Here is a 105,841-nt window from a genome sequence, read left to right on the forward strand (position 1 = left end):
TTCAACAGAGTGACAACAGCATATTGGCGTAAATATATACATTGCAATTATTCTCGAATGAGTGACCGTTCATGTGTAAAGGATTAGCATTTCAATGAATATAATTATAGACTGTGTGTAGTGAATCCATTTGGTCTTTCCTGCCCTCAGTCCCCACCCCTTTCCATTGTCTACCAAGCCGTCATATCGGCTTAGCCCACTAGGTGCATTTCCATCATTGTTAGAAATCAATATCTACTGTTTGTTTGTTATGTAATTCTGTGTGATTAGTTAGTAAATAAATGATTAAGACAATTTGTATATCGCTGATTCATGATTTTAACTAGGGTTCATGCAGATATCCAAGGGTTTGTGACGTTCAGTAATGAGAACTGATGAGGCAATTAATAATCATCAATGGAAGACTAATTGATAAGATATTAAAATATCTGAACAGTTATAGTCGGGAAATTATAACTCTAAACATTTCCCATGGTGCCCCAACTCCCTAGTTAATTAATGTTTAATCACGTAATAATTAAACCTATAGAATTGATAATATACAGTCTTCACATTTAATGATAGTCCAGATACGACATGCCCTTTTAGTGTAAGAACTGTTTTGGTGGGATGGAGTTTTGGCCAGCTTGGTGACATCCCCAGGCAGAAAATGTGTTAGTTCGAAACCTCTCAGCCAATGAATGCTAGTTTTCAGTTTTCCCTCACCACTCTAACCACTCCAAAACATTACTAGCAAAATTCTTGCTCGAGAAACAGTTTTTTGGTAAGAAGTATTTTTTTTTTGCAATTTGACAATTCTAATTGAAAACTATAACAGTAAGGTACTTAATTGTTCCCAAGAAATTATTTGATATTGAGATAAAAACTGATGCATTGGACCTTGATAACGGATTACATTACATTACCAGCTAAAATGTTGTAATCAGATTACAGAGAAACTACTTTGGAGAAACTAGATGATTATTTCTAAGATTACTTTTAAACTCAGACAGGAGGTTTGCACAAAAAATTATTTGACACTTTTGTTTTCTCAATGAAATTCAAATCCGCATTGAAAAAAGGTGTCACGGATGAACAGGAGTGGAAGGTAGGAATCAGGTGCAGAGAGCAGAGGGTTCAAGAAGAAATGGCAATTTATTCCGGCACAAATGGTCATGCCCAAACACAGGGTGGAAAACACTCACCAACCCAAAACACAGGGTAACACGGTCCGGAGCACAAAAACACCTCCAACTCAAAGGCCGGTAGGCCGGTGACGACACCGCCGAGCACCGCCCGAACAGGCAGGGGAGCCAACTTCGGCGGGAGTCGTGACAAAAGGAGTTTTATGGATGGCGTGAAAAGAGTAAGAAGAGGCTTTTGTAGACTACAGTCCAAGCTAAATTATCTACCAATGGTGTGACTACTGTCGGCATCCAAAGATGATCTAACTTGAATAAACCCCTGGAAGAATGGACGACAGCAGTGTTGTAGCCTACAAGCGATAAGGATATCACTTCCCAGTGGGCATACGACGTGATAAAGACGTACTTTACTGGTTGAAATCTGGTCGGAATGTCTTATAACCAGATCACAATCCGATTAAGACGAAAAATACGTCTTGTTTTGGTTGATATTCGTTTTTTGGTTGAAATCTGATTAGTGCTGAGTGATTAACCAACATTATTGGGGGGTTTCGGTTATTATCCAACTAATTGGCCGGTGTCAGTTCAATTACTTCAATTCCATATAGTTTTTAAAAATCTAAATGCTACCAATTAATAGACACCAATCTATAAACATGAGCACAGTGTTTATGTGCCATGCACCCAATGCATATAAGACATTAGAACCTTTACAATTATTAAACATGGAGCAATGTTCTTTTTCAGCAGGGTTTGCATGATTCATCTTAGCACACTTGGCAAACAGCTAGCAGAGTGCACCAAACTGGGTTAGGGTCTCCTGGCATACTGTACCCAGTCAACACGCTTGAATGCAGGCATGTTCCATTTGAGACTAGGGGGACTCGGCATGGACTCAGACTCGGGGGGGCTTCATGTGGGCCAAGTTCTTTCCGAATCATATTACTCTAGACTCTGGCTAATGGTACACGGCCTGAGTCACTTCAGCTTGTCCGGCCCGATACATTTTTCAGGAGTAAGGCCATTTGAGGTTTTTATTCAGCAGGTGATTAAATATATATTTTTAAACAAATATATACTTCACCTCCATGTCATCAAATTTGCTAGGTCATTGGAAGCAAAAATGTGTGACAGTCTCCGCTGTCCTATAGCTATCAGAGATGGTCCCTAATTTAGAGAACCTATGGCCTTGTGTTTTCATACACATAGTTGCTACCGGTATAAAGATAAACATGCACAATAAAACAGGAAACCCTTACAAAAATTCACTGCTGTTAAAAATGCAGTAAAACTGAAGTGCAATGAAATAATGGTTGTTTAATTCATGATATCTGGTAGCTTGCTGTGTGTGCTGGCTTCTATTTGGTAATATTTTGTCTGTGTTAGCTAATTACACTGTTTATTGTGCTGCACATTTTGTTCTGTTCCACTGAATGCTGTTTTGATGGTATATTATGACTGACTAACTAAATATGTTTTCAGAATTTAAGATAACACATAAGCATATGCATTTTATTTCAATAACCTACTACAATCCACCAGGATTTACAAAACCCTATTTTCAATCGCATTTATTTCCATCAATATCAAATTAGTCCAAAACTAGTGCACTTGAATGGCAGCATTCACGTGAAAATTAAAGTGCAAACCACTGCTTTTAATCAGGGCAAGGCGACTGGAAATATGACCGAATACAAACAGTGTAGCTATTCCCTCCGCAAGGCAATCAAACAAGCTAAGCGTCAGTATAGAGACAAAGTTGAATCTCAATTCAACGGCTCAGACACAAGAGGTATGTGGCAGGGTCTACAGTCAATCACGGATTACAAAATGAAAACCAGCCCCGTCACGGACCAGGATGTCTTGCTCCCAGGCAGACTAAATAACTTTTTTGCCCGCTTTGAGGACAATACAGTGCCACTGACACGGCCTGCAACCAAAACATGCGGCCTCTCCTTCACTGCAGCCGAGGTGATTAAAACTTTTAAACGTGTTAACCCTCGCAAGCCTGCAGGCCCAGACGGCATCCCAAGCCGCGCCCTCAGAGCATGCGCAGACCAGCTGGCTGGTGTGTTTACGGACATATTCAATCAATCCCTATCCCAGTCTGCTGTTCCCACATGCTTCAAGAGGGCCACCATTGTTCCTGTTCCCAAGAAAGCTAAGGTAACTGAGCTAAATGACTACCGCCCCGTAGCACTCACTTCCGTCATCATGAAGTGCTTTGAGAGACTAGTCAAGGACCATATCCCCTCCACCCTACCTGACACCCTAGACCCACTCCAATTTGCTTACCGCCCAAATAGGTCCACAGACAATGCAATCTCAACCACACTGCACACTGCCCTAACCCATTTGGACAAGAGGAATACTTTATGTGAGAATGCTGTTCATCGACTACAGCTCGGCATTTAACACCATAGTACCCTCCAAGCTCGTCATCAAGCTCGAGACCCTGGGTCTCGACCCCGCCCTGTGCAACTGGGTACTGGTGGTGAGGGTAGGCAACAACATCTCCACCCCGCTGATCCTCAACACTGGGGCCCCACAAGGGTGCGTTCTGAGCCCTCTCCAGTACTCCCTGTTCACCCACGACTGTGTGGCCATGCACGCCTCCAACTCAATCATCAAGTGGTAGGCTTGATTACCAACAACGACGAGACGGCCTACAGGGAGGAGGTGAGGGCCCTCTGAGTGTGGTGTCAGGAAAATAACCTCACACTCAACGTCAACAAAACTAAGGAGATGATTGGGGTAGCAAGTTAAGTTCCTCGGCATACACATCAGACAAACTGAATTGGTCCACCCACACAGACAGCATCGTGAAGAAGGCGCAGCAGTGCCTCTTCAACCTCAGGAGGCTGAAGAAATTCAGCTTGTCACCAAAAGCACTCAAACTTCTACAGATGCACAATCGAGAGCATCCTGGCGGGCTGTATCACTGCCTGGTACGGCAACTGCTCCGCCCACAACCGTAAGGCTCTCCAGAGGGTAGTGAGGTCTGCACAACGCATCACCGGGGGCAAACTACCTGCCCTCCAGGACACCTACACCACCCGATGTCACAGGAAGGCCATAAAGATCATCAAGGACAACAACCACCCGAGCCACTGCCTGTTCACCCCGCTATCATCCAGAAGGCGAGGTCAGTACAGGTGCATCAAAGCTGGGACCGAGAGACTGAAAAACAGCTTCTATCTCAAGGCCATCAGACTGTTAAACAGCCACCACTAACATTGAGTGGCTGCTGCCAACACACTGACTCAACTCCAGCCACTTTAATAATGGGAATTGACGGGAAATGTAAAATATATCACTAGCCACTTTAAACAATGCTGCCTAATAATGTTTACATACCCTACTTTATTCATCTCATATGTATACGTATATATTTTGTACTCTATATCATCTACTGCATCTTTATGTAATACATGTATCACTAGCCACTTTAAACTATGCCACTTTGTTTACATACTCATCTCATATGTATATACTGTACTCGATACCATCTACTGCATCTTGCCTATGCCGCTCTGTACCATCACTCATTCATATATCTTTATGTACATATTCTTTTTCCCCTTACACTTGTGTGTATAAGACAGTAGTTTTGGAATTGTTAGTTAGATTACTTGTTGGTTATTACTGCATTGGTCGGAACTAGAAGCACAAGCATTTCGCTACACTCGCATTAACATCTGCTAACCATGTGTATGTGTGACAAATAAAATTTGATTTGATTTGAATTTGGGTAATCAAAAAATTACATTACGATTTTGGACAGGTTACTAGTAAATGTAACGGATTACATTTAGAAAGTAAGCTACCCAACCCTGTCAAGAGTAATATCTAATAGCAAGTAAACACAGCTCAACTCTGCTATACAACCACGTCACTCAGAGAAAATAAACATCACTGCAGCAGATATTGAACTCTGAACTTAACCTATTACAGTTCAATGTCCAAGCTATTAGTTATTTTCTCTCTCTATAATTACAGTATACGTATGGCGAATTCTCACAACTCTTTGTACACATCTCCAATCTGCTAACACTTGTAACACAGCCAGTCTTTACATTCAAAACCTTTCATTGTGCATTCATTTTGTTTGTAGACATCTTTCGCCATACAACCATTGATCCAAAATGTAAGTCCACTGTGAAATATAATGAGAATATCGGTTTAATCACCAAAAAGACAACAGAATAATATCTTCTCAATTGAGTTACCTTAACAACTAGTTAATCCAATAGGAAAAAAAGTGAGGATACATGTTTCAAAACTGCCCTTTGAATGTAGTATTCCACAGTGCTGTAAATTACAGTACATTACACTGTTTTCACATTAGGCAATACACTTGCACTACCCATTCAAATTGACTGAACATCACATTTCCATCATTTCTAGCCCATGTTTTATGAAAAGTGTTGAAGACATTGAAGACATCTTTCACAATGTAAATCAAATGAAAGAAACATGTTTAGCAGGCATTAGTTTGCATCAATCCTGTCTTGAGCATTTGACCATAGGTTCTTATCGGAATCTCAGTAAATATCCTCATTGTTCATGCACCTGGGAAAAAAACTTTTGGTATGGTGAGTCCAAGCCTGACATACTGTAGGTCTGGATTGAAATCATTGCATGCCTCATCCATGGCCTGAAGGAGGGTGGTATGCTCATGGGGATGACAATCATACATCTTCCACCTGTATTGTAATTGTGTATGTATTGTATTGCACTTGTGTATTATAGTGGTCCCTGTACGTGGCTCAGTTCATAAGAGCATGCCACTAGCAACACCAGTGCTGTGGGTTCATTTTACACTCAGGTCACACACCAAAATGTGTGGACTGTTCTCATTGGATGAAAGTGTCTGCTAAGTAAATTGCATATATTAAGGTATTACCGTATTTGCCAATGCAATTTTAGTAAAGCAGTGTAAACCCCCCACCCCCTTCCCATGTACTGTATAGGGGATGCATATCCTTCTTGTTAAGGACTTTTTCATATTGGTATTGTAATGTATTGATATTGTATTACTGCACTGTAGTAGCTAGAAACAGAAGCATTTCACTGCACCTGCTGAAACATCTGCTAGTCTATGTGACCAATAAACTTTGATTTGGTTGGATTTGTTACTGTATATTTCTGATCTTGTCAATATCAGATTTCTTTTTTAAACTTACTGTGAGTCAAAATTGAAAAGGCATTCGTACATCTGAGCTATCTTTTTTGCAGGTGCATGGTAACAGTTGAATAAAATAAGAAACCAGCACAATGCTCTTTAATAATCTTTACGTATCGGCCTCAAGGCCTTGAATCGAACCCACAACACCTTGAGGCCGATACGCAAAGCGTATTAAAGAGCAGTGGTACTATCAAGAGCAGTGTGCAGGGTTCTTCTATTTTCTCTAACTTGCTGTCAGTAAAATCATAATCGTTTTTGTCATAGTAGTACATTTGAGTAAATATTATACTTTCAAAGACATACATGTTCATTATGTAGTTCTCAGAATCTGTACTAGACAAACCGGTGTACATGTCAAATCTATTGGTTTACCAAACGTTTAAGCGATCATCAATTAAGAACAGTCAGATTAAGTAATGATACAATGTATTTTAACACAACAGAAGAGAATCATATCAAAAGAAATGTGAGCATTTCATTGTGAAAAGCAATTCCTTTCTGTGAACATCTATTGCAATGTGAAACATGTATTTCTAGATGAAACACTGATTAAGTTGGGTGGAAAAGTGACTGATTGTGTGTGTTGTATTTAGTCAATTGAAAATGTGCTTTGAGTTTTGAAACAGCTGCCTTTTTTATTATCCGTTTTGAGCTTTGTACTAACAGTTATGAAAATGTAATGTCACGTCTACTCCCGCTCCCCCTCTCTGGCGCTCGACTTTGCCAGTATACTTATCATTACGCACACCTGCCACCATCGTTACGCGCACCTGCGCCAAAGACACCTAGACTCCATCGCTCCTATGATTACCTCCCCTATATTTGTCACTCCCTTTGGTTCTTTCCCCAGGCAGTAATAGTTATGTTTTTCATGTCCAGACTCTACTCTTGTTTTGGATTGTTCCATGTTTATTGTATTATTAAACTCACCCCCTGCACTTGCTTCTCGACTCCCAGCGTTTGCGTTATAGAATACTGCCTCAACAAATGGAAGCAACAGAGATTTTCTGGTGACGTCGGGTCTAAATGCCACAGCTGAAACCACCAATCATGCCTCAGCTGGCACGACAGTAGAGGGAGAGCAACGTTTGCTAAATACTTTCACCTCTGAGGCTCCTGCAGTATAGGCTACTACCATTTCTTCTGATCTGACTGCAAAACCTTCCCCTGGAGAGCAGAGGGAAGGTTTTGATAATGTCACAGATATAAGCTGTGTGAGAGGGTGTCTGTGTGTGTCTCTGTGTGTGTGTGTGCACGTCTCTGTGTGTGTGTGTCTCTGCCTCTGTGTGTGTGTGTCTCTGTGTGTGTGTTTGCGCGTCTCTGTGTGGGTGTGTGTGCGCACCTCTGTGTTTGTGAACTCCTCTGTGTTTGTGAACTCCTCTGTGTTTGTGTGTGTGCGTGCGCCTCGGTGTGTGTGCGTGCGCCTCTGTGTGTGTGCGTGCGCCTCTGTGTGTGTGCGTGCGCCTCGGTGTGTGTGTGCGTGCGCCTCGGTGTGTGTGTGCGTGCGCCTCGGTGTGTGTGCGTGCGCCTCGGTGTGTGTGCGAGCGCGTCCAGTGTGTGTTGAATCAAGTTTGGAGTCCGCAGGAATGTAATAGGTGGAATCTAATATAACACAATTCCCTGGCAAGCCCTAGGCTCACCCCTCACCCTGTCAAGGCTCACAACTCAAACACAGAGCAAAGTCAGGTGGATTCTTTGTGATGATGGATCATCCTTCTGGAAATAGGGGAGGTTGGAAAATGGGATTTACTTTCTTTGAAAATATATTGTTGTGTAAGAGTTTCTCTTTATGCAATCAGCAACTAGGCTGATGCCAAACTAGACACAGAACAAAGAGTATGGAACTAAGTTTCCAAAAGTTGGTAAATATCCTGAGGCATATCTTCCTGTTCAATATTATTTTATCTATTTATCAACAAGTGTGATGCTGTATTTCTCTCCTTACAAACCACTGAGTACTTCCTTAGATATATATATATAGTGCCTTCAGAAAGTATTCATACCCCTTGACTTATTCCACATTCTGTTGTGTTACAGCCTGAATTCAAAATTGATTATACTGATTTTTCTGACCAATCTACCCCATAATAACAATGTGAAAACATGTTTTTAGAAATGTTTGCAATATCTCATTTACATAGGTATTCATACCCCCGAGTCAAAACATGTTAGAATCACCTTTGGAGTTGTTCTGGGTACGTTTCTAAAAGAGCTTTGCAGAATAGGATTGTAAAATATTTGCACACTATTCATTTAAAAATTCTTCAAGCTCTGTCAAGTTGGTTGTTGATCATTGCGAGAGAGTTCAAATCTTGCCATAGAGTTTCAAGTGCATTTAAGTCCAAATTGTAAGAGGCCACCAGGAACATGCAATGTCATCTTGGAAAGCAACGTAAGAGTATATTTGGCCTTGTGTTTTAGGTCATTGTCCTGCTGAAAGGTGAATTTGTCTCCCAGTGTCTGGGATTTTGCCAGTGCTTAGCTTTATTCCTTTCATTTTTATCCACAAAAAAAATCCCTAGTCCTTGCCGATGACAAGCATACCCATAATATGATGCAGCCCCCATCATGCTTGAAAATATGAAGAGTGGTTCTCAGTGATGTATTGTGTTTGCCTCCAACATAACGAGTTTTTAGCAGTTTTACTTTAGTGCCTTATTGCAAACAGGATGCATGTTATGGAATATTTTTATTCTGTACAGGCTTCCTTCTTTTTACTCTGTCATTTAGGTTATTATTATGGAGTAACTACAACGTTGTTGATCCATCCTTAGTTGTGTCCAATCATAGCCATTACACTCGGTAACTGTTTTAAAGTCACCATTGGCCTCATGGTTGAAAGCCCTGAGTGGTTTACTTCCTCTCCGGCAACTGAGTTTGGAAGGATGCCTGCATCTTTGTAGTGAATGGGTGTATTGGTATGCCATCCACAGTGCAATTAATAACTTCACCATGCTCACAGGGGTATTCATTATCTATATCTTTTTAACCCATCTACCAATAGGTGCCCTTATTTGTGAGGCATTGGAAACCACCTTACAGATAATTGCATGTGTGGGGTACAAAGATGAAGTAGTCATTCAAAAATCATGTTAAACGCTAGTATTGCACACAGAGTGAGTCCATGCAACTTATGTGACTTGTTAAGCACATTTTTACTCCTGAACTTTTAGGCTTGACATAAAAGTGGTTGAATACTTATTGACTCAAGACATTTCAGCTTTTCATTTTTAATTCATTTGAAAAATTTCTAAAAACATAATTCCACTTTAACATTATAGGGTATTACGTGCAGCTCACTGACACACAATCCCAAGTTAATACATTTAAAATTCAGGCTGTAACACCACAAAATGTGGAACAAGTCAAGGGGTGTGAAAACTTTCTGAAGGCACTGTACATAAACTAATCAAACAAAGAAACGTCCCTTTTTCAGACCCTGTCTTTTCAAAGATAATTAGTCAAAATCCATATAACTTCACAGATCTTCATTATAAAGGGTTTAAACACTGTTTCCCAAGGCTTGTTCAATGAACCATAAACAATTAATTAACATGCACCTGTGGAACGGTCATTAAGACACTAACAGCTTACAGACGGTAGGCAATTAAGGTCACAGTTATGAAAACGTAGGATACTAAAGAGGCCTTTCTACTGACTCTGAGAAACACCAAAAGAAAGATGCCCACTTTTGCCTACTTACGTGCGTGAATGTGCCTTATGCATGCTGCAAGGAGGCATGAGGACTGCAGATGTGGCCAGGGCAATAAATTGCAATGTCTGTACTGTTAGACACCTAAGACAGCGCTACAGGGAGACATGACGGACAATTGATCGTCCTCGCAGTGGCAGACCACGTAACAACACCTGCACAGGATCAGTACATCCAAACATCACACCTGTGGGACAGGTACAGGATGTCAAAAACAACTGACCGAGTTACACCAGGAACGCACAATCCCTCCATCAGTGCTCAGACTGTCTGCAATAGGTTGAAAGAGTCTGGACTGAGGGCTTGTAGGCCTGTTGTAAGGCAGGTGCTCACCAGACATCACCGGCAACAACATCGCCTATAGTCACAAACCCACCGTCGCTGTACCAGACAGGACTGACAAAAAGTGCTCTTCACTGACGAGTCGCGGTTTTGTCTCACCAGGGGTGATGGTCGGATTCGTGTTTATCGTCAAAGGAATGAGCGTTACACCGAGGCCTGTACTCTGGAGCGGGATCGATTTGGAGGTGGAGGGTCCGGCATGGTCTGGGGCAGTGTGTCACAGCATCATCAGACTGAGCTTGTTGTCATTGCAGGCAATCTCAACGCTGTGTGTTACAGGGAAGACATCCTCCTCCCTCATGTGGTACCCTTCCTGCAGGCTCATCCTGACATGACCCTCCAGCATGACAATGCTACCAGCCATACTGCTCGTTCTGTGCATGATTTCCTGCAAGAAAGGAATGTCAGTGTTCTGCCATGGCCAGCGAAGAGCCCGGATCTCAAGCCCATTGAGCACGTCTGGGACCTGTTGGATTGGAGGGTGAGGGCTAGGGCCATTCCCCCCAGAAATATCCAGGAACTTGCAGGTGTCTTGGTGGAAGAGTGGGGTAACATCTTACAGTAAGAACTGGCAAATCTGGTGCAGTCCATGAGGAGGAGATGCACTGCAGTACTTAATGCAGCTGGTGGCCACACAAGATACCGACTGTTACTTTTGATTTTGACCCCCCCCCCCTTTGTTCAGGGACACATTATTACATTTCTGTTAGTCAAATGTCTGTGGAACTTGTTCAGTTTATGTCTGTTGTTGAATCTTGTTATGATCATACAAATATTTAAACATGTTAAGTTTGCTGAAAATAAACTCAGTTGGCAGTGAGATGACGTTTCTTTTTTTGCTGAGTCTATACTGTCTATGGCCTATGGTACATATTTGAAGTTTGCCCACCCCTCAAAATAGGGAGGGCACAAGCATCTGCTGCAGAAGTTAGTAACGTTGAACAAGAATTTCTCTGAAATGTATGTCTGGAAAATATCTCCACTACTCCCCCCTCCACAGTGCAGAGGGATAGATAACATGAAAAACAGTGGAACGGGTCACTTCGACATTTCAGGACCAGAGGAACCATCTATCTCTGGAGGAGCTGCACAACAGTCATATAGAAAACAATTACTCAGGCATTACCAATATATCAGTGTAGAGTTTCCTCATTTCCTCACACCTTTTTGTCAGCAGGGGAGAGATCTGTGTTGTACTTCTCAATCGTCATCTGGTGTAAGGGGGGGGGGGGTTTGAAGAGTGAAGAGGGGTTACTGCTAAGCTTATTCGTTATTTGATGTGTCTAATATCAGAACACCTGTGGTTGCTTGCGTTAAAAAACGATCACTGCTAACAGACAGCAGACACCATCAGAGAAACATAATGCAATGTGAAGCAACACTTACAATATGCCTGACAAATGGAAATTCCCGTCACCGCCACACTATGATGCGCTCATCTAGGGACAAGCACGGTATAAGATAAGTGTAAAGGTTCAATGCATCTGCTGGTCGTTTATTAAATGTGTCAAGGTTTTACTTGTACATTTGTCTGAATCTTGTATCTTTCTGTCTGAATAATAACTGAAGAGAGAGAATAGGCTTATCAGAATAACGAGAAGATTATCACGTTTCCTATTCTGTTCAATAATAGACTCACCATCCACTTCAGCAGTTAGGCCTTTAATGGAAGCTGACCAGAAACACAGACAAGAACACCAAAAACGTTTGAACTAAACTGATCCAATTGAAATCTACAGTACAGATTTTCAGGGCATTGAGCAAAATCTTGATGACTTACCTCCAGGGACAGTTTCGAATTCCGCCAACTCTTGGGGAAAAGTGGCCAAGCCGGCTTCGTGCAACATGATCTGCTCCACAAGGGCATGCAGCAAGGTGAACTTCCTGTCTGTCCCATGGAGCTGGGAGAGCTGTGAGGTTGAAGAGGAACATTGGAAGGTGAGGTGATGCTCTCTCCATTATAAAAAAAAAAAAAGTTTGATGAATCAAATATGAAAAAACATACTGTGCCATTTCAGTCTACACAGAGACCTTCAGAGAATGTGAGAGGAGGGCATGCAGGTACAACTGCAGCAGTCCTGCCTGAGCCACACAACTACTGTTCCTATAAGGCCTTGAGATGCACAGCAGAAGAATTTACAAATTCATGTATGCTGCATTCACGAAAGAAAGTGCCTTTCCCCAAGGCCAACCAAACAATAGTCGGTCAAGGTGCAGCTTCTGTTATCCTAACCACACAAAAATGAATCTCTCTCTACGCTTCTATTGAGGCACTGTGTTACTGGAGCCATGTATCAACAATCCAACATTAAGCCTTACAATTCTGTGTGTTTCTGTTGGGGAAGAATGTGGGTACTATGCTCACAAGGTCAACACCGATTGTTGTGATATTGGTTAATACATTTGCTACTCATATAATGGCTGTGTTTCCTATCAATCTGAGTTCAAAACAAATTCAAACCAAAAAACTGTTTCATAACAAAGACATCACAAAAGCTTCCATGTTACATGCAGAATCCTTATCACCTTTAGTCGAGCCGTAATACGTTGTTTCCTTAGACTGGGGTGAGCTTTTTCTGTGAATGAAATACTTGGACAAAACCTATAAAACGCATCCATTTTAAACCTGTTAATATAAAATGTTAATGATATTTTTTCCAAATGCAAGCCTTGCTGCACAACAGTGGCTTGTGCCTTCTGTCGTAATTGAAATGAAAGGGGGACCCCTCTCTCAAATCATGTGATGGGATTTATTCCATAGTCTTTTCTAGGTTGCGTTGTTTTACCAATTTCAGGTCCAGGGCATTCCCCTGAGGGCCAGGCTAGAAGAGATGCATGGAGCAGCAACTGAAGATAAGAACAACAACCACTAATCCAACACAACCTCTATGGCTTTTTCTCATCTTACAGTTACTATATCAACATTCCGACCCAGCCATTGATTTCACAGAGAACCCTAGGAATGTGTTTGTGTGAATTTAGCCTGCTCTGTGGGAGTATGGGTGTAAGAGACTGCAGTCTCGTTAGATGGAGAGGAAGCATTTTACATCTGTGGCAAAGTGCCCTTATATCATCCCATCAAGGGACCAGTGCAGCACAGCAGCAGTTCCGGAGGAAATCTATAGAAACTGCCGATATCCTCTAAGACCCTATGCTAATAGCTCAGGGAGATCTTAAATCATCCTGTACAAATTGACAAAACTTGGAAATCCACATGTCTAATAAACAATGAGTCTAATCCCGAAACAAAGACTTTCAAAATTGAGAGTTGACGGAAAAGGTCCGGCAAGATTAAAGTTGCTGTTGTTACTGCCACTGTGGGGCACCTAGCGGTCGACTTGACCAATGTCTACCGGCCCAGTGTCTGAGCCATGGTGAGATGTTCCATTTGATTTGTGAAGCCAGGCGGTGATACAATCACCTTCGTATCAGACACACTAGGAGGAATGACCCTAGCTGAGTTGGACTCAGATGACCAGGCAGAGGATGGACGGAAGAAATTTGAATAAAATTGTATTCGTCACATGCTTCGTAAACAGGTGTGGAATAACAGTGAAATGCTTACTTTTCTATTATTACTGAAATAATAGAAAAGTAAAACACAATAACAACTTGGCTATATACACAGGGTCCCGGTGCTGAGTCGATATGCAGGGGTACAAGGTAATTGAGGTTGAAATATTTACATATAACTAGGAATAAATTGACAGAGAGTAAACAGGAGAAATTGAAGGGAGAGGGAGGAGTTAGATCCCTCTGTGTATATCCACGAGAAGTCTTATTAGCCTAGTGCTAGACACTCCACCACAGGTCAGGCGACAACGGAGGAGAGGAGAACCTACTTTAGTTAAAGAGGAGAGGCGGAATCCCTTGGCCTTTCCCTTCCCTGCGTTCTCGTTGAGGCAATTGCCGATGGACAGCAGGTACTGCAGCACGGAGATGAACGACCTGGAGCCGTATAACTGCGTGCACATCCTGATCTTCTGGTTAATCAGCAGAAAGACAAACAACGGTTCAGGACAGGTCATTTCACTCTAATCTAACTGCATAGTCACTCTCTAGTTTTGTCCTGAATCAGGGGCTTATGAGAATTGAGTAAACCCAGGTGGAATCCTTTTGATTTTCAAGTCCATTTGCAGTCAGAGTAGATAGCAGTAGCTCACATTTATTTTGGGTTATAAAGGCTTGTATGTTCAAATCAAGTAACATGTTATTGGTCACATACACATATTTAGCAGATGTTATTGCGGGTGTTGTGTTCCTAGCGCCAACAGTGCAGTAATATCTAACAATACAAACCAATCTAAAAGTGAAATAATGGAATTAAGAAATCCCTTGAATGAGTAGGTGTGTCCAAACTTTTGACTGGTACTGTGCTGGTACACACACACACACACACACACAGAGACACACACACACACACACACACACACACACTTTTGGTCATGTAGTGTATTTGATGGGATGTATAGACATTACGGACAGTATATGGATAGAATATGTAGAATAGTACACAGTATGTACAGCAATAGTTGAATAGGATGGCCTTGACTACAGTATATACTGTACATATGAAAAGGGTAAAATAGTATGTAAACATTATTAAAATGACCAGTGTTCCATGTCTATATACATAGGGCTGCAGCCTCTAAGGTGCAGGGTTGAGTAACTGGGTGGTAGCCGGCTAGTGACAGCGACTAAGTTCAGAGCAGGGTACTGGGTGGAGGCTGTTTTTCAGTCTCTCGGTCCCAGCTTTAATTCACCTGTACTGACCTCACCTTCTGGATGATAGCGGGGTGACCAGGCCTTGGCTCAGATGGAGGTTCTTGATTATCTTCTTGGCCTTCCTGTGACACCGGGTGCTGTAGATCTCATGGAGGGCAGGTAGTGTGCCCCCGGTGATGCGCTGGGCAGACCACACCACCCTCTGGAGAGCCCTGCGGTAGCGGACAGTGCAGTTGCTGTACCAGGTGGTGATACAACCCGACAGGATGCTCTCAATGTTGCATCTGTAAAGGTTTGTGAGGGTCTTAGTGGCCCCAGCCAAATGTCTTCATCCTCCTGAGGTTGAAGAGGTCTTGCGCCTTCTTCACCACACTATCTGTGTAGTGGACAATTTCAGATTGTCAGTGATGTGTACACAGAGGAACTTGAAGCTTTTCACCTTCTCCACTGTGGCCCGTCGATATGGATGGGGGTGTGCTCCGTCTGCTGTCTCCTGAAATCCACAATCAGCTCCTTAGATTTGTTGACGTTGAAGGAGAAGTTATTTTCCTGGGACCACTCTGCCAGGGACCACATCTACTCCCTGTAGGCTGCCTCGTCATTGTTGGTAATCAAGCCTACCACTCATGTTAGTAAACCACTCGTGTCGGTAAACTTGATGATTGAGTTGGAGGCGTGCATGGCCACATAGTCGTGGGTGAACAAGGAGCACAGGAAGGGTCTTAACACGCACCCTTGTGGGGCCCCTGTGTTGAGGATCAGCGTAGAGGAGGTGTTGTTGCTTACCTTCACCACCTGGGGGAGGCCCGTCAGGAAGTACAGGACCCAGTTGCACAGGTTGGGGTTCAGACCCAGGGCCCTGAGCTTAATGATGGTGTTGAAGGCTGCGCTGTTGTCAATGATCAGCATTCTTACATAGGCATTACTCTTGTCCAGATGGGATAGGGCAGTGTGCAGTGCGATGGCGAATGCATCATCCGCGGATCAATTGGTGCGGTATGCATATTGCAGTGGGTCTAGGGTGTCGGGTGAGGTAAGGTGATCCTTAACTAGCCTCTCAAAGCACTTCATGGTGACAGAAGTGAGTGCTACTCGGTGATAGTCATTTAGTTCAGTTACCTTCGCTTTCTTGGGTACAGGAACAATGTTGTGGTAAACAAGTAGATTTACTTGTTTTACATTGCGAAAGTAATTATAATTTCATCATATTATGTTTTTCGAATGACATGATTTGTTATCATTCATACTACATTAGGTTTTGACCATCCTGTATGCGATTGTATCTTATATCCACAATCATTCTAAGAAACAGGGTGCTCACTGCACAATATCCATAGAATGACAGCTATATAGAAAAATAGAATAAATATTACATTATGTTTGCAATCTCTCTCAACAAGATAGAATTCCCCTGTCTGCTCGTGAGTTAAGGACGGAAGTGAGGTGGGGAGGTTGTGGGGAAACAGAGAAGCCCTCTGGAAAAACTACCCCACTTAGCAAAGGTGGGTGTCTGATACAACACCCAACCATATGCTCAAGTTTACAGAGTAACTTCCCATAGCACACCAGTGGGACCTCCTCAAGCCTTCTCAGAGCAGCAAACACATATCGGAGTATGCAAATCAGGTCTTCAAGGGGGCAACCTTGTACTGCACTCCTAGCAACATGATTTGCAAGGATCACAAGTAAATCAAGGCTTCCTTAGCACAAGGTCCCTGTTGCCTTAGGCGTTTGTTGTTATAGCCACATTTTATTTCCTCCTCTAATCAATCTTAATCCACAAAAGCAGCTGCTTAGGCATTAACAATTTATACGTATAAGGAAGCGCCTACAATGCCGGATGAAATTCATAATTCGGTGTTGAGCAGACACAAAGCTCACCTTGAGTGTGAAAGCGTTCCCCTTCCCTCCCTGGGCTGAGAGTTCTCTATTTTCCATCCAAGTGCCCTGCCAGTCAGATGGCAGCCAAATCCTCAATGTTATAGGCTTAAAAAGTCTGTCATGTCACAGAATCCCAAGGACTTAAACTGTCCAGAGAAGAAGAACCCAGGCCTCTCCTTGTTTGTGGTCACATTGTGTTCAGCTCCGAGATGCTTCATCTGAGGGATTACCTGCCTCCCACCTTTCAAGACATGAACATCTGGGCACCAAACTCATATGCACCCTACAACAATAAGCCCATTTCCCTCCAATAGTTTTCAATTATAATATGAGTAAGAGAAAGCATGAAGAGAAGAGGAGAGAGACAAATCCAATAATGAAATTTAAGTTGAACTGTGTAAAGAGTAGCCGGACAGACAATGACAAAACTACTGGGCTCATGAGAGCCTATACATTGTCCTATTTGTTCAGAGGTACAGAACAGACCTACAGTAGAGGTTAAGCATACAATGTGACAACTAACAAAGATTCCACCAACAAACAAAACAGGGCACAAGCAGGTGTTGGTGTCTCACAGTATTATATGGAACCTTCATGCAGTATACAGTAAACACAGTATGCCGTACAGACACCATTTTATAAGTGTTAACCATGTGCAACTAACACTGTGCTAAGGCCTATGAATTGTAACTTCAGAAACATCATTTATTACAGTATTTGTGAATGGTAGAGGGGTGAAACAAGTTTTCAAACACTATTTGGAGACGTCATTAAAGTTTTGAAATGTCTTGAGATATTTAATTTATTAGGGTGTGAGGTGGAGCATTTACTTGTTTAATTAAGCCGATAGAAAACACTTTGCTTTTCACAAATGTAGAGAGGCATGTAAAAGTGTCTCTCAGGACATTCTTTCAGTGGAATTTAACCATCCAGCAACAAATGAATGGAACAAAAAAAGACTTAAACTAAAGAGGTACTTTGAAATGGGGGAAAGCCTTTGTGTATGTCTTACATCCTTTTCATGTATTACGATGACAATTTGCATAGAGAATTGATTTATATTCTTATTTTATACTTTTTTTAGTATATATATTTTTTTTTTGTATATATTGCACCGTTAACCTATTCAGGCTGCATTGCTGAAATAAAATGTCATACAAAGCAACTTCTTGATGAAACACAATTCAGTTAAGTTAAGGCATGATCATTTCAGAGGAAATTATCAACAAAGAAAATAATTGCAGTTGAAAGTTGTGCCAGTGATGGGAGAGTAATGATGTGTGGGGGGAAAGGTCAACTTTCAGGAAATCTTTGAAAGACCAACATGATATATATACCATGTAATACATTGTACTGATAATATCTTGTACACCCGTCCAATCATTTTTACAGTGCCTTCAAAAAGTATTCACACCCCTTGACTTTTTATAATGTTGTCATGTTACAAAGAGGAATTAAAATTGAATTAATAGTCCTTTCTGTGAACGATCCACACACAATACCTTGTAATGTCAAAGTAGAAGAAAAATTCTAGGATTTCATGAATATATCTTGATTAGATACTGTAACTATTAATGAAAATTTAAATACAGAAATATTTAATGTACATAAGTATTCATACCTCTGAGTCACTCAGCCACTCAGGAACATTCAATACCGTCTTGGTAAGCAACTCCACATGCTTGAAAATATGAAGAGTAGTACTCAGTGATGTGTTGTGTTGTGTTGGATTTGCCTGGTCTTTGTGGTTGAATCTGTGTTTGAAATTCACTTATCAACTGAGGGACCTTACAGATCATTTTATGTGTGGTACAGAGATAGGGGAGTCAAAGAAATAGTGTTAAACACGAGTATTGCACACAGAGTGAGTCCATACAATTATTATGTGACTGACATTTTTACTCATGTACTTACTTAGGCTTTCCTTAACAAAGGGGTTGAATACTTATTGACTAAAGACATTTCAGCTTTTCATTTTTTATAAATTTGTCAAAAACAAAATTCCACTTTGTCATTATGGGGTATCAGTGAAACTAAATTGAAATGTAATACATTTTAAATTCAGGCTGAACACAACAAAATGTGGAAAAAGTCTAGGGGTGCGAATACTTTCTGAAAGCACTGCCGGTATTTTGCTTCTACTCCAAGTCTAGTCTACCTCTATTCACTAATGAATGAACTACCTATCTATCTGCAGCAAATGGTCACAGTGAGTTATTCATCCCAGGGTTCTCCTCAAAGAATGTAAGAGAGGCGCTGTGCCACTTTATTTGTTATCCAATACAGCCATGTTTTGCTCTAGATTGCAGGAAATGGCAGTTACAAGGGTACAAAAACCCAACGTTCAAAGGGCCTCCCCCCAGGCCGTACACGGCAGCATCGCCTTGTTAAAAAATCTTAGAGAGAACCTTGTGTCCTACACATTGCTTCAGTAGCATGCTAGTGTTGATATGCTAAAGTTGATTTGCGACAGAGCCAAAGTGAACTCACTGGCTGCAGATCCTCCATGCTTACGGGAAGCTCTCTCAGAGTCATCAGCAGATCCAGTCTGGTGCTCAGGTAAGGAATATTACACATCTGTAATGGGGGAAACAGTTATACAGTATGAGTAAATTACAGACACATAATGTACACACACATACCACAGACACGCACAAAACACACAGAAACGCACACGAACAAGCTCGCACACACACACACACACACAATATCCCACATCCTATTTACATACTCTCCTCAAGTCTTCTTTGACATGGAGAGCAGCTTTATCTAAGAGCTAAGATCCCCTGGGCTGCTAGTGGGAATGCTGTGGGATGTCTCGTCTTCAGTCTGATTCAGCAGAGAAGCTGAATGCTTGACACTTTGAAATGATTGGCTGATCTGCCTCGTCGACCTTTGGTTTAGTTGCTAACCTCTAATAAATCATCTGGGTTGTCACGCCGACCGTCTAGCTCATACTCAAGTGCGTCAGGCTTCAGAAGCCAAAGGGCCTTGGTCTGATGGGGGATGTGTGAAATATGCTAGGGTTGGGGTTACTTCTTTGTGTCTGTGATCGTTCATCTACTGTTTTAGGGCAGACTAAATGTAGCTATATATCAGGAATTATATTTTTCAAGGCTCGATGTCTAAAAGGCTGTCTGGCTGTCTAAAATCTGATCTATACTTCCAAAATGTTTACAAAAGAGTTTAACTGTGTATTTTCAAAGATTAACTATTAGCATTTGGGTTATCCTACGGATGGCAATGGGACTCACCACTATCCATCATTCCCATAGAGCCTAGGGTATCCACATAATGTAATTCTAAGCTGTTTCACCGTTGGAGGTGTTACTGTCACAATGCCTCCTAACATATCCCTATGCGTGGTGTCAGACCTCCAGAAGGACATGGCTGGCTGATCCTGCTCCCTGGAGCACCTGTCATCTCTTCTGCCCATCATCAACCGCATGGGATACTTTCACACTGTATCTAAAAGGTGAGAACCATCATATAGTATGTTGTGAGAGGAGGATAAAGGTTACTGAGGACACAGCAGCAATCCATCAGGACAAGAAGAGTCAGAGGAAAGTGCATATTGTTACCATGCAAATTGTAGATGCTGAAATGACATAACATCAACGTCCTGGAAAAACCTTCAACTTTCCCGGGAAATGTTAAATATGGTTTATTTTGTAGATCCATCACATCCCCTCATAAACATTCACAGGGTGTTTTGAATGATTTTAATTGGTCCTCGACTCATGAAGCATGCACAGCACATGAATGGTAAGAGCTTCTTTCAATTTATGTTAACAAAATCTAAATTAGCCAACATTAAGGTTTTTTCCAGGATCCCGGTGATAAGTAGGTATATTAAAGCACGAGTCACGGAAAGCATGGCATGCGAAGGCACTTACCTCCATCATGTACTGGTCAACAACATGCAGATCTGACACAGACCCCTTATAGGATTTATACATTTCCACATCGTCTGACATAGGTAGATCTCTATAAATGGACCTTTCACTGTGGGAGTTCTTTGTTAACACATAAATCCCTTTCATGTCATAAGAGGTCCCACTTGTGTCATAAGTCAATAAGCAATGTCAGGGTTGACTAGGTCTGCTTTGCTTCAGTCCGGAACAGTAGCTGATATCTATAGTGTGGCATTTCCTTCCTCTTCAACATCAACTAATAATTTAGGCAAAATATAATGCCTCAGTCAGTATAGCGGTGATACATAGTCAGAAAGGCAGTGAGGTTTTGGCAATTGAATAAAATGTGTCACTTTTTTTTTTACTTACAATACACAAATTAAGTGAAATACAACAAACACTTTTTCACAAGACACTGCTTCATACAAAATAAGCCAGGGTGTCATTTAAGATCATGCTATGCGATGCCCCCTCTCTCTGGCTTTGTCTGAGAGCCATATGCTAAGCTGATTTCCAGTGACCTGGAGAAAGGGGAGTGTTTAAAAGCCAAGTAGCTCAGATGGCCTCTGTCAGCTCCTATAAAGCAGCAGGACCGTTGATGCCAGGCCACAGCCATCCATTCATTCACTTGCACCGAGTATGAACCCAGATCCAAGCCTGGGAATCTTCCAAAATGGACTCTCTACTCCTCGCTTTTGTCATTTGAGTGCGTTTCCACTCCAAACCAAAGATGTACTTTTTCATGAGCCTAGGGTTGTGTCGTTGAAGTAGATCTATACAACTATAACCGCAGATCATTAATACTGCAGGCCCTGTTGGGAGTGGTTTCTGTCAGAGATTGTATTCCTGAGGCCCACGCGATGCCACATTAAAATTGATATTACGTTTTCATAGAATAAATATAATCCTCTATGTGGTACATTAGATCAGCAGCTCACAAAAGAAAGCACTGAGTGAGTAAACTGGTGGGACGTAAGACCGAGACCCACGACACAAGCATTTTCCCCAGCAGTATAACAGCTGAGAGAAACTCAATAGTGCCCATCTCCTTAAATACCTCGCCAATGAAAATTTCATTCGTAGTCTGCTCTGGTAAAAGGTTCTGGCACTGACTTCACTTGCCATGTCTCACTAGGGTTCATTTGCTGTATGTACATGTATGTTCCCTTTATGTACCCTGCACTTCTGTTTTTTATTAACCTTTAATAACTAGGCAAGTCAGTTAAGAACAAATTCTTATTTTCAATGACGGCCTAGGAACAGTGGGTTAACTGCCAGTTCAGGGGCAGAACGACAGATTTGTACCTTGTCAGCTCGGGGATTTGAACTTACAACCTTTCGGTTACTAGTCCAACACTCTAACCACTAGGCTACCCTGCCGCCCCAGGGTTACACAACCTAATGTTTTACCAACTACACCCCTTACTGGGCTTGTGCATGTAGGCTACCATGCAACATGTTTTACTACTGCCCTGCATTGGACTTGATAAATCCCTGCATCAAGTCTGAATCATCCCCCCCCCCCCTCCCCTCCGTGGGGGAATCCAAATTCGGTTGTATCCAAATTCGAGATGAATCTGCAACATGGATGTGTTTTTCTGACGTAATCCCTTACCTCCTCGGGGAAGTGATCTGTTCATCAGAGAAGCCTCCCTCAACCTCATTAACCAAGAACAGTTTGTCTTTCAGTTCTCCTGCCTGCACAGGGAAACTTTTGAGGAAGATATCTGGGCGAGCAATAAAAATAAACAAAATCAACAATGACAAATTAAAGCTTTTCTCTTGACACTCAGAAATTTATGGATTTTCTGACTTTTACCTGAAACTTGGAATTAAATAACTACAACAAAAAAAAAGAAGATAAAAAGGTGCTTGAATTAATTATCAGCTCTCAAGTGCCTTTGGGTTGTGCACTCATTTGCATTCTATCAAATCTGAACTAATGAACATTTTTGTTTTACCTGGGAGGAAAACAATTCATTAGTAGTACACGAACATGCTAAAAACAGCATATGGGATGGAATTGTTGTGACATGCTGCAGTCAGGGATGGATTCGTGCACTGATTGAGTGACACCCAGTTCAAGGTGAGGGTTTGAGAAGTAATGTGGCAGCACGCTTCAATGCTATTCTCCTCATCTTAATTTGATAGGTCGACCGTCAGCGGAGGAATTAAAAAGCACCAATCTGACAGGGTTGTGCGGGGGTCCTCACGGCACTCCGCTTCTTTACGTGAGGATAATTCTGCTCCAAAGCAAAAAGGTCTCAACTGGAAGGATAAATATGTATTTCATACTGTACATCACAAGGCCGTTCTAAATAACAAACATATTCCATTACCTTCCTTTCTTCCCACCTAAATATGTCACCTTGGCTGAAACGTTGAATATGAAAATGGAACATGTTGAGTAAATGTTGAAAAGTACAAGTACAGTGGTTAGTCAGTCACAACCCTTGATGTACCCGATTTGTTTTGGCTGTAAATGTGACAGGACTGACATGTCACGTCTTGTAACATCAAGACTGAAGTTATTTTCCATTCAAACGTCAGTGTCTGTGTCACAATTAAACATGACAAAATGTGTCACATCCAGTAATGACAAAGGATAATCGACTGTTACATTATTTTATTTTTTTTAAAGGTACAGCACTTACAGCTCATGGACTTATATGAATCCTTCACAAAATAACACATGATTCCTCCCCAGAGGGTTTTGGGTCTAGGCTTTTACATCACATTTGAAACGACAAAATACAGTGTTGAAGAGAAAGATGGGAGGGAAGCTAAGGTACACAATAGTAGGTCTTTGTAGACAGAAGGTGCTCTTTGGTAAAAGGGGTAAATTTGTCATAAAAAAATAAATAAAAGGAGGACCAAGGCACTCTTCATATAATTAATTAAAATGTCTTTATTTGTTTGGTATGTTCAATGGAAGAAAGATTCTCTGGCGCGTTTCGGCCTTGACGAAGGCCACGCATCCGAAACGCGTCAAGAGTTTTAAAATCGTTATTCCATTGAACATGCCAAACAAATAAAGACATTTGAATTATATGAATAGAGCATTCAACTGTATTTTATGATTACTACACTTATAGCATTGTGTTTAAGAGTGGTGATGTTCTATAAAAGATTACGCTTTAAAGTCATGACCTGATGTTGCTAAACTAAGCAAAAAAAAGAAAAGGTCCTCTCACTGTCAACTGCGTTTATTTTCAGCAAACTCAACATGTGTAAATAATTGTATGAACATAAGATTCAACAGACAAACTGAACAAGTTCCACAGGTCACTATCTGGTGTGGCCACCAGCTGCATTAAGTACTGCAGTGCATCTCCTCCTCATGGACTGCACCAGATTTGCCAGTTCTTGCTGTGAGATGTTACTCCACTCGTCCACCAAGGCACCTGCAAGTTCCCGGACATTTCTGGGGGGGAATGGCCCTAGCCCTCACCTTCCGATCCAACAGGTCCCAGATGTACTCAATGGGATTGAGATCCGGGCTCTTCGCTGGCCATGGCAGAACACTGACATTCCTGTCTTGCAGGAAATCACACACAGAACGAGCAGTTTGGCTTGTGGCATTGTCATGCTGGAGGGTCATGTTAGGATGAGCCGGCAGGAAGGGTACCACATGAGGGAGGAGGATGTCGTCCCTGTAACGCACAGCGTTGAGATTTCCTGCAATGAAAACAAGCTCAGTCCGATGATGCTGTGAGACACCGCCCCCAACCATGGGTTTGTGCCCATAGGAGATGTTGTTGCCGGTGATGTCTGGTGAGCACTTGCCTTACAACAGGCCTACAAGCCCTCAGTCCAGCCTCTCTCAGCCTACTGCGGACAGTCTGAGCACTGATGGAGGGATTGTGCGTTCCTGGTGTAACTCGGTCAGTTGTTGTTGCCATCCTGTACCTGTCCCACAGGTGTGATGTTTGGATATACCGATCCTGTGCAGGTGTTGTTACACGTGGTCTGCCACTACGAGGATAATCAGCTGTCCGTCCTGTCTCCCTGTCTTAAGTGTCTAACAGTATGGACATTGCAATTTATTGCCCTGGCCACATCTGCAGTCCTCATGCGTCCTTGCAGCATGCCTAAGGCACGTTCATGCAGATGAGCAGGGACCCTGGGCATCTTTCTTTTGGTGTTTTTCAGAGTCAAACGGCCTCTTTTGTGTCCTAAGTTTTCATAACTGTGACCTTAATTGCCTACTGTCTGTATGCTGTTAGTGTCTTAACGACCGTTCCACAGGTGCATGTTCATTAAAGCATGGGATACAGTGTTTAAACCCTTTACAATGAAAATCTGTGAAGTTATTTGGATTTTTACTAATTATCTTTGAAAGACAGGGTCCTGAAAAAGGGACGTTTCTTTTTTTGCTGAGTTTATGTTCCTGCCTAGCCTTATGCCTCGATCACACCTACAGCGTCATTGTGTTTTGGTACACCAGACATGCATTTGCCTCCCAGCACTGCATTGCAGAGGCAGGTGCAGTGCTTTCTGTGTGGTGTATACGTTGGATTTATCGAACGTATGCATCAAATTGTATGTGTAGACGGCTTGACAGAAATGGTAGCGTACATATCCAAGTGATGCTGATTACCATTATGCGCAATGAGGATGTAGGTGTGATTGAGGCTTTAGCCTTAGCAGAAAGTTTTAGAAACAGAGAATTTAGCTTTGTTTATTGGCTCTTCGCCAAACAGGGTTTTTTAATCCTGACAAATTAGGATATGGAAATGTAAAGTGTGTCCCACTGGGGGCGACGTGAGCCACAGGTGTTTTGTGAATTACAAATCCAGTCATTCCTCGTTGTGCGTCCCGAATGGCATCCTAATCACTTCATAGTGCACTACTTTTAGCCAGGGCCCATAGGGCTGTAGGGAACAGGGTACAATTTGGGACACATCCTCAGTCATCAATTAGACAAACTAGATTAATGCTCTCAACACAACCTTGATTAGACGCACTTACATAAGAGTATACTAGGGAGCTCTCGTGTCGAATCAATCACCGTATTAATTAAGCACATATTTTAAAGTACAAGAAGGGCAAGCTCTGTGATGGCACTACACAATCTCATTTTTCTTCTTAAAACTGAGAGATGTGTTTGAATATGAGACTTTGGTGATGTTGCTCTCTCTGTGTAAAACATCTAATGGAATAATCCTATGAGGATAGCTAGTCTCTTTTGCTTGTTTTCGAGAACTGATCTTCGCAGCCTTATAAACTATAAAACAGATAAAAGGATCTAGCATACCCAACTGGCTAAAGCTAAATCCAAAAACATCATCTGCTTGCTACTTAAGGAAGCTAACTAGCTGTATAAAATGTGCTTCACTCAAAGTTGCTTTGATAGGGACATATTTTTCTAATAAATTTAGTCCAACACAGTGTGTTTCATCTGTAATAGCTGGAAACAGAGCGGGTCATGCCCTGAGCAGTGGTTATTGGCTATTTACACAACGGGTGGGTCTAATCCTAGATGCTGATTGGTTAAAATCGCATTCCAGCCAGTGTCTATTCCACAAGTTACCACTGGCTAAAGCTATGATGTTGAAATGCCTATTTACTCAGTTCCATCTCACTGCGCAATCCACTGTCTCATCAGCCCAGCCAGACAATTTATAACCTCGATCTCTACTGTAAAAAGCATCTAGACATTTCTTTTAGACTAAAAATTGGTTTTCAATAGCAGAGACTTGTATAAAACTTGCGGTCAGTCTCTCTGACATTTGCAACATTGTTTCAATATTTATATTCTCCAGCTGTCCCATAGTAATTAACGTGTAGTGGTCTGGAGTCGGAACGAGACAGACATGTAGTCAGCTATTCTCAGCCAGTCGAAATCATGAATCAGCATAATTTTTATGGACATACAGTGGGGAGAACAAGTATTTGATACACTGCCGATTTTGCAGGTTTTCCCACTTACAAAACATGTAGAGGTCTGTAATTTTTATCATAGGTACACTTCAACTGTGAGAGACGGAATCTAAAACAAAAATCCTGAAAATCACATTGCATGATTTAAGTAATTCATTTGCATTTTATTGCACGACATAAGTATTTGATCACCTACCAACCAGTAAGAATTCCAGCTCTCACAGACCTGTTAGTTGTTCTTTAAGAAGCCCTCCTGTTCTCCACTCATTACCTGTATTATCTGCACCTGTTTGAACTCGTTACCTGTATTAAAGACACCTGTCCACACACTCAATCAAAACAGACTCCAACCTCTCCACAATGGCCAAGACCAGAGAGCTGTGTAAGGTCATTAGGGTCAAATTGTAGACCGGCACAAGGCTGGGATGGGCTAGAGAACAATAGGCAAGCAGCTTGGTGAGAAGGCAACAACTGTTGGCCCAATTATTAGAAAATGGAAGAAGTTCAAGATGACGGTCAATCACCCTCGGTCTGGGGCTCCATGCAAGATCTCACCTCGTGGGGCATCAATGATCATGAGGAAGGTGAGGGATCAGCCCAGAACTACACGGCAGGACCTGGTCAATGACCTGAAGAGAGCTGGGACCACAGCCTCAAAGAAAACCATTAGTAACACACTACGCCGTCATGGATTAAAATCCTGCAGAGCACGCAAGGTCACCCTGCTCAAGCCAGCGCATGTCCAGGCCCGTCTGAAGTTTGCCAATGACAATCTGGATGATCCAGAGGAGGAATGGGATAAGGTCATGTGGTCTGATGAGACAGAAATATAGTTTTTTGGTCTAAACTCCACTCTCTGTGTTTGGAGGAAGAAGGAGGAGTACAACGCCAAGAACACCATCCCAACCGTGAAGCATGGAGGTGGAAACATCATTCTTTGGGGATGCTTTTCTGAAAAGGGGACAGGACGACTGCACCGTATTGAGGGGAGGATGGATGGGGCCATGTATCGCGAGATCTTGGCCAACAACCTCCTTCCCTCATTGAGAGCATTGAAGATGGGTCATGGCTGGGTCTACCAGCATGACAACGGCCCGAAACACACAACCAGGGCAACTAAGGAGTAGCTCCGTAAGAAGCATCTCAAGGTCCTGGAGTGGCCTAGCCAGTCTCCAGACCTGAACCCAATAGATAATCTTTGGAGGGAGCTGAAAGTCCATATTGCCCAGCGACAGCCCTGAAACCTGAAGGATCTGGAGAAGGTCTCTATGGAGGAGTGGGCCAAAATCCCTGCTGCAGTGTGTGCAAACCTGGTCAAGAACTGCAGGAAACGTATGATCTCTGTAATTGCAAACAAAGGTTTCTGTACCAAATATTAAGTTCTGCTTTTCTGATGTATCAAATACTTATGTCATGCAATAAAATGCTAATGAATTACTTAAAAATCATACAATGTGATTTTTAAGTAGTGTACCTATGATACAAATTACAGACCTCTACATGCTTTGTAAGTAGGAAAACCTGCAAAATCGGCAGTGTATCAAATACTTGTTCTCCCCACTGTATACAAAGAAATGTCAACAGAAAATAGGTAAAACAAAATGAAATGCAGCTAGTTATCAGACTTTCCAGCTTCAATTTGAAGTGATTGTGTTAGCTGTGTTGTTGGCTAGCTACTCTGTACAACAGTGTCTTGACTAGAGCTCATATTTTATATTCCAGGTGAAATCGTGCATCATTAGCTCATTCTTATGAATGTATCCAAATAAATGCCACTAGAAAACAGCTTAAACAAATGCAAATGCAGTTACTTTGCTGTTATTCTGGCTTCACTGTTTGACGTAACTGTAAATTAGCAGTAGTTGCAATATTTACCTGGCGCTAACGCTGCAGATAGCACTACTGGGGGATCTGAAAAGTTATAGTCAATCGATCAGTAACATAATACTTTTAACAAACAAAATGTATTTCCAATTTACAATCTGTAGAAACAAAGGGAATAGAAGGGTTCAGAACCTTTGTGAAACATCACAGCACTGTTGAAAAATATATGGCAAATTGAAATCCAATACGGATGGTGTTAAGAGATAGATGGGAGGGGTTGAAGGGAGCTGAAGGTTGGTACTAATAACAACAAGAGAACTCATGTAAAACATACTGTGATGGTAAAACGTATATAGGTTAAGATTTCTTTTTGAAAGAGCACAGTTTGAAAGATATGGCAAATAGCAGGGCAGGGCAGAAATTTCCCGAACTGACTTGTTGGAGAGGTGGCATCCTATGACAGAGCCACATCGAAAGTCACTGAGCTCTTCAGTAAGGCCATTCAAGTTATGTGCTTGATTTTATACACCTGTCAGCAATAGGTGTGTCTGAAGAATCCGAATCCACTATTTTGAACATACTTTTGTATATAGGATGCCACTGAAAATATTTGGCATGGGTCCTCAGATCCTCAAAACGTTCTACAGCTGCACCATCGAGAGCATTGGTTGCGTCACTGCCTGGTATGGCAACTGCTTGGCCTCCTACCGCAAGGCACTACAGAGGGTAGTGCGAACGGCCCAGTACATCACTGGGGCCAAGCTTCCTGCCATCCAGGACCTCTGTACCAGGCGATGACAGAGGAAGGCCCTAAAAATAGTCAAGGACTCCAGCCACCCTAGTCATAGACTGTTCTCTCTGCTATAGCACGGCAAGCGGTACCGGAGCGTCAAGTCTAAGTCCAAATGTCTTCTTAAGAGCTTCTACCCCAAGCCATTAGACTCCTGAACAGCTAACCAAATGGCTACCCAGACTATTTGCATTGACCCCCCCCCCCTTTACACCGCTGCTACTCTCTGCTGTTATCATCTATGCATAGTCACTTTAATAACTCTACCTACATGTACATACTACCTCAACTAATTGACTCTGTATTGGTACACCCCTATATATAGTCTAGCTATTGTTATTTTACTGCTGCTCTTTAATTACTTGTTACTTTTATCCATATTTTTTTCAAACTGCATTGTTGGTTAGGGGCTCGTAAGTGAGGTCTACACCTGTTGTATTTAGCACATGTGACTAATACAATTATATTTGATATGCACGGTGCTTTGTCATTATGGAGAAGAGTTATGATTGCAAATACAGTACATTACTGTTTTACCGTAAGAACCATGAATTTTTGTTTTAAATTATTGATTGTAACTTACAAGGCACTAATAGAAGATGTACTGAACGTATCTAGAGACACTATTAGCTACAGCTCCTTGGATAAACAGAGCAAATCCTGTCATGCATACTGTCCCTATGCAACAAGAAAATAATAGACAACAGCTAGTCAGCAAAGATCCTACTGATAAACATGCAGAGCTCATCTAAAACAATCATAATCTGTGTGTGTGTGTGTTCCTCAACCCCCTTATTCCTCTTGAGCGCAGAGAACCGCATCGCCTGGAGTTGCCCGCAGGCGTTATAGTTACCAAGCACAGGGCCCTGTCAGAGCACAACTTTCTAGGGCACAGAGGAGAGAAGCACACTTGGAGTTTATCCTATCCTGTCTATTCCTATGACAGACACTCTTAGCAACTGTCGCACGGGGGCTCCATATTTCATGGCCATGCGTACTCTAATTGTGTTGCCAGCCTGCACACTTGTAGTGATGTAGTTTAAAAAAAACTTTATGCTGCACCACTTGTGGATCACGTCACGCTTTCTGTGTCACTTTGAAGCCCTGCGAGAAGAGAACTCTGAAATCTTTCTACCTCGATCTCACACACACACACACACACACACACTTTCTCCATTGGTCTCAGGTCGCCAAGTCATAGATGCCCTGCTGAACAGTCAAAGCCATTAAATTAAGAAGAAAAAAAGATTTTAGCTTTACTGAAGCTCTGATAGACTGAGACTGCCCCCTGTATTTTTTGTATATATTTTTTTGCCACCTTATTTAACCAGGTAGGCTAGTTGAGAACAAGTTCTCATTTGCAACTGCGACCTGGCCAAGATAAAGCATAGCAGTGTGAACAGACAACACAGAGTTACACATGGAGTAAACAATTAAGAAGTCAATAACACAGTAGGAAAAAAAAAAGAGTCTATATACATTGTGTGCAAAAGGCATGAGGAGGTAGGCGAATAATTACAATTTTGCAGATTAACACTGGAGTGATAAATGATCAGATGGTCATGTACAGGTAGAGATATTGGTGTGCAAAAAAGCAGAAAAGTAAATAAATATAAACAGTATGGGGATGAGGTAGGTAAAATTGGGTGGGCTATTTACCGATAGACTATGTACAGCTGCAGCGATCGGTTAGCTGCTCAGATAGCAGATGTTTGAAGTTGGTGAGGGAGATAAAAGTCTCCAACGATTTTTGCAATTCGTTCCAGTCACAGGCAGCAGAGAACTGGAACGAAAGGCGGCCAAATGTGGTGTTGGCTTTAGGGATGATCAGTGAGATACACCTGCTGGAGTGCGTGCTACGGATGGGTGTTGCCATCGTGACCAGTGAACTGAGATAAGGCAGAGCTTTACCTAGCATGGACTTGTAGATGACCTGGAGCCAGTGGGTCTGGCGACGAATATGTAGCGAGGGCCAGCCGACTAGAGCATACAGGTCGCAGTGGTGGGTGGTATAAGGTGCTTTAGTAACAAAACGGATGGCACTGTGATAAACTGCATCCAGTTTGCTGAGTAGAGTGTTGGAAGCTATTTTGTAGATGACATCGCCGAAGTCGAGGATCGGTAGGATAGTCAGTTTTACTAGGGTAAGTTTGGCGGCGTGAGTGAAGGAGGCTTGCGGAATAGAAAGCCGACTCTAGATTTGATTTTATATTGGAGATGTTTGATATGAGTCTGGATGTTTGATATGAGTCTGTTTGATATGAGTCTAGTCGGGCGTGCGGGTGCAGGCAGCGAACGGTTGAAAAGCATGCATTTGGTTTTACTAGCGTTTAAGAGCAGTTGGAGGCCACGGAAGGAGTGCTGTATGGCATTGAAGCTTGTTTGGAGGTTAGATAGCACAGTGTCCAAGGACGGGCCGGAAGTATACAGAATGGTGTCGTCTGCGTAGAGGTGGATCAGGGAATCGCCCGCAGCAAGAGCAACATCATTGATATATACAGAGAAAAGAGTCGGCCCGAGAATTGAACCCTGTGGCACCCCCATAGAGACTGCCAGAGGACCGGACAGCATGCCCTCCGATTTGACACACTGAACTCTGTCTGCAAAGTAGTTGGTGAACCAGGCAAGGCAGTCATCAGAAACACAGAGGCTACCGATAAGAATATGGTGAAAGCCTTGGCAAGGTCGATGAAGACGGCTGCACAGCACTGTCTTTTATCGATGGCGGTTATGATATCGTTTAGTACCTTGAGCGTGGCTGAGGTGCACCCGTGACCGGCTCGGATACCAGATTGCACAGCGGAGAAGGTACGGTGGGATTCGAGATGGTCAGTGACCTGTTTGTTGACTTGGCTTTCGAAGACCTTAGATAGGCAGGGCAGGATGGATATAGGTCTGTAACAGTTTGGGTCCAGGGTGTCTCCCCCTATGAAGAGAGGGATGACTGCGGCAGCTTTCCAATCTTTGGGGATCTCAGACGATATGAAAGAGAGGTTGAACAGGCTGGTAAATAGGGGTTGCGACAATGGCGGCGGATAGTTTCAGAAATAGAGGGTCCAGATTGTCAAGCCCAGCTGATTTGTACGGGTCCAGGTTTTGCAGCTCTTTCATAACACTGTAGACACACACTGAAGGAAAACCCATCTCTGTATCTACACTGTAGCTAGCAACATTAGCCTATAAGGAGGGTTCAAATCAAATTAAATCAAATTTTATTTGTCACATACACATGGTTAGCAGATGTTAATGCGAGTGCAGCGAAATGCTTGTGCTTCTAGTTCCGACAATGCAGTAATAACCAACAAGTAATCTAGCTAACAATTCCAAAACTACTACCTTATAGACACAAGTGTAAGGGGATAAAGAATATGTACATAAAGATATATGAATGAGTGATGGTACAGAGCGGCATAGGCAAGATACAGTAGATGGTGTTGAGTGCAGTATATACAGTGCCTTGTGAAAGTATTCGGCCCCCTTGAACTTTGCGACCTTTTGCCACATTTCAGGCTTCAAAGATAAAGATATAAAACTGTATTTTTTTGTGAAGAATCAACAACAAGTGGGACACAATCATGAAGTGGAACGACATTTATTGGATATTTCAAACTTTTTTAACAAATCAAAAACTGAAAAATTGGGCGTGCAAAATTATTCAGCCCCTTTACTTTCAGTGCAGCAAACTCTCTCCAGAAGTTCAGTGAGGATCTCTGAATGATCCAATGTTGACCTAAATGACTAATGAGGATAAATACAATCCACCTGTGTGTAATCAAGTTTCCATATAAATGCACCTGCACTGTGATAGTCTCAGAGGTCCGTTAAAAGCGCAGAGAGCATCATGAAGAACAAGGAACACACCAGGCAGGTCCGAGATACTGTTGTGAAGAAGTTTAAAGCCGGATTTGGATACAAAAAGATTTCCCAAGCTTTAAACATCCCAAGGAGCACTGTGCAAGCGATAATATTGAAATGGAAGGAGTATCAGACCACTTGCAAATCTACCAAGACCTGGCCGTCCCTCTAAACTTTCAGCTCATACAAGGAGAAGACTGATCAGAGATGCAGCCAAGAGGCCCATGATCACTCTGGATGAACTGCAGAGATCTACAGCTGAGGTGGGAGAGTCTGTCCATAGGACAACAATCAGTCGTATATTGCACAAATCTGGCCTTTATGGAAGAGTGGCAAGAAGAAAGCCATTTCTTAAAGATATCCATAAAAAGTGTAGTTTAAAGTTTGCCACAAGCCACCTGGGAGACACACCAAACATGTGGAAGAAGGTGCTCTGGTCAGATGAAACCAAAATTGAACTTTTTGGCAACAATGCAAAACGTTATGTTTGGCGTAAAAGCAACACAGCTCATCACTCTGAACACACCCCATCCCCACTGTCAAACATGGTGGTGGCAGCATCATGGTTTGGGCCTGATTTTCTTCAGCAGGGACAGGGAAGATGGTTAAAATTGATGGGAAGATGGATGGAGCCAAATACAGGACCATTCTGGAAGAAAACCTGATGGAGTCTGCAAAAGACCTGAGACTGGGACGGAGATTTGTCTTCCAACAAGACAATGATCCAAAACATAAAGCAAAATCTACAATGGAATGGTTCAGAAATAAACATATCCAGGTGTTAGAATGGCCAAGTCAAAGTCCAGACCTGAATCCAATCGAGAATCTGTGGAAAGAACTGAAAACTGCTGTTCACAAATGCTCTCCATCCAACCTCACTGAGCTCGAGCTGTTTTGCAAGGAGGAATGGGAAAAAAATTCAGTCTCTCGATGTGCAAAACTGATAGAGACATACCCCAAGCGACTTACAGCTGTAATCGCAGCAAAAGGTGGCGCTACAAAGTATTAACTTAAGGGGGCTGAATAATTTTGCACGCCCAATTGTTCAGTTTTTGATTTGTTAAATAAGTTTGAAATATCCAATAAATGTCGTTCCACTTCATGATTGTGTCCCACTTGTTGTTGATTCTTCACAAAAAAAATACAGTTTTATATCTTTATGTTTGAAGCCTGAAATGTGGCAAAAGGTCGCAAAGTTCAAGGGGACCGAATACTTTCGCAAGGCACTGTACATATGAGATGAGTATGTAAACAAAGTGGCATAGTTAAAGTGGCTAGTGATACATGTATTACATAAAGATGCAGTATATACATATACATATGAGATTAATAATGTAGGGTATGTAAACATTATATTAGGTAGCATTGTTTAAACTGGCTAGTGATATATTTTACATCCTTTCCCATCAATTCTCATTATTAAAGTGGCTGGAGTTGAGTCAGTGTGTTGGCAGCAGCCACTCAATGTTAGTGGTGGCTGTTTAACTGATGGCCTTGAGATAGAAGCTGTTTTTCAGTCTCTCGGTCCCAGCTTTGATGCACCTGTACTGACCTCGCCTTCTGGATGATAGCGGGGTGAACAGGCAGTGGCTCGGGTGGTTGTTGTCCTTGATGATCTTTATGGCCTTCCTGTGACATCGGGTGGTGTAGGTGTCCTGGAGGGCAGGTAGTTTGCCCCCGGTGATGCGTTGTGCAGACCTCACTACCCTCTGGAGAGCCTTACGGTTGTGGGCGGAGCAGGGTTAATAGTGATGAAGGGCACATAGCATTAACCCATTCAGGTATTCCCCCAGAATAAATGAATATTTTAGAGAAAGCTGAAAGATTAAATAAATGACTGTCATTATGCATATTGCGCATCTGGGTCGAAGCCTATTTCTATTCCGATACTTACCTAATAAGGCTTTGCTGTTGTTTATATCTTGCGTCTTGTTATGTAGCTACTGTACGAAATGTTTAGCAGCTTTTCACAAGCAAATACATGTGATATAGAGATCGGATGGAGTGAGTCATTACAGCCAATGTAAAGCTCATTGACTTTCCTGTTAAGTACTACCATCTGGTGGTTTCAAAAGGTGTTACTTCTTCTAAAACTCACAGCAGTTTCAAAGAAATCTGTTGATGGGTCTGATATATAACTTGTGTGCAACCCCAGAATAATTTCAATTGAAGAGCATATAGTTGGTCCATCACCTCACCTCAAGTAATTGAGGAGCTACTTACTAAAGTTGTGTGCCACCTTCGTGTTGAGCATGATGTGAAAGTTATTGCTGTGCTCGGTGATCCCACCGAATGTTCCCAAATCTTGAACTGCAAATTGCTCGTACAAGCGTGACGTGTCCATTTCAATCTTCCCAGCATTTCCCCGTGTCCAGAATGATTTCTCCATCTGCTGAGAGAGACCAATCATAATCGGCACTGAGACAAGCTGTATTCTCTATGAAATGCAATGCTCTGGGAAAGCACAAGACACTGACAGACACTGCAGCGAATAATTTCCTATAGTGTTTAAGGAAATTATGAAGTGGAAAATAGGTACGTCCTTATTTATCATTGCAAACTATCTGATGAGCATGACAAGAACTTCTGAACGAATCAGACTCTAGTGTAGTGTAATATGAGGTAATACACCATATTATAAACTGGGTGGTTGGAGCCCTGAATGCTGATTGGCTGACAGCAGTGGTATATCAGACTGTATACCACTGGTATGACAAAACATGTATTTTTACTGCTCTAATTACGTTGATAACCAGTTTATAATAGCATTAAGGCACCTTGGGGGTTTGTGGTATATGGCCAATATACCACGGCTAAGGGCTGCGTCCTGCCTAAGAACAGCCCTTAGCAGTAGTATATTGACCATATACCACACCACTCGTGAATTATTGCTTAAATATAACATAATGCAATAGCATATAACATTGTCAATTTGCATGACTATATTACATGCTTACAAATGTAGTGTAATAAATAGGGATAAACAAACACATCCGTAGTAGTACCTTATCTGAACCAACTTCCTCCCAATGAAAAGCCCTGGTTCGCTCTGTTAAGGGTTTTGTACTGGGTTCATTTAAGGTCAATGGAGGAGGCATAGGGATGAAGGAGGGTGCTGGGATCACAAGGGTGGTGGGAACAGAGACAAGGGCAGGACCAGGGACAGGCACATGACCAGGGACAACTACAGAACCAGGGACAGGGACATTCACGGATGACTTTACAGGGCTGCGAGATTTCGGGACAGGTTTTGCTGGAGAGGTCGTATGAATTCTTGGCACCTTCCCTCCCCCTGATAGCTGATCTGCTGCACCCAACACCGGATCTGATACGCTGAAGCCTTCTCTGCCTGTGGATTTGCTCTCCTCTATAATGTATTTGATATTATCATAGATTCTTAGATCTATAACCCTAGGATCCTCATAGATGTGCTCAGACTGAGACTTTCATTTCCAGTCCAGGCAGAGCTTATCTATGGCCTGGACCCAGGCATCCCTCTCTCTCTGGATGGCTTCTGTGCTCTTAGAATGGTCTCTCACAGGTACCCGGAAACCTGCAATACATCAGTATGACTTGTCTTAACTTCCTCTTTTGGCTGTGTGAGCAAACAATGACTATCACTGGGCAAACATTTCCCATCTAGATGTATGACATTGTATGTTGTCAAATAGGAGTGTTTTACAGAGGGTATACAAGGCATGCAGTCATAAGAAAAGTCAGACAGCAGCAGCAATGCTCAACTCTTCAGAAAGAATCCTTTGTCAGAATAGAGTTTGTTACAAAGTTACATCGCCGCTGATTTTCATTTATATATGCTTCTCTAAGCTGTTGTCCCCGTCTGAGAAATGAATGACAAATGGCAAGGACTGCTCCCCATCTACCGCCCGTCGACTGATGGGGAGCAGGTTCAGCTGGCCCGGGTGAAGGCGAGCCTCGTACCTAAGAACACAAGTGTAAATAACATCATGATGTAGATAGTAAATGATTCATAGTCAATGTAGGACTCTTCCAAACTTTGCAAAAGCATTGTGCAGTTGTCATAGAACAGTACTAGTAGTAGCAGTAGTAGCAGCAGTAGCAGTAGTGGTGTAGTAGCCATACAAGTAATAGTAGAGTAGTACAGATCACACACATACTTCACCCATTTAAACGATGCCAAGGCTCCTCTTTGCAGGAACAACAGGCCCTCAGTGAGGGTCATTGGTGCTGGAGGCCGTTCACACTTCTCTTCACTGCCCTCTACTGGATGGATGTAGACGTTTCTATAGACGATCTTGTTTACAAGCTGCATCATCTACACAACATGTGTCAATCAAAAATCGTGAGTCTTAATTGAAAATAACAATTCCTTCAAACGTCTTCAGTCTTTATGTCAAGAAGCTGAGTGGCACCCTATTAATAACTGATCGAGGGAAGTAGCACCAGAGACACAATGGTGGACACACAAGGGTGCGTTCTGAGCCCTCTCCTGTACTCCCTGTTCACCCACGACTGCGTGGCCACGCACGCCTCCAACTCAATCATCAAGTTTGCGGACGACACAACAGTGGTAGGCTTGATTACCAACAACGACGAGACGGCCTACAGGGAGGAGGTGAGGGCCCTCGGAGTGTGGTGTCAGGAAAATAACCTCACACTCAACGTCAACAAAACTAAGGAGATGATTGTGGACTTCAGGAAACAGCAGAGGGAACACCCCCCCATCCACATCGATGGAACAGTAGTGGAGAGGGTAGCAAGTTTTAAGTTCCTCGGCATACACATCACAGACAAACTGAATTGGTCCACTCACACAGACAGCATCGTGAGGAAGGCGCAGCAGCGCCTCTTCAACCTCAGGAGGCTGAAGAAATTCGGCTTGTCACCAAAAGCACTCACAAACTTCTACAGATGCACAATCGAGAGCATCCTGGCGGGCTGTATCACCGCCTGGTATGGCAACTGCACCGCCCTCAACCGTAAGGCTCTCCAGAGGGTAGTGAGGTCTGCACAACGCATCACCGGGGGCAAACTACCTGCCCTCCAGGACACCTACACCACCCGATGCTACAGGAAGGCCATAAAGATCATCAAGGACAACAACCACCCGAGCCACTGCCTGTTCACCCCGCTGTCATCCAGAAGGCGAGGTCAGTACAGGTGCATCAAAGCTGGGACCGAGAGACTGAAAAACAGCTTCTATCTCAAGGCCATCAGACTGTTAAACAGCCACCACTAACATTGAGTGGCTGCTGCCAACACACTGTCAATGCCACTGACTCTACTCCAGCCACTTTAATCATGGGAATTGATGGGAAATGATGTAAATATATCACTAGCCACTTTAAACAATGCTACCTTATATAATGTTACTTACCCTACATTATTCATCTCATATGCATACGTAGATACTGTACTCTATATCATCGACTGCATCCTTATGTAATACATGTATCACTAGCCACTTTAACTATGCCACTTGGTTTACATACTCATCTCATATGTATATACTGTACTCGATATCATCTACTGTATCTTGCCTATGCTGCTCTGTACCATCACTCATTCATATATCCTTATGTACATATTCTTTATCCCCTTACACTGTGTATAAGACAGTCGTTTTTTTGGGAATTGTTAGTTAGATTACTTGTTCGTTATTACTTCATTGTCGGAACTAGAAGCACAAGCATTTCGCTACACTCGCATTAACATCTGCTAACCATGTGACAAATAAATTTGATTTGATTTGATTTGATTTGAACTCTTTCACATCTGCTATGGCTCTACACAAACCAAGCTGCTGTCCACCTCCATAACAGGTTAGAGTTTAGGGGCAGGGACGACTCTCTTACCTTGTGTTTGTCCTCCAGTGAGGTGGCCTCCAGCTCATAGTCATGTCTTCCTCTGAAAGAGACGGAGAGCTTGGCCCCAACTCTGTCATCGCAGCTCTTAACACATTGAAGGGCAGCTGTCGCTTTACGGTGCCTTTCTCTATGCTGCACACCATTTTGGTGTTGAAGTCAATCTAAACATACAGTATAGAGATTCACATCACTCTGAGATTTTCACAGCTTTTACTCAGATGCATGACAGGGTATCTTTACCAGCACACTACAGGCTTTCATCGTGTGGGAGCTGTTATCACAACTCAAGATTGACTGTTTCTAGACGTTGTAACACCAGTTATTATAACACTTAACTCAATGTCACAAGATGCCCTATATCTGACTCACCTGAAGAATGCGCTTCTGCCATCTGTAGCGGTTGTGCTTGTAAACACTGAAGTTGTACTGGGAAGCTAGCTGTTCCTGCAATGGAGACCAATAAACCAATGGCAATGATGCAGGAACAGATCAGAAGAGCAGCGTACCCTCGAAGTTGATAGTGAATGACAGAATAACATGGGCGACATGTACCGTGTCGTGTGTCGATGAAGTTCATTATGTGTGTGCAAAGACCGTCCAAGGTTAAACCCAGGCTTTGTTGTTGCCATGGTTTCCTGTGCTGATTTCGAGGCCCGGTAGTGTAATACTTTTACCTCTAACCTGGTCCCAGATCTCTTTGTGCTGTCATGCCAACTCCTAGCGTAGGGTTTTGACCAGAGGCGGCGCTTCGCTCCAATGCTTTCCTTCGCTTTAAATTTGCATAGAGCAGAGCTCAACTTTTTCTCCCGCTCCGCTAGCAGGATTCTCGCCGCACACCTTCCCACATTCCCCTGCACATTTCTCTGTGTGCCCTCATTGAAAATGAATGGGGGCAGAATTTCTCCTGCTGAATTCATTGTTGGTGAAAGCTCACTTTAAGGCCAATGACTAACATGACCATACGAGTTGGCAAGACGACACAAACACATCTGGGACCAGGTTGTGGAGGTATTATACTACAGGTCCTTGGCAAGATAGCACAAACAGATCTGGGACCAGGTTGTGGAGGTATTATACTACAGGTCCTGGGTAAGATAGCACAAACAGATCTGGGACCAGGTTGTGGAGGTATTATACTACAGGTCCTTGGGCAAGATAGCACAAACAGATCTGGGACCAGGTTGTGGAGGTATTATACTACAGGTCCTTGGGCAAGATAGCACAAACAGATCTGGGACCAGGTTGTGGAGGTATTATACTACAGGTCCTTGGGCAAGATAGCACAAACAGATCTGGTACCAGCCTACAATATCTCCGTGGCCAGGTTTTGCTTTAGCTGTGTCACGCCTTGGTCATAGTATTTTGTGTTTTCGTTATATATTTGGTCAGGCCAGGGTGTGACATGGGTTTATTTTGTTGTGTTTCGTATTGGGTTTTTTGTAGGCATTGGGATTGCGGCTGAGTAGTGGTGTAGCATAGGTTTGGTGCCTGAGGCGGTTCTCAATCAGAGTGAGGTGATTCTCGTTGTCTCTGATTAGGAACCATATTTTAGGTAGCCGGGGTTTCACTGTGTATTTCGTGGGTGATTGTTCCTGTCTTTGTGTTTGCACCAGATAGGGCTGTTTCGGTTTTTACATTACGTTTATTGTTTTTTTTTGTAAAGTTCGTGTTTCGTTATTTAATAAACATGGATTGCAATAGCCACGCTGCATTTTGGTCCGATCCTTGCTACACCTCCTCGTCCGAGGAGGAGATAAAAGAAAGCCGTTACATGCATGGAATGCTTTCTCCTCCTCTCTAATCCTGGCCTGGTTGTAAAATGTGTAAAAAAAATAAATCATTGTTTTAATAGTAATTTCACAGGCTTTTTCACCTCACATGTTAATTCTTTATTAACCCCGTTTCTTTTTCACTGTCTCTATTTCAACTGTTATAATTTGTGCAATTAAATAAACCTAAATAGAACCTATAGAGCAACTTGAAGTGATATCCACCTCGGATCTCTCTCCATCTCTGTCACTTTCTCTTGTCTTTTACTCTTAGGTTATTGTTAGCTCCTCTCCTTTGTCTATTCTCTTCTGTTATGGCCTGTTCTGTTCTTCTGGTGTCTCTCTTCATCGTATCCAATTATTATGTTGCTGTCTCTGTCTTGTCTGGTGTGTCTCTCTCCATCATATCCTACTCTTCCGTTGGATGGCTATAACTACTTAAGAGGACACCGAGGTCCGGACCTCCGTAATTTTCTCTAATTAGATTTTTTTTACACAATAAATTCAATAAAATATGGGTCAACATCTAGATATTGCTCCCAGCGTTTATCAAAGATCAGAACACTTATATTATTAGGGTTCTATTCGATCTGTAAAGCTGAAGCGTTAAGAGATTTCACAATATAAATGTAAAGATAATTTCCGATTGAGCCGACATGTGCAGCGTTTACCGTGAATGCAACCTCGGCTAAAGAGGGATCATTGCCTTAAATTTCAATCGCGCTGTAGAGCGGAGCTCTTGATCTGACTGAGTTTTAATGGCGCATGCCTCTTTGTGAACGAGTGGAATCATCAACAGGGGTTTGTTTGATATGTTCGCCTGCATCCCACGGATTTGCCTCCCAGGTTTGCCTTTTTAGCAGCACATTCACCCGTCTCTTAAACAGGTAACTCCGCCCACTCGCTGCACAGGCGAAGGGCCTGAGACATGAAACGAACAAGAGGGACAACATGGACAAAAGTAACAGTTTGTTTTTTTCCTAATTACTCAGAGATCGATAGAGCTAGAGACACCACATTTTATGACAAACAACGTATATATGTCATCTACCATTAGCAACTGTAATTTTATTTCTAGCGTAAATTAATTTAAATTAAATAGATGAGAACAGAATTACCTTAATGTTACTTCTGTACCTGCAGCAGGGCAGGAGTAACACAGCCTTGGGATGAAAGTAACAGCTGGCAAGAAGTGCACAATATCTGTTTTATCTCCATGTTTCTGGTTTATAATGCTGGTTACTTTCAACAAATGTACTATCAGCCATGTGTGTGTCAATTTGAATAATTAATACTATAGGTAAAACATTTTGGAAAATGAACCAAGTGTCAACATCTTAATGTTGCGCAAGCACAATATTTTGCCTTACAATATTAATCGGACTAAAATGGATCACATTATAGCTATATTAACCATCATTTTCTCATCTCACTTTAATTGGAATGTAGTAGATGTTTTTCACCATTTGTAATTACTATTAATACTTAGACCTACCAATCATACCCGCTCCTTGTGTCTTAATATTATAAACGTCTTTATTCTCTTCACAAACGGCAAAACTCATTATGCTTGTCACATTTCCATGGGTTGACATGAGCTAATTAAACCCCAGAATCATAAAAATATCATATTTATAACCACTAACCTGTCGATAAAAGCTCATGAGAGAAGCTGATCCATCAAGTCAATTGATTAAGGCATATTTCTAATGTCATATACTCTGAGTATACAAAACATTGACAGTGTGTAGATGAAGGGGAGGAGATAGGTTAAAGAAGGATTTTTAAGCCTTGAGACATGGATTGTGTATGTGTGCCATTCAGAGGTTGAATGGGCAAGACAAAAGATTTAAGTGCCTTTGAAACTGATATGGTAGTAGGTGCCAGCAGGGCAAAAAGAATGAAGGAAATATTTACTGTATATATAATATATATGTAGTATATAATATACACTGGGGCCTACAGTGGATTCGGAAAGTATCGGGACCCCTTCCCTTTTTCCTCATAGTCACGTTACAGCCTTATTCTAAAACTGATTAAATTAACACATTTCCTCAATCTACACACAATACCCAATAATGACAAAGCAAAACAGTTTAGAATTTTTTGCAAATGTATAAAAAACCAAATACCATTCTGACCCTTTGCTATGACACTCGAAATTGAGCTCAGGTGCATCCTGTTTCCATTGATCGTCCTTGAGATGTTTCTACAACTTGATTGGAGTCCACCTGTGGTAAATTCAATTGATTGGACATGATTTGGAAAGGCAAACATATAAGGTCCCACAGTTGACAGTGCATGACAGAGCAAAAACCAAGCCATGAGGTCGAAGGAATTGTCCGTAGAGCTCTGAGACAGGATTGTGTCGAGGCACAGATCTGGGGAAGGGTACCAAAAAATGTCTTCAGCATTGAAGGTCCCCAAGAACACAGCGACCTCCATCAATCTTAAATGGAAGAGGTTTGGAATCACGAGAACTCTTCCTAGGGCTGGTTGCCCGGCCAAACTGAGCAATCAGGGGAGAAGGGCCTTGGTCAGGGAGGTGACCAAGAACCCAATGTTTACACTGACATAGCAGAGTTCCTCTGTGGAGATGGCAGAACCTGCCAGAAGGACAACCATCTCTGCAGCACTCCACGAATCAGGCCTTTATGGTAGAGTGGCCAGATGGAAGCCACTCCTCAGTAAAAGGCACATGGCAGCCCGCTTGGAGTTTGCCAAAAGGCACCTAAAGGACTTGCAGATGAAACCAAGATTAAACTCTTTGGCATGAATGACAAGCTTCACGTCTGGAGGAAACCAGGCCCTGCTCATCACCAATACCATCCCTATGGTGAAGCATGAAAAGTTCTACAACTGCACCATCGAGAGCACTGGTTGCATCACTGCCTGGTTAGCCTCCGACTGCAAGGCACTACAGATGGTAGTGCGTACGACCCGTACATCACTGGGGCCAAGCTTCCTGCCATCCAGGACCTCTATACCAGGCGGTGTCAGAGGAAGGCCCTAAACATTTTCAAAGACTCCAGCCATCCTAGTCATACACTGATCTCTCTGCTACCGCACGGCAAGCGGTATCGGAGCACCAAGTCTAGGTCCAAAAGGCTTCTTAACAGCTTCTACCCCAATGGCATAAGACTCCTGAACTGCTAATAAAATTCCCCACCCCACCCCCTCTTTTACACTACTGCTACTCTGTTATTATCTATGTATAGTCACTTTAATATCTCTAGATACATGTATATATTACCTCAATTACCTCAACTAACCATTGACTCGGTACGGGTGCCCCCTGTATATAGCCTCGCTACTGTTATTTTACTGCTGCTCTTTAATGATTTGTTACTTTTATTTTGTATTTTCTACTTATTTATTTATTTCTGAACACTTATTTTTCTTAACTCCATTATTGGTTAAGCTTGTAAGTAAGCATTTCAATGTAAGGTCTGCACCTGTTGTATTGGGTGCATGTGACAAATACAATTTGATTCAGTGGCAGGGACTGGGAGACTAGTCAGGATCGAGGGGAAAGATGAACAGAGCAAAGTACAAAGAGATCCTTGATGAAAACCTGCTCAAGGGCGCTCAGGACCTCAGACTGGGGAGAAGGTTCACCTTCCAACAGGACAATGGCCCTAAGCACACAGCCAAGACAACACAGGAGTGGCTTTGGGACAAGTCTCTGAATGTCCTTGACTGGCCCTGCCAGAGCCCAGACTTGAACCCGATCTAACATCCTTGGAAAGACTTAAATAGCTGTGCAACGACGCTCCCCTTCCAACCTGACAGAGTTTGAGTGGATCTGCAGAGAAGAATGGTAGAAACTCCCCAATACAAGTGTGCCAAGCTTGTAGCGTCATACCCAAGAAGAGTCAAGGCTGTAATCAATGCCCAAGGTGCTTCAAAAAAGTACTGAGCAAAGGGTCTGCATACTTATGTAAATGTTATATTTAAGTTTTTTTATTTGAGACATTTTTGTTTTTGCTTTGTCGTTATGGTGTATTGTGTGGGGGCAATAAACAATTGAATCCATTTTAGAATAAGGCTGTAATGTAACAAATGTGGAAAAAGTGAAGGGGTCTGAATACCTTCCGAATGCACTCTATGTGAACTACAGAAGACACTGGCCTGTGCTTAAACATTTTGTTTTGTATTTTATTCCAGGTCATTTGTTTACATTGTGTGACTTTGTCCCACCCGTCTCTCCTGTAATTTCTCCCAGGCTTACACACAAGACTAGCTAGCATGATACTTGAAACCTATGCTGTCATTTAGTCACTAGATGGGTTAAGAAAATGACATATGTTTGGAACCTTAAAACAACAACCATAACAAAAAAACTCTACAACCGATAATAAGTTCTGGGTCCATTTTTTATTTACTTTCACATATCCCAGCTCGGAATCGGCTCACTAGAGAAATAGGCAAAACTAGAGACGCTGTTGATGGTGTTTTTGCGAGATGCCAGACAAAATGCCATTTTAAAACCACCCCCCACTCCTGCCGTGTCTACAGACATCCCCCAACAAACAAAAAACGACTCTGAGAATCAGTGCACAACTGGTAGTCGCTTATAGATATGTCAGTCAGTCAGTCAGTCAGACTTCTATTGCAGTAACGTTGAAAGGCTCTGGCTAGTATTACTTAGCTTCTTACTTCATCCTTCTAGCTGGCTAACATTTAACAGAGCCTAACTCAGCAGGAGCTAGAAATAGGCTACTAAATTCTCATAATAACTTTGCTTTACAGAGAGAAGGCTACTGAGACAGACAGTGATGTGGCACTCAGTGGTGAGTCTGAGGTGGGCTGCAATGCATGCAGGAGGAAGCAGAAGATACAGGGAGAGATAGAGGAAGCAAGCAGAGAGAGAGGTTAGTACAGTACACCTGGGGGGGGGGGGATAGCCTATCGCTGGGGCTAGTTAGGGACCGTCAATAAATAATAAATTTACAGATGGTCCCTAACTAGCCCCATAAGGATATACATCAACCCAAATTTACCACAGGCATTACAATCGGGTCGCGTGCAGCTTCACTCCGAATTGATGATTACTTGTGTGCTGCCAGCTGTGGGAATGATTGAAACCTTCATTTTGGTTGTGATGCAGTCACAACCACAAGTCTCAACAAAACTCAGTTTTGGACAAGACTGACTTTATGACCAAAATTATCCTATTTAAACTTTGTAGTCAATTTTGACAGAAGAATACATATTTCTGACTCATATCGATGCGTACACATAACAGAACATCATAACAACTCAAAACATGACAGATAAGAAGCTACATAGCCCCTAGGCTATAAAAATATAAAGAGACATGAGCCCCCCAAAAAATACATAATGGAAAAATGATAATACTTCTGTGATTCATTTCCTTTCATCAGTTCTACCAGCTAATGTGAGATTATTAGATTACATAACAAAACTGGAAATCTTTTCTCTAATCTTTCTGGCTGCCCTCACCCTAAGTTCATGTTCAAGTTTGTTTACTTGTCATATGCACATGATATATATGGAGTACACTTACTTACAGGTTAACCTCTCGACAACATAACAATAGAAAAAGTAAGTAGCTTCGTGAATAAAAAGAGTAATACAAATGAAATAATTGCACCAATTTAATAATGGGCCATTTTTTACAAATAGTTACATAGCCTATATGGAAATAGCAGACATGAGTCAAGCATGTTTACCTGTAGAATGGAATAGGTTATGAGACCTCAATGATTATATATATATATATATATATCCTATCAAGCTCTATCAGGTTGGATGAGGAGGGTCACTGCACAGTTATTTTCAAGTCTCTCCAGAGACGTTAGATTGGGTTCAAGTCCGGGCTCTGGCTGGGCCAGTCAAGGACATTCAGAGACTTGTTCCGAAGCCACTCCTACGTTGTCTTGTGCTTTGTCCCGTTAAACTTTCCCTCGATCATGACTAGTCTCCCAGTCCCTGCCGCTGAAAACATCCTCACAGCATGATGCTCCCACCACCATGCTTCACCGTAGGGATGGTCTCAGGTTTCCTCCAGACAGGATGCTTGGCATTCAGGCCAAAGAGTTCAATCTTGGTTTCATCAGACCAGAGAATCTTGTTTCTCATGGTCTGAGAGTCCTTTAGTTGCCTTTTGGCAAACTCCAAGGGGACTGTCATGTGCCTTTTACTGAGGGGTGGCTTCCATCTGGCCACTCTACAATAAAGGCCTGATTGGTGGAGTGCTGCAGAGATGGTTATCCTTCTGGCAGGTTCTCTGGAGCTCTGTCAGAGTGACCATCGCCTCCCTGACCAAGGCCGTTCTCCCCCGATTGATCAGTTTGGCCGGGTGACCAGCTCTAGCAAGAATTGGTTTCAAACTTCTTCTGTTTAAGAATGGAGGCCACAGTGTTCTTGGGGACCTTCAATGCTGAATACATTTTTTTGGTATCCTTCCCCAGATCTGTGCCTCGACACAATCCTATTTCAGAGCTCTACAGACAATTCCTTTGACCTCATGGCTTGGTTTTTGCTCTGGCATGCAATGTCAACTGTGGGACCTTATATAGACAGTTGTGTGCCTGTCCAAATCATTGAATTTAATCAATCATTGAGTCCAATCAATTTGAATTTAATTTACCACAGGTGGACTCCAATCAAGTTGTAGAAACATCAAGGATGATCAATGGAAACAGGATACACCTGAGCTCAATTTAGAGTATCTTAGCAAAGAATCTAAATACTTATGTAAATAAGTTATTTCTGTTTATTTTAATACGTTTTCAAACATTTCGAAAAAACTGTTTTTGCTTTGTGATTATGGCGTATTGTCTGTAGATACATCTTGTATTTTTTTTAACCTTTATTAACTAGGAAAGTCACTAGGAAACAACAAATTATTATTTACAACGAGAGCCTACACCGGCCAAACCCGGACGACACTGGACCAATTGTGCACAGCCCTATGGGACTCCCAATCACGGCCGGGTTGTGATACAGCCTGGAGTCGAACAAGGGTGTCTGTAGTGACACATCAAGCACTGAGATGCAGTGTTGCGAAGGCCTGATTGATGAGCATTTTTTATTTATTTAATCCATTTTAGAATAAGGCTGTAACGTAATAAAATGTGGAAAAGTGGAAGGGGTCTGAATACTTTCCAAATGCACTGCACATATTGGTTCATATCAAGTTGTAGTAAAGTGAAGCTTCAGACTACAGTGGGGCACTGTGTCACTGTCAGAAGATATGTGCTTCAGTCATAAAACATTTCTAATCTCGTCGGTCTCAGCTAGCTAGTCAGCCAGTACCTAGCTAAGTGGCTAGCCAACCAAGCTAGCTACAGAAACTAAACATTTCAAATACACTCGCTAGAAATAAACACTTTAACTAATGTAATGACCTATATCAACAGCCTTAAATATACTGTTAAATAACTCTTACTGACACCCAATAGCTTAAGGGTGCTGAGTGCTAACGCTAACTTATTAGCATTAGCCAACCGTTATGCTGAGGGAGACACGCTAGTTAGCTACCACCAACCCTGCACAAACTTGTGGCTAACTTTCTGGCTGTTCCACCCTCTCCATCTCATTCACTGCTGTGTGCTCATGCTCAACCTGCTCAGAATATCCATATTTGCTCTGTGCAGACTCTAAATGAGTGACAGGTGTGTTGCTGAATGATGACATTGACATCTAACCGGTGCTGGGGGTAGGGGTGGGGTCAAGGGACATGAGTGGTCCACTGCATTGTGAAATCCAGACTAATCACAGAAATTACCGCATCACTCCTGGAGCTTCTTGCAGTGCCTACTACTGGGTTTGTACTAGGTAACACAGCCACAAAGTCAAAATTGGCCAAATAAAATATATTTTTGGTCTTAATTCAAGGTTAGTATTTGACACCAGAAACCCAGGCCCAATGATGCCACTGTAAACAATGCTGCATGGGATTTATCTTAAAGCCGGGAGCCACTTGGTGGATTTTACAGCTCTAACACAGTTCTCCGACACAGCCAAACTGCTATGCGGATGTTGGCTGAAGCGGATCTGATTGAATCGAGCCCTTGATATATGTAGATGATCTTAGTTCCTCTTTAGTGAGAGAATAGCAGGGCTGCATTTCTGGAATTGAGGAAGTAGAATCCCCAGACGATAACACCCACACAAGTTCATCACAGCTTGTTTCAGTATTAGTATTGTACTGTAGGACTATGCTATTACAGTCACACAGATTCCTATTGAATGACACCTATTTCTACAAAACATGACAGCAACACTACAGTCAACATGCCATCAAGAGTTCAAGAAAGAGCATAGAATAAACCAGAGAATTTGCATTTTCATTGAAATAACAGCATTCATCATAATGTAATTGCTTGGAATGAGGATGAGTTTGATTGGTACACATGCTGAAATAATAGAATCTTACCTGTGGCACGTCCATTGAACCTTTTTTGTCTATTTTATTGGATTTTTCATTATGGCAACATAATCTATGGAGTTATAAAACTAAATCTCAGCTAAAATTCACAGTCTAGAATGCATGTGTTTTTTTTGTCATGTACAGTAACACTTCCTTTAAAAGCCATCTAAGGGGTAAGGGGAAGAAACAGGATTTACCTGGCTCTATGCACCGCCCACTTGTCAGATTTCACTTCTCTCTGGTCTATTGTCTACAACGCTCAACAAACGTGGCATGTCAGATCTTGCGTCGGTTCACATTGTGACCCGCGCTTTTGCAATTCGTTTTTGCCCGGTAGTCATTCTTTCATTTTGTGGTTTTGTCCAAAAGAATAGGCTTAAAAAGGAGATACATATATAAAACCATAACATCTTGTGATTTAAAAAATATATATATTTTATTTGATATAACTAAATATAAAAACCTTCATGGGATCAAATTCCTAGAGTCAGTCCATACCCAGACTTATTATATTCTAACTTGCCTTAAATCACCAGACATTGGAAATGATATAGTTTATGAGAAAGCACATTAAAAAAAATGCATTTATGTGTTTGCATGGATGTCCTCTGATACCATTGATCAGCCTACCTGTAAAAGTAGAAACGTGTAGTGAGGTGCGTACTGGCGGCAGAGAAGTCCGGTGCAGGAGAGCGAGAACTGACTAACAACGGTGTTGTTTAATCAACATAAAACCACCTTTAACAGAACAATACAATAAATGGGTCAAACAAACGCGGTCATACCAGCATACCGTGCACAAGCACTACAATAAACAATTACAGACAAGGACATGGGGGAGAATAGAGGGTTAAATACACAACATGTAATTGATGGAACTGGAACCAGGTGTGATGGAAGACAAGACAAAACCAATGGAAAATGAAAAGTGGATCAGCGATGGGTCGAAGGTCGGGGACTTCGACCGCCGAACGCCGCCCTGACAAGGAGAGGGACCAACTTCAGCGGAAGTCGTGACAGGACGCATGTTCAGGATTCAGTCTTGAATAAATTACACAATATAAATGAGACAATATTTATGTTGCACACCTTTCAGCTTTCTCATTAAATGCTTTACATTCTTGTATATGAATTTCTACAATTTATAGTTAGTTTAGGGTTTTTAAGTCATAGAAATGTAGAACTATTGGAATTTTTACATATTTTCCGATGTACATTTGCCAATATACATTTGCCAATGGTCCCTAACTAGACTCATAGGGAAATCCAATGTCAACCCAAATTTACCACAGGCATTACGATCTGGTCTTGTGAAGCTGCACTCCGAATTGATTATTAACTGTGTGCTGCCAGCTGTGGGCATGTGGACAGGATTGAAACAAACCCAACCTAATTATTTATCATGCCTCATCTGAGCAGGATCAGATGGTGACAGGGGTCTCAACCAGGGAAGACCAGCCTGTGACAGCGCTGAGGTGAACTTTTGCAGATACAACACTTTATTCTCTCTGTGCAGCAAACATTGGACAAGTCAGAAGTTTCAAAGATTGAAACTATTTTAAGGCAGTCTAACAAACCCTAGTTTATTTTCAAACCGTATCAATGTTTGACAGGGGCTTCTCCCGATCACACCAAAAGTGTAAAACAAAAATGTGAGAAAGACCTGGGAGACTATTGATGATGATGAATGGTTACGTTTATCATGTTCATATAATCGCAGACATAAATTACTGCAGTTTAAGATCATCCAAAGAAAGTACAGTGCCTTCGGAAAGTATTCAGACCCCTTGACTTTTTCCACATTTTGTTACGTTACAGCTTTATTCTAAAACTGGTTAAATAAATCAAAAATCCTCAGCAGGAATTTACCCCATAATGGTAAAGAGTTTTGCAAATGTATTAAAAAGAAAAACTGAAATACCTTATTTACATACACTACCAGTCAAAAATTTTAGAACATCTACTCATTCAAGAGTTTTTCTTTATTTTTACTATTTTCTACATTGTAGAATAAAAGGGAAGACATCAAAACTATGAAATAACACATATGGAAACATGTAGTAACCAAAAAAAGTGTTTAACAAATAAAAATATATTTTGTATTTGAGATTCTTCAAATAGCCACCCTTGGCCTTGATGACAGTTACCCCACTCTTCCACCAAGGCACCTGCAAGTTCCCGGACATTTCTGTCGGGAATGGCCTTAGCTCTCACCCTCAGATCCAACAGGTCCCAGACGTGCTCAATGGGATTGAGATCCGGGCTCTTCGCTGGCCATGGCAGAACACTGACATTCCTGTCTTGCAGGAAATCACGCACAGAACGAGCAGTATGGCTGGTGGCATTGTCCTGCTGGAGGGTCATGGGAGGGAGGTTACCCCAGGAAATCTTAAGTCTTATTATATACAGCCAGGAAGAACTATTGGATATAAGAGCAACGTCAACTTACCAACATTACGACCAGGAATACAACTTTCCCAAAGCGGATCCTCTGTTTGGACCACCACCCGGGACAATGGATCGGATCCTAGTAGGCGACCCAAAACAACGACGCCGCAGAAGGGGCAGACGGAGTGGTCTTCTGGTCAGGCTCCGTAGACGAGCACATCGCTCACCGCTCCGAGTATACTACTCGCCAATGTCGAATCTCTTGAAACCATGATAGACGAAATTGGAGCAAGGGTTACCTTCCAGAGAGACATCAGAGATTGTAACATTCTCTGTTTCACGGAAACATGACTCACGCAGGATACATTATCAGAGTCGGTACAGCCAACCGGTTTCTTCATGCATCGCGCCAACAGAAACAAACATCTTTCTGGTAAGAAGGGTGGGGGTGTATGATTAACGAGTCGTGGTGTGATCATAACAACATACAGGAACTCAAGTCCTTTTGTTCACCTGACCTAGAATTCCTTACAATCAAATGCCGACCGCATTATCTACCAAGAGAATTCTCTTCGATTATAATCACAGCCGCGTATATCCCCCCAAAGCAGACACCTCGACGGCCCTGAAAGAACTTCATTGGAATCTATGTAAACTGGAAACCACATATCCTGAGGATGCTTTTATTGTAGTTGGGGATTTTAACAAGGCTAATCTGAAAACAAGGCTCCCTAAATTTTATCAGCATGTCGAATGCATGACCCGGGCTGGCAAAATTCTGGATCATTGCTACTCTAACTTCCGCAATGCATACAAAGCCCTCACTCGCCCTCCTTTCAGCAAATCTGACCACGACTCCATTTTGTTACTCCCAGCCTATAGACAGAAACTAAAAAAGGAAACGGCCATGCTCAGGTCTGTTCAACGCTTGTCTGACCAATCTGATTCCACGCTTCAAGATTGCTTCGATCACGTGGACTGGGATATGTTCCAGATAGCCTCAGACAACAACATTGAGGTATACACTGATTCGGTGAGCGAGTTTATTAGCAAGTGCATCGGTGATGTTGTATCCACGGTGAGTATTAAAACCTTCTCCAACCAGAAACCGTGGATTGATGGCAGCATTCGTGCAAAACTGAAAGCTTGAACCACTGCTTTTAATCAGGGCAAGGTGACCAGAAACATGACCGAATACGAACAGTGTAGCTATTCCCTCCGCAAGGCAATCAAACAAGCTAAGCGTCAGTATAGAGACAAAGTAGAATGGCAATTCAATGGCTCAGACACAAGAGCTATGTGGCAGGGTCTACAGTCAATCACGGATTACAAAAAGAAAACCAGCCCCGTCACGGACCAGGATGTCTTGCTCCCAGGCAGACTAAATCACTTTTTTGCCCGCTTTGAGGACAATACAGTGCCACTGACACGGCCTGCGACCAAAACATGCGGACTCTCCTTCACTGCAGCCGAATACCTTATATGAGCAGGAATACCAGCAGGAATACCTTATGTGAGAATGCTGGTCATCGACTACAGCTCAGCATTTAACACCATAGTACCCTCCAAACTCGTCATCAAGCTCGAGACCCTGGGTCTCGACCCCGCCCTGTGCAACTGGGTACTGGACTTCCTGACGGGCCACCCTCAGGTGGTGAGGGTAGGTAACAACATCTCCACCCCGCTGATCCTCAACACTGGGGCCCCACAAGGGTACTTTCTGAGCCCTCTCCTGTACTCCCTATTCACCCACGACTGCGTGGCCACACACGCCTCCAACTCAATCATCAAGTTTGCGGACGACACTACAGTGGTAGGCTTGATTACCAACAACGACGAGACGGCCTACAGGGAGGAGGTGAGGGCCCTCGGAGTGTGGTGTCAGGAAAATAACCTCACACTCAACGTCAACAAAACTAAGGAGATGATTGTGGACTTCAGGAAACAGCAGAGGGAACACCCCCCTATCCACATCGATGGGACAGTAGTGGAGAGGGTAGTAAGTTTTAAGTTCCTCTGCGTACACATCACAGACAAACTGAATTGGTCCACCCACACAGACAGCATCGTGAAGAAGGCGCAGCAGCGCCTCTTCAACCTCAGGAGGCTGAAGAAATTTGGCTTGTCACCAAAAGCACTCACAAACTTCTACAGATGCACAATCGAGAGCATCCTGTCGGGCTGTATCACCGCCTGGTACGGCAACTGCTCCGCCCACAACCATAAGGCTCTCCAGAGGGTAGTGAGGTCTGCACAACGCATCACCAGGGGCAAACTACCTGCCCTCCAGGAAACCTACACCACCCGATGTCACAGGAAGGCCATAAAGATCATCAAGGACAACAACCACCCGAGCCACTGCCTGTTCACCCCGCTATCATCCAGAAGGCGAGGGCAGTACAGGTGCATCAAAGCTGGGACCGAGAGACTGAAAAACAGCTTCTATCTCAAGGCCATCAGACTGTTAAACAGCCACCACTAACATTGAGTGGCTGCTGCCAACACACTGACTCAACTCCAGCCACTTTAATAATGGGAATTGATGGGAATTGATGTAAAAATATATCACTAGCCACTTTAAACAATGCTACTTAATATATGTGTGTATAAGGTAGTAGTTTTGGAATTGTTAGTTAGATTACTCGTTGGTTATTACTGCATTGTTGGAACTAGAAGCACATGCATTTCGCTACACTCGCATTAACATCTGCTAACCATGTGTATGTGACAAATACATTTGATTTGATTTTGATTTGATTTTGACAAGAGGAATACCTATGTAAGAATACTGTTCATCGATTCCAACTCAGCATTTAACACCATAGTACCCTCCAAACTTGTCATTAAGTTTGAGACCCTGGTTCAATACCCTGCCCTGTGCAACTGGGTCCTGGACTTTCTGACGGGCCACCCCCGGGTGGTGAGGGTAGGAAACAACATCTCCACCCCGCTGATTCTCAACACTGGGGCGCCAGACACGAGACGTATGTGGTAGGGTCTACAGTCAATCACGGATTACAAAAAGAATACCAGCCCAGTCGCGGGCTGTCCTGTACTTCCTGTTCACCCATGATAAACGCGAATCCGACCATCACCCCTGGTGAGACAGAAGCGCGACTCATCAGTGAAGATCACTTTTTGCCAGTCCTGTCTGGTCCAGCGACGGTGGGTTTGTGCCCGTAGGCAACGTTGTTTCCGGTGATGTCTGCTGAGGACCTTTCTCGCAAGTGTGATGTTTGTATGTACCGATCCTGTGCAGGTGTTGTTACACGTGGTCTGCCACCGCGAGGATGATCACCTGTCCTTCCTGTCTCCCTGTAGCACTGTCTTAGGCGTCTCACAGTACGGACATTACAATTTATTGTGCTGGCCACATCTGCAGTTCTCATGCCTCCTTGCAGCATGCCTAAGACACGTTCACGCAGATGAGCAGGGACCCTGGAAATCTTTCTTTTGGTGTTTTTCAGAGTCTGTAGAAAGGCCTCTTTAGTGTCCTACGTTTTCATAACTGTGACCTTAATTGCCTACCATCTGTAAGCTGTTAGTGTCTTAACGACCGTTCCACAGGTGCATGTTAATTAATTGTTTATGGTTCAATGGGAAACAGTGTTTAAACCCTTTACAATGAAGATCTGTGAAGTTATTTGGATTTTTACAAATTATCTTTGAAAGACAGGGTACTGAAAATGGGACGTTTCTTTTTTTGCTGAGTATACGTGTGTGACCAATTTGATTTGAGCCATCATTTTGTTTTAATTTCCAACTTATTTACATTTGTTTTTACTTACACTTGTATGTTGACTTCTCCATATTAATGTTGGTTTTAGGTTTTGGATGACTTTTCTTAGCGGATGTACAATCATCGCGAATTGAATTAAGGGGCGTTTCAGCCCGGAGAGAACATAATTATACACTCGCAAACTGATCAAAAACGAGGGCTGAGGGGCTTACGTTGCCTACGCCCCTTGATTGGCTAATCATTTCGACCGACGACAAAGATGGCCGCGGGGATTCCCCCAAAGGTATTTAAGGCGAAAGTAAGTGGGGGTGTGTCTTTTTTAAAATATATGTTTGAAACGCAGCCGGAGGCATCTTGCAGTGCCTGCTACTGCCTAGCGCAGTATATTGTATAGTTTGTTTTTGTCATAAGAATGTGTCAGTTAAAAATGTTGGGTAAATAATGTATAGCGCAAGTGATGTGTGTTTATGGAAACTCATATCAGACTGAAATGTAAACAACGACAACAAAAAACTCCACGACATTTCAACGTGGACATTTATGTATTATTTGGTTGACGTTGATCAATGAGATTTCAACCTTTATTCACCCACTCAACAAGACAGCCAAAAGTTTGTTGAATTCCCAATGTGTTTTCACTATGCTTTCAACCATCTAGCACAACCAACTATCAATGGAAATATGTCAGATGTATGGTTTAGTTGTCATTTAAATATGTTATCACTGCACTTTCAACCACTTAAAAGCAAAACAAAGTTAAAATGTGAATACAATGTCAGATATTTTGTATTTATACAACAATGAATGTGTTATCACTGTGCGTAACAAAATGACGTGGATTGCATTCGAGATTACATTAAAAGCACATAGTGCAAGTGAACAATTATGTTCGCGATTCTATGCAGATCATAGGAATTGTGATATGAGTTTCCAAAACCGCAGACCTGCAAACTTTGCATGCCAACTTGAACATGCACACTTTCTATGGTTGCATAAGTAGACATTTATAGATACAGTAACCTCAAAATGTGACATTGGATATTTTACTCAAAAGGTTGAATAAATACTATTATGTTAGTTTGTAAGAGCCTTAAGTTAAGGCTATTTACTGTATTGGGGGTGTATGATTAACGAGTCGTGGTGTGATCATAACAACATACAGGAACTCAAGTCCTTTTGTTCACCTGACCTAGAATTCCTTACAATCAAATGCCGACCGCATTATCTACCAAGAGAATTCTCTTCGATTATAATCACAGCCACGTATATCCCCCCAAAGCAGACAAAAAAGTAATATTGTGTTTGGTCGACAACATAACCAAATATCAACATTTAAAGGATATCTAATGCTTGGATAAATTCATCTGAGCCACTGGCTTAATCCTATTCTTTAAGTTTGGTTTAGTTGGAGACGTGAATTCAACATAACTTGTCAATAAAATAACACATTTTAATAGGCTATTTACTGTTTTACAAAAGTGATTTTGAATTGTGTTTGGTTGTCAACATTAACAAATATTTGAAGGAGATGTATATTTTGTGCTACTAACTTCTGGCTTTAATTCCCGTTTGTCTACAAATTAATAATTGATATGTTGGATTCATGTCTCCATCACAACCAAAAATCAAGTTGAAGAATAGGACTAAATCAAATCTAATCAAACTTTAAATGTACTTTCAATGAAGTTTGATTTGATATAGTTCTATTCTTGAACTATTTTTGATTGAGATGGAGACGTGAATCAAACATATTTATTAATAACTTGACGATTACATTTTGAAATCAACCAAGGCTTGAAACCCTAGGCCTCTATGCATTGTCTGTTTTTAGTTGAACTGTGGGTTGAATTGAAACCCAGCAGCTGTTGATGACTTTGCAAATACTATATAGGCCTAAACAGTATCATAGATGATATATGACTTATAAGTTATGATTACATTTAATTAGCTCTTTTATATCTGCCCTTTTGACAGACTTTGAGACCATCAATGAAGCTATCTAGTTATTAAGAGATCTCTCAATAATCTTTCTCAGGATAGCACATTGGTAGCAGTCACTGACAAATATCTAAGCTAATTAGGGCTGGGCATGATAACATTTTGGGATGGGAGACCAAATTAATGCCTATAGATAAATAAACTCTCCAGTAGGAGGTGCTGCCCACCCTATTGTTTTTTTTTCTTCCTGATAGTGGATAAAACATTGAAGATGTGACGTTGTTTCAAAGGTACAAATTCAACATATTTTATACAAGGTTTGATTATGTTGAAAATTGATTACCATGATGGCATAATCCTGTGGTTGAAATTTCAACCTCAAAACAACATTTGATGACTTTTTTTAATAAGATCCCATGTATTTTCCACATACTGTAGATTCCACGTCACAATACCTTGCACATTATGCTGAAACCATGTTTATTCAACCAGTTTGTCTCCAGTGGGTATTATTGAAAGTGTATATTTAAAAAAAAAAAAGTGTATATCAGAATGTACCAAGATTTACAATTATATTTGAGTCATTTAGCAGATGTTCTTATTTAGAGCTACTTACAGTCAGTGCTTTCATCTTAAAATAGCTAGCTGGAGGGTGGGGGTAGGTGGGGGGGGGGGACTCACGGGTGCCCGCATCCCGCTGCTGACACCAGTGTAGAAAATGTGGGAGGCAAATAAAGTGGGAAATGACACTCCCAAACTATTGGTCTCAAGGCAAGCACAAACCACACTCCCAAATAGGCTTACGTTATTTCCATCGAGCCTCCCCTCCTCAACCTAAACTTGATGTACAGCAATGATAAATAGCCTAATCAAAGATCACATTTTTCACAAAAATATTGGTAGGCCTAACGTTACATGACTTGAGTACGTTAAACCTCGGGCATTTTACAGGAAACGGTCACGTGTGTTTGTATTTTAAGGAATCCCCCATGTTTCAAGTCACTTATATATTCTCCGAGTCCAGCCCACCGCTCAGCTCGTTGTCAAGAGACTACCCGTTGGTCTACAGTACAGTTGCTTGACTACCCAGACTCATTGCTCTGGACAAACGCTACACCTTACCCACGTTTATGTAGCGAAAGACTGAGCAGCGGAAGAATTTAGCGTGAAGGCTTGAACAGTATTTGCGGAGTGGGATTGCATAGGAGCGGATGAGAGGAGTTGCAAAAATACCTGGTTGTTTTATTACGACAAGGATCAAAATGATCGTTCTGCTTTTATGTATTCTGTCGGTGAGTAGCTTAGGTTACTTTTTATTATTGTGTGCTACAATGGCATACGTCTTTTGCATTCAGGGAACCATATACAATACATAATAAGCTACAAATAGCCTATATTGATGTTGTGTTGGGTTTCTTTTGAATTAATTTTACAATTGAAGCGTTTTTAAACAAGTTTGCCAAATGCGTCAAAGCTCATTCAACACTTTCACTTTCGATTTCGTTTTGAAGGAACTGCCTCTACAAAAAAAATGTCAGTTAAAGCTACAATTTTGCAATATTTTGTTATTTTACTATCTCTACTGTGAAGCATTAACGCAACTTACTTATGAAATGTGGTTTTATAGGCAATAGTGGACAATCCTCAAAAGGACTTAGGTTTTTGAGATACCACAACCTGATTTTTTCACATCTCTAATGCCTCCCATTTGTGAAATGGATTTGACAGCAAAAGTGCTTAAATTGATAGATATTATGACAAAATAAATGTATATATGATGGCGCACGCACGCAGCCGGTTTGCGTTCCGTGTCAAATATGAAGCGAGGGCCAGCCAACGAGATCATACAGGTCGCAGTGATGGGTAGTATATGGGGCTTTGGTGACAAAATGAATGGCACTGTGATAGACTGCATCCAATTTGCTGAGTAGAGTGTTGGAGGCTATTTTGTAAATGACATCGCCCAAGTCAAGGATCTGTAGGATAGTCAGTTTTACGAGGGTTTGTTTGGCAGCATGAGTGAAGGCTGCTTTGTTGCGAAATAGGAAGCCGATTCTAGATTTAATTTTGGATTGGTGATGCTTAATATGAGTCTGGAAGGAGAGTTTACTGTCTAACCAGACACCTAGGTAGTTGTCCACATATTCTAAGTCAGAACCGTCCAGAGTAGTGATGCTGGATGGGCGGGCAGGTGTGGGCAGCGATTGGTTGAAGAGCATGCATTTACTTTTACTTGCATTTACATTGGCATTGAAGCTCGCCTGGAGGTTAGTTAACACCGTGTCCAAAGAAGGACCAGATGTATACAGAATGGTGTCGTCTGTGTAGAGGTGGATCAGAGAAGAGAGTCGGCCCGAGAATTGAACCCTGTGGCACCCCCATAGACTGCCAGAGGTCCGGATAACGGGTCCTCCGATTTGACACACTGAACTCTGTCTGAGAAGTAGTTGGTGAACCAGGCGAGGCAGTCATTTGAGAAACAAAGGCTGTTGAGTCTGCTGATAAGAATGTGGTGATTGACATAGTCAAAAGCCTTGGCCAGGTCGATGAATACAGCTGCACAGTATTTTCTCTTATCGATGGCGGTTATTATATCGTTTAGGACCTTGAGCATGGCTGAGGTGCACCCATGACCAGCTCGGAAACCAGATTGCATAGCGGAGAAGGTACGGTGGGATTCGAAATGGTCGGTGATCTGTTTGTTAATTGGCTTTTGAAGTCCTTAGAAAGGCCAGGTAGGATAGATATAGGTCTGTAGCAGTCTGGGTCTAGAGTGTCTCCCCCTTTGAAGAGCGAGATGACCGCGGCAGCTTTCCAATCTTTCCAATAAACCGACACAGCCCTTTCACAGACTCTCCTTCACAACCAGACAACCAACCATTACACTACAGCAGTATCCTCAGCATCAATCAGACTGAGAACTATAGTCAATGGGTCTTGTTGGCATGCAAGCTGCATCTGCTGAGTGCCTGCACCCAACTGTCGTAGAAATGGAAGCTGCTGTACTACAGGTTGCTTTCCTGTAACTTGGTTATGCTACTATGTGCTTGTGTTGTGAAAAACATGAACACAGATTGAAGAACTAGTTGTATTCAGCTATTCAAACACAACAGAGGCGGGGCAGTGCCACTCATAGTTTGAGTTATATCAAAAGCAGTAGCGGTGGGTGGGTAAAATCACAGGGGAAGCCAAGTCAGGGGGAAAAAATTCCATTTATTACAACCTATGTGTTGTGATAATTGCATTGTTTGCTCTATAACCTGTTTGTTCATATGACTTCACAATGTGATAGACAGTGGTTTCGGAAAGTATTCAGACCCCTTGACTTTTTCCACATTTTGCTACATTACAGCCTTATTTTAAATTGGATGAGACATTTTTGTAAATCAATTTTTTATTTTTTATTAAACTGAAATAATACATGTACATAATATTCAGACCCTTTACTCAGTACTATGTTGAAGCACCTTTGGCAGCGATTACAGCCTCAAGTCTTCTTTGGTATGACGCTACAAGCTTGGCACACCAGTATTTGGGGAGTTTCTCTCATTCCTCTCTGCAGATTCTGTCAGGTTGGATGGGAAGCATCGCTGATTTGGCTAGGCCACTCCAGGACATTCAGAGACTTGTCCTGAACCCACTCCTGCATTGTTTTGCCTGTGTTCTTAGGGTCAATGTCCTGTTGGAAGGTGAATCTTTGCCCCAGTCTGAGGTCCTTAGCGCTCTGGAGCAGGTTTTCATCAAGGATCTCTCTGTACTTCGCTCCGTTCATCTTTCCCTCCATCCTGACTAGTCTCCCAGTCTCTACCACTGAAAAACATCCCCACAGCATGTTGTTGCCACCACCATGCTTCACTGTAGGGATGATGCCAGATTTCCTCCAGATTTGACGCTTGGCATTCAGGCTAAATTCAACCTTGGTTTCATCAGAGCAGAGAATCTTGTTTCTCATGGGTCCTTTAGATGCCTTTTGACAAACTCCAAGCGGGCTGTCGTGTGCCTTTTTACTGAGGAGTGGCTTCCGTCTGGCCACTAACATAAAGAATAAGACTGTAATGTAACAAAATGTGGAAAAAGTCAAGGGGTCCGAATACTTTCCCGAATGCAATGTGTCTGAAGTCTAGCACCACAGACTCCACTGATCAGCCAAAACAAGCTCAATAACTGAATGCATGCACACACACTCCTATTGAATATGCATGAATGTGTATTGTGAGCAGGCCTATGCCACCTTAATCTACCCAGTTTTTTAAAAGATTTACCATTCAAATAAAAGTATTACCATTATGATGTTATGAGTGAGATTGGTTAAAAACAAAGTCAAATGTATTGTTTGATTTAAACGAAAGTATGTATTAATGCATACCCGGCTGTCCCTGGGATATTTTTTTCTTAAAAAGGATTTAATGATATTGAACATCTGACTAAAATATCGTCCATTGGCCTGCCTAAAAAATCCTGTTCGATTGTTCTCTAATTTACAGGGGATTTGAGCTCCATCTAATGGCAGTCATATTTGATTTTGGACGCCATATTGGATTTGCGGCAAAATCCAGGATGGCCCCAAAGATAATCTGTGGTGGCCCCCTGACTATTGCAAGAGTAACTATATGTGTTTTTGTCAGGCAGGACCATACAGCACTGAATGAGAGCAAATTTTACTCGGAAAGTTGTCTATTAATCAGTTCCCAAAAATGACATTCATCATAATATTTATATTATATTCATAGGTCAATCAATCAATCAATCAAATGTATTTATAAAGCCCTTCTTACACCAGCTGATGTCACAAAGTGCTGTACAGAAACCCAGCCTAAAACCCCAAACAGCAAGCAATGTAGGTGTAGAAGCACAGTGGCTAGGAAAAACTCCCTAGAAAGGCAAGAACCTAGGTAGAAACCTAGAGAGGAACCAGGCTATGAGGGGTGGCCAGTCTTTTTCTGGCTGTGCCGGGTGGAGAATATAACAGAACATGGCCAACAGAACATGGCCATGTTCAAATGTTCATAGATGACCAGCAGGGTCAAATAATAAATAATAATCACAGTGGTTGTAGAAGGTGCAACAGGTCAGCACCTCAAGAGTAAATGTCAGTTGGCTTTTCATAGCCAATCATTGAAGAGATGAGTCTTCAATAAAGACTTAAAGGTTGAGACCGAGTCTGCGTCTCTCACATGGATAGGCAGACATTCCATAAAAATGGAGCTCTATTGGAGAAAGCCCTGTCTCCGGCTGTTTGCTTAAAAATTCTAGGGACAGTAAGGAGGCCTGCGTCTTGTGACCGTAGCGTACGTGTAGGTATGTATGGCAGGACCAAATCGGGAAAAATCGGGAGGAGCAAGCCCATGTAATGCTTTGAAGGTTAGCAGTAAAACCTTGAAATCAGCCCTTGCCTTAACAGGAAGCCAGTGTAGAGAGGCTAGCACTGGAATAGTATGATAGTGCTAAACACGGCTGCTAGAATCTTGACTAACTGAAGTTTATTTACTGCTTTATCCAGGTAGCCGGAAAAAAGCATGGATGAATTTCTTTTCATCATTTTTTGGACAAAGTTTCAGATTTTTGCAATGTTACGAAGATGGAAAAAAGTTGTCCTTGAAACAGTCTTGATATGTTCGTCAAAAGAGCGATCAGGGTCCAGAGTTACGCAGAGGACCTTCACAGTTTTATTTGAGACGACTGTACAACCATCAAGATTAATTCTCAGATTCAACAGAAGATATTTTTGTTTCTTGAGACCTAGAACAAGCATCTCTGTTTTGTCTGAGTTTAAAAGTACAACATTTGCCGCCATCCACTTCCTTATTTCTGAAACAGGCTTCTAGGGAGGGCAATTTTTGGACTTCACCATGTTTCATCTAAATGTACAGCTGTGCCATCTGCATAGCAGTGAAAGTTAACATTATGTTTCCAAATGACATCACCAGGAGGTAAAATATACAGTGAAAACAATAGTGGTCCTAAAACGGAGCCTTGAGGAACACCGAAATTTACAGTTGATTTGTCAGAGGACAAACCATCCACAGAGACAAACTGATATCTTTCCGACAGATAAGATCTAAACCAGGCCAGAACTTGTCTGTGTAGACAGATTTGGGTTTCCAATCTCTCCAAAAGAATGTGATGATCGGTGGTATTAAAAGCAGCACTAAGGTCTAGAAGCACGAGGACAGATGCAGAGCCTCGGTCTGACGCCATTAAAATGTAATTTACCACCTTCACAAGTGCAGTCTCAGTGCTATAATGGGATCTAAAACCAGACTGAAGCATTTCATATACATTGTTTGTCTTCAGGAAGGCAGTGAGTTGCTGCCCAACAGCTTTTTCTAAAATGTTTGAAAGGAATGGGAGATTTGATATAGGCCGACAGTTTAAAAATATATATTTTCTGGGTCAAGGTTTGGCTTTTTCAAGAGAGACTTTATTACTGCCATTTTTTGTGAGTTTGGTACACATCCGGCGGATAGAGAGACGTTTATTATGTTAAACATTGGAGGGCCAAGCACAGGAAGCAGCTCTTTCAGTAGTTTAGTTGGAATAGGGTCCAGTATGCAGCTTGAAGGTTGAGGCCATGATTATTTTCATCAATGTGTCAAGAGATCTAGTAGTAAACAATTTGAGAGTCTCCCTTGATCCTCAGAACAACTTTGCTTTGGAGGAATACGCAGATTTAAAGAGGAGTCCGTAATTTGCTTTCGTGAGCTTTTCCACAAAGAAGTTAATGAATTTATCACTGCTGAAGTGAAAGCCATCCTCTCTTGTGGAATGCTGCTTTTTAGTTGATATTTCCACCTATTGTATCTCTGTGTTTACAGGTCTATATTTCCAAGATGCATTAAGAGGTGTGTGTGTGTTTGTGTGTGTCCACATTTGAGCAATTTCAGAGCTTACAATGTTGGGTTACATGTAACCCCTTCCCCACCCCCCTCCAGCCAGGCATTATTCTGCACATTTTGACTTTAGGGTGTGTCACAATATCTATCAATTTAAACACTTTTGCAGTAAAATATTTTTTCACAACCAGTCCATTTCATAAATGGGAGACATTTAGAGATATGAAAAATATGATTGTGTTTTGTTCTACCCCGGGTAGGGGTATCTCAGCCACAAGCCTATTAGACTAGAGCGTGAATTTAGGTACTTTCCGCCCCTGTTGTAGTGGTTGATCTTGTGACAGTTGAGGTGAGAGAATAGATCATTGTAGGGACCATTTTTTTTCTACCTTTTTGTTTACAGGTTTTGACCGTGGTTTACTCATGTGATCCAGAAACACAGTACATGAAGAATGGGGTGTGTTGCAGTATGTGTGGGCCAGGTAAGGAAGAGAACATTCATTATTTGACATATCTGTACTCTTATCAGCCTTTTGAGTGAAACTGAGTCAATATACCCTTGTTAGGATCTACACTCAATATTCATAATCCGCAAAACTATATTATCTTAACAGGCACCAAGATGTTATCCAGCCATAGCGGTTGTTTAGATCCACATTGTATGCCATGCCAAGAGGGTGAATACCAGCATGCATTCACAGACAAGAACCTCTGTAAACTGCAACCATACTGTGACCCAAGTAAGACTTTTGAATCTCTTTATGTGTTTGAAGACAAAGTATGTGTCTGAAATCAGATGTGTCATGCCCATAGGGGGCACAGGGGCAAGATTTGTACTGTAATGTTTTGTTTCTCTGTAATGCTACTATCCACTTAGCAATTTGATGAAGTTGCCTTTAGCTAGCCCAGATAGGTTCCCAATCCCGCAAACTCATAACTAGCTACCAAGAAGACATTTCAGACTATCATTCAAGTTAGAATAGCTTAGCTATATCAGCTGGCATGTCTGCTGGCAAGGTTGGTAGACTTTAGAAAAGCAAGCATGTACTGAATAAGACTCACAGACCTTTAAATATGTTTACCCAGAGCTGCAGAGAAGCATATTTCATGTATTATAAAAATAACCTCCAGTCAGGAAGATACAGACAGCTGAAGAGGTATGCTTAGATATGCAGAAAAAGAGAAAAATGTATTTCATAGAATTAATGATTATGGTTCTAGATTGCAGGGAAAAAAGCTGTTTCAGGTGTTTGAAAAATGCCCCCCCCCCCCCCCCCCCCCCCTCCGGACCACCCCCCTGCCATCCTCGCATACTTTCTGCCCCATCAGATTATTGGGGTGCATGACACCCCTGTCCGAAATGACACCCTTTTCCCTATGATTGCATTACTGCAGGCCCTGGTCAAAATAGTGCACTAAGGAATAGCATGCCATTTCAGATTCACGTAGGGCCTACTGTTTATCTGGCTTATCTGTTTGTAATAACACAACACTTGTATCTCCTTCCTGCCACAGATAAAAACTTTGAGCACAGTACCAATAGGAACACGACAAGCCTCAGCCCATGCAAATGTAAGCCTGGATACCACTGTTCCAGTGAAGAGTGCCTGACATGTGTTCCACATACTAAATGCAGACCTGGAGAAGAGGTCAAATCCAAAGGTAGAAAACACTCACTTTCCTCATGCTATCAGCAACGATTGAGTTCTACGCTAGTGTGCCCTACTATGTGTTCAAACATGGCTTTTAAGTTTCTGTTTCTATTCTGTTGTATTCTATTAAACTGCAAGAGTTAGGCTAAACTGTGTTATTTTTGAGAATGTGGTCACTCGAACCGTATACTGTATATTTTCTCAGGTAACCCCATACATGACACGGTGTGTAAGGCCTGTCCTTTAAACATGTTCTCCAGTGACAGCTCTGCCGAGAGCAAGTGCAAGCTGTGGACAGTGTGAGTAGTTCGATCCTTGTACCATTAAAACACATGTGATGTGTATGTTATCGAACTGTAAATGAAACCGCAGCCATCATACACATAATAATGTTGGTTTGTTTGATCCCAAATTATGCTTTCAGTTGTACGTCTGAATTCAAAACTGAAGCCGAAGGGACAGCCACCTCAGACACGGTCTGTGGTAAGTACTATACAGGGTCTACTAATTGAATGCAACACACATTTACACATATCACAACGTTTCCATTCTACCATACTGAATTGGGGAACTATAAAATATATTCCTTTATTGTCAGTTGACCAGCACTTTCTCACAGTAACTCATTCACTTGAATTGGGCTACATAGTAGGAGTGGCCTGTTTATCCTGGTTTCAAAATCAGACAGCTTAAACCGAAAGTTGTGGTGGGGCTGTGTGGGAGTGTAGCCTGTAGTAGGGCGGCCAACAGTAGCCTGTAGTAGGGTGTCTAATACTAGCCTGTAGTAGGGTGTCTAATACTAGCCTGTAGTAGGGCGGCCAACAGTAGCCTGTAGTAGGGAGTCTAATACTAGCCTGTAGTAGGGCGGCCAACAGTAGCCTGTAGTAGGGCAAGTAACAGTAGCCTGTAGTAGGGCGGCCAACAGTAGCCTGTAGTAGGGCGGCCAACAGTAGCCTGTAGTAGGGCACGTAACAGTAGCCTGTAGTAGGGACGCTAACAGTAGCCTGTGTAGTACCTCTGTCGACACTAGTCTAAGGGACACATAGGCCGTAGGCTATGGTTGGTTGGTTGGTTTGTTAACAATAGTTGGTTGAATTGTTTGTAATGTTGTTTTGATTTACTTTACAGTGCCAGTACCCAATTCCTATGGAACAAAAATCACAATTGTAATGGCCTTTCTAGCTGCAGTGGTTTTGGGTGTTGTCCTGTACAAATTCAGAGGTATTTAACACTAATTGTATTATGTTATTTGAGTCATATCTTTACGTTGGAATCTTTGAGTAATCATATTTTTATTTTGTTCTAGGTCAACTCGGAGAGGCCTGCAAGAAAGCAAATGTACGTTCTCTATATACCTTTAGTACCAGCCGTGACAGTAATGCTGCTATTCTGTTATATTTAGCTGCTAACTCACAGATGCATTGTGTCATTCACCGTAGGAATCCTGTATGGACTTGAATCTTAAGAGGGGAACTAAGAGGGCTACAGCAGATGGAAGAGCAGAAGAGGGAAACGCAGGACCTGAAGAGGGGAGGGAACAACTTCAACCTATAATCCCATTTGGAGAGCCACCATCAACACCATACCCATCATTGTCAGGTCCTCAAATACCAGAGGAGGTTGAAGCTAAAGACATGTCTGAAAATGGACAATTGGTGGTGCAGGAGGAGGGTAAATCTGACCATGTTTCTGTTTCTGATAAAAATGTATTTTATGAATAGCTATAGATCACATGACCACCTGGCTTCACCTATTGCTTAACATGATAAACAACAGCCAGGTTGTGCATTAATTAATACAGTAGCGGTGTGTGGGTAAAATCACTGGGGAAGCCAAGCCAGTAAAAAAGGTCATACTACAACCTATGTTGTGATAATTGCATTGTTTGCTCTATACCCATTAGTTCATACACCACCGTGATATACAATAAGACAGTGACAACAAGAAGACAACAGTCACACAGTGGTGGAATAAATTCAACTACACATACGTTTTTGTTTCATCACAAGACCGAAGAGCAACATCTGACCCGTTGAAGTCCACAAAGCATATTGCATGTAACAAACAGTTGTATTACCTACAGCATGGTCAATAAAGTTTTATGTTTTCAACAGATACTAAAGAGCTACTGAATTAGAACCACAGAATTACCTCAAGTCACTACAAAGACAACACGAACACTGTCCCCGCTATTCCAGCACCATTTCAACTTAAAACATTTAAACATCATCAATCAAGGCTGTATATGCTTAGTTTAATACACTGAAAACAAACTTAAAAATACCAAAAAAACATTTTAGTCCAATCAATGTTGCTAAATATAATTCTGGCTGTGTGCGTGTGTGTGTGCGCAAGTGGGAAAAAAAGAAAGTTCACTCACCCTAATTGTAGATTAGTTGAACGCCAATGCCATCCTCCTCTCTTTCATGTTGGCAAAACGTTCTATGGCTTTGTCATATAGTATGCTTTTAGTTTTTTATTTTCATAGGCTACCTAGATAAAATGCTTGCTATCCTAACTTCCTCACATGGGCAACAATGATTGATATGGTTGAATGTTCTGTATATTGTAAATTGTTGTAAAAAGTATTGGTTGCTGTATTCTGTTATAGAAGATGTTCATAAGCACACTAGAGAATGGCTTTTTTATTATGTCATTCTGTTTTAATTACTCCCCTTTGCATTAAACTATCAAAAATAAATACTACTGAGTTGTTCATAAGGACAATGCCCATTCAAATTTGAAATGTCTGTTTTGTTTTTTATTAAAAATTAAAAATCAAGAGACTATTTTTTTGTGTGTCTCAATTTAAGTTACATTTATAAAGTATAGATAATAATATTGTTGGAGCACACAGTACCTGGCTTTTTCTTTTACAGTACTTTTACATTTTTGGGTCAGTAGCAGGTACTCAGGTTTTCCACAAGGGGGGGGTAGTGCTTCACTAGAACCGTGAGATTAGAGCATCAGGGGGTGGACTTCACCCTCTGATGGCTCTCAGTGGTGGATAAAAATACCCAATTGTCATACTTTAATCAAAGTAAAGATACCGTAATAGAATATGACTCAAGTAAAAGTGAGGGTTACCAATTCAAATACTACTTGAGTAAAAGTCTAAAAGTGTTTTGGTTTTAAATATACTTAAATAACAAAAGTAAATGTAATTGCAAAAATATACTTGAAGTAAAAATATAGAGCCTCCCAAGTCGTGCAGCAGTCTAAGACAGGCTGTGTCGCAGCCGGCCGCGACAGGGTGACCCATGAGGCGGCACACAATTGGCCCGTTGCGCTCAGTGCAGCTTGGACGGGTCGTGTTTCGGAGGATGCATGGCTCTCAACCTTCGCTTCTCCCGAGTCTGTACAGGAGTTGCAGCGATGGGACAAGACTGTAACTATCAATTGGATATCACGTAAAAGGGGTAAAAAGTACAAAAATAAATAAGTAAAAATATAGATCATTCCAAATTCCTTGTATTAAGCAAACCAGAAGGCACCATTTTCTTGTTTTTTAAATTTATGGATAGCCAGGGGCTCACATCATTTTCAAACAAAGCATTTGTGTTTAGTGAGTCAGAGGCAGTAGGGATGACCAGGAATGTTCTCTTGATAAGTGCGTGAATTGGACCATTTTCCTGTCCTGCTAAGCGTTCGAAATCTGGGTGTCAGGGAGCATTTCAGGCTTCTTGCCTCTTAGGTGTTTTCTCATTATCCCCGGATAAGTGCAGTTTACATGCATGGAAACCTGGGTGATTGGCAAGGAAGTTTTTCTAGTCTTTCACCCCCCACTCATCTCCCTCTTAACTGACTCTCCCCCATCAGATCCTGTAGGTATGATCTCCTGTTGTCTGATTATGTCCGTTTCTCTCTCACACACACACACACACACACACACACACACACACACACACACACACACACACACACACACACACACACACACACACACACACACACACAAAAAAAAAATATCTCTCTCTCCATGTGAAGGTTTGGAGATGCAGAAAACTGAACTGGTTTTGGTTAGCAGGCCTGTTCCCCCTTTTGGACTCTTCAAGTTGCATTGTAGGATCAATCTGTTTCTGCTCATATGCAGTTCTACTGTGTTCTGGTTTGAAACTGTATTATTCAACTCTTGTCTGAATTTGGATAACAACCCCCATGCAGTTTCCTTGTTTGGGCTATGTTCCATCAAATTGTTAGTGTGACTATCACCCTGCATGGCCCAACAATGAGATAACCAATTACTTTATTAATTAATTGAAATCATTTTAACTGATTAAAGAATGATTTCAGTCAGTGAACATGTCACCATGGGCCATGATTAATTTTCATCCTTGTTGTTATTCAACAATATTTATCCTGCATTGATTGAGGTTTAGATAACAAATATTTAATTTGCATATCAAGCAGATCTGTTAAATCTTTACAGTCAGGTATTAAGCAATATTTTGGGATAAAAATCGTAATAAACTACCAGAATAAGTTTGGAAAGCTAAATATAAAACAGTAAAAATGTGATTGTGGCCTTGCCAGACCTCCAAAAAAACAGTAAGAACTGGTGAATGATCAACACATGACAATTCCATTTCATATTTTGAGGGATTTTATTTTACCAAAATAAATGTTGATGATAAGACAAATGAAATTAGAATGTACAGATTATTCATGCAAAAACATCTACACGTATGTACACAAAACATAACTCTGTAAGAGTCTTCGGTCTTACAAGAAGCCAAACAACATATAGGCCTGCCCAGCATTTTCCATAGTAAGCGTGTAGGCTCCCACATAAAAAAAAATAAGCCTGTTCCAATCTCTGGAGTTTGGCATTTTAAAGTGCAAAAGATGTAAACATGTGTTTTTTGGTAATTTAAAACTGTAAATGCTTCGTTAAAGAATATCGTGAGCAGTATATCTGGGAATATACAGTCCATTCCTTGATGCCCATTCTGACCAGAATTTGGCCATTTCTGTGCTCCTGGGATGACACGCATTGTCCTGGTGGGGCTTTTTCACCGTTTCCGAGGTCGCGGTTTCTGCCAAAGACCATATTTTGGGCTTTTGACACTCAGCGTTGTCCTTACATCCTAGACGAGATGGGGATGATGTGCGTTTGGTGTAACTCTTTTCGACATAATTTTCCCCGTGAGCACGCGTGCTGTCTCTATGGTCATCGCTTGATTGTTTCTCCAGGCGTGCATCCACCAACTCTGGCGTTGAGTTGTCCACTCTATGTCCAATATCCTCCACCTTGTCATCGACGGTTTGAAGATCTATTTCGTCTTCATCAACCAAAGCGTTTTTCTGCAGAGTGACATCACTCTTCTCCTCGTCGCTTTCGCCCTCATCCTCGTCAGATTTCCCCTTGAACGCCCAGCTCACCCTATTCTCCTTCTTCAGCCGTCGCCTGGCGTTGGCAAACCAAGTTGACACCTGCGTGAGGCTCATTTTGGTTACGATGGCAAGCATGATCTTCTCGCCCTTTGTAGGATATGGGTTCTTGAGATGCTCGTTCAACCAGGCCTTGAGCGCGCTGGTGCTTTCCCGGGTAGCCACCTTGGCGACTCTGCTTGGGTCATCAGTTGCGCCTGGTCGGTATTGCGGGTAGAACGGCCCTCCTCGGCCGAGAAGCGCTTCATAATACGGAGAGACAGTCTTCAGGTCGAAGGAGTTGTTCTGAAAACACAAGGGAGAGTTGCAACGTTTAAACTTCGGCATAACCGACCACACTGATTTGTCAAGTGCGTAATTACGCATTTCATTTTATTGGCGAGAAAGGCAAGCATCAAGCACAGTTATACGTTGTATCTGTTGTAATTCAGATTACAAAATGTAATGAATTATCCATTAGAAGCATAGGCTATTCTCAAGTAACTTACCATGTGCGCAATGTGTCCGTAGTGTGGATAGGGGATAAAGTTGTATCCCTGTAGTCCTGAATATGTCAAAGGGACCCCAGTCATCGCAGCAAGATGAGGGGTTTGTTGCTGTCGTACCCTGGGTTGACATCCCAAACCCGGTATCTGATATCCAGGGAGCATGTTGATGTTTCTTTCAAAGAAGAAGTTGCCAAATCCAATTTGTGACGCAGGCATCCTTACGTCCTGACTATCAGATTTTGAATGACAGTATGTGCACCCTCGCGAACTTTTAATATACCCCTGTGCAGTCATGGGCGTTCCTTAGCCGCGGCGACTGACGGGTTGAAAAGACTCGCTTTCACTCGGACCAAATCCCATCAAAGGAGAACTCCGCTGTTCCTTTTAACAGTTTCTTAAAGGCGCTAAATAGCCTACGTGATACTTATCTCGAACCAAGCATTTCTATGGTGAGAGACGAATAATTAAACCTCATTTGAAATTCACAATTTTATTCTGATGCGTAGGATATAGAGATCTAGCTAACTATTTCTAATAATTGACTTACTATTTTTTTGTCACAACATGATCGGGAACCTTAATAATGGAACAATTCCAAACTATTAATTTATGGGTCACCTGAAATTAGCCAAAATGTCACCTTTTATTTAACGCCCAACAAATCGTAATCATTTCACCTTTACTTACCCCAACATTTAAAAAATCCAACAAAATTAAGTGTTTTACAGGAAAAGAAGAAACACATTTTCCAAAAAAGAATGAAACTCTTTTAAACTCAAACCCAAGTGTCCCATCAAATGTGATAATAAAATAAATAAATAAAATGACTTGAATAAGATTAACACCAGGCAGACCTATCTTGGCAGACCTGTAGCCCATCTTGTCTGACGATCAAAACCTCTGTTGGAAATTGACTTATGAACATATAGCTGTGAATTTAATTAGCCAACTGAATTAGTCTAATGATGTTAACAGATTTTCAGGTTTCTTTCCATGACCATTGACTGAAACTGTAATGCCTTTAATATATTGTTATTTGGATTTGTCTGAGGTTTCATCTAATATTTGTAACTTGAATTAAGCTATGGATTTGTGTAGCCTATACTAAATGTTCCTCAACATCTGAAACGAAAAAAATGTAGGCTTTATGCAGATATTCCACAAGTCTATCTTAAACTAGTAAATGAATATCAAATCGGAAAACATCTCACATATTTAGTTAGATACCAATTTACTTGATTTACTATTCCTAATTAACAAATGTAGGCTTAATCTTTGGGTGCCAATTGGTCAATGGGTTTACCTGCCTCAGAACTTTTTTTGTTAATTTATTGTGATTGAACCATAACAGACTTCCCTTTGCATGTCGGAGAGTTTTGTTGTGGCTTCAGCATGTCGTTTCAACGGGGCTAATTAAAAGTGGTTAAGTGAAACAGGTGTTGACTAATGTATATGATAATTATGAGATAACAAATGGTGATGTGGGAAGGTCGAATGGTTGTTAAAGATACGAGAAGATACGAGAAGATACGAGAAGAAGAAGGGTTCTTATTCGACTCTGTCCTTTCATGTTCTACAAAAGGACATCAGTTAAAGGATACGTTTTTACAGAATTTGTGCGCACTATAGGTATTTCTGGTTCATTTCTAAAAGGGTGAATTGTTAAATATAAGTATCAACATGTCAGAGAATAACATTTAGCCATGTTTGCATAAAGGTGTAAAAACAAAAAATGAAGTTATAAATATATATATTACATATCGTATTATCTATTTATTTGTTTTAAAAAATCATGTTATTGAAGTAAGATACATTTATAACAGAAGACTAGCATCTGCTATTCATCTGTTATTAGCAGAATTCATGAAGTAAATCATCTTGATTTAAATGTTCACATTATGCTGAACATTGAGGTTATTCAAAAGGCCTATTCCACAGATGGTTTGTTTCTGTCTGTGTGTGTGTGGCATTAGGTAGATGGAAAGGGCTAAACAATGGGAAGAAATACAGGGGAGAGGGGGTATTTGGGTGAGGTCCCTCAGGCCTAGAGCAAATTTGTTCAACTGGTACAATGAGTTGACTGGAGAGCAATGAGTCAAAGGCTTAAATAATGCCATCAGTATGTCTTAAAACACAAACAGCTCAGGGCAATTGCTTTTGTCTGACTTGTAGACTGTCCTTTCAATTCTTTTCCTCTTTCGCATGTCGGCGACAATGCAGGTGTTGGTCTTGTTCTGACAGGTTGCATAAGTACTGTTTGCTCTCAGGATGTCCCTCGTTTGCCCAGAAGAGTGGCCAAATGGAGGAGGACTGTCCTCAGTTCCCTGTGAGATTCAGTATACAAGATAAAATTAATGATAGTCTCTTGTGAGTGTTATATGGCCAGCACATGCACGACTTGGCTGGTCTTAAGGTGAATGGAAAAGTTTCCCCCTGGAAAACTCCCTTTTAGACAAGACAAGCAGGCCAACTTTAGTCCATCATAGATGGAATCGACTGGAAGCCTCAATGATGCCTTTCATTTCCCACTCTCGCACATACAGTATCCTATATAACTGTGCCAATTAACCGTGGGCCTCTGATTAAGTCCAGGAGAAGAGCCATGCAGGACAACATTTCAAGCCCCCTTTCTCTAGTGGAACTCTCAATTATGCTTTTAATTTCCCATTCTCATACTGTATTCTATATCTGTGCCCCCCCCCCCTCCCCCTATAGTCTAACAGTGGGCCTCTGATTGATGAAAAGATCCAGGGTCATGACAACAGCGTGAGTCCTTAATGAGCTACTAACAACAATGGGCTTAGGTGTGACTTCAATTACTGGTCATCACCTGCCGTTGAGCTGACGCAACAAAAGGCCTAAGTAAGGCATGTCAATAGAATAGCTCACGAGAAGGTGCGAACAACACAACAAAAGCTTAAAGGGAATCTACAGAGTATTCAACACCTAGTCCTTGTTCGTTAAAAAAAAAAAAAACACAACCAGATACCTGTACTTTTCCTAACAGAGAGGGAAAGTGGTAAGCAGAGAGTAAATCTGGATATTTGGCATAAAGAGGGAATGGAACGCATTTCTAAAATGCTTATTTGAATATAATTGACCCAAATACAGAACTAATCACTACTAATGTAACATAAACATAGGAGGCAAGATACACTAAATCTGACTCAGTGAAACAAGTCAATGTGTCAACCTGATCATTCCCTTAACATTCCGTTCCATTTCCAGGAAATTAAGTGAATGTCAACTCATGACATGGAAAAATCCTCATATAACAAATCCCATTCTTCCCAGGTCATGTGATTTAGAGGGACACAACCCCAAATGGAGAAATGTAAGAAAAGTGTACATTTTATCAAGCTCTCCCACCCACTCCTCAGCTATCAACCCCTCCCCTCCCTTCAGACCCTCATCCCACCTACCTCTTTGTCCTTTGTCATTACTCTTATCAGCTACACTCTATCATTCTTTTTATAGAGAAGTGGCGCTGAAACCGCTTGCAAATGTAAGTATGTCTTTGTTAGTGTCTCGGCGGTAGGCTGGTGTCCCGCCCCTCTGCTCCCTCCTGGGTGTGCTCTGATTGACGGCCCTCTGCTGGGTGAGGGACAGGCCATGTTCGTTAGGCTGTGACGGACAGGCCAACAGCTGGGGGACTGAATGACTGCTGGTGGAGCTGGTTGGGCCCTCTGCTGCGTTGGACGTTGGAGGACACTGGCCCGCTCCACCACCACCACCCCTGTGGGGCCTCACTGGGCCCCTAGGACCCCCAGCCTGCCCAGCAAGTGTAGTTCCCCGGCAGGCTTGCTGTGCCAGAGCAGCTCGTTAGCTGTTAACTGGCAACGCCCTGCCTCTCCTCCTCAGTGACAGGGGGACTCAGCATGGTATGTTGGTCCAGGTGGCCCCCAACACACATCTGCAAGTCAACATGCCCTGCTGCCCAGGAGAGTACATAATTCATTCATTGAAGTCAGAAATAGCACTGAAGACACTGAATGACATATTATAGAAAAATTGGTTATAGTGAACTCCCACAGACAGACATATAGTATCTACTACTATATTACAGTAGCTACAGCGGAACATGTGACATGGGAGTACTTTTTTTCTACATGCTGCAAGGTTTCCAATTATTATTACTGGAAAATAACCATCCACAATAGGAGAGGGATTAAACGTATTGCTAATGCACACTGCGGAAAATAATTCCACTGCTACTCGTGGTGCCATGTACGTATTCTTGTTTTGTTAAAGAGTTATGAATGGAGGTAGGGGAAGAAAGCAACTCCTAAAATGTAACAAACAAGTTCACAGCCAGCATCTAATGAGCTTGTGGGGCATCTGTGACGTGACATCTACATTTCGGCCCATTTGTAAAACAAAGGCTACAAGGACGCCGGGGGCACTGGTTCTCTGTGTTTCAACCCTTATAACAATGAAAAGCAGGCGCTGGTGGGAGGCAGTGCCCTCATGGAAATGAGCAACCAAACCAACAATGTGTCTCCTAATCTCCTCAGAGAGAGGAATCAGTTACACAGCAGTATGCACCCCTCAATGCTTTTCATTAGAACCAGCGTGCTATTGAAACACTACCTACCCCCCCCCCCCCCCCCCCCCCCCCCCCATCCCAACCCCCCTAATGTGTAGCCACGGGCTCTCCTCACACATGGGCCAGATACAAGGTAGCCCCTCCAGCAGTGAGGGGGCGGGGGTGGGGGATCTAGACAGTGGGACAGGGGGTTAGTATTGGGGAGCTAGGCCTCAAAGCATGGGATTAGAGTTAATGTGCCCTCCCTGGGTTATAATCTCTTCAGAGGGGGACTTTGTTTGAGAGCTTGAGGGCAGTAAAATAAGTATCTATTACAGGAACCCCCCTCTTATCCCACACTCCAATAGCCTCCCCCTCTTCAAAAAATGAAGCACAAAAACACTTGCCTCTGTTCCCCCATGTCTTCTGATATCCAAAAGCAAGTGCTGCTGCCCTTTTCAGCTAATCTGGAGTTAAGGGCTAAAGCCGTATGGAGAGTAACCGCGACACATATTTACTCCATCTGTAGCCTGCAAAGTGAGGAGGTTGATGTAGATCAAAGGAGGCTTAGAAAAGAAGTGAGGATATCACCGTGAAAAGAAGAAGAAAGAAATAGCGTTCTCACAAGTTTCGTTTCTTGTTGTTGGGGAGTCATAATGTGAGAGCTGAACTACGGGGTCCAAAGCTGAGGATTTAATGAAATGTAATCTTGTTAGTATACCCGTGTATAAAGAAAAATCTTGATATTATTATCCATCGACTAAATCTTAAGACCATCCCAACCACAGGAGGCTGCTGAGAGGGAGGACAGCTCATATTCATGGCCGTGACAGAGCCAATGGAATGGCATCAAAGCACACATGGAAACCATGTGTTTGATACCATTGCACTGATTCCGCTTCAGCCATTACCACGAGCCCGTCCTCCCCAATTAAGGCACCACCAACCTCCTGTGATCCAACAGCTGATATGAAGTGCCCATTTAACCAAGTTTAACTTGGTAGAACTCCACCTACTGTGACTCTCATAAAGATTCAAAAGTGAACACAAAATTAGAAGCACAGCATAGCACTTTAATATCAAAATATCTCAGATATAAATCATGTGCAAAACAAAACAAGCTTGAAGAGGCAGGTTCAAATTGAGGCAATACAAACAACCTGAGGAAAAACATGATGCAAAGCCATGGCACATCAACTAACTTGTTTCCCAATTGAATAAGACACTTAATTATGAACTGACTATTCTATGCCAGTACTATGGTATTGTTTTGTCTTTCAATAGAATACAATGTGAAATACAAATAGAATACAACATGGAATACAGAGGGTGAAACAATAAAAAAATATCGTCCCTCGTTTTGTCCTTCAATAGAAATACAATGAGAAATACAATAGTGAACCAATAGAAAATAGTGTCCCTTATGACAAATCAACCAACTGACAATGTAATAGTGCGATCATCAACATGTAAACGTGGCACTTCAAATCTGGAACGTCAGATCGGCTTGGAAACTACACATTTGGGCACGGTCTTCACTAAACACGGTGTGAGGAAAAAAGGCAAGTGAGATTCAAATACACACTAAATTGAAAGAGCAAGAAAACAAATGCAGCATGCAAAATAGCGCCGTATGTAATGTCAGATTTTGTCTCACTAGAATCAAATTCAACTTTTAAAATGGAATTAAATGATAATCAAATCATTTTGGGAGATTGCTACAATACAATCAAGGCAGTAAACAACAAACTAAACAACTCGATAGTTACAGCTCCCTACAACATAAAAGCATACAGAATAAATACTATAAAAGCATACATTACAATTCAAATAAACACACAGTGACTGAACATGTTTTTGTGATGTCATTTCTGTGATGCCATTGAATGCGGGGCATTTGGCTAGCTTCTTCCTTAGCGTGAGAATTTCCTGGGTCTGAAGGCGGGGACCATGAGTTGATGGGGTGCTAGTGCCACCCTCTCCTTTACAGGGGCTAGCTCCTCCGCTGAGCCCCACTTCTTCTTGGACTGGAACAACGAGACCAACTTCCTGTTCCTACTGTGGTCTCTGGCCTGGAACTCAGGGAATTCTGAACAAAATACAGACCACCATATAATACATTCTATGTAAGGCTGAAATGGTAATACATTCTATGTAAGGCTGAAACGGTAATACATTCTATGTAAGGCTGAAACGGTAATACATTCTATGTAAGGCTGAAACGGTAATACATTCTATGTAAGGCTGAAACGGTAATACATTCTATGTAAGGCTGAAACGGTAATACATTCTATGTAAGGCTGAAACGGTAATACATTCTATGTAAGGCTGAAACGGTAATACATTCTATGTAAGGCTGAAACGGTAATACATTCTATGTAAGGCTGAAACGGTAATACATTCTATGTAAGGCTGAAACGGTAACACATTCTATGTAAGGCTGAAACGGTAATACATTCTATGTAAGGCTGAAACGGTAATACATTCTATGTAAGGCTGAAACGGTAATACATTCTATGTAAGGCTGAAACGGTAATACATTCTACGTAAGGCTGAAACGGTAATACATTCTATGTAAGGCTGAAACGGTAATACATTCTATGTAAGGCTGAAACCTAACGGTAATACATTCTATGTAAGGCTGAAACCTAACGGTAAGGATGACCTTTTTTGGGCTCTGTTTTGATCTTAGTAACAAAGCCACAAGCATTGTTATGACAATGTTATTCTGTATCAGACCGGGGAGGGAAATATTGTGGTCTTTGTTCATTTCTTGCGTTTAGACAACATTTCAGAGATGTCAGAGAGTCAAAAACAAAATAGTCAGAGACACTCACGTGTCTCCTCTGGAGCTGCTCGGTCATCCTCTGTAGGCTCCGTGATGTTCAGGTACTGGCAGGCAAGATGGCCGCTGTAGTCCCGCAGATTCTTCTTCGCACCTGAGAGGAAAGGAAGAGCATGTCAAACAATGACTAATAGAAAACATGTAGCTGGAAAAAGGCAATCAATGGCAGAAAGATAATAGATTACCTGTTGCACTGATTCCACACCCCAAAATGTAAAAAAGCATGTGGGTTAACATTCCCTGTCATTTACCATATTTTCCAATGAGCAGCTCCAAAATGTGTCGATGGCCATGCAATGCTGCAATATGCAGGGGTGTATAGCCCTGCAAAATAAAAAGTGGAAAATTATGCAAATGTATTCCCCACCAAAGACATAGGGGTATAATGCTAATTGTATAACCATTTTTTTTTTCATGAACAAAACAGGCTGTCCAATACAACTATTTGAACATAACCTCTGACATCCACTGTGTGCAGAGTTCAAGGTTTAACCCTGGACAAATGTACAAGGCGTTTTAAGACCTACCCCCTAGAGTTTCCCATGGCCCCAACACAGCCAATGAAAACATGAAAGGAGAGAATATACAAATTACCAGAGGTTATGGCAACACAACATAATGACCACATACATAATTGGCTAGTTATTCTCAGAAAATTGCCATAGTTGTGAGTTTGGCACGGTAATACATTTACACAATTGACATGATTTATTAGTAGACACTTTGTGGGCGTGTTTTAAGAATAGTAAACGAACAAATATTTGACTGACTAGGGACATTCTGTTTGTCCCCACAAGGTAAAATGCTATTTGTAGGGGGTTAAGGTTAGAATTAGAATTCGGTTTAGGGTTAGGAGCTATGGTTAGGTTTAGGGTTAAGGTTAGGGTAAGGGTTAGAGTTAGGGTGTAGGGAAAATAGGATTTTGAATTATGTATCCCCACAAGGTTAGTTATACAAAACTGTGTGTGTGTGTGTGTGTGTGTGTGTGTGTGTGTGTGTGTGTGTGTGTGTGTGTGTGTGTGTGTGTGTGTGTGTTTTGACTGCTGTATTGAATGTGCACAGCTGGATCTTCACAGGAACCATTACGATGCAACATTATATCACCAACACCACAGAAAACAAGATAACTAACCTGGCCGCAACCCATAGGCTCATTACCTTGGTAACAAATCTGCCTGGCCGGTCTCCAAATATACAAACACTGATCACTTCCTGCGTATGATATACTGTACTGAAAGAGGAGGTACTCACATGCTGAAAGAAAATTTAAAAAACAGTAGTAATGTTATTACTACGGTTCGACAATATTTTATAGCATTCCATTCCAATAGCATAAGAAATTACAATGCAGAACACAATACAGCCCATATTCACAAAAAAACAAGAGCAAACTCACAGATTTAGTGTTCACATCAGCTCCTGCGTTAACCATCATGGTAGCCATGTCCTCCTTGCCGTGTTTGGCTGCCCAGTGAAGAGCTGTCTGTGTCCAGAACAAGGAGAGGGAAATGTGAGCCATTCACAAAATACAGCCGTTTGAACCAAACTATTTCCCTATACAGAACAAAAGCACTTTACTGCAACACCGACACAGGAGTTGCCCTATTTATGTATACAAAGATACTTGTATTGTATTGACATATACACAGAGACTTGTATTGAATTGACATGCACACAGATCATTGTATTGATGTACACACAAATCAAATTGTATTGGTTGCATACACATGTTTAGCAGATGTTATTGCGGGTGTAGCGAAGCGCTTGTATTGTATTGACATATACACAGATACATTCCCAGTAGTGGTTAGTCAGTAGATAGTAATTGGCATACCATCATTACTCCTCTACCAAGTGGTTTCAACAGTGTGGATCAGATGAGAGTTCTGATAGGCTGGCTGAAGCGGTGGGCCAGCTGTGCACAGGAGGAGTGGAGAGATGGAGGGAGAGGTAGAGGGAGGGACGAAGGGATGGTTTCCTGCCATCTAACAGAGCCTAATTACAAAACAACACTGCACTGTGCCCACACCAGGGGGGGGGGGGGGGGGGCAGCCGCCTGTCACAGGGAGGAAGATTGATGATGTTGGTGTGACCCTCAGAGGGGAGCGAGGGAGACCCACCCAGGAATCGCCCCACTGTCAGCACTCAGCCATCAGAAAGACAAGGCTAGGGCCCCACCACGCTGTGTGCCCCCTGTGCGCGCGCACACACACACACACACACACACACACACACACACACACACACACACACACACACACACACACGCTCAGAGACAACATGCAGACAATTGCCCACAATTTCACCTGCTGAATCGCCCTTAATTACACAGCCTGAAGTGCTCAGAGACCCATTGACAAGAGTAACACAGTTGATCACAGCAGCGGCACTATGTCAGAAAGTTGTATGTGGTTTGCGTGGAACTTATTCTTGAGTGTGCAGAGCTTGGCTGCAAATGTCAGCCTCTGAACCACAATGTCTATGTTTCTCAGTCTGACTCCAGACATGGAACAGGGAGAGCAGAACAATGATGAGAAGTAGGTTACCTATGTCAATCAAGACTAGTAAAGGTATTCCTTTACTAGAGTTGGTTAGGCAGCTTGAGCTCACCAACTATGAACATCCTTGTGCTTGTTCAAGGCCTTAAATGGCATTTCTTCATCTCCTGAATTACACGCTACTACATCAGGAACTTGGTGAACTATATCACAACCTCGATATTAGGACTGAGAGCAGTTGGGGAGGGGGGGGGGGGGGGGGGGGGTGCACCTCTAGATATCCAAAACCAGTCTGGGACACAGATTGTGATAGATGAAGTCTGGCTCTGAGTATCTCCATATCTGTTGCCCGCCCTGTCAAACGCCGAAGACGGATTGGTCGGCTGGGCCGTTTGAGTGGCAGCTTGGCGGGTCTCCTAGTGAGCGGGAGTGATGGACGAGATGGGACAGGATGTGGCGTTATCCCCTCCTCGTGCCTCTCGTTCCTGTCCCAGCCCACTGGGGCCACCTCCCGTGTTCCTGCCTGACTGATGACACACTCAGTGTGTGTGTGTGTGTGGGTGGGTGGGTGTCATGCACCCAACATGGGAGTTAGTAGTGTCCAAAGGGACAAGGGTTGATCAAGAGGAAACATTGGACAAAATGACCTATGGCCTGTGACACTTTCCTGTTCATAGTAAGACCACTGAGGAGTGATGGGAGAATGATTTACTTACAAACTGCAGGGTCAGAGGAAGTACGTCACAGTCCAGCACGGCAGAAGAGGGGAGCACATGTCATGTGTAGAGGACGAAAAGGACAGAGATCAGGAAGGCATAGGCTATGTTAGATGGGGTGAACATATGTGGGTCTTTGAATTAGCCATTCCCTGTCAATGACAGTTGAAGAGGAGAGTGTAGCTACACAATCTATCTGCTATTGGGAAGGTCAAAGTTTATGAGTGGTCTAAACTTTGTCTGATGGGGACAGAACTAGTCTACAAACGGTACCCAGACCTCAACTTCAGGCCCTAGGTAAGAGTGACTTCACCGCCGAAGGGTGAAGGTGGGGGCATCAAAGCCGCCCGAGGGAGATTTAGCTCCTTCCCGGGGACATGGCCAACACTGTTCTTCAATTAATCCCAGCCTGCTCTATAACTTTCAGATTATCTTTAAGTGGTTGAAGTCTTTGTGGTGCATTAAGAGTCTCTCTCTAATCCCCGCTCCCATCTCCCTGCACTTCAATGGCGACCCTGGTATCTTGTCTGGGTGGGGATGCTGATGGCAGGGGCTTAGGGATAGGTCTTAGAAGGTGGTCTGACACAGGACAGTGTGAGAACCCCAACACAGGGGAGGGACAACAAACATGAACCCAAATCTCTTGAGCGCACAGGGAGACCAATAAAGGGATTTGGGTTGTCAGGGGGGAGGGGGGGGGGGATCCAGGAGCTAAAAAGCTATCTTCCATAATCCTTTTGAAAGCGGCGCCTTTGAAATGCATGATCTTGATGTGTGTACATCACAGGGTTTTTAGAATACAACTAACGGAAAAATAACAATGGAATGTCGACTATTTGAAATGCATTTTTATAGGTTTCATAAAACAATAGGTATCATTTCAGAATATGATCAACTTTCTAGAAATCTAGAAAATGATTGTCAAGAATTGAGATGAACAAGATATAAAGTAGGGCATATCAATATTTAATTCACTTACCCCCTGACAGTCATAGCAGATTCCAAAAAGAAAATAAAGAACACAAAATCAGTCAATTATAATAGAAATGTAAATACAAATATTCCTAATTAAAGTTGTGGAGAAAGTATACTCACTGAAACAAAGTCCTGGTTTAGTCAAATGAAGGAAAGGGAAGGAGAGAAACTACATTTAGTGGTTGCATCCAATAAAACAAAGCTACCCATTTATCCACAAGTATACTGCAATGTTATGCAGACACATCAAGGTAGTTTTGGAAACCTTGGCCTTTGTGAAGGGCAGAGGTGGATGGGTAGAGGTTACCTTCTTGTTGGCCAAGGAGGGCTCCTGTTTTAGCAGCTGGGAGAGGTCAGAGAGACTGCCACAAGTAGCAGAGTAGATCCATTCCTTCTCCACGGGGTCCAGCTGTAGGGATTGGATGAGCTAAGCAAATGGATAGTGTCCATGAAGCACACGTCTAGTATGTACAGTATTATGAATATTCATGTCTAATATGTACAGTACCAAATCAAAGGTTTGAACACACCTACTCATTCAAGGGTTTTTCTTTATTTTTACTATTTTCTACATTGTAAATAATAATGAAGACATCAAAACTATGAAATAACACATATGGAATCATGTAGTAACCAAACAAAAGTGTTAAACAAATCAAACCATCTCAATTGGGTTGAAGTCGGGTGATTGTGGCGGCCAGGTCATCTGATGCAGCACTCCATCACTCTCCTTCTTGGCCAAATAGCCCTTACACAGCCTGGGCGTGTGTTGGGTCATTGTCCCATTTAAAACAAATGATAGTCCCACTAAGCGCAAACCAGATGGGATGGCGTATCGCTGCAGAATGCTGTGGTAGCCATGCTGGTTAAGTGTGCCTTGAATTCTAAATAAATCACAGACAGTGTCACCAGCAAAGCACCCCAAAATCCATCACACCTCCTCCTCCATGCTTCACAGTGGGAACAACACATGCAGAGATGGGGTTCACCAAGTCTGTTCTTCTTATTGAAATTCGACCATGAAGGCCTGATTCACGCAGTCTCCTCTGAACAGTTGATGTTGAGGTGTCTGTTACTTGAACTTTGTGAAGCATTTGTTTGGGAAGAAATTTCTGAGGTGCAGTTATTCTAATTAACTTTTACCTCTGCTGCAGAGGTAACTCTGGGTCTTCCTTTCCTAAGGCGGTCCTCATGAGAGACAGTTTCATCATAGTGCTTGGTGGTTTTTGTGACTGCACTTGAAGAAACGTTCTTGAAATTTTCCGGATTGACTGACCTTCAAGTTTAAAGTAATGATGGACTGTCGTTTCTCTTTGCCTATTTGAGGAGTTCTTGCCATAATATGGACTTGGTCTTTTATCAAATAGGGCTATCTTCTGTATACCCACCCTACAGTGTTACAACACAACTGCTTGGCTCAAACGAATTAAGAAGAAAATAAATTCCACAAATTAACAAGGCACACCTGATAATTGAAATGCATTCCAGGTGACTACCTCATGAAACTGGTTGAGAGAATGTCAAGGGTGTGCAAAGCGGTCATCAAGGCAAAGGGAGGCTACTTTGAAGAATCGCAAATATATTTTTTATTTGTTTAACACTTTTTTGGTTACTACATGATTCCATATGTGTTATTTCATAGTTGTGATGTCTTCACTATTATTCTACTATGCAGCAAATAGTACAAATATAGAAAAACCCTTGAATGAGTAGGTGTGTCCAAACATTTGACTGTTAGCATATATAAATGTGGAAACTCACAGCCACTGGGGTGGAGCGCATTCTGCCCATACACTCCTCTTCCGACTCAGACTGAAAGAGACAGACAATAAGACAAATTATATGAGTATTATTGATCCACCAAGCTGAAGCAGCAGGGACATCTCTCCCAACCAAGGCCTTATGTTGTTCCACATAGGAATGAAGAATGAATGTCCTAAAGCCTTAATAGACACACCCACACACACACACACACACACAAATCAATCAATCACAATGTTTGTATGTTTATCACCTCAGACATCAAAAGGGACGAAGTGATCCAACAAGTGTCAGACAGATAGGTAGGATGGAGGCAAAGTGAGCTTTTCACACCAAGGGGTCAATGTAATAATAACTGTGAACTCCACTGTTAACCAATAGACATGTCTGTCTCCTGAGTGGTGCAACGTGTCTAAGGCACTGCAGCTCTGCGCAAGAGGTGTCACTACAGTCCCTAGTTCGAATCCAGGCTTTATCACATCCGGCCGTGATTGGGAGTCCCATAGGGCGGCGCACAATTGGCCCAGCGTCAGACAGGGTAGGCTGTCAATGTAAATAAGAACTTGTTCTTAACCAACTTTCCTAGTTAAATAAAAGGTTAAATAAAAAAATACATTGGTCAGAAACCATTCCACCATCTGTGTTCCCCTTTGTTTTAAACGTGGTCAGAAATACCCCGAAATTAAAGCACACATTTCTCTGAATGCACAAAAGTGTCATTCTGGCTGATTAATGTGGGGAGAAAATGGCAATTTTCTATATGTTTTGTTTTGTCAACCACTTGATTGCTAATTGTTCTGAGATCATACAGGGACATGATGTAAAAACACCAAAGTCTTTCATGGTGCTGTCATACATGCCTTGTATAACACGAAAAGTGGAGGCCTATTTATCCACTGGCACATGTCCACTTTCTCTGCTGGAAATAAAAAAGACAGGGTAAGAAAAATATTGTTGGGCAGAATTTTTTTTCTATAGTTGAGTTTCATTTTGTCAAGTGAATCTCTCAGCACTTTCCTCCTCTCTGTCATGTAATTCCATTCTCTTTGTCTTGAGGTTTAGAACCAGGGTTGAGAACACAGTTTAGAACAGAGTGATACTTCAGCTTCCCAAGCGCTTCAAGAGCAAATGAGAGTAGCACAGGCAGAGATACAACAGGAAGTTCAACCAGCCACAGTGAAACAGCTTTTTTTTTAGACAAGGGAATATTTGCTGACAACTGGTTCTTTCCACAGCATCAATGATTTTTTTATACAACTCCCACATTCTAATGTTGTCACATAAGAGAGGTGGTGAGATTCAGGAGGCCCTTTTACGTTATTGCGATCTATGTAGTTGTAGAGAGCTAGTTACATCCCATTCAACAAGATAGTTTGTGTTCCTAAGTTTCCATCCAATTGGCGACAGATTTGAATGTGAACATTGTCAAAACTGCATAAAAACGAGAAAAAAAAGACTACTTTTTGTCATGGCAGGTGTTTCCATCAAACTGTCCTGTTGCTGATAAAAGGCTGTGTGTGATGACATAGTGCACATAAAAATGACTTTTGCGGTTAAAGTTCCCATGTACCAAATAAAAGTAAATGAGTTTCCATCGCATTTTCAACTCTCCTGATGGTTTTGTCACAAAAAAAGTTGCGATAAATAACTAATCTTGCCCAATCTGTCATTGGCCCATGCTCTTTAGACAAGAGTTTGCTGATAAGGTGAACAGGTTATATGATGAGATATGGAGAAGAGCAAAATCATTGTATTTGATAATTGGCAGCCAAACACCAATCATCATGCCACCAGCAATAAAATAATAGCCTAACTTCGACATTTAGCCTATATTAGACATTTGCATGATCACTGATAATTTAACCACAATGTGAAGTTAAATCTGCCGATAAACTTTTCAATGCTTTTCCAAGATGTTTTTTATTTTAAATTCACCTTTATTTAACCAGGTAGGCTAGTTGAGAACAAGTTCTCATTTACAACTGCGACCTGGCCAAGATAAAGCGTAGCAGTGTGAACAGACAACAACACAAAGTTACACATGGAGTAAACAATAAACAAGTCAGTAGCACAGAAGAAAAGAAAAGAGTCTATATACATTGTGTGCAAAAGGCATGAGGAGGTAGGCGAATAATTACAATTTAGCAGATTAACACTGGAGTGATAAATGATCAAATGGTCATGTGCAGGTAGAGATACTGGTGTGCAAAAGAGCAGAAAAGTAAATTCAATAAAAACAGTATGGGGATGAGGTAGGTAAATTGGGTGGGATATTTTCCGATGTAATATGTACAGCTGCAGCGATCGGTTAGCTGCTCAGATAGCAGATGTTTAAAGTCGGTGAGGGAGATAAAAGTCTCCAACTTCAACGATTTTTGCAATTTGTACCAGTCAAAGGCAGCAGAGAACTGGAAGGAAATGCGGCCAAATGAGGTGTTGGCTTTAGGGATGATCAGTGAGATACACCTGCTGGAACGCGTGCTACGGGTGGGTGTTGCCATCGTGACCAGTGAACTGAGATAAGGCGGAGCTTTACCTAGCATGGACTTGTAGATGACCTGGAACCAGTGGGACTGGCGACGAATATGTAGCGAGGGCCATCCGACTAGAACATACAGGTCGCAGTGGTGGGTGGTATAAGGGCGTTGTTGCGCCTTTTTCACAACACTGTCTGTGTGGGTGGACCATTTCAGATTGTCAGTGACATGTACGCCGAGGAACTTGAAGCTTTTCACCTTCTCCATGTCGATGTGGATAGGGGCGTGCTCGCTCTGCTGCCTCCTGAACTCCACGATCAGCTCCTTCGTTTTGTTGACGTTGAGGGAGAGGTTATTTACCTGGCACCCCTCCGCCAGGGCCCTCTCACCTCCTTCTTGTAGGTTTAGGGCCATCAAGGAAACCTATATCTTTCTAGATTAATCTTAATCTGTTTAATGGGCAAAAATCTGAATCTTATTTTTCTAATGAGTTCAAACATATTGTTGCAACTTGCTTTACATAATGACAGAACAAAGGACAGCATTCAAATGCTAATGCTCGCCCCATCCATGGTTTGTTTTAAATCCAGATAATTTAGCTACTGCCATCTGGTGGAATTTTGCAGCAACAGTTCCTGCTATGACTCACTATTTTGTTTAGAGAGAGAAAGTAAATAATAAGTATTACTAGGGAGGCAGAGCCAAAGGCCTGTAAATGTCCAACACGGTGAAATGTGACAAAGTAACATTAGGGGAAAGTTTAATCTCAAAAGTATTTTACTTGTTCCTTGTGTACTCTGGCTCCAGGACCTGCTCTCCTCGCCTCCGTTTTGGCATTTTGAGAGGGAAGTGAGAAGAGCATTGGATGACATCTTCTCCTTAGAACTTCTCCAACACTCTGTGTTTCCCTCTGATTTGTTCAGAAGATAAGGCGAGGAGAGAGGACACAAGGAATTAAGGAAAATACTTTTGAGATTTACTCCTGCTGTCACTAGCCTCTCACCTTTGACCCTGAGTCCCTGTCTAGCTCATCCTCTCCGTTACTGTGCGCTAGGGTTTTCTCTGAAATGGACGGTGAGGGGGTCCTCTCGGTGTGCTGGTCCTGGAGGCACAGAGACAACATACAGAATGAAACTGTGATGAGACAGCCTTAGTCTGGCCTCAACACCATTTAAAAAAAGGTCTTAATGTAATTTAAAAAGTGTAAAAGTATATACGTGTGGTTAAGATAAAGTGCACGGCTAAATCCCAAATCACCCCCTTCCCCTTCCATTCGCACCTTCACACGCACTGCCATATGCACAAGTGTCCCAAAGCTGAGTGAGTGAAAATTATTGAATGTGTAGGAGCTAATTAGACCATCCAAGCCGGCAAGGTTGAAGGCTCCACAGCCAAGTGCTATCGCACCACAAAACGCAATATGTTTGGAGTTTCGCAATTGAATACAAAATAATGGCGAGGCGTGCCTAATTATATGCCAGTGCATATGTTCCTCTGATTACAAGGCTTGACACATTTAACAAAGGAAATACCTTCCAAATTAAATGTTTAACTGTTACGGAGGATTACATCTTTTTTTTTGGGGTGGATCAGCTTAATATTGCGGAAAGATTGTTGCTTCCATCAATGTAATTGTCTGCATCATTTCCAATCCCCCATATCTTTTTTTGGTAAATATATATATATGCATATACATACACGTACATACACACTTTAAGAATATACCTTTATTATTCATTGCAAACCTTACCACCCTTCCCCCAGTAAACGAATAAACTAATAAATAATAACTAATAAATAATAACACTTAGGCTTCTACCTTCAGTTTAAACGTATTATACACATTTTAAATCATCAAAATCAAATTTTATTTGTCACATACACATGGTTAGCAGATGTTAATGTGAGTGTAGCGAAATGCTTGAGCTTCTAGTTCCGACAATGCAGTAATAACCAACGAGTAATCTAACCTAAAAACTCCACAACAACTACCTTATAAAGGAATGTAAAGGAATGAACAATATGTACATAAAGATAGATGAATGAGTGATGGTACAGAACGGCATAGGCTAGATGCAGTAGATGGTATTGAGTACAGTATATACATATGAGATGAGTAATGTAGGGTATGTAAACATTATATTAAGTGGCATTGTTTAAAGTGGCTAGTGATACATTTTGTACATCAATTTCCCATTATTAAAGTGGCTGGATTTGAGTCAGTGTGTTGGCACCAGCCACTCAATGTTAGTGGTGGCTGTTTAACAGTCTGATGGCCTTGAGATAGAAGCTGTTTTTCAGTCTCTCGGTCCCTGCTTTGATGCACCTGTACTGACCTCGCCTTCTGGATGATAGCGGGGTGAACAGGCAGTGGCTCGGGTGGTTGTTGTCCTTGATGATCTTTATGGCCTTCCTGTGACATCGGGTGGTGTAGGTGTCCTGGAGGGCAGGTAGTTTGCCCCCGGTGATGCGTTGGGCAGACCTCACTACCCTCTGGAGAGCCTTAAGGTTGTGGGCGGAGCAGTTGCCGTACTAGTCGGTGATACGGCCTGACAGGATGCTCTCGATTGTGCATCTGTAAAAGTTTGTGAGTGTTTTTGGTGAAAAGCCAAATTTCTTCAGCCTCCACTACTGTCCCGTCGATGTGGATAGGGGGGTGCTCCCTCTGCTGTTTCCTGAAGTCCAAGATCATCGCCTTTGTTTTGTTGACATTGAGTGTGAGGTTATTTTCCTGACACCACACTCCGAGGGCCCTCACCTCCTCCCTGTAGGCAGTCTCGTCGTTGTTGGTAACCAAGCCTACCACTGTGGTGTCGTCCGCAAACTTGATGATTGAGTTGGAGGCGTGCATGGCCACGCAGTCGTAGGTGAACAGGGAATACAGGATATGGCTCAGAACGCACCCTTGTGGGGCCCCAGTGTTGAGGATCAGCGGGGTGGAGATGTTGTTACCTACCCTCACCACCTGGGGGCGGCCCGTCAGGAAGTCCAGTACCCAGTTGCACAGGGCGGGGTCAAGACCCAGGGTCTGGAGGGTACTATGTTGTTAAATGCTGAGCTGTAGTCGATGAACAACATTCTCACTTAGGTCTTCCTCTTGTCCAGATGGGTTAGGGTAGTGTGCAGTGTGGTTGCATTTTACAGACACAATCTATTTCACAATAGTTATATTTTGTTTGTTTTTAGTCCTTCCTCTATTTCTGATGTCCCCCCAGTTTGATTTCTATTTGTAACTGTGCTATTTCACAAAATTTCTGAGCCTATATACATTTGACCAATTTTATGTCTTACATTGGATTTCTTGTTATTAGTCCCATCCTTCAGCTCCATTCAACCCCTCCCATCTATCTCTTAACACCATCCATTTTGGATTTCTATTTGCCATTATTTTTCAACAGTGCTTTGATGTTTCACAAAAGTACTGAACCTTTCCATTCTCATAGCTTCTACAGATTATAAATTAAAGAAACATTTTATCTAAAATAATTATTATATTATTGATTGATTGACTATGGCTTTTCAAATCACCCAGTATTGTTATCTACAGTGTTAGTTCTAGGCAAATGTTGCAATTCTTCAGCCATTCCTGGACCTGTGACCAAAAATGAGCTACATATGGACAGTACCAAAACAAATGACCTAATGACTGCCTCCTCACAGCAAAATCTGCAGAGCTGGTAAGATTGTTATAAATATGGGGGCTACATTCTATTGGTTGCAATAAATGTGTATAGTAATTTAAATTGAAAAATTTGAAGTTTTGAATCCGGCGTTGTTTTACATTTCAATTCATAAACCATGTGCCATTCACTAAAATTATACCTTTTTTTTTTTTTTCATCGAAAAATACGTTAAAAAAATAAAAATTAGTATATTTGAGTTTAACCACAACACTTGTTTTATTATTTGTTCTGTCTTTTCAAGTGGATTAAACTGGAATTGTAACCAACTTTGTAAGGCTTGTTTAAAAAATAATGATATTTTGGAGATTATTTCCTTTTCAAACAACCGAAAGTGAGCAGTTGTAATCTGAATAAAGGGGAAAAGGCCCTTCTTGAATATAGGATGAGACATTCCTACCAATTTACTAGAGAACCAGTTTGGATTTAAGTATAACTTTTGTATGACTGATGCCTTTAGTGAAAGGTCTAATGCTTTAATATGTAATCATTTCTGCCCCCCGAATTTATATTCGGATTTATATATTAAATAAATAGGCCCTTTAAATTTAGTCTGGCTTGCCATTCCAAATCAAATGGAATATTTTTTGTTCATATAATTTAGAAAGCAGGTCACTAGGTGTAGGCAAAACCATAAGCAACTAGGTAAACTGTGATATGACTAAAGAGTTAATCAGGGTGATTTTTCCACAAATAGACAGGTATTTTCCTTTCCATGGTAGCAAGATCTTATCTATTTTTGCTAACTTCCTATAAAAATGTATTGAGTGAGATAATTTCTTTCTTTTGGGATATGTATACCGAGTATATCCACATCTCCACCTGTCAGACTATTGTCAGACTATGTAGAATTTGTCAGACTATGTAAAACTATGTAAAATTTGAATTTTTTAGTGATCCAATGTAGGACATTTATCATAATTTGGTTATAATCCAGAGAGGTTAGCAAAAGTATCTAGATCCTCTATGAGGCCGTGGAGAGATTCTAATTGTGGTTTTAAAAGAAAACATGAATCATCAGCGTACAATGACACCTTTGTTTTTAAGACATGGATTTCTAATCCCTTAATATTATTGTTGGATCCAATTTTAAAGGTTAACATTTCGATGGACAACCATGTTTCACTCCTCTAGACAGTTTAAAACTTTCGGAGATGTAGCAATTATGTACTATTTTTCACCTAGGGTCACTATACATAACTTTAATCAATTTTACAAGAGATTCCCCAAAATTGAAATATTTTAGGCATTTAAATATAAACTCCAGTCGTACTTTATCAAAAGCCTTTTCAAAATCAGCTATGAAAACCAGGCCTGGTGTCCCCGATATTTCATAGTATTCTTTTGTTTCCAGTACTTGTTTTATATCATCTCCAATGTATCGTCCACGTAAAAAAAAACCTGTGTGATTAGGATGAATAATATCTGACAATACTTTTTTAATTCTATGCGCCAAGCATTTAGCTAGGATTTTTGCATCACAACACTGAAATCTAAGAGGATTATATCTTTGTTCATTTCAATTTGTTTAATTATTAAAATGTGGAACATAAATTGCATCATTCAAAGTCACAAGTGTGTCCTGAAGTTAATGGGTTTATTGATCCCGTCGCCACTCGACGGAAGTCACCGTCGGAGTTGACATCATCAACAACACATGACAACAGAGCCAGTTGGTGGAGGCGAGGGGGTGATTTGGGATTCACGGCACCAATCCATTGCCATGCATAGGTGTGCCTTACGTTAATTGCTTGCTACAGAGTTGATTGCTCAGGTTTAAGCCAGGTATGGCAATTTAAGATAATTAGCGTGCAACTCACCCATACTTTCAGTCTCTCTGAGTAGTAGCTCTAATCCTGTTCCATTTGATGCAAGCTCTGTATTTTAAACCAATGTCCACTTGACTAAATATGCAATTAACTTCATGTTTTCCATAGTATCGCCTGGTCTAATTAACAAAGTAAAGTTCAACTAATTAAATGTACATTCTCATTGGTTAATCATTATGGGTGGGGTTTAGGAGCAAAGGTAGAAAGGCTGTCCTTTTCTCTCAGCTCAGGGTTGAACACCATTTTACAACGTGCTCCATAGCAGTTTGTTTGTGGTGGCCTGTATGTATAGGCAGTTGATGTTAGCTGTACTGGTTGATTCTCCTAGTAAGGGGTAGAGTTAGGCTCTGTTTATCACGAAAAAAAGAGTAATCCGTAGTTATGCTGTTTAACATCTAAGCACAGTCTTAAAATGCAGTAGGAACCGTACTGAGGGGCTGAGCTTTAGACTCGCCATCTGTCATTTTTTGTATCCTGAATGTTGCTATGACAATGTTTTCATGAGGAGCCAAATTTCCTGCAATAAATCCAAGTACTGTTTTTCTACAACCATTGGTCCTCATTCCCACCTGTCACCTACCTTTGCTATTCAACAGAGGCCATCTCTCCATGCTACATTTAATAAGAGCTTTCTTGTTTTACACCTGCTTACTGTAATTCTGACAAAGTTCTAGGTAGTATACTATATGTCCACTTCATGCCAAAACCACTTGTGTTGCGCTGTTGCCCTTTTCCTGTGTGAGTAGAGATATTGTTTGCACATATTTATGTGGACACTGACACTATTGGCTTAGAATATATTCTCTTTAAGTGATGCTTGTAGACACACTAAGGCTGCGTTTAGACAGGAAGCCCAATTCTGACCTCTTTTCCACTAATTGGTCTTTTTCAGAACTGACCTGATTGGCCAAAATACCAATTAGTGAAAACAATAACAGAATTAGGCTGCCTGTCTAAACGCAGCCTAAGTAAAATCCCTTCTGCTAGATTGTGTAAACTGAACAGCTGGACTTTTACTTTGGTAAAATATCATTGTGCAATTAACCCTAACATTTGTTTAGGAAATGCAATACGAATTCCACAACTCAAACCAAATGGGAAAGACAACCAGAATGAGGTTGTTAAATTAACAGCTGCACCCTTTGAGTAAAATATATGGTAACTGGCACAAGCCATTTGTATAAAAAAATATATATTTTAAAAAATGAGACAATACAGAATTAACTTTTTGAAGTCCATAAAATGACAGATTGGAAATTGGTAAGAAGGATAATAGTATCAAAGTCTTGCTTTCAATCCATGCTTCTTCCGCTCTAATGCCATGCTCTTTGTGTGAGTTCTTCTCAGCTTTCTAGCATACCTATCAATGCATCTCATCCCTCTTTTTTGTGGGAAACAAAAAACATCAAAACTGTTCATGGTTGAAGCTCACCTCCTGCGTGTGCTCCTGCTTGGGTGCCTCTTTGAAGGTAATGCTGGGGCTTCCTCCACACCACATCACCTGTGGAGGCTTCCTCGCCTCTGCCCTCTTGGCCGGGTCAGGCTGGAGGTCTGGTTCCCCCTGGGTGTGGAGAGACGAGACCCCCGACACATCTCGCTGGACTGATGCCGAGGGCCTGGCAGTGCTGGCCGCAGGACTGGCCTGTCTGTCTGTCCCAGGCTCTGTCTCACTGCCCTGCTCCTGCTGCCTGTACCTCTTCTTCAGAATCAGGTACTTCTCACTCTAATCGGGACAGAAGGCAGGCAGGTGATGAGGAAGAGGGTATAGGATTACTGTATAGGAGAGTTTAACTTTGATCTAAACGTAAAGTCATTATGCAGAGTGGAATTTCTTAAAAACGAAGATATATTTTATTGTGGAAATAATTAAAACGGTTTGAGATGTATTTGTAAGTTGCCCTTTCTAATTATTATGTAACTGAATGGTAATAACCTTGTGTAGGCCTACAACCAATAACACAGGGCGGGGGCCCTAATCCTATTGATGAATAGCAAACTACATAGTAAACAGACACAGAAAAGAAAATCCTTTTTTTTGTAACAAATTAACTACCATGGCTGAGTAAAGATAGTGGGAAGGCAATTCAATTTGAGTGTGGAACATTAAAGAACTATGCACACTTATCACAGCACACTTTCTACAAATGGTCGAAAGTTCACTTACTTCACTTACATTCTCTGATTTCACAACAGCAATCATGTCGATGATCCGTTTGAACTCCTCTCTATATTTGTCTGGGGAAAATGAAAAATTTTGGCATCATAGAATTAGGAATTAGAATACTAGAAAGGGCATGAACCTTCTTATGAGGGTCCAAATGTCAGCCATGTTGGTCAGGGAGTTAGTCAAAATCAACGTGAATAATGTATCTGCAATGTATATGTGTTAGCTAGCCTACTAGTTTTAGAGGAATGGTTCCAATACAGTCAATCCACAGCCATATATTCACTGGCTCAAATCAGTTGATGATTTAGACACGTTGTAAATGCAACAAGTACTGATATTGTATCATATAATAGCACTCACAGCTTTCCAAGAAAGAAATAATATGAGACATTTATGGTCTATTTACATATGTTTTAGAGGCTATTTATACATAGATGTGCATAAAAACCTGTATAAACTGTATTTTTATTATATTACAAGATTTTAGGTTGACCATAATAATAACAGTAACACAATTTCTGATACATCACATGCCTTACTTTTATTTTTGCACAGGTAAAAGCAGGAAATGCATCACCTATGCCTCTGCTGCAATTCATTCCAATTAGACTGGTTTTGGATTTCTCTCTGGCCAAGATGGCTGCCATTTTCACCCCATTCTGGAACTTTGGGGTTTATATAACATATCCCCTCTAGTAATTGAATAGGATCTCTAGAGTTTGGCATATCAAGTTCCAAAAAAGTGATATAACTTTTTGTTTTCTCCCAAAACCCCAGACTTTCATTCTCTGAGGCGGTTAGAGAAAGAAAATGGATGATGAGGATAAGAAATATAATTTGGTCTAACAGTGTAATAATGTAATAATAGTGTTCTTATGGAATTAACTCTAATGGGATTAAGTGTTACAATTGATTAAATCTATTTTTTATGATAAAAAAAAAAAAAAAAAAAAATTTGTATTTTATTTAATTTATTTTTTACCACTTTTTCTCCACAATTTCAGGATATCCAATTGGTAGTTACAGCCTTGTCCCATCGCTGCAACTCTCCCGTACGGACTCGGGAGAGGCGAAGGTCGAGAGCAACCCTGCCAGGCCACACTGCTTCTTGACACACTGCTCACTTAACTCGGAAGCCAGCCTTCACAGCCGGTGACCGAAGTCAGCGACTTGGTATCAAACCCTGGTCTGTAGTGATTACTCTAGAACTACGATGCAGTGCCTTTAGACCGCTGCACCATTTGGGAGACCCTAGATCTTTCTAGTTGACAAGCCTCTCTAAATCAGGCTGTTGAATCACTAGCATTCCAAGACGTAGACCTATTGAGTCTGAAGAACGCATGATGGCTATTTGAGATTATTGTGTGGCCTGTGAAGACTTGTGGCTGATCGTGGTTGATCTGCCCCCCCTGTTACTTCATCATCTTTCCCCTTCTTGCAGAGGCCAGGTTTGTGTCCCAAATGGCACCCTACTCCCAATTTAGGGCACTATTTTTGACCAGGGCTCTGGTCAAAAGTAGTGCACTTTATAAGAAATAGGTTGCAATTTGGGGAGCACGACAGGGGCTCCAAGAGGGAGGGGCTTTTATTCTTCATTCCTCTGCAGGCCAAACACAGCTCGAGTTGCAAAACAATCATCTCAGAAAAAAGTCACTGACTGGGAAAAGGGACGAAGAGGAAACTACGGCTCTCTCTGCCAACATGAGGCAGGCAGAGATACAAACAACTCTACTCCCACATCTCCAAAAAGCCCACCCCCAACCTATCTGTCTATTTCTGCAGTATTAAAGCTTTCCTATGGGAACCCAAACAAACTGCAAATTGATGGCTATTATAATAGTTTACTGTTTAACTTCCTCTCTGAAAGATACAACTGGGTTTGTGAAACGATATTCAGACCTGATGCTGACAGACGTCAGGTTGTATAGGCTGCTGTTTCTGAGAATGTATCTATTACCCCAGCCGGCCAGACCACTTAACATAGGCCATCTTAGTTCAACAAGACAATACTAATGGCTGAAGCCCTGTGTTTGAAAGAATGTTTAGGTATGTAAGAATATAGGCCCAAACAATTGAGCTCTTTCCTTTTTCCTGACAGCAGCAGGGAGTGGAAAGAACATTTTGAATGAGACAGTTGCATAGCTCACAACTTCACGTCCACAAAAACAGGAAATCCAGAGGAAGTGGCCACTTACATCTCATCAACAAAATAATTCCTGGTTTACTAGTACAGGGGTGACAGTTTACATGTTCAGTAATTCATTAGCTAAAAAGGTAGACAGATAGCCATAGCAACTGGACAGGCACAGCAATGTTAGCTATCACTTCCCCACATTATGGGGAAATTCCCCACTATATCCCCACTTTATTCAATCGTAATAAAAAGAGCACCTCATTAGCGATCTAGTTGCGCTGGTGGTGTCTGTGGCCTAAATGATTGCATTATGATTAAAACACTATTATCGTGCAATCGTACCCATTTAAAAAATGGGAACACACGTGTTGTTATAAATGACTAAGTACTGGAACTATGTGCTGGAAATCATTTTCATAATTGGACACTCCAGCCATGTCAGATAGCACAATATCAACGCTGCTTTATTTGGAAACCTCGGTCAACAACTGTACCACTGAGATAGCATCTGGACAACTGTAAATACAAGGTCACATTGGATAATCATTCATCTAGCGCCTGTCAAAACATGTTAGGGCCTCGTTATTTTATCCAGAACCAAGCCGGGATAATGCCCTGGTGGATTGCATTGCAAGTGATTGGTCAAACGTAACAATATTGTAATTTCAGGTATCAGTCTCAAATTGAGGGAGGACATTGGAGAAAATATTAGCTGTCAATAAAACTATAACGGTCTCAGGTTTCAGGATAATGCCGAGTTGTGTTCATGACTCAGGGGCTGAGTGGTATTAATTAAACGGCAGCACCATAATCACCATCATTTTTCAGTGTGAATCATTGTTGTCATACCACAACAGAACACCAAAGTCCAATGGTGAAAATGGTTGGTTGTTGTGGTCTGGGTCTCAGGCAAGACTTGAGTAGCAGGCACCAGAGAATTCAAGCAGCTATAACTGGTCTCAGGAAAGGAAGTGACAGAATTCCTGGTGTAAATGTTCTGTTTAAAGGCCCTTTAATGTAAAGCAGATGTTTAGTTTCGGCTACCCGACCGGGAATTGGGAACAATGATAAACAAATGGGTTTGAGGGGAAACTATTCATGGAATAGAATTGTTATAAAGGAATTAATTATGTATGATCATATGACGTGTCTGGACCACACAGATTATGTTATTGTGACAGCTACATACGTGACAGATGTCGCACGAGACGAGAAACGGTGATATCGCGTCAAGTCATCCATCACGAAGCAGTTGATGAGAGCAACTGTTGCAGTTTCGTTGAAATCATTTTTGAAATCCCACATTTCCGATACAATGTACTGCTACTTACCACGCAGCTGCATGTCGTTATGACCAATGAAAGGCCTGTATATTTTCATTAAATCAGCATTTTTTACTTTCCCTCCGGTTGAGTAGAAATAATCCAGCAACGATTCTTCACTGACATCACCCATTCTTGCTTTATGTCTGCTCGTTTTCTATGACTAAAAAATGTTTCTTTTAGAGTTAGTATGGTCTTGCTGCTATGACATTGTACGCTCCCTGGCTAATTTGAGAAGGAAAAAAACAAACATTTGTAGCACATGTCCAACTTCATTCCAACCAAACCCAACCCACTCACTGCGCCCCCTCCGTTTAACTATTTCAGTGCTGAAAGAAAACTGTGAGGGGTAAAAGCCTTTTGAAAGCATATGTTACGGTATAAGATATATTTCCGACCAATTTGAACCTTTGTGTTTAAGCACAATTACAAACTCTTTAACACTGATGGACACATTCCCATGAAACCTAACTCATGCATCTCAGGGGATTACTTTGTGTACAAATCTTTCCATTTTCCCGCAAGTTTATTATTTGTGACCAAGTGGGAGGTGAGAATTTACAAGTTATGAAGTCGTAAATACCAGTTTGATGCATACACATGCTTTGAACTCGATAGGCTAATGGCCAACAAGCTGAGTAAAACATGAACTAAAAGTACAGCTATCATGCTTGTAAACAAATAACAGTGATGAAAAACCTTATTAATAGATATATTTTGTATATATTTTTTGTTGTTGTTGTTGCATTTAACTCCTGAAAATGCTATTATCAAGGTCATTTCCATAGTACAGGGTTCCCCAGCAGGCCAATTTTGGTGTTTGAAAAATACAAATTCTCCAATTTGAATATACTTGAGTATCAAAAGTACCACATTTTTCTGTATTTTTCCCACTTTTCTCTCCAATTTCATGATATCCAATTGCGATCTTGTCTCATCGGTGCCGTTCCCCAACGGCCTCAGCAGAAGTGAAGGTCGAGTCATGCGTCCTCCGAAACATGACCCACCACATCAAAAGTATGTGGACACCTGCTTGTCAAACATCTCATTCCAAAATTATGGGCATTAAAATGGAGTTGGTCCCCCCTTTGCTGCTATAACAGCCTCCACTCTCCTGGGAAGACTTTCCATTAAATGTTGGAATATTGCTGCAGGGACTGTCTTTCTTTCAGCCACAAGAGCATTAGTGAAGTCGGGCACTGATGTTGCACGATTATGCCTGGCTTGCAGTCGGCATTCCAATTCATCCCAAAGGTGTTAGATGGGGTTGATGTCAGGGCTCTGTGCAGGCCAATCAAGTTCTTCCACACCGATCTTTACACACCATTTCTGTATGTAACTCGCTTTGTGTACAGATGTATTGTCATGCTGAAACAGGAAGGGTCCTTTTCCAAACTGTTGCCACAAAGTTGGAAGCACAGAATCATGTAGAATGTCTGTAGCGTTGATATTTCTCTTCACTGGAACTAAGGGGCCTAGCCCAAACCATAAAAAACAGCCCCAGACTATTATTCTTCCTAATTTACAAATGAAGCATTTGTGTTTAGTTAGTTTGCCAGATCAGAGGTAGTAGGAATGGCCAGGGATGTTCTCTTGATAAGTGTTTGAATTGGACCATTTTCCTGTCCTTCTAAGCATTCAAAATGTTACGAGTACTTTTGGGTGTCAGGGAAAATGTATGGAGTAAAACGTTTTTGGTTTTTTTAGGAATGTGGTGAAGTAAAAGTTGTCAAAAATAGAAATAGTAAAGTACAAATACCCCAAAAAACTACTTAAGTAGTACTACTTACGTATTTTTACTACACCATTGTGGTTACTTAACGCAAAAACGGTGTTTGATCAGGGTGGATGTCTAACGCAAACGTCTAGCAACCTTCGCAGGTTCAAATCTCATCAAGGACAATTTTAGCTAATTAGGAACTACTTACAACTTTTTAGCTACTTTACAACTATTTACCATGTTAGTTAACCCTTCCACTAACCCTAACCATTTTCAGCTAACCCTTCACCTAACCAAATTTGTAACATATAACAAGTTATGCAAATTCATAAGATATAATACTAATTTAAATTTGTGATATATCACACGAAATGGGTGATGGGCATCCACAAATTATTACATACCATATCATATCATACTAAATGGAGTGTCTTGATTTACGTACAGAATAATACGAAATGCTTTGAGACCAGGTTGTTTACTTGGGTGTGTAACCATACCCCACAGCAAAAGGGCCCATCCTGCTTAGTCAGAGCCCCAGTGTAGTGGATGGCTAGTGTCAGTTAAGGTATTATCCTTTAACACAATGTCAGATTAATTGTGTCAATGCATTCTGAATATTAAATGTGTTTGATTTACCCCAGTAATCTCACTCTCCCTTTTTATCCACTTGTAGCGAGCTACTCTTTAAATTAATTTCTATTTCATTAAGAAATATGCTTGTGATTTCAATTTCATATGTTTTACCATACAAAAAAAATACAATATTGAGATGACAATAAGCTCCTTATAAACTGATACAATTATAGAGGGCAGTAGGCCCTAGTCCCTATTAATCTTGAAAAAAAATGGGAACCTTATGCTCTGCCATTTTAGAAAAACACCCTTTTTATGAGGGTCAAGAATGATGATCCACCGACATATGTCATGTCTTTGTGTTGTAAAGTACCAACACAGAAGATGAGAACATATTTAATCACTTTGCCATTACTGAAATACACTGTGTGGAAGGTAAATCATGAGTAGCAATCATGTAATTACTTTGCTCACACTATGGAGCAATTTTGGAAAGTTCTTTCAAAGTACATGTAATCACAGTATTGAGGACACACATCCTAATATATAGCAGGTAGAATTTGTCTGTACAGACTGTATCCATAAATAGGTTGACGTTAGGTTGAAATAGGTTGACGTTAGGTTGAAATAGGTTGACGTTAGTTTGAAATAGGTTGATGTTAGGTTGAAATAGGTTGACGTTAGGTTGAAATAGGTTGACGTTAGGTTGAAATAGGTTGACGTTCCCCATGGGGAAACAATGTAAAAGAAAAGACTTACATTGCGGTAAGCAGCTCTATCTCCAAAAAAAAATTTCTCAACAATATGCTCTCAGCCTAACTTCCTAAACTGTAACTTGGGGGATTCCATTTTACATCTACATTTGAGTCATTTAGCAGACGCCCTTATCCAGAGCGACTTACAGGACCAATTAGGGCTGTCTCTATCTAACTAATGGCAACGCGTGGCAGTGGCAGTGTATTGGTGCTGTGCTGACTCTGATAGAGGGCAGCTGTTCACTATGACTAACATGGTGATTCACTCCATATGGCTGCCACTTGTCTGCGGGCCTTTTCACAGCACAGACCTTGTAAACACTTTATCTCCACCCCTCCACCCCTCCACCTAGCTCTTCTGAAGGAGATGATGTTGATTAATGGGAATCGATGGTGGCGGTATTATCAAGCGGACGACCCATAATTTAAGCCCCTGCTGCCTCTACATCCAGCCAACCGGCCAGCCCTGGGTCTGGGTTACACCATCCAGAGAAAACTGGCTGAGAGGGGGAGGGAGAGAGAGCTTAGAAAGGGGATTGTTTAGACAGACAATGGTGTCTACCTGATTTTAATCCCGGCTCCAAAAGAGCATAGGGATTGGCAGAGTTTAATAAATGAAAGTGCTCTCCATAATCGGGATTTGCACAAAGTGCCCCTTTGTGTTAATCTGACATTTTTTACAGGATGCTTTTTGACATCTGTCACAGGGAGGAGTGCTCACATGCCCCAGCTGCTTGGAACTAAACAGAACAACCAGGATGGTAATACTGTACATTTAAAAGGATCTCATCCTTATTCCAACATTGAAGAAAAACTAATCAAATTTAGGAAAGCGTAACAATGCCTTCTTTCAAACATTTAGTCCTATATTTAAGTAATTTCTCAACAAATTCATTTTGTACCAACAGTATCAAAGAATCCAACCTGATTAAAGTGCAGTTACATTAAACACTTTCTATGCAATGTCTTTCACCTTAGACTTGTGATTGTGAAGACGAGCACACCAGAGTACCGTGTCCAGAGAGCAGCCAAGCCACCATACACTACTACAAGCAGTGTACCACAACCACAACATATGAAGATGGGTTTATTTAGCTGGGGTTGTTTAATTACTTTGTGGTTCAAAATGAAAGCTGCATTTCAATAATTAAAGTCCAGTGTATCAGCGCTAAAGCATAGAATGTTGGAAATAAAATCAAGGATTACAACATTAAATCCCACAGGGCCAGATGTGAGCACGGGAGGGGCCACTGCCCACTGACAAACCGGATTCTGGATCAGATTAAGACTAGGGACAATCCCAGAGGGGCCACGGTGCCTTTTCCAATGCGGATTAGGGGCATGTGTGGAATCAACATGCTGTAATCCACCGATTAGCTGATAATCACCTGTAAATACACCTTGGTCTGCGCACACTACAGACAGGACAGGACCAGCATTTCCTGGAAGTAAGAGTGAGAGAGTGTGTGTGTGTGTGTGTGTGTGTGTGTGTGTGTGTGTGTGTGTGTGTGTGTGTGTGTGTGTGTGTGTGTGTGTGTGTGTGTGTGTGTGTGTGTGTGTGTGTGTGTGTGTGTGTGTGTGTGTGTGTGTGTGTGTGTGTGTGTGTGTGTGTGTGTGTGTGTGTGTGTGTGTGTGTGTGTGTGTAGGTTTCCACGTTTCCTGCCATACCTCTGGAAGGTCTGCCACATGCATGGACCGTGAACCACTATTCAAAGCTGAGAAGTTCTGAGGAAAAGGAGAGGCCAGTCAACCAGATGTATATAGCATTACCTCATCAGGAGTTCAATCGTGTTCAGCAGGAGTTGCCTCTGTAAAGACTGGCCAGTATAAAAGAAGAACATCTTGGTTATTAAATAAGGGCTAGATTCAATCCGTAGTGAGGAAGATCTGTGTTATAGCGCAATTTGACTGTTGAGGTCATTTCCAATTGAGCTGACAATGCAGTCTCGGCAAATACAGGAACATAGACTTTAATTTTCAACTGCACTATAGCAGGTATCTTCCGCTCTACAGATTTAATCTCATTTAACTGAATCTAGGCCTGGTCCCAGATCAGTACTTTTCACTACTCCATTGTTATTGTCGAGCATTACTTAAGGAGTTGGCAAGAGAGCAACAGAAACAGACTGGCACCCAGGCTAACGCAACACCACAGATCCAATGCTTTCTTCAACCTGTCACACCAGCCGTAGAAAACGGCAACATCAGTTATACATTGAAAACATATTCGGAGGCTTTGAGATGATCTTATGCGTAATACGAGGATCCAAGAGGTTGTAGTAAAGGGTACAGCATATCATATCCAAGCAATAAAATACTGGATGTACACCTCGTAAAAAGTATATGTACCGTATGCTTAACTGGATCTGTATCGAGAGGTCAAAGTGTGGGTGAATGATGCAAACACAATACACTGAACAAAGATATAAACGCAACATGTAAAGTGTTGGTCCCATGTTTCATGAGCTGAAATAAAAGATCCCAGACATTTTCCAAAAGCACAACAAGCTTATTTCTCTCAAATGTTGTGCACAAATTAGTTTACATCCCTGCTTTCTACTTTGCCAAGATAATCCATCCATCTGATAGGTGTGGCATATCAAGAAGCTGATTAAACAGCATGATCATTACCTTGTGCTGGGGACAATAAAAGGCCACTCTAAAATGTGCAGTTTTGTCACACAAGACAATGCCACAGATGTCTCAAGTTTTGAGGGAGCGTGCAATTGGCATGCTGACTGCAGCAATGTCCACCAGATCTGTTGCCAGAGAATTTTAGGATTATTTCTCTACCATAAGAGGATTTGGCAGTACGTTCAACCGGCTTCACAACTGCAGACCAGGTGTAACCACACCAGCCCAGGACCTCCACATCCGGCTTCTTCACCTGCAGGATCGTCTTAGACCATTCACCCGGACAGCTGATGAAACTGAGGAGTATTTCTGTCTGTAATAAAGCGAGGCCCTGCCCAGTCATGTGAAGTCCATAGATTAATATATTTCAATTGACTGATTTCCTTATATGAATTGTAACTCAGTAAAATCTTTGAAATTGTTGCGTTTATATTTTTGTTCAGTGCCTTCAGAAAGTATTCATACCCCTGGGCTTATTCCACAATTTGTTGTTACAGCCTGAATTCAAAATGTATTACTTTTTTTTTTTTTACTCATCTACACACAATACCCAATAAGGACAAAGTGAAAACATGTTTTTCAAAATGTTTGCAAATGTATTGAAAATGAAATCCAGAAATATTTAATTTTCATAAGTATTCACACCCATGAGTCAATACATGTCAGAATCACATTTGGCAGAGATTACAGCTGAGTCTTTCTGGGTAAGTCTCGAAGAGCTTTGCACACCTGGATTGTACAATATTTGCCTATTATTATTTTAAAAATACTTCAAGCTTTGTCAAATTGGTTGTTGATCGTTGCTAGACAACCATTTTCAAGTCTGGCCATAGATTTTCAAGCAGATTTAAGTCAAAACTGTAACTCAGCCACTCAGGAACATTAATTGTCTTGTTGGTAAGAAACTCCAGTGTAGATTTGGCCTTGTGTTTTAGGTTATTGTCCTGCTGAAAGGTGAATTGATCTCCCAGTGTCTTGTGAAAAGCAGACTGAACCAGGTTTTCCTCTAGGATTTTGCCTGTGCTTAACTCCATTCTGTTTCTTTTTTATCCTGAAAAATCTGAAAAACTCCCCAGTCCTTAATGATTAAGCATGATTACAAGCATACTCTTTGGCAAATTTTTAGCAAGGCTAAAAAATCAATCAATAGGTGCCATTCTTTGCAAGGCATTGGAAAACCTCCTTGGTCTTTGTGGTTCAATCTGTGTTTGAAATTCACTGCTCAACAGGGACCTTACAGATAATTGTATGTATGGGGTACAGAGTTGAGGTTGTCATTCAAAAATCATGTTAAATATCCAAGCAACTTATTTGACTTGTTAAGTGCATTCTTACTCCTGAACTTATTTAGGCTTGACATAAAAGGGTATGAGTACTTGATTCAAGACTTATCAGATTTAATTAGTAAAACATTCTAAAAAGATAATTCCACTTGGACATTATGTGGCATTGTGTGTAGGCCAGTGCCCAAAAATCTCAATTTTTTAAATTCAGGCTGTAACACAACTACATCTGTAAAAAGTGAAGGGTGTGAATACTTTCCG

At 41.6% G+C, this 105,841-nt stretch overlaps 3 protein-coding genes and 1 long non-coding RNA gene across 4 annotated transcripts; 1 reads left to right on the plus strand and 3 right to left on the minus strand.

Annotated features, from left to right (window-relative positions):
• Positions 1 to 36,076: 36,076 nt before the first annotated feature.
• Positions 36,077 to 50,054, minus strand: LOC116356996 (uncharacterized). Its single transcript, XR_004205280.1, has 5 exons — positions 49,885 to 50,054; positions 39,454 to 39,528; positions 39,073 to 39,245; positions 37,375 to 37,532; positions 36,077 to 37,177 (listed from the first exon to the last, which is right to left on the minus strand). It is a non-coding gene; the product is annotated as an uncharacterized LOC116356996 (long non-coding RNA).
• An 8,087-nt stretch (positions 50,055 to 58,141) lies between these two features.
• cd40 (CD40 molecule, TNF receptor superfamily member 5) lies at positions 58,142 to 68,593 on the plus strand. Its single transcript, XM_020459431.2, has 9 exons — positions 58,142 to 58,611; positions 64,556 to 64,634; positions 64,767 to 64,892; positions 65,668 to 65,814; positions 66,010 to 66,103; positions 66,229 to 66,287; positions 66,933 to 67,025; positions 67,111 to 67,142; positions 67,244 to 68,593. Exons 1-9 carry the CDS (start codon positions 58,531 to 58,533, stop codon positions 67,523 to 67,525), a joined length of 993 nt encoding a protein of 330 aa, XP_020315020.1. The 5' UTR covers positions 58,142 to 58,530; the 3' UTR covers positions 67,526 to 68,593.
• A 1,840-nt stretch (positions 68,594 to 70,433) lies between these two features.
• LOC109869682 (iroquois-class homeodomain protein IRX-1-like) lies at positions 70,434 to 71,767 on the minus strand. The gene is made up of 2 exons (XM_020459952.2): positions 71,684 to 71,767; positions 70,434 to 71,480 (listed from the first exon to the last, which is right to left on the minus strand). The coding sequence occupies exons 1-2, from the start codon at positions 71,765 to 71,767 to the stop codon at positions 70,695 to 70,697; spliced, it is 870 nt and encodes a 289-aa protein (XP_020315541.2). The 3' UTR covers positions 70,434 to 70,694.
• A 5,493-nt stretch (positions 71,768 to 77,260) lies between these two features.
• On the minus strand, positions 77,261 to 98,924 carry LOC109869857 (ankyrin repeat domain-containing protein SOWAHB). Its single transcript, XM_031804124.1, has 12 exons — positions 98,622 to 98,924; positions 95,163 to 95,224; positions 94,422 to 94,712; positions 88,484 to 88,582; positions 85,004 to 85,054; positions 83,550 to 83,651; positions 83,363 to 83,374; positions 82,268 to 82,270; positions 80,450 to 80,536; positions 79,305 to 79,377; positions 79,046 to 79,147; positions 77,261 to 78,297 (listed from the first exon to the last, which is right to left on the minus strand). The coding sequence occupies exons 1-12, from the start codon at positions 98,743 to 98,745 to the stop codon at positions 78,122 to 78,124; spliced, it is 1,182 nt and encodes a 393-aa protein (XP_031659984.1). The 5' UTR covers positions 98,746 to 98,924; the 3' UTR covers positions 77,261 to 78,121.
• Positions 98,925 to 105,841: the final 6,917 nt, after the last annotated feature.

This window comes from Oncorhynchus kisutch, linkage group LG24 (assembly GCF_002021735.2).
Source record: "Oncorhynchus kisutch isolate 150728-3 linkage group LG24, Okis_V2, whole genome shotgun sequence".
Taxonomy (NCBI): Eukaryota; Metazoa; Chordata; class Actinopteri; order Salmoniformes; family Salmonidae; genus Oncorhynchus; species Oncorhynchus kisutch.

Coding starts and splice junctions, on each gene's coding strand:
- LOC109869857 (XM_031804124.1), bottom strand. CDS start 98,745: ATGGGTGATGTCAGTGAAGAATCGTTGCTGGATTATTTCTACTCAACC. Junction 88,583..94,421: donor AGCAGGAGCACACGCAGGAG/GTGAGCTTCAAC, acceptor CTGTGCCTCCAG/GACCAGCACACCGAGAGGAC. Junction 85,055..88,483: donor ACAGGGACTCAGGGTCAAAG/GTGAGAGGCTAG, acceptor TGTCTCTTTCAG/TCTGAGTCGGAAGAGGAGTG.
- LOC109869682 (XM_020459952.2), bottom strand. CDS start 71,767: ATGACTGGGGTCCCTTTGACATATTCAGGACTACAGGGATACAACTTT. Junction 71,481..71,683: donor ACGGACACATTGCGCACATG/GTAAGTTACTTG, acceptor TTGTGTTTTCAG/AACAACTCCTTCGACCTGAA.
- cd40 (XM_020459431.2), top strand. CDS start 58,531: ATGAGAGGAGTTGCAAAAATACCTGGTTGTTTTATTACGACAAGGATC. Junction 65,815..66,009: donor AGAAGAGGTCAAATCCAAAG/GTAGAAAACACT, acceptor ATATTTTCTCAG/GTAACCCCATACATGACACG. Junction 66,288..66,932: donor CACCTCAGACACGGTCTGTG/GTAAGTACTATA, acceptor TTTACTTTACAG/TGCCAGTACCCAATTCCTAT.